The sequence below is a fragment of the Capricornis sumatraensis genome, chromosome 4, assembly GCF_032405125.1.
Source record: "Capricornis sumatraensis isolate serow.1 chromosome 4, serow.2, whole genome shotgun sequence".
In the NCBI taxonomy this organism is placed as follows: Eukaryota; Metazoa; Chordata; class Mammalia; order Artiodactyla; family Bovidae; genus Capricornis; species Capricornis sumatraensis.
This window is the reverse complement of record NC_091072.1, coordinates 10,372,999-10,517,177: the sequence shown is the minus strand read 5'-3', so window position 1 is coordinate 10,517,177 and position 144,179 is coordinate 10,372,999. Positions and strand designations below refer to the sequence as shown.

The 144,179-nt window shown below is 41.6% G+C and overlaps 2 protein-coding genes across 5 annotated transcripts; both read left to right on the top strand.

The window, feature by feature from the left end:
• Window positions 1–15,255: 15,255 nt before the first annotated feature.
• IDO1 (indoleamine 2,3-dioxygenase 1) lies at window positions 15,256–27,939 on the top strand. The gene is made up of 10 exons (XM_068971172.1): window positions 15,256–15,354; window positions 19,855–19,950; window positions 20,065–20,184; window positions 20,650–20,768; window positions 21,489–21,503; window positions 24,051–24,150; window positions 24,676–24,793; window positions 25,957–26,008; window positions 26,461–26,609; window positions 27,575–27,939. Exons 1-10 carry the CDS (start codon window positions 15,256–15,258, stop codon window positions 27,937–27,939), a joined length of 1,233 nt encoding a protein of 410 aa, XP_068827273.1.
• A 12,031-nt stretch (window positions 27,940–39,970) lies between these two features.
• IDO2 (indoleamine 2,3-dioxygenase 2) lies at window positions 39,971–104,635 on the top strand. 4 transcript variants are annotated; one of them, XM_068970911.1, is made up of 10 exons: window positions 39,971–40,179; window positions 63,027–63,122; window positions 70,091–70,210; window positions 74,869–74,987; window positions 76,451–76,465; window positions 78,407–78,506; window positions 79,947–80,064; window positions 94,402–94,453; window positions 101,734–101,882; window positions 103,964–104,635. In XM_068970911.1, exons 1-10 carry the CDS (start codon window positions 40,081–40,083, stop codon window positions 104,317–104,319), a joined length of 1,224 nt encoding a protein of 407 aa, XP_068827012.1. In that variant the 5' UTR covers window positions 39,971–40,080; the 3' UTR covers window positions 104,320–104,635. The 4 variants fall into 4 exon arrangements, with proteins under 4 accessions (XP_068827012.1, XP_068827013.1, XP_068827016.1 ...); XM_068970914.1 differs by lacking the exon at window positions 39,971–40,179 and adding an exon at window positions 55,010–55,133; XM_068970912.1 differs by lacking the exon at window positions 63,027–63,122.
• The last annotated feature ends 39,544 nt before the right edge of the window (window positions 104,636–144,179 follow it).

Genomic DNA, 144,179 nt, shown 5'->3' with positions numbered 1-144,179 from the left:
TGGCGATCTATTTCACATATGGTAATATACATGTTTCAATGCTATTCTCTCAAATCATCCCACTCTCGCCTTCTCCCACAGAGTTCAAAAGTCTGTTCTTTATCTCTGTGTCTCTTTTGCTGTCTCACATATAGGGTCATCATTGCCATCTTTCTAAATTCCATTTTTATGCATTAATACACTCTATTGATGTTTTTCTTTCTGACTTACATCACTCTGTATAATCAGCTTCAGTTTCATCCACCTCATTAGAACTGATTAAAATGCATTCTTTTTAATAGCTGAATAATATTCAATTGTGTATATGTACTACAGCTTTATTATCCATTTGTCTGCTGATGGACTTCTAAGTTGCTTCCATGTCCTGGCTATTGTAAACAGTGCTGCGATGACCACTGGGGTACACGTGTCTCTTTCAATTCTGGTTTCCTTGGTGAGTATGCCCAGCAGTGGGATTGATGGGCTGTATGGCAGTTCTATTTCTAGTTTTTTAAGGAACCTCCACACTGTTCTCCATAGTGGCTGTACTAGTTTGCATTCCCAACAACAGTGTAAGAGGGTTCCCCTTTATCTGCATATTTTCCAGCATTTATCGTTTGTAGACCTTTTTGATGGAAGCCATTCTGACTGGCATGAGATGGTACCTCGTTGTTGTTTTGATTTGTGTTTCTCTGATAATGAGTGATGTTGATCATCTTTTCATGTGTTTGTTAGCCATCTGTATGTCTTCTTTGGAGAAATATCTGTTCAGTTCTTTGGCCCATTTTTTGATTGGGTCGTTCATTTTTCTTGTATTCAGCTGCAGGATCTGCTTGTATATTTTGGAGATTAATTCTTTGCAGTTCCTTCATTTGCTATTATTTTCTCCCATTCTGAAGGCTGTCTTTTCACCTTGCTCATAGTTTCCTTCATTGTGCAAAAGCTTTTAAGTTTAATTAGGTCCCATTTGTTTATTTTTGCTTTTATTTCCATTACTCTGGGAGGTAGGTCAGAGAGGATCCTACTGTGATTAATGTCAGAGCACTTTGCCTATGTTTTCCTCTAGGAGTTTTATAGTTTCTGGTCTTACATTTAGATCTCTAATCCATTTTGAGTTTATTTTTGTATATGGTGCTAGAAATTGCTCTAGTTTCATTGTTTTACAAGTGGTTGAGGAGTTTTCCAAGCACCACTTGTTAAAAGATTGTCTTTTCTCCATTGTATATTCTTGCCTCCTTTGTCAAAAATAAGGTGTCCATAGGTGCATGGATTTATCTCTGGGATTTCTATTTTATTCCATTGATCTATGTTTCTGTCTTTGTCCCAGTACCATATTGTTTTGATGACTGTAGCTTTGTAGTATAGTCTGAAGTCAGGAAGGTTGATTCCTCCAGTTCCATTCTTCTTTCTCAAGATTACTTTGCTATTCGATGTTTTTTTTTGTATTTCCATACAAATTTTGAAATTATTTGTTCTAGTTCTATGAAAAATACCATTGGTAACTTGATAAGGATTGCATTGAATCTATAGATTGCTTTGGGTAGTATATTCATTTTCACTATATTGATTCTTCCGATTCACAAACTTGGTATATTTCTCCATCTATTTGTGTCATCTTTGATTTCTTTCATCACTGTTTTATAGTTTATATATATATATATATATATAGGTCTTTTGTTTCTTTAGGTTGATTTATGTCTAAGTATTTTATTCTTTCCGTTGCAATCGTGAACCGAATTGTTTCCTTAATTTCTCTTTCTGTTTTCTCACTGTTAGTATATAGGAATGCAAGGGATTTCTGTGTGTTAAATTTATATCCTGCAACTTTACTATATTCATTGATTAGCTCTAGTAATTTTATGAAAATGCAAAAAGATAGGACACTGAAGGATGAACTCCCCAGGTGGGTAGGAGCCCACTATGCTACAGGAGATCAGTGGAGAAATAACTCCAGAAAAAATGAAAGGATGGAGGAAAAAAGAAAACAAACAAAAAAACCCACACACCTCGTTGTGATTGTGACTGGTGATAGAAGCAAGGTCTGATGCTGTAAAGAGCAATATTGCATAGGAACCTGGAATGTTAGGTCCATGAATCAAGACAAATTGGAAGTGGTCAAACAGGAGATAGCAAGAGGGAACATCAACATTCTAGGAATCAGTGAACTAAAATGGACAGGAATGGGTGAATTTAACTCAGATGACCATTATATCTACTACTGTGGGCAAGACGCCCTTAGAGGAAATGGAGTAGCCATCATGGTCAACAAAAGATTCCGAAATGCAGTACTTGGATGCACTCTCAAAAATGACAGAATAGTCTCTGTTCGTTTCTAAGGCAAATCATTTGATATCACGGTAATCTGACTCTGTGCCCCGATCAGTAATGCTGAAGAAGCTGAAGTTGAATGGCTTTCTGAAGACCTACAAGACCTTTTAGAACTAACACCCAAAAAAGATGTCCTTTTCATTATAGGGGACGGGAATGCAAAAGTAGGAAGTCAAGAGACACCTCGAGTAACAGGCAAATTTGGCCTTGGAATACAGAATGAAGCAGGGCAATGGCCAAAGAGTTTTGCCAAAGAATGCACTGGTCATAACAAACACCCTCTTCCAACAACAGAAGAGAAGACTCTACACGTGGACATCACCAGATGGCCAACATCAAAATCAGATTGATTATATTATTTACAGACGAAGAAGGAGAAGCTCTGTACAGTCAACAAAAACAAGACCAGGAGCTGACTGTGGCTCAGATCATGAACTCTTTATTGTCAAATTCAGATTGAAATTGAAGAAAGTGTGGGAAACCACTAGACCATTCAGGTATGACCTAAATCAAATCCCTTACAATTATACAGTAGAAGTGACAGATAGATTTAAAGGACTAGATCTGATAGACAGAGTTCATGATGAACTATGGACGGAGGTTTGTGACACTGTATATGAGACATGGATACAGACCATCCACAAGAAAAAGAAATGTAAAAAAGTAAAATGGCTGTCTGAAGAGGCCTTACAAATAGCTGTGAAAAGAAGAGAAGTGAAAAGCAAAGAAGGATAGGAAAGATACCCATTTGAATGCACAGTTCCAAAGAATAGTAAGCAGAGATTAAAAAAAAAAAAAAAGCCTTCCTCAGTGATCAGTACAAAGAAAGAGGAAAACAATAGAATGGGAAAGGCTAGAGATCTCAACAAAATTAGAAATACCAAAGGAACATTTCATGCAAACATGGGCTCAATAAAGGACAGAAATTGTATAGACCTAACAGAAGCAGACGATATTAAGAAGAGGTGGCAAGACTACACAGAAGAACTGTACAAAAAAAATGACCATGACCCAGATAATCATGATGGTGTGATCACTCACCTAGAGCCAGACTTCCTGGAATGTGAAGTCAAGTGGGCCTTAAGAAGCCTCCCTACAAACAAAGTTAGTGAAGGTGATGGAATTCCAGTTGAGCTAGTTCAAATCCTAAAAGATGATGCTGTGAAAGTGCTGGACTCACTATGCCAGCAAATTTGGAAAACTCAGCAGTGGCCACAGGACTGGAAAAGGTCCGTTTTCATTCCAATCCCAAAGAAAGCCAATGCCAAAGAATGTTCAAACTACCGCACAATTGCACTCATCTCACATGCTAGCAAAGTAATGCTCAAAATTCTGCAAGCCAGGCTTCAGCAATACATGAACCATGAACTTTGAAATGTTCAAGCTGGTTTTAGAAAAGGCAGAGGAACCAGAGATCAAATTGCCAACATCTGCTGGATCATCGAAAAAGCAAGAGAGTTCCAGAAAAACATCTACTTCTGCTTTATTGACTTTAAAGGCTTTATTTAAAGCCTTTGACTGTGTGGATCACAAGAAACTGTGGAAAATTCTTCAAGAGATGGGAATACCAGACCACCTGATCTGCCTCTTGAGAAACCTATATGCTGGTCAGGAAGCAACAGTTAGAACTGGACATGGAACAACAGACTGGTTCCAAATAGGAAAAGGAGTACGTCAAGGCTATATATTGTCACCCTGCTTATTTAACTTATATGCAGTGTACACCATGAGAAACATTGGGCTGGATGAAGCACAAGCTGGAATCGAGATTGCCAGGACAAATATCAATAACCTCAGATATGCAGATGACACCACTCTTATGGCAGAAAGTGAAGAAAAAATAAAGAGCCTCTTGATGAAAGTGAAAGAGGAGAGTGAAAAAGTTGCCTTAAAGCTCAACATTAAGAGAACTAAAATCATGGCATTTGGTCCCATCAGTTAAGTTCCGTTCAGTCGCCCAGTCATGACTGACTCTTTGTGACCCAATCCGCAGAATTCAGGCCTGCCTGTCCATCACCAACTCCCAGAGTCCACCCAAACCCGTGTCCATTGAGTCGGTGATGCCATCCAACCACTCATCCTCTGTCATCCCCCTCTCCTTGTGCCCTCAATCTTTCCCAGCATCAGGGTCTTTTCAAAATGAGTCAGCTCTTCACATCATGTGGCCAAAGTATCAGAGTTTCAGCTTCAACATCAGTCCTACCAGTGAACACGCAGGACTGATCTCCTTTAGCATGGACTGCAAGGATCTCCTTGCAGTCCAAGAGACTCTCAAGAGTCTTCTCCAACACCACAGTTCAAAAGCATCAATTTTTCGGCACTCAGCTTGCTCTGTAGTCCAACTCTCACATCCATACATGACCACTGGAAAAACCATAGCCTTGACAAGATGGACCTTTGTTGACAAAGTAATTATCTCTGCTCTTAATATGCTATCTATCTTGGTCATAGCTTTCCTTCCAAGGATTAAGTGTCTTTTAATTTCATGGCTGCAGTCACCATCTGCAGTGATTTTGGAGCCCATAAAAATAAAGTCAGCCCCTGTTTCCACTGTTTTTACATCTATTTGCCATGAAGTAATGGGACCAGATGCCATGATCTTCGTTTTCTGAATGTTGAGTCTTAAGCCAGCTTTTTCACTCTCCTCTTTCACTTTCATCCAAAGGTTGTTTTGTTCTTCTTCAGTTTCTGCTATAAGGGTGGTGTCATCTGGATATCTGAGGTTATTGATATTTGTCCTGGCAATCTCGATTCCAGCTTGTGCTTCATCCAGCCCAATGTTTCTCATGGTGTACACTGCATATAAGTTAAATAAGCAGGGTGACAATATATAGCCTTGACGTACTCCTTTTCCTATTTGGAACCAGTCTGTTGTTCCATGTCCAGTTCTAACTGTTGCTTCCTGACCAGCATATAGGTTTCTCAAGAGGCAGATCAGGTGGTCTGGTATTCCCATCTCTTGAAGAATTTTCCACAGTTTCTTGTGATCCACACAGTCAAAGGCTTTGGCATAGTCAATAAAGCAGAAGTAGATGTTTTTCTAGAACTCTCTTACTTTTTCGATGATCCAGCAGATGTTGGCAATTTGATCTCTGGTTCCTCTGCCTTTTCTAAAACCAGCTTGAACATTTCAAAGTTCATGGTTCATGTATTGCTGAAGCCTGGCTTGCAGAATTTTGAGCATTACTTTGCTAGCATGTGAGATGAGTGCAATTGTGCGGTAGTTTGAACATTCTTTGGCATTGGCTTTCTTTGGGATTGGAATGAAAACGGACCTTTTCCAGTCCTGTGGCCACTGCTGAGTTTTCCAAATTTGCTGGCATAGTGAGTCCAGCACTTTCACAACATCTCTTTTAGGATTTGAACTAGCTCAACTGGAATTCAATCACCACCACTAGCTTTGTTTGTAGTGATGTTTCCTAAGGCTCCTTTGACATCACATTCCAGGATGTCTGGAATCACAGACACATAGTCACACCACCATGATTATCTGGGTCATGAAAATCTATTTTATACAGTTCTTCTGTGTAGTCTTGCTACCTCTTCTTAATGTCTTCTCTTTCTGTTAATTCCATACCATTTCTCTCCTTTATTGAGCCCATCTTTGCATGAAATGTTCCCTTGGTTTCTCTAATTTTCTTGACGACATCTCTAGTCTTTCCCATTCTATTGTTTTCCTCTATTTCTTTGAGGAAGGCTCAACGACTGAACGACTGAACTGAACTGAATTTTCTGGTGGTGTCTTTAGGGTTTTCTATGTAGAGGATCATGTCATCTGCAAACAGTGAGAGTTTTACTTCTTTTTTTCCAATCTGGATTCCTTTTATTTCTTTTTCTTCTCTGATTGCTGTGGCTAAAACTTCCAAAACTATGTTTAATAGTAGTGGTGTGAGTGGCACCCTTGTCTTATTCCTGACTTTAGGGGAAATGCTTTCAATTTTTCACCATTGAGGATTATGTTTGCTGTGGGTTTATCATATATGTCTTTTTTTATTTTGAGGTATATTCCTTCTATACCTGCTTTCTGGAGGTTTTTTTTTAATCATAAATAGATGTTGAATTTTGTCAAAGGCTTTCTCTGCATCTATTGAGATATTCATATTGTTTTTATCTTTCAAGTTGTTAATGTGGTTTATCACTTTGATTTGCCAAATACTGAAGAATCCTTGCATCCCTGGGATAAAGCCCACTTTGTCATGATGTAAGATCTTTTTAATATGTTGTTAGATTATGTTTGCCTGAATTTTGTTGAGGATTTTTGCATCTATGTTCATCAGTGATATTAGCCTATAGTTTTCTTTCTTTGAGGCATCTTTGTCTGGTTCTGGTATTAGGGTAATGATGACCTCATAGGATGAGTTTGCCAGTTTACCTTCCTCTGCAATTTTCTGGAATAGTCTGAGTACAATAGGTGTTAGCTTTTCTCTAAATTTTTGGTAGAATTCAACTGTGAAGCCATCTGGCCCTGGGCTTTTGTTTGCTGAAAGATATTTTATTACAGTTTTTATTTCTGTGCTTGTGATGGGTCTGTTAAGATTTTCTATTTCTTCCTGGTTCAGTTTTAGAAGGTTATACTTTTCTAAGAATTCATCCATTTCTTCCAAGTTATCCATTGTATTGTCATATAGTTGCTGATAGTAGTCTCTTATGATCCTTTGCATTTCTGTGTTGTCTGTTGTGATTTCTCCATTTTCATTTCTAATTTTCTTGATTTGATTCTCCCTTTTTTTCTTGATGAGTCTGGCTAATGGTTTGTCTATTTTATTTATCTTCTCAAAGAACCAGCTTTTAGGTTTGTTTGTTTGTTTGTTTGTTTTGCTATAGTCTCTTTTGTTTCTTTTTCATTTATTTCAGTCTTAATTTTTATGATTTCTTTCCTTCTACTAACCCTGGGGTTCTTTGTTTCTTCTTTTTATAGTTGCTTTAGGTGTAAAGTTAAGCTATTTGTTTGATTTTTCTCTTGTTTCTTGAGGTAAGCTTGTATTGCTATGAACCTTCCTCTTGGCACTGCATTTACTGAATCCCATAGGTTTGGGTTGTCGTGTTTTCATTTTCATTTATTTCTATGCATATTTTGATTTCTTTTTATTTCTTTTGTGATTTGTTGGTTATTCAGAAGTGTGTTGTTTAGCTTCCATATGTTTGTATTTTTGGTAGGTTTTTTTTTTTTTTTTCCTGTAGTTGGCAGCTAATCTTACCACACTGTGATCAGAAATGATGCTTGAAGTGATTTCAATTTTTTGAATTTACCAAGACTAGATTTATGGCCCAGGATGTGATCTATCCTGGAGAATGTTCCGTGTGCACTTGTGAAAAAGCTGAAGTTCATTGTGTTGGGGTCAAATGTCCTATAGATATCAATTATTTGGATGTCTTTTATCCTTTTCTTATTTGGTTGCTGTGACTCAGACTTCCCATATTATGTTGAGTAGAAGTGGCAGTTGTGGGCAACTTTGCCTTGTTCTTGATCTTAAAGGGAATACTTTCAGTTTTATAGCATTGATTATGTTGTCATCAGTGAGTTTTTCACCAGTGCCTTTTTGTTGTTGTTAAGATGATTTCCTGCTATTCAGGAAATTTGTCATGTCATTTTATAATAAAATGCATGTTGAAATTTTTCAAATTATTTTTCTGCATCAGTTGACACAATCATTTGATTTTTATTCTTCATTCTCTTAATGTGGTATATCATGTTGGCTTATTTCATGTATTAAATCATTCTTGTGTTCCTGGGATAAATCCCACTTGGTCATAGTTTATGATATTTTTAATGTGCTGTTAAATTTGATTTGCTTGTATTTTGTTGAGGATTTCTGCACCCATATTCAATCAAGAATTGAATCAACCAATTCAATCTTTCCCTGTTTTGTTTTTATTGCACATTTCTCTGCACATTTCCTTTTACTGTTTAATATGTTGAGATTTCTAGATACAGTTATGTTGGGTTCTCTGACTAAAAATCTATTTTCTGAATTTGAAAATTCTCTGTAGAGTGTGGACTATTTGAGCTATTAGCAAATAATGACATACTAGCATAAAATTCACAGAACTGCCACAATGTGTAACTAGTTTATAGAAATACCCCTCTGGAAACATGTTCCTTGTTAAAACTAAGAGTAAAATAATTAAAAAAAAAAAAAAAAAAGCAATGCTTTTTTATCTCTTCTCTTTAGCAAGTTTGTACATCATAATGGTCTTAAGATCATGGGTTCTTTTTTATTGTACTTTATTTTATTTGCTTTATTTTTTAATTAAAAATTTTAATTGGAGGATAATTAATAGCTTTACAATATTGTGTTGGTTTCTTCCCTACAGCAACACGAATTGGTCATAATTATGCATGTATCCCTTTCCTGTTGAACCTTCCTCCCCACTCCCATCACATCTTCCTACATCATCAGAGATGAATCTATCTGCAAGATCATGGATTCTTGAGTCAGATTGCTTAGACTAAAATACTGTCTTTCCACTTACTAGCTTTGAGATTGGTAAATTACTTAAATTCTACATGTCTTATATTTATCATCAAGAAAATAAGGATAACATATGCACCCTTTAAGATATGTGTAAGAATGGAATGGGTTAACATTTGTAAGTTGTTTAGGAAAATGCAGTCTAAGTGTTTGATAATTAAAATGTTCATAATTATTTGATTTTCATAGCATTCTTTCAGAGACAGATTAGGGAAATGTAGTTATTAGGCAAATATTTACTCTATCTTGCAATTCTTTTTGGTTAACGCTTACAACAACAAAAATGTGACTCAGACTCTCACCAGAATATTAATCTATTTGTAATTACTGTAGCATTGTAGTGATGTTCCCTTTTTAATTCTTGACATTAAGTATTGTGCCTCTCTTTTTTCTCTATTAGTCTTATTAAGGGTTTACAATTTTTTTCAAATATAAGTATATACTTTTCTATTTCACTAATGTCTTCACTCATTTATTTCTTTTTTCATTATTTTTTCCCTTTTACATTCTTTGAGCTTAATGTGGTGTTTGTTTTCCAAAATCATGAGACAGAAGCATAGCCTTTGTTTTAAACAATCTATACCTTTTAGATAATATAAAGTTTCCTTGAAGTATGCCATGAGCTGTGGCCTAGACATTTTGTTATTTTAAACCATTACTCAAGTAAAAATAGTTTCTAGGCTCTGTTTTGTCAGGAATTTTTGACTTGTAATTTATATAAAAATATGTTTCTTCATTTTAAACATATGGGGATTTTCAGTTTTGCTATTTATTTACATCATATTTGTCTTGGTTAAAATACATATTCTGTATGATTCATTCAATCTTATGAAAATTTTGAGATTTATTTATGAGCCTGCATATATAGGGTCAATATTTTTTAAAGTTCCAGCATACTTGAACATAACATGTATCTTGAAATTGTTGAGTTTGATAGTATCTGTATTTTAAGTAAACTAATTTCATCAATTCTGTTTCTAAAACTGCACACATATTCAGTGATTTATGGCTACCTTGTTTCACCTCCACCAACTTTACTTTACATATTTTGAGGTTATGTTATTGAATGTACAGAAATTTTTAATTGGCATACCCTGGTAAATTGAATGCTTTATGTTATAAAATACTCTCCTGAGATCACTGTGATGATTAATTTTATGTTGCATTGCCTATGCTATAGTACCAATTTCCTAAATTAAACATAAACACTAATCTAGGTTGCTGCGGAGGTATTTTGTAGGTGTGACTAACATTTATGTGTGTGTGTGTGTGTGTGTGTGTGTGTGTGCACATGCTCAGTTGTGTCTAACTCTTTGCAACCCCATGGACTATACACCACCAGACTCCTTTGTGCATAGAACTGTCAGGCCAGAAAACTGGAAAGGGTTGCCATTTTCTACTCCAGGGGCTCTACCTGACTCAGAGATTGATCATGGATCTCTTGAATCTCCTATATTGCCAAGTGGATTATTGATCACTATGCCACCTGACAAGCTCCACATCCATTGTTAGCTTTAAATAAAGGAGATTAGGCCTAATAATTTGAATGGGCCTTATCCAATCAGTTGAAAGGTCTTGAGAACAAAAACATAGGAGAAAGTCTGCCTATGGACTGCAGCACTAGATTCTATCAGAGATTTTCCACTATACTCTCTCTACCTCTGGATTTCAGGCTTCCTAGTGCCCACAGTCATATCATATATCAATACCTTAATATGTATTTATCTATAATCTAGTTATATCTATCTAAAATATTTCCTACTTACTGGTTCTGTTTCTCTGGAGAATCCTGACTGATATGATTGTTAATGATACTTTTAGCCTTTAATGCTTAATTGCTCAGTCATGTCTGACTCTTTCTGACCCTATGGACTGTAGCCCTCTAGGCTCCTCTGTCCATGGGGATTCTCCAGGCAAAAATACTGGAGTGGGCTGCCATGCCCTCCTCCAGGGGAACTTCCCAACCCAAGAATCAAACCAGGATATCCCACACTGGCGGATTCTTTGCCATCTGAGCTACGAGGGAAGCCCTTTTGCCTTTAAGTCTTCACTAAATATTTGCATAACTATGCTAGTTATTTTCATTAGTTTTCTATGACTGTGTAGATCAAAATAAGCTGTGGAAAATTATTAAAGAGATGGGAATACCAGACCACCTTACATGTCTCCTGAGAAACCTATATGCAGGTCAAGAAGCAACAATTAGAACCTTACATGGAAAAACTGACTGGTTCAAAACTGGAAAAGGTGTACGTCAAGGCTCTATGTTATTGCCCTACTTATTTAACTTATATGCAGAGTGAAATGTGAAATGCCAGGTTGGATGACTCACAAGCTGGAATTAAGATTGCTGGGAGAAATATCAACAATCTTAAATATGCAAATAATACCACTTTAATGGCAGAAAGTGAAGAGCTAAAGAGCCTCTTGATGAGGGTGCAAGAAGAGAGTGAAAAAGCTGGCCTAACTCAACATTCATAAAACTAAGATCATGGTGCCTGGTCCCATCACTCCATGGCAAACAGATGGGGAAAAAATGGAAACAGTGACAGACTTTGTTTTCTTGGGTTCCAAAATCACTGTGGATGGTCACTGCAGCTGTGAAATTAAAATACAGTTGCTCTTTGGAAGAAAAGCTATGACAAAACTAGACAGCATATTCAAAAACAGAGACATCGTTTTGCCAATAAAGGTCCATATAATCAAAGCTATGGTTTTTCCAGTAGTCATGTACAGATGTAAGAGTTGGGCCATGAAGAAGGGTGAGAGCCAAAGAATTGAAAAAGAGTAAACTTGTGGTGCTGGTGAAGACTCTTGAGTGTCCCCTGGACTGCAAGGAAATCCAACCAGTCAATCCTAAAAGATATCAACCCTGAATATTCATTGGAAGAACTGATGCTGAAGCTTAAGCTCCAATACTTTGGCGACTTTGTAAAAAGCTGACTCATTGGAAAAGACCCTAATGCTGGGAAAGATTGAACACAAAAGGAGAAGAGGGCAGCAGAGGATGACATGGTTAGATAGCATCACTGATTCAATGGACATGAATTTGAGCAAACTCCAGGAGATAGTGAAGGACAGGAAAGCCTCGCATGCTGCAATCCATGCAGATCACAAAGAGTCAGACACGGCATAGTGACTGACCAACAGCAAATGACATATATTTTTATCATTTTATTTTTCAACCTTTCTGCAGCTTTACAGTTTGGATTTTAAACAAATATAAATGTGATTTTTTAAAAGCCTTGCCTGATAATCTTTGTAGTTTTAAATTGCAATGCTTAGTCAATTTACATATATTTATTGATAGATATGATTGCAGATTTACCATGGAAATATTTGTATTCTTTGTGATAGTTGTGTTGGCATCCTTTTTCCCCCTTTTTATGTCTTCTCTTATATTGATTAAGATTTAATCAACATTTTTTATTAACCAGTTTTTTCCATGTATTGGCTTATTGCTTATGATTGTAATAGTATTTATCTACTGTTTACCCTAAAGAGTAGAACAAACCAGTAACTTTTCAAAACTGTTATTTATAAACAGTTGTCATTTATTGTTCCAGAAAATGCAAGAATTTTAATAATATGTATATCTATTCTCATATCCATGCTATCATGATATATTCTATCATGTATCTATATAAATAATAAAAATTTGCTGGTGTTTTTGGCCTCTATATGAATATGATAGGTGAACTTCCCTGGTAGCTCAGTCATTAAAGAATCTGCCTGCAATGTAGGAGACCTAGGTTCGATCTCAGGGTTGGGAAGATCCCTTGGAGAAAGAAATGGCAACCCACTTGAATGTTCTTGCTTAGGAAATCCTTTGGATAGAGAAATCTGGTGGGCTACAGTCCATGGGGTCACAAGACGAGTACACAACTTAACCACTAAACCACCACCATGAATATGATAGGCTAGCATCATATTTTTTTGTTTGTAATTGTTTTCCCTTGGATCTGATCTCAACAGTCTTAGTCTCATGAACCATTCATTTTTATTTTTATTTTCTATTGAAGTATAGTTGGCTTACAATGTTGTGTTAATTTCTGTTGTACAGGAGCATTCTTGTTTAAAAAATACTCTTTTCTGGTATGGTTTATTAAAAGAAATTAACTGTAGTTTCCTGTGCTATACAGTAAAACGTTGTGGCCTAACCATTATCTCTATAAAAGCTTACATGTGCTAACCCTAATCTCCACTCCATCCCTCCCCCAACCACCTCCCCCCTCTACTTTGGCAATCAAGTCTGTTCTCTATGTCTGTGAGTCTGTTTCTGCTTGAAAGATAGGTTCCTTTGTGTCATATTTTAGATTACATATATAAGTGGTATCATATATTTGTTAGTGTGATCATCTCAAGATGCATGTATGCTGCAGCAAATGGGATTATTTTGCTCTTTATTTTGGCTGCTGCTGCTAAGTCACTTCAGTCGTGTCCGACTCTATGCGACCCCGTAGACAGCAGCGCACCAGGCTCCCCCATCTGTGAGATTCTCCAGGCAAGAACCCTGGAGTGGGTTGCCATTTCCTTCTCCAATGCATGAAAGTGAGAAGTGAAAGTGAAGGTCACTCAGTCGTGTCCGACTCAGCGACCTCATGGACTGCAGCCTACCAGGCTCCTCTGTCCATGGGATTTTCCAAGCAAGAGTACTGGAGTGGGGTGCCACTGATTTTGGCTGAGAGGTATTCAATTGTACCATGTCTTCTTTATCCATTCATCCATCAATGAACAGTTAGGTTGTTTCCAACAACCTTGGCTATTGTGAACAGCACTGCCATGAACATAAGGGTACATGTATCTTTTTGAATTAGAGTTTTGTCTGGAAATATGCCCAGAAGTGGGATTGCTGGATTATATGACAACTCTATTTTTAGTTTTCTGAGGAACCTACATACTCTTTTGGATATTAACTGTCCCAATTTACATTCCTACCAGCAGTGTAGGAGGATAAATCTTAGAGAAGAATAGCCATTTGTGTTCTTCTGGCTGTGTAATTTTAGTTTCAATTTCCTTTACCTTTACAATAAAGGAAACCTACTCTCGCAAAACAAACATCTTTATCAAAAGCCATTATGTACTTAGGAATAATAGTGTTTATTAAAAGCCATCACATGATTAGGAAGAATACTGTGAGAACCATTCTAGAATGGGGTCATTGCAATGCAATGTATTGTTAAAATCTATTGTAAGTACTGAAACCTGAATGACAATATTGCATTGTCTGTTAATGTACTAAACACTCACTTCTCTTTTCTCCTTTTGACCATCATAATGAACAGGATGGCTTCTTCTCTTGCTTCAGCTTTGTGTATAAGATCAAACGATCTCATACGTAAGTGACCACAGACCTCCAGACACTCTGAAAACCTCTACCAAATGCAACCTTAATTTGCATTTTGAAAGAACTATTTTCAAGATAGATTTTTATAATTTATTTCAACTTTAAGCGTATTCTAGAGTCTCCAAATGTGGCCTATTGCCTTACTAGTCCCTTAGAGATCATATACAGTAGAGATGCAAGAAAATCTTCCACAGTTGGGGAGGGAGAGTGTGAAAAAAATTGAGACAGTAGCAATGAAACATTAACATACACACTACTAGGGTAAAATAGATAGCTAGAGGGAAGCAGATGTATCACACAGGGAGCTCAAGCCAGTGTTCTGTGATGCTCTAGAGGGATGAGATGGGGGGTGGGTTGCAAAGGAGGCTCAAGATGGAGGGGATATGTGTATACATATAGCTGATTCACGTTGTATGGCAGAAACCAACACAACATTGTAAAGCAACTATCCTCCAATTAAAAATTTTTTAAAAAAGAACAGTATTGAGAACACTTATGGAATCTGGGTAAGAAAAATGCGACTAGAGGGGTTAAGAGATGCTATGCTTCTAAATTCTTCATGTGCTTGCATTTTTTTTTTTTTTCTATTTCAGAGGCACTAACTCTGGGTACCCAAAATTTTTTTCCATGGCTGCTGAAACAAGACACTAATATGTTCAAAGAACCCTGGAGGTTTAAAAGAAAGCCAATGAATACAATAACTAAAAGATGGTTTAGGCCATTAGGCTCGGTTAAATTCATTGTTCTAATTCAAAGTTTCACTAGTTCTCATAAAATAAAAATGTTATTTCTGGCCACCTATTTTCATGTTTTTTTTTTTTTTTTTTTTGTTATTTCAGTCAGGCCCTTTCCAACTCCCCTTAGGCAGTAAGCAAATGATGTTCCCAGAAATGTTTGATATGGAGTATACACTTTCAGTTTCTTCATGTGATGGACAATTGTGCTTTTGTAGTTTTATTTTTCATCAAACTACAAATAAAGAAAGTAGAAAATGAAACTATTCCAAAAGTGGAAGTCATTTCCTACTGCCTATGTGGTGAGTTGTGGTTGTTGGCTATGGCAACCTCTGTAATAAATAGATGCTCTGAAACTACTCTAGCCTGAGGAGGAACAGAGCAGACTGCAAGAATGGCAGCTGACAAGTCATCTCCTATGGAAAAGTCATGGACCATCTTTAAGGAATACCATATAGATGAGGATGTGGGCTTTGCTCTGCCACTTCCACTGGTAAGAGAGGACACTGGAATATGGGCAAAATTATTTTCTTATCTTGACTTACCTGGATAAGTCAACTTCTACTGAATAAATGTGATTCAGTAATTTCTTTGGAGGCAGAGTTTGAATAAAGGGATCTCAGTTAACTTTCTTAAAATTTTCTTCCTAGAAAATTAGCCTTAGAGGCACTTCTTACTCACCTTACACAGGTACAGAGAGTGATGAGAGAAGGTAACTATAGAGGTATTTTAGTTTAAGACAATCACATTTCAGGGGGTATTTTGAAAAAAATTTTTAAAAAGTAATAAATGACCCATGAGTCAAAGGAACCCACCTTCTCAGCAAAGCATGTGTTCCTGCTTTGATGTTTTTGAGGTGGGGCATCAAGCAACTCTGTGTTGTATTAATATTGTTTGGTATTTACTAAGCCTAAGTTTCAGGCTTAGAGAGAGTTAGACCTGCTAGACCTGCATGCTTTTTCCACAGGTTTTGCTACAAAGGGCAAGGCATTAGAATAAATGTGTGTCTTAAGACTACAGTTTCCTAAGTTATCTTCCCAAGAATGCTGTGAAAAGCCTCTTATCTTTAATATTTTAATCATCACACACTTTTATCTCATTTTTAGCAATTTACAAATGTTAACTTACTCCATCTTTACAACCATCCTGAAAGGTATGTATGCTATTAATCTCATTTTCCTGATGAGAAAGTAAGCCATGCAGATTTTAAGTAATTAGCCAAACTTACACAGCTAGTAATAACAGGGATAGGAAGTGAGTCTAATCAGTCTGGTTCCAGAATCCATTGTCTGAAAACCATTATCTATTCTGCTACACTGCCTAACTCAAGAGAAGGAAAGAACACAAGACATTATTTTGGTTTTTGGTTATTGTTTGTTTTCCTACTCTTGGTTTTAATGAAGTTCATGAGATTCCAGGAGAGGATTTCTGGAAGCCAGTAACATGTTGTGACAATGCTGTATACCAGGATGTACCTGTTTACTTGTAACTGGAACAGAATCCAGACTCTAGAGATAACCTTTAAGTGTGACAAATACATATTTTAGTCAGAATCTAACTATATTTAGAAATCACATCTAGTAAATACCTTGGTTGATACAGGCAAATCTAAAGCAAATTCTTTGTCACAATCTAATTTTCACATGATTAAGTTAATTGAAGAAAATGAAGCAGATGTTTTAATTTTATTGCTAAAAGCAACTGGCTTACTTTATATTTTCAAATCAATAATATTCAGACTTACTCTCTCTTCACTAAAGTGCACAAGTGCCAAGACTGGATGTTTTGAAGAAATATTTATCAATGGTATAAAAAAAAAACTTTTTCAGGAACTGAAAATTCTCATATCAAATTTATTTTTTATTTCCCTATAAAGTTAGTTCTCTTATAAAAGAAAATAATCACAATAATTATGTGAATGAGTAAGTGAAATTTGTTCAGTTGTGTCTGACTCTTTTCTACCCCATGGACTGTAGCCCACCAGGCTCCTCTGTCTATGGAATTCTACAGGCAAGAAAACTGGAGTGGGTTGCCATTCCCTTCTCCAGGGAATCTTCCCTACTCAGGGATTGAACCTGGGTCTCCTACATTGCAGGAAGATTCTTTATCATCTGAGCCACCAAGGAAGCCACAAGTAATTATGTAGACCTCTAAAACAGAGTCCAAGGGCTAAACCCCAAAACTAAATAAAAATAAAACACTTCCTGAGCTATTTAAAAAACAATGCTGCTACTTGAGATGCCTATGAAATTAGATTTTGTATCCTGAAACAGGATGAAAACAAAATTAGAGGTTACTTTTATTTCCTCACTGAAGATCTTTCCTGGAAATTAGAGGTTCAAAAATACCCATTTCATCTCTTATAATCTATCACCTTCCAACTGTAAAGCCAAATAATTTGTCTTCTGATTTCACGTAGATGCAAAATGCATTCTCTCATCTAGCAGGAGTTGAATGACCGTCTATGTTACCCTTTATTAGTTTATAATATATCATTCAGGCATCCTTTGAACCAGAAGGATATTATTGATTGAATTTTACATTTGTTGAAAATTCTGTCCAATAAGACACTAATCTGGACACATAATAAAGTACTTCTGTTATTTGGGGAAAGTAGCCCCAATAAGAATTTCAGACGTGCTACACACACCACAGGTGAAACACAGAATAGAGAAAATATGTATGTATTACTAAAACCATCAGAGCACAGTAGTTTTGTGGTTAGGGAGAAAAAATTCAGAGCAAACACAAGAAAGGTGATTATCTAGTGAATATACTGCCTAGATCTTTCATTCCTAAAAATTTGCCCTCACTAATTCTAGCCAATTCTCTGCAGCCCCTGAACAGGTTTGAAGTTTTTATTACATTTGTCTTCATACTTTATAGCTTCCTTATAATATTAACTTGGTTTTGAAGCTTAAAGCCTCACTCACCTTGGTTTCATGTAAACTCAATTTATGCCCTCTCCCCTTAATTCAGTATTGGTGCCCCCAAGAGCACATCTGGAAGCAGCTTAATGAAGAAGGCCTGGGGAGTTTTCAGGACTCTGAATCTCATTTCAGGCTGTGACTTAATTCTTTGGTTTTTATGTTTTCCCTTGAGACGCGATTAGAAACAACACCCAGGGAGGCACTTATTAAAAACGAAAACCAACTGAGTAAAATTTAAAACGTCTTTGGCTTCCTTCAGTGATTCATGAAATGGGCATCATCCCAACCAGCAGGAAGGAAAGTACTCTGAGGAGCTGTACAAAAATGAAAGACTTTTATAGGCAGAAGAGAGCAGAAACAAGGAAGTCATCCCCACAGAGTGGATTGGTTGTATCGAGGTCACATTTCTTTAGAGAAAAGCAGGTCTCTATGAGCAGATCGGTTCACTACTGCTGGCCAGGGGATTCTGAAGTGACTGGTTTAGGATTCCACTCTGGGAGAAGCAGAAACTGTAATTAAGTATTGTCTCCATTTAGTGACATGGGACTTAAGTTACTAGATTCTGGGTTTTGGGGTCTCTTTATTTTTAATTTTTTATTTTGTATTGGAGTATAGCCAATTAACATTGTTATAATAGTTTCAGTCGATCAGTTCAGTCGCTCAGTCGTGTCTGATTCCCATGAATGGCAGCACGCCAGGTTTCCCTGTCCAACACCAACTCCCAGAGCTTGCTCAAACTCATGTCCATCATGTCCGTGATACCATCTAACCATCTCATCCCCTGTGGTCTGCTTCTCCTGCGTTCAATGACCCCAACATCGGGGTCATTCTTCAGCATCAGATGGCCAAAGAATTGGAGTTTCAACTTCAGCGTCAGTCCCTCCAATGAATATTCAGAACTGATTTCCTTTAGTTTCAGGCAGACAGCAAAGGGATTTAGCCATACATACACATTTATCCATTCTCCTCCAAACTCCCCTCCCATCCAGGCTGCCACATAACACTGAGCAGTCTTATTTATAACACTCTTTTATTTGGATTTCATTTTTATGTACTTGACCAAAAATTTTCCTGTTGTACCATATACATATATATACATATACACACACACATATATATACATATATATGCACATATATACAACAAATATATAGCATCTCTTGCATGTCTAGTACTGTGCTAAGAAATACAGAATTAAAAATATGATATAATCCTTGCCTTCAGATAGTGAGATGTAAAAAGAGAAAACATCTTTTAGAAGTTGGAAATCCTTATGTTTGCATTACAATGAACTATGTGCACAAAACTAGCCATAAATCTGCCTGAGCCTTGCTTGTCTTATTTATGACATGGAGATAACTTTGGGGGCCATTATAATAATTAAACAAGAAATAATTAAACAAAAAATTGAAGCAAAACTGCCTCATTACTGACATTTAATAAATCTCATTTTCCTTCTATTCAAAAAAAAATTAACATCTAGCTGAGGAGGTAAAAATATAGCAGACAGCAATAAATTACTTAGGGTTTCCCTGGTAGCTCAGCAATAAGGAAACTGCCTGCCAATGCAGAAGACTTGGGTTCAATCCCTGGGTTGGGAAGATCCCCTGGAGAAGGAAATGGCAACCCACTGCAGTATTCTTGCCTGGGAAATCCCGTGGACAGGGAAACTTGGTGGGCTAAGTCCATGGGGTCTTAAAGAGTTGGACACAACTGACTACACAACAACAACAATAACAAATCACTTAATGTGAAAGGGTATAATTCATAGGATTCCTCATTGAAGGCATACCTAATAGAATGGAATAGTCAGGAAGATGTCAACAAAATGTTTCAAGGGATCTTTGCAAAGGAGACAGATGAGAGGAAGAAGAGAAGCACAGAGAAGGTCCTGAGCTCTTTGTGTGCAGGTGACAATGCCTGGCCTGCTGGCCCTAGACAGGTTAAGTGCGTGTCAGCATTGCACGGCATTGATACAGAGGCAACATGGACCATCAGTGGAGGCACCACTATTGGATAAGACCTTCCATTGGTGAATCAAAGCCCTGTTTCTTCTTTTTAAGGAGGAGCTCCCTCATCCTTATGATGCCTGGATCTCTATTGCTAGAAATCTGCCTGAACTGATCAAGAACAACCAGCTACGTGTGGAAGTTGAGAAGGTTTGGAAAAAATATTACACGTTTTCTATTTCAGCTTTTTAAAAGCATTAACTTGGTTTTGTGGCAATTGCATCACACATTTTGAGTTGAGTCTATTTCTCTATTTATTCTCAGTTAGCAACGCTCAGCACTGATGGCCTCCGAGGCCACAAGGCACAGCGCCTGGCACACTTGGTTCTGGGATACATCACCATGGCGTATGTGTGGGGTCGAGGCGATGGAGACATCCGCAAGGTCTGGAGATTTTCATATGTTCGTTTATGCTAACACAGCAGACTGACATCCAGTTGACATTTAATGTAAATGAACTCTAAGAGTATTGTCACGGCATTTGTGAAGCTTGAGGATCTTGTGCGGAGGAGTTGCCTAACAAATATTTGGGGAATGGATGGATGCTTGAGCGAATGGTTACAAATGATTCCCAGGCCATTAGAAAGTCAAGAATACATCCTTGATTTCCTCTGGCCCTCTAGTTAGGCTTTGTTCTCTCCATGCCCAGATTATGTCCACATCATCACAAATCTCAAATGTAAGGGTTTAATAAGTACTGGGCTTAAGTTACGAAATGAGGAAGAGGCAATGACATTGGTTTGGTTTCACAGGGCCCTTATGTAGAACAGTTAATCTTTTGACACCGAGAAAGCAGAAGCGAAGGTGAGACATTTCAGAGGTTAATACTAAAAGTCGTGTTTTCATTAGGTCTTGCCAAGCAATATCGCTGTTCCTTACTGCCAGCTGTCTGAGAAGCTGGGACTGCCTCCTATTCTGCTCTATGCGGATTGTGTCTTGGCAAACTGGAAGAAAAAAGATCCCAATGGGTATGTAAACAGTGATTATAACAGGAATTAAAGATGTTCACAGTATTTTAATCAAAAGGGAATTGGTCATTTGTTTAATCTTTGGCAGCATGTCTTTCTTCTCTGTTGTTAAGATGTAAAATATACATGCATGTGAGAGAGAGAGGTGTGTTGTCAACATACAATGAAATGTACATATCTTAAGTGTTCAGTTTGATCAGTTTGACTGGCTTCTTTTGAGATTGGACAAATTTCAATTTTAACTATTGAGTCGAATCAACACATCTTTGGCGGTAGAAGTCGCAATGTCTGGGCTTTCAAAAGAGTCTGCTTAGAATCTCGGCCCTTCCTAAGCATTGACTAATGAATCTGCTACAATGAAGGGTCAGAGGCTTTGGGTGTGTATCCGCAGAGGCGTGTTCTAGATGCGGGAGTACCGCAAAATGAAATGATTTGATTTTGAAAATTTCTTATTAGTAACAAGGTTTCCAATTGGTTTTGACAATCCACGTCTGTTCCTTGCATGTTTAATTGTTTCTTTCACTAATAAAGTCCTAAATTAAATGTTTGTGACACCTGGTTGACAAATATTGAAAAAAACACACCTTTACAATTTATGTTTTTTTTTTACCTTTGCTAGATCAGTAGTATTAAATGAAATAACTCAAAACCATTTAATCTTTACATTGGTTTCCTTTCCATCTTCCAATTGATCCACGGCTTCATGGCTGCTCTCCTAAGGCCCATGACTTATGAGTAAGTACTTCATCTTTTTTATTCGAAGAATTACTATTACTCAAAGTAAATAAGGATGTATCACTACCCTCAAAGTGCATTCTTTTAAAAGGCCAATTGATTTTAGGCAAAAAATACAAAAATCTTATTTGTATATGCAGATGATACCTGACTTAAGGATGGTTCAACTTACGATTTTTTGACCTTGCTGCTGCTACTGCTGCTAAGTCGCTTCAGTCATGTCCGACTCTGTGAGACCCCGTAGACGGCAGCCCACCAGGCTCTCCTGTCCCTGGGACCTTAGGATGATGCAAAAGTGATATATGTTCACTAGAAACTCAGTTTGAATTTTGAATTTTGATCTTTCCCTAAGTAGGTGTGCAGTACATACTCTCCTGTGATCCTGGGCAGGGCAGTGCAGCTCCCAGGCAGCCTCACTGTCAAGAGAGTAAACAACTGATACACTTAAAACCATCACGCACCCAGACGACCATTCTGTTTTTCACTTTCAGTATTCAATAAATCACAAGAGATATTCCACACTTTACTATAAAATAGATTTTGTATTAGGTGATTTTGCCCAACTCTAGGCTAACGCAAGTGTTCTAAGCACATTTACCATAGGCTAGGCTAAACTCTGGGGCACCCAGGTGGGCCAGTGGTAAAGAATCCAATCTGCCTGCCAATGCAGGGGACACAGGAGAAGTGGGTTCGAGTCCTGGGTCAAGAAGATCCTCTGAAGGAGGAAATGGCAATCCACTCCAGTATTCTTGTCTGGAAAATCCCATGGACAGAGGAGCCTGGTGGGCTACAGTCCTTGGGATCACAATGACTGTGACCCCAAGGTCACAGTGAGTGAGACAGACACAACTTGAGTCAGACACAACTTAGCAGGACCACAAGGCTAATATTTGATAGGCTAATATCTGATATTTGGTAGGTTAGGTATATTGAATGAATTTTCAACTTATCTTCAACTGAAGATGGATTTATTGATATATAACACCATTGTAAGTTTAAGAAGATCTGTAGATAAATATGGAGAAGGCAATGGCACCCCACTCCAGCACTGTTGCCTGGAAAATCCCATGGATGGAGAAGCCTGGTGGGATGCAGTCCATGGGGTCACTAAGAACATACATACATACAAAATGCACATACATCTGTGTATCCATGACCCCATGACCTCAGTGGCCAGAGGTAATAAAACTATTCTTTTTGACCCAAGTTTTACTATTTTTGGCCTAGGTACTTAACAGAGGCTAAGAGCTAAGGAAGCTAAAGTAAATACAGGAATAAGCTTACCCTTATGAAACTGGGTTAATTTGGAGGAAAGAAGATGCATGAAAATTATGTAAATTGTTATATGATCAAGAGAAGAATTAAGGAATTAAAGGACTATGAGTTCAAGTCAAACAAAAGGCACAAGGAAAGAATCCTATAGCAAGGAATTTAAGCTGGATTTGAAGAGTGACTAGGCATAGGTTAGAAGAAGGAAAACCTGGGACTTCCCTGGTGGTCCAGTGGTTAAGATTCTGACTTCCAGTGCGCGGCATGTTCCCTATCCCTGGTTGGGGAACTAAGATCCCATGTGTCATGTGGCCAGGAAAAGTAAAGGAAGAAGAAGGAAAAGTTGAGCATGTTCACAGTGGAGGAAACAGCAAGAATGAGGGCTTTGAAATGACGAAAATCTTAGTGCATTTTCAGAATTGAAGGAAGGCTCGTGTCACTGATACATCATAAATAAAGAAGGTAACAGTATAGGAAGGGGATGAAGAAATAAACTATAGAAATATTATATAGGACTTTGGGCTCTGATAAGGGGGTAAAACAGTATCTTTAAAGGGGAAGCTACGGAAGGTTTTTAAAGGGAGAATGATTTCACCAGCCCCATTTGAGGCTGAAACTGATGAAATATCTTATTCAATGAGCCCCAGGAAGTTAGGTGTGGAAATGGTTTGAGACCATACATGTAACTGCCATGAAACTCAGAGGTGTACTGATGCTGAGACCATATTTGCATCAACACAAAACTTCAGTGCAAAAGAAAATAAGGTGTAATAAATTATTTGAATTTCCCAATCAATTCCTTTGTAAGGCAGGATATATCACTGAGAAATTGAGTCAGGCTCACAGATGAAAATATGGGTACTATGTTTATTTAATTCAAAAATCTACTTTTGTAAACAATATCTCACAGATATCTCTATAAACCTTGAGTTTATAAATTTGTGAAAAATTGATGAGATAATAGAAAAAGAAATGCTCTTGAAGTTTCTAGTTTCAAGTTCTAGAATGGAATTTCAAGTTCCAGCTTAAAGTACTGTTAATTTTATGACCTTAGACAACAGACCTAACATTAATATTCCTAACTACATAATGGATATAGTAAACCTGCCATACTTATCTCACAAGATTATTTTGAAAATGGAGGGTAAATAAAAGTCTTGGAAATGAATAAGAATCCAACAAATAGATCAATATTGTTACTAAATTTTTCTTTTTCTTTTTAGCTTTTCTTTCTTTTATTTTTACTAAATTCTTGACTTCCTGGATTAATTTTCTTAGGAACATGGACATTCTGTTCTCATTTCCTGGTGGGGACTGCGGCAAAGGCTTCTTTCTGATTTCTCTGTTGGTGGAAATAGCAGCTGCCTCTGCAATCAAAGTATGTCAGTCCAGAAAAATGGGCGTTTTGATTCACTTAAGCAGAACAATTACTTAATGGCAGATCACTATTATGCATAAAGTAACTTGATCCTGACTGAATAGAGGATTTTATGATTGAATTGGAGATAAAGTATCCCCTGGTACAAATAAATACTTTATTTTTTTTTGTCTCTTCTAAAATATAAAATGTAAGAGCCATATAATTAGAATCAAATTTGAAGCCCTAATAAGAGAGAAATATTTTCAACGCAACTTGCCATTGGAATTTTGTCTCACAGTGACAAAAAGCTAGTGATTTTTTGCCTTAGAGATAGAAACACATAAAACTATATAAACTTATCTCTAAGTGATACATTAATAAAGACAAACCCAAGTTTAATTAAACATATAGAAATTAGTCAAACAATCCAAGAAAGAAATGGAAATACTAAATTTATTGTGGGCATTAAGATTTAGAAGAACTTTATTCTATGCCAATATTTATTTATGAAATCTGAAGTGTTTGTCTTCTTTTTTTTTTAAGGTGATCCCCAATATATTTGATGCAGTACAACGTGAAGACACAGATACTTTGCAGAAGGCACTGCTTGACATATCTTCCAGCCTGCGCAAAGCCCGGAAAGCATTTTCTCAAATTCATGGCAAGTATTGTGTGCCTTGCAAATACTAGACCATGCTCAGATGTTTCTGGTTATCTAGATGTAGTCTTGCAGAGAAATGGAAGCAAAATCAACTCTCACATAGTGGGTGTGTTTGCGTTTTCTTTTATCTCACTGAATTATTTTATGTACTTTCCATGTGGTGGGTTTTATTATATTCAGAGAATCTAAATTTTGAGAGAGAAGATAAATGACCCAAGATAATATAAGTACTAAACAGGGAAGCCAGAATTCCACTAAAAATTCTGGAACAACTTGGCAAAGGTGCAGGATATGTAAGTTCTGAAAAACTTAGCTTCTGCTTGATAAGAACTCTCTATGAATTCTGCTTTTACATAAATTAACTAGAAAGCCATCTAAAACAGCCATGGGGTTCGAAAGTTATCATAAAATTAACAGCTAAAAACGATAACAAAAAGAGTACATAAACAAGGATTTGCAAAAGGAAATGTCCCCTACTGGATGTGCCTAACAAATATGTGACTGCGTATCACTGGGCTTTGGTACGAAGATTGGCCTTCAAACCAAAGACATTAGCAGGCTTTGGAGAGGGACACCCAGAGGTGTGATCCCTAGGGCTCCAGGAGGTTCTGTTTTATTTTTATTTTTTGTGTTTAGGTTTGGGGTTTCTTTATGTAAGTAATTTATCAGTTATGCCCCAGTAAAAACATGTTGCTGTTGTTTAGTCTCTAAATCATGTCCAACTCTTTCACAATCCCATGGACTATAGCCCACCAGGCTTCTCTGGAACCAGAGAACCCAACCTGCATCTCCTTCACCGGCAGGCGGATTCTTTGCCGCTGAGCCACAAGGGAAGCCCAGTAAACATATGAAGCATCCTTAAGTAAATGTTGGAAGTTTAGTTGGTCTCCTGAGGATGAGTGGTGAATGGGCCCGGGCTCTTTGTCACAAGATATGTGCTGCTCCCATAGTAGACCCCATTCAGTGTACACAGGTGATAGAGGACAGGTGAGTGAAAGCTTGACCTCAGGGAATTTTTCTGCACAGAATGACATAGTACCTTTCTTGTGTCTTATACTGAAATCCAGGATCAGTTGTTTATAACACCTTCATTTTTTCCAATATATCTGATTCTACTTAATTAGGTGTATCTCATCTTTTTTTGTTGTTGTTTTTTGTTTTAGAATATGTGGACCCAAACCTATTTTTCAATGTTCTTCGAATATACTTGTCTGGGTATGTAGCCTTATGCTTGGTTCTGTTTTCACTTAGACAATTAACAAAAAGAAGACAACAAATTTCCACTGATGGAACCCACTATCAATCCAGTTTAAGAAACAATTTATATCCTAAAATACATGTTGCAAGAAAAAATAGGCTATTCTCTTAGTTACTACTTGGGCAGGCACACACTGGAGTATGGACAAGAAAGCTAGTCATCTTAAAGAGAGTGAAATACCCTTTGGTAGTGAAAGGTAAGATTTGACTTATAGAATCCTTATGCTGAATTTGCTCAGAACCATATTAATTATTATTCTCTTGCTTGAACATGAGTAGAAGGGGGAGTATGGGAGAAGTACAATGAAGCCTAGCTCATTTCACTTTCCACTCATCCTCTGTTGCAAGATTTGACATACAAAAATTTAGCAATTGATAAAATACTGATTATTCTTCCCTTCCTGATTTAGTTGGAAAGGCAACCCCTTGCTGTCAGAGGGTCTGCTGTATGAAGGCGTCTGGGACACCCCAAAGAAGTTTGCTGGAGGCAGTGCAGCCCAAAGCAGCATCTTTCAGTGCTTTGATGTTCTCCTGGGCATTCAGCACACTGTTGGTGGAGGTGAGTGGCAAATGACAAACGACCAGAATCACTTAAGCTAATAGGATAGTATCTAAAAAGTGCCTTCCCATCAGCATCTTATCTGAACTTATCAGATACTTTTAGAAGAATCAGTAGAGACTTTACTGCAATCATCTTATTACACCATGAAGAAGCAGAAACTGAAAGAGGCTCATAAACAGACTCCCTGTTTACCAACTAAAAAGCAGGGAGGCCAGAACTCAGACCAAGTTCAACACCATCTTAATCTTGATATTTGAACATGTCTATGAGGTCTGATTGAGTAGTGAAGCCAATATCACCTGAACATGTAAGGTCAGATTTAGAAAGAGAAAGAAAGTTTGCAAATGAGATAAGACCACAAGCAGAAGCTGGCGAGTGGAGAGGCTTGGCACTGTTCTAGTTCCCTGACCTACCCCACAGGGAGCCCAGGGCCAATACATGCACCAAAGTTTAAAGATGAACCACCTTCATTATATTCCTTCTAGGGGATTAAGGGAGCAGAGGAAGAAGCTCCAGGAAGAACTTCTTTCTGCTTTTCTTTCTTTCCTAAACTTCTGTTGAACAGTCAAAGGGGAAAGCTTTGGGTTGCATGACAGTAAGTTTATTTGTTTGTTAGTTTTTTCCTGAGCTCATTCTCTTATTTTAAAATGATCCCTTTAATTCTCCTGGACTCAGCATCACAGTCTATCAAGTATAGTACATCTACTCTGTCCTTAGAAGGATCAAATCCAGTAGGAACATGAGAAAGGAGGCAAAAAAAAAAAAAAAAAAGAATGAGTTTAGCTCATACGGTTTTTAAAATTAAGTGTATTTTGCAGTAATTACCATTACTAGTAGCAAGATTAGTAGGATGCTGACTTGATGGTTATAAATTCATAGCCACCCACTCTGGCCCCACTTGGCCCTCCCTCCCTGGACTGGAGACTGCTTCAGACTCCTTACTAACTCATCTTTGTCTTCAGTCCCTTCAGACTTTGCTGCTGAATTTCTCCAGGAGATGAGAACATACATGCCACCAGCTCACCAGAGCTTTCTCCTCTCATTAAAGGCAAAGCCCTCGGTCCGTGAGTTTGTTCTTTCAAAAGGCAATGCTACCCTGCAGGAAATTTACAATGAGTGCGTGGAAGCTATGGTTTCCTTGAGAAACTACCATTTGCGAATAGTAGCTAAATACATCATGATTCCTGCAAGCCAGCAATCCAAGGTGGAAAGAAGCTCGGAAGAAGCTTCAGAGTCAAAAAGTAAAGGAACTGGAGGCACCAATATCATGGACTTTCTGAAGACTGTAAGAGGTAAAACTGTGAACTGCCTGTTGAAGGAAGATTAATTGTAATCCAAGAAAGTAAATTTTTGGCATATTTTGTTTATTTTGATGTGTTAATTATCACTGTCCACTTTATCAGAAATAGCATTGACATTCATCATTTGAGGAGAGAAAAATGAAACTTATGTCCATACAAAAGCCTGCACAGGGATGTTTATTGCAGCTTTATCATAATCACCCAAACTTGGAAACATCCAAGATGTCCTTCAATGGCTGACTGGATGAACAAATCGAAGTACATCCTGACAATAGAATATTTTTCAGGGCTGAAAAGAAATGAGTGCTGTGTGACAACCTAGAGGGGTGGGATTGGGTGAGAGGAAGATTCGAGAGGCAGGGACATATGTATACCTATGGCAGATTCATGATTTATTGCAGAAACTTACACAAGATTGTAAAGCAATCATTCTCCAATTAAAAAATAAAATTTAAAAATTTTATAAAAAAGAAATGAGTGTGGTGTATTTCTTCCTGGTTCAGTAAAAAATGTTGAAAATAACTTATTTACAAAATACAAACAGACACATAGACTGTTTGGGATTAACATATACACACTGCTGCTGCTGCCGCTGCTGCTAAGTCATGTCAGTCGTTTGCAACTCTGTGCAACCCCATAGATGGTAGCCCACCAGGTTCCCCTGTCCCTGGGATTCTCCAGGCAAGAACAATGGAGTGGGTTGCCATTTTCTCCAATGCATGAAAGTGAAAAGTGAAAGTGAAGTGGCTCATTTGTGTCCAAATCTTAGCAACCCCATGGACTGCAGCCTACCAGGCTCCTCCGTCCATGGGATTTTCCAGGTAAGAGTACTGGAGTGGGTTGCCATTGCCTTCTCCCATCTTATACACACTACTATATATAAAGTAGAAAATCAACATCAAACTATTGTAGAGCACAGGGAAATCTATTCAATATTCTGTAATAACCTATTTGGGAAAAGAATATGAAAAAGAATAGATATTATGTATAAGTGAATCAATCATTTTGCTATACTCTTGAAACTAACACAACATTGTAAATCAACCATACCCCAATATAAAATTAAAAATATTTTAAAAAGAAAAAAAAATAAATGAGTGATCAAGCGATGAAAAGACATGGAGAAACATAACATGCATATGACTAAGTAAAAGAGGTCACTCTGAAAAGGCTACAGACTGAGATTCCCGCTATATGACATATGATTAAATCCTCTATGATTAAATCCTCCATGTGATCTGAAAGTTCATCCAGATGTTATGTTAGATGCTATATTCTGGAAAAAGGTAAAAACCATGGAGGCACGAAAAGGATCAGGGATTGCCAGGGGTTAGGACAGAGGGAGTGATGAACAGGAGGAACACAGAGGATGTTTAGTTCAATGAAACTACTCTGTATGATTGAGTAACAGTAGATACATGACATGCATTTCGCAAACCCCATAGGACATATAACACCAGGAGTGAACCCTAATGTAAGCTGTGGACTTTGAATAATCATAATCTATCAATGTAGGTTTATCAGCTGGAACAAGTGCACCATTCTAATGTGCAAAACTAAGCATGTCTGGGGAAGAAGGTATATGGGGACTCTGTGATTTCTGCTTAATTTTGCTTTGGGCATAAATAAACTCTAAAAAGTTAAAGTCTATAAAAAGAAAACCATTCTGTGGCCTTCAATGATTCGCTTAACCTCTCTGGTCTGTTTTTGCACACCCAAATTAATGTGAGATAAAAAGATTAAGGTGCTTTCCAATTCTATGATTATATCTTCTATGTGATCTGAAAGTTCATCCAGATGTTATGTTAGTTCAGTTCAGTTGAGTTCAGTCGCTCAGTCGTGTCTGACTCTTTGCGACCCCATGAATCGCAGCATGCCAGGCCTCCCTGTCCATCATCAACTACCAGAGTTCACTCAGACTCACGTCCATTGAGTCCGTGATGCCATCCAGCCATCTCATCCTCAGTCATCCCCTTCTTCTCCTGCCCCCAATCCCTCCCAGAATCAGAGTCTTTTCCAATGAGTCAACTCTTCCCATGAGGTGGCCAAAGTACTGGAGTTTCAGCTTTAGCATCATTCCTTCCAAAGAAATCCCAGGGTTGATCTCCTTCAGAATGGACTGGTTGGATCTCCTTGCAGTCCAAGGGACTCTCAAGAGTCTTCTCCAACACCACAGTTCAAAAGCATCAATTCTTCGGTGCTCAGCCTTCTTCACAGTCTAACTCTGACATCCATACATGACTACTGGAAAAATTCATAGCCTTGACTAAACGGACCTTAGTTGGCAAAGTAATGTCTCTGCTTTTGAATATGCTGTCTAGTTTGGTCATAACTTTTCTTCCAAGGAGTAAGCAGCTGTGCTTTGCTGGAGCAGCCATGAAGAGATACCCCATGCCCAAGGTAAGAGAAACCCAACTAAGATGGTAGGTGTTGCAAGAGGGCATCAGAGGACAGACACACTGAAGCCATACTCACAGAAAACTAGTCAATCTAATCACACAAGGACCACAGCGTTATCCAACTCAATGAAACTAAGCTATGCCCATGGGGCAACCCAAGATGGGCGATTCATGGTGGAGAGGTCTGACAGGAGGTGGCCCACTGGAGAAGGGAATGGGAAACCACTTCAGTATTCTTGCCTTGAGAACCCCATGAACAGTATGAAAAGGAAAAATAATAGGATACTGAAAGAGGTGCTCCTCAGGTCAGTAGGTGCCCAATATGCTACTGGAGGTCAATGGAGAAATAACTCCAGAAAGAATGAAGGGATAGAGCCAAAGCAAAAACAATACCCAGCTGTGGATGTGACTGGTGATAGAAACAAGGTCCGATGCTATAAAGAGCATATTGCATAGGAACCTGGAATGTCAGGTTCATGAATCAAGGCAAATTGGAAGTGGTCAAACAGGAGATGGCAAGGGTGAACATCGACATTCTAGGAATTAGCTAACTAAAAAGGACTGGAATGGGTGAATTTAACTCAGATGACCATTATATCTACTACTGTGGGCAGGAATCCCTCAGAAGAAATGGAGTAGCCATCATGGTCAACAGAAGAGTCCAATATGCAGTACTTGGATGCAATCTCAAAAATGACAGAATGATCTCTGCTCGTTTCTAAGGCAAACCATTCAATAACACAGTAATCCAAGTCTATGCCCCAACCAGTAATGCTGAAGAAGCTGAAGTTGAACAGTTCTATGAAGAACTACAAGACCTTTTAGAACTAACACCCAAAAAAGATGTCCTTTTCATTATAGGGGACTGGAATGCAAAAGTAGGAAGTCAAGAAAGACCTGGAGTAACAGCCAAATTTGGCCTTGGAATACCGAATGAAGCAGGGCAAAGACTAATAGAGTTTTGCCAAGAAAATGCACTGGTCATAGCAAACACCCTATTCCAACAACACAAGAGAAGATTCTACACATGGACATCACCAGATAGTCAACACTGAAATCAGATTGATTATATTCTCTGCAGCAAAAGATGGAGAAGCTCTATACAGTCAACAAAAACAAGACCAGGAGCTGACTGTGGCTCAGATCATGAACTCCTTATTACCAAATTCAGACTGAAATTGAAGAAAGTAGGGAAAACCACTAGACCATTCAGTTATGACCTCAATCAAATCCCTTATGATTATACAGTAGAAGTGAGAAATAGATTTAAGGGCCTAGATCTGATAGATAGAGTGCCTGATGAACTATGAATGAGGTTCGTGACATTGTACAGGAGACAGGGATCAAGACCATCCCCATGGAAAAGAAATGCAAAAAAGCAAAATGGCTGTCTGAGGAAGCCTTACAAATAGCTGTGAAAAGAAGAGAAGTGAAAAGCCAAGGAGAAAAGGAAAGATATAAGCATCTGAATGCAGAGTTCCAAAGAATAGCAAGAAGAGATAAGAAAGCCTTCTTCAGCGATCAATAAAAAGAAATAGAGGAAAACAACAGAATGGGAAAGACTAGAGATCTCTTTAAGAAAATTAGAAATACCAAGGGAACATTTCATGCAAAAGTGGGCTCGATAAAGGACAGAAATGGTATGGACCTAACAGAAGCAGAAGATATTAAGAAGAGGTGGCAAGAATACACGGAAGAACTGTAAAAAAGGATCTTCACGACCCAGATAATCATGATGGTGTGATCACTAATCTAGAGCCAGACATCTTGGAATGTGAAGTCAAGTGGGCCTTAGAAAGCATCACTACAAACAAAGCTAGTGGAGGTGATGGGATTCCAGTAGAGTTATTTCAAATCCTGAAAGATGATGCTGTGAAAGTGGTGAACTCAATATGCCAACAAATTTGGAAAACTCAGCAGTGGCCACAGGACTGGAAAAGGTCAGTTTTCATTCCAATTCCAAAGAAAGGCAATGCCAAAGAATGCTCAAACTATCGCACAATTGCACTCATCTCACACGCTAGTGAAGTAATGTTCAATATTCTCCAAGCCAGGCTTCAGCAATAAGTGAACCGTGAACTTCCTGATGTTCAAGCTGGTTTTAGAAAAGGCAGAGGAACCAGAGATCAAATTGCCAACATCCGCTGGATCATGGAAAAAGCAAGAGAGTTCCAGAAAAACATCTATTTCTGCTTTATTGACTATGCCAAAGCCTTTGACTGTGCGGATCACAAGAAATTGTGGAAAATTCTTCAAGAGATGGCAATACCAGACCACCTGACCTGCCTCTTGAGAAATCTGTATGCAGGCCAGGAAGCAACGGTTAGAACTGGACATGGAACAACAGACTGGTTCCAAATAGGAAAAGGAGTATGTCAAGGCTGTATATTGTCCCCCTGCTTATTTAACTTATATGCAGAGTACATCATGAGAAATGCTGGACTGGAAGAAACACAAGCTGGAGTCAATATTGCCGGGAGAAATATCAATAACCTCAGATGTGCAGATGACACCACCCTTATGGCAGAAAGTGAAGAGGAACTAAAAAGCCTCTTGATGAAAGTGAAAGAGGAGAGTGATAAAGTTGGCTTAAAGCTCAACATTCAGAAAACGAAGATCATGGCATCCAGTCCCATCACTTCATGGGAAATAGATGGAGAAACAGTGGAAACAGTGTCAGACTTTATTTTTTGGGGGTCCAAAATCACTGCAGATGGTGACTGCAGCCATGAAATTAAAAGATGCTTACTCCTTGGAAGAAAAGATGTTATGTTAAGCTATGGAAAAGTGAAAGTGAAGTCGCTCAGTCATGTCTGACTCTTTGCAATCCCGTGGACTGTAGCCTACCAGGTCCTCTGTCCATGGGATTCTCCAGGCAAGAATACTGGAGTGGGTTGCCATTTCCTTCTCCAGGGGATCTTCCCGATCCAGGGATCCCACCCAAGTCTCCCACATTGCTTGCAGATGCTTTAACCTCTCAGCTATGGAAGCTACGGAAGATTTAAACAACACATGTTCAAAAGTATAATAGCATCTCTATTCTAAGGCCGGACCCCGGGGGCCATAATGGGCCACCCCTCCTCTCCCTCCAGCTGGCGGGGGAAGTCCCTTACGGAAGGAGCCTCCCAGATCCCGGGTACCAATGACAGCACATTTCACCAGCTAAAGCCAACCCACTCCAGCCACATAAAAGGACCTATCAGCCCGCGATGCCTCAGCCTGGCGACCTATCCGAACCCCCACCCATCAACCTGACCATCCCTCGCGACAAACATATAAGCCGCTTCTAACACAGTCCTGGCGTGGGCTTCCTCAACCTGCCTCGTTCGGGTCTGGGAACCCCGCCCGTGGGGCGCTTCACTTTTAAAAAGCCTGTTAGACACTCTTTTGGTGTCCTCGTAGTCTTTACCTAACATCTATTTCTTCTAGATCATAAAGACAATGATTTTGATGAAAGAATTATTTTATATATTTATAATTTTTGAAATCTTACAACAGGTTTTCCCTCAATATCTTTGTTTCCTAACAATATCAGTAATTCAGAATAGGAATTATTTTTCTATTTTGTGGTGGTGGTTTTTTAAAGTGTTGGAGGCAGAGTGATTGAGAATGATTGTACTTAAAACAGTCAAGGTGACTCTCATCAGTCACATTACTGATGACTAATTTCAAGATGATCATCAGAGTAACCTGTGCTTTTTCTGCATGTAGCCCACTCTGTCTACAAATGCTCTTACCCGCTGATTGTTGATGTGAGTGTTGTTGGGGGTGGGGGTGGAGTCAGTCTTTGGACAGGAGTCTGTCCTCCTGTCCTCCTGTCCCTACACCCAGTTGCTGGCATCCAAAATAAAGCAAACTTTGCTTTCCCCCCCAAAAAAAAGTTTGTGGTAAGAATACATTTTCCTAGATAAGACAATTCGTGAGATGAGTTTTAAAAGATGATTAGTATACTATATGCAAATAAAAGGCTAGAAAAAAGCAGGAAGAGAAAGAAGAGTGTTTAAGAATAGCAGCATAGCAAGGTCTACTGAGGAAGCCCACACAGCTCAATATGACTGAAGCATAGAAGAAGAAAAATGGAGATGGATTGATTAAGCTAACTTGCAATTGGCTTCCAGGGCCATGCCATAAAAGAATTTCAGTTTATTGTGAAAACAAAAAGAATACTTTTAAGCAGAGAAATGACTTCATTATATATTTATATTTAAATTCTATTTAAGTGAAGCATTGCCGAGTATAAAGGAAAGTGAAAGTCACTCAGCCATGTCCGACTTATCGCAACCCCATGGACTATATAGGCCGTGGAATTCTCCAGGCCAGAATACTGGAGTGGACAGTCTTTCCCTTCCCCAAGATATCTTCCCAACTCAGGGATCAAACCCAGGTTTCCTGAATTGCAGGCAGATTCTTTACCAACTGAGCCACAAGGGAAGCCCATTGTAAAGAAATAAGTATTTAAATGACTCTGGTAGTAGTCGGGGGAAAAATTGTAAGGGTAGGATAAAATAGGGATTGATCATAAAGGCAGGGTGATGAGCTTGTAAAAGTCATCCAAGCCTGCAATGATGGTAAAGTATTATGGGCTTAGATTTGGGGCAAAGATCAGTTTGAGGATTAGAATATATAATATTTCAGTAGTAAATGGCTATTGAAAACAATGGCAGTGAGATTGGAGATAAGGGAAACATAAGAAATATTACCGCAGTAGGAGGTGCAAGACCAGAGTTCTGTTGGATGAGATGGAGAGACAACTTTCAGGTCTCCAGCTGGTGAGCTAGAGCCATCTTCATGGACCTTCAGCCCATGTTGTCAGATAGGGTTTTGTCTGCAGAAGGGTCCATTCTTGGCTTCATGCTCAACTGTTTCTCTTGTGGAATTCTGAATAATTTTGAACAAGGGTCCTTATGTTTTTATTCTTCCCCGGGCCCCACAAATTATACCACCAGTTCTGAAAGATACCATTCACCAAGACATGGAATAGGAGGGAAAGATGAGCCTAGTTCTTATCATCAGAGAATAAGTAATAAGTAAGCCTTGAATTTATCTCTTGGCAGTAGGCTGTCTGCTCAAGACCTTGAACCTTGATGCAGGTTTTCTAGGTGTTTTCCTGGGTCTTCTTGAAAAGTATACGGCACATGTTGGGTGCGTTAAGGTATTTCTTAGGAAGCTTCTACAGCAGTCCAGTAAAGATGTCTAGCAGATGACAGAAGAGATCCAGCTAGAAATGAAATGCTGGGAGTCCTCAGCTGAAGATGATGGTTGAACTCTGAAGAGAGATGACCACCCAAGGAGAGGGTAATCAGAACCTGAGCTAGGGAGATCACCAGTGGTAAACTGTAACTAGAACAACAAGAGAGGAAAACCCAAAAAGGGAAGCCTTGCCTTCATGGTTAAAGGCAACGATTTTGGCTCCAGATGGCTCCAGCCCTGACACGAACACTTACGAAGAAGTATGGCCTTAGGCTCTTACTTAACTTCCCCATGCTGCAGGTTCCTCAGCTGAATGATGGGAATAATAGTGACTCACTTACAGGGCTGTTTGGGAAGGTTAAATCAGATACTCTGTGGAAGATGCTTACCTTAGGACTTGGAACAGACGAAAACGATCAGTGAGTGTTAACTGTCAGTTTTTTCTTTTAATACAGTTTTAAATACAGTCCAGCCAGAAGGGATACGTTTCATCCAGTTCATTTCAGTCGCTCAGTCATGTCCGACTCTTTATGACCCCATGGACGACAGCATGCAAGGCTACCCTGTCCATCACCAACTCTGGAGCCTACTCAAACTCATGTCCATTGAGTCAGTGATGCCATCCAACAATCTCATTCTCTGTCATCCTCCTCTCCTCCTGCTTTCAATCTTTCCCAGCATGAAGGTCTTTTCCGAAGAATCAGTTCCTTGCTTCAGGTGGCCAAAGTGATGGAGTTTCAGCTTTGCCATCAGTCCTTTCAACGAATATTTCCTTTAAGATAGATTGGTTTGATCTCCTTGCAGTCCAAGGGACTCTCAAGAGTCTTCTCTAACACCACAGTTCAAAAGCATTAATTCTTCAGTGCTCAGCTTTCTTTATAATCCAACTGTCACATCAATCAATACATGACTACTGGGAAAACCATAACTTTGACTAGATGGACCTTTGTTAGTAAAGTAATGCCTCTGCTTGTTAATATGCTATCTAGGTTGGTCATAGCTTTTTTCCAAAGGAGCAAGTATTTCATAGGAAAGGTCAAAAGGAGAAGAGAGTTTTAAAAAATTAGTAAAGCAAATTGCCAGATTGAACTGTTAGTCAGAAAGGACTAAGAAGTTCCATTGAATTTATGAACAAAGGAGTAATTAATGAGCTGTACAGAATGACCTGAGTGTACTGCTGTTTGGGCTGATGGAGTTTGATAACTCAGGTTTTGGACTTATCAACTTGAAACTAAAACTAAGTATAACTGAAATTGTACCAGAAAACATGTAAATCCTAAATACTTCCATTGTGAATGCTTTTTTTCTTTTTCAGAATATTTCTTGGTGCATTTCCAAAAGACCCTAATACCCAGTTTAAGAAAAGGGGAAACTTTGTTGTATACTGAAATTATAATAATTCACCCAAAAGCTGATTATAAAACCCAGGACTCTGAAATGGCAAGTCTTACTATTAGCAAAGGAAGATCTTGAACACAGTTTCCTCCTGGTAAATAAGAAACATATCAAACAAATCTTCATGAGATCACTGTGTTCCCTACTTCAGAGTACACCTCTGGTCTGGGACTACAATGGAGTTACAGAACAGCACAAACTTCTACTTGGCATCAAGACACCAAATCCAAAAATGAGATGCCAGGAGAGATAATTCATTTCATAAACATTTATTGAACTCTAGACACTGGGCTTGCTGCTAAAGGCAAATACAAAGTTGGGTTAAATAAGGCTTTGTCAAGGAACTTACAATCTGATAGAAAAGATTAGATAAATACAATGTTTGGATGTCAGTAGCTGTCAAACCAGGTTTGACATGATGCTTGAAACATGATGTAAAAGAGGTTCAAGGTGATAGTAGAATTTTGCACAGCTAGAGGGTATTTAGAGGTCAGCTGAAGGACATCCTTGAAAGCCAGGCTAAGGACATTTGAACTTTGACTTACAATGAGACGTTCTTAATGATTTTGCGGCAGAACCTGAGATGTTCAGTGATACACAGGTTCCACGGGCCTAGACCTTGGAAGTAAGAAAGGTCAAGATTGAACACGCAGACTGGAGTACATGCACATAGGACTGATGGTTAAGATAAGGTGGAAATACATAACACTGAGGTGGGGAAGTGGTTACAGTAATACTGCAAATATCTATACACCTTGACCTGAAGTGGGAAAAGAAGTCAGTGACTAAAAAAGAAAAGATCCAGTCAGGAAGAGAGGGAAGAAAGCTAGAAAAAAATATATCATATTAAAAATGGATTTCTAGAAAGGGGGGAGAACATGAGGAAAATAGTATTTACTGTTACCCATCTGATAAGTGCTTCAGTTAACGTTTCTCATTTATCCACTGAGATAAACATTACTATTTCCTACAGATGTAGAAACAGAAGCTTAAAATTTTAAGCCACTTGTTAAAATAGCCACATAAGCTAATAGGAGCTGAGATAGAAATTCCCACTCAGGGAGGCCTGGCAATTGGGCAGAGTGGAAAATTCTGGGCTGAGAGGCAGCAAGTCCAAATTCTAGACCAATTCTGATGGCAACCCCATCAGAATGACATTTGCTAAGTCACTTCCCTCCCACCAACCTCAGGATTTTCTTATGTTTCCTGAGAGTTTGAATTAGATTATGTATTCTATAATGTTCTTTTCACTTTGAGTATTTTGATGTCAAACTTTAATAATGTGACAATAAATTCTTATGAGAATACAGAGAGAATGGATGAAAAATAGCTAGACCAGCATAAAAAACAAACAAACAAAAACCTGCTCCTTCTTTTTAATCTGAGATTGAATGAAAGGACAAGAAGATGATTCAGCATATACAATTTGATAAATTGCATTTAGGAGGCATAAGAAACTGATCTTCAAAACTGGATGGATATTGGTCTAAGAGGAAGTAGATAGTTTTAAAGGAAAGGAAAGGAAGGAAAGGAAAGTGAAGTCGCTCAGTGGTGTCCAACTCTTTGCAACCCCATAGCCTACCAGGCTCCTCCGTCCATGGGATTTTCCAGGCAAGAGTACTGGAGTGGGTTGCCATTCCCTTCTCCAGGGTTTCTTCTGACCCAGGGATGGAACCTGGGTCTTCCGCATTGTGAGCAGATGCTTTTACCGTCTGAGCCACCAGGGAAGTTGGATAGTTTTTAAAAATGACTTAATTTATTTATTCATCTAATCTTTTTTTTTTTTTTAAGCTGTGCTGGGTCTTCATTGCTGCTTGCAGGCTTTCTCTAATTGCTGCCAGCAGGAGCTACTCTTTGCTGTGGTGCGCAGGCTTCTCATTGCAGACGCTTCTCTTATTGCAGAGCACAAGCTGTAAGGTATGCAGGCTTCAGTAATTGCAGCACTCAGGCTCAGTAGTTGCTATTCATGGGCTTAACCGCTCTAAGGCATGTGGGATCTTCTGGGAATTGTTACATGAATTATCAGAGCACTTCCTACTCTCAGCTTTTGGACTTATCATAGAGAAACAGAGGGAGGAGAAGATGTGTAAGGACAAGTCAGCCTCCAAAGAAGTTTGTTGACAACCTGGCAACCTAAGTTCAGGGTCCAACTGGACCAAAAGGTAGAATCTTTGAAATTTTCACAGTGCAAATCTATCATCTGGAACTTATCACTGGGCTCCATGTTTCAGTGAATTCAAACCATCATGGCACCTTTAACAGACAGCCTTGCAGCCTGATCAAGTAAACAGAGAAATAGCTTGGAGACAAAGATACCTCAGCTTTAGTCCATAATTAGTGGAGAGGCGATGGACAGGGTTATTAACATGTGTGTACTTCGGTTTACTAAGCTGTAAAGTAGATCTGGTAGTACCTGGTTCATAGGTAAAGTCACCCATTTTAGAGGTCAATTTTCAAACTATGTTTAATAAACATAGAGGGTTAAACAGATGATACATTAGGCTTTTCTTGAATTTGTTAATATCTGCTACCTTGTTTATCAAACTTCACGAAACATATATTCTCTGAGTGTCATTGGAGTTTTAAAAAAAAATTAAACAGTATTTCTTAATGTCATTCAAAGTAATTATAATCTTGGAATATGCTGTTCAAACTACACACAGAACTCTTCCGAGGTTCTGATATGCCCACAGAGTCCTTGTCCCCCTCTACTCATGGCAATCACTGACATGTCTGTCTGAAAGTAACTGACTTCTGGTTTTAATAGTTTACGCCCAAGATCTAGTTGTCAAAGTTCATCATGGAACAGGTTCTGTCAGAGTGTTTGGGATCAACAAAAACTCTTGTTTATTTCCCTTTTTCTAAAGAAGAGCAGATTTGTCTCTGGGTTTAAAATCAATCTTCTTGTATACACATATAAGAATTTGTGTGTGTGTGTGATGTGATTTTGACAGCCTATTTGTTTTAACCAGCAGTCTTTAGCTGTTTACTCAGCTTTGTGTCAGAGAAAGTCCATGGTAATGTGAAATTTAACCTCAGAGCAAGGTTCTCCCCTGTTCCTGAGACAACCGGACAGCTAAATGCGAGGAAGAAATGCTATTCTGAAGATCCCTGTGTCTTTGACGTATTTGGAGCAGTTGTCTCTTCAGTAGCAGTCTCGGCACAGATACTTCAAATAACATTATGGAGCCTCAAAGTCAGGATTTGAAGACAGCACCATTCTTGACTTTAGGAAGATTTCACATTTCTGAAGATTATGGCTTTCTTCTCCCAAATCCTCTGGTAAGGCTAGGGTCTTAGAGCAAATCAGTATAGTTTTCTTGAGATGCTTATTTGTGTGTTTGTTTGTTTAATGATGTAGTCATTAAGAGAGATGCAACATAAATGCCAAGTCTGTGATGTGGGATGGATAATACAAATAAGTGCAAGTTGCTCAGTCATGTCCAACTCTGCGACCCCTTGGACTATACAGTCCATGAAATTCTCTAGGCCAGAATACTGAAGTGGGTAGCCTCTCCCTTCTCTAAGGGATCTTCCCAACCCAGGGATCAAACCCAGGTCTCCTGCACTGCAGGTGGATTCTTTACCAGCTGAGTTACCAGGGAAGCCCAACAATAGTGGAATGGGGAGCCTATCCCTTCTCCAGTGGGTCTTCCTGACTCAGGGATTGAACCAGGGTCTCCTGCATTGCAGGCGGATTCTTTACCAACAATACAAATAAGGCACAGGGTGCTTACCAGCAAAGGCAAGTGACAGCTACAGCAGGGAGAGAGCAAGTGACAGGTTTTAATGTCAGGTTGTTTGTTTGTTTGTTTGTTTGTTTTTTAAATGATTTCTATTCATTCCAGTGATTTGTGAGCAAATGTGCAGTTATCAAAAAGAGAGAGAGAATTAGATAAAGATCAGTTATATGATCGCTGGGTCTGGAAGATCCCCTGGAGAAGGGAATGGCTATCCCTCCAGTATCCTTGCCTGGAGAGTCCCATGGACAGAGGAGCCTGGTGTGCTACCCTAGTTCGTGGGGTCATACAGAGTCAGACATGACCGAATGACTAAGCACTAGGGCAAGAAATTCAGTTTATCTTGCCTGGCTGCTGCTGCTGCTGCAAGTTGCTTCAGTAGTGTCCGACTCTGTGCAACCCCATAGACGGCAACCCACCAGGCTCCCCCGTCCCTGGGATTCTCCGGGCAAGAACACTGGAGTGGGTTGCCATTTCCTTCTCCAATGCATGAAAGTGAAAAGTAAAAGTGAAGTCGCTCAGTCATGTCCGACTCTTCATGACCCCACGGACTGCAGCCTACCAGGCTCCTCCATCCATGGGAGTTTCCAGGCAAGGGTACTGGAGTGGGGTGCCATTGCCTTCTCTGATCATGCCTGGCTAGTGGCAGAGGAAAAAGAACACAATGGACCTCAGGTGTGTTTGAGGATAGTAGGAGGGATTAGATATTCACAGATATGGCTGTGAAGAGGAAAACGCCTTTGAGAACAAACTGCAACTATTTCTTAATTGTTCTTAAGGCAGGTCCTTTTCAACACTGTTTAAATCTTTGAATGTGGTTGAGATTAAAAATGTTAAAACTGCTAGAGTGCTTAGAAACTGAAAACCAGAAGTGGCTTGCCCAAAGTCATATTATTGGAAAAAGCAGAAGTACTCAGGACTCTTGATTTCTTTTTTCCTACTATGTTATAAATAAGGGCCAAGACGACTCAGCTAAAAATCTAGAGACCAAATGTTACAATCACTGCAATCACTTATTAGATGCAATTTTTCCTTCTACGGACCTAATTGGTGATTTAATCATGATTAATGATTGACCTAGAATTTAATGAACTTTTATGGAAGTCCTACTTCTGAGTGTGTTAGAGGAATACAGATGAAGATAGGATCTATTTGCTGATCCCCAGTGCTACTCTGTAGAGCTGTTAGTTTTCAAATCAAGTCACAGATCTGCAAGAAACTTGAGCATTAACAATAATGATTCCAGGGTGTTATAACAGATGACAGTTGTGGCCCAGAACACTGGACTGTGTTCTCTGACCTTGCCACTAGGCTGACCAAGAATGTCCATTTGCTAGAGGCCAAAGGGGATTCCAAGAAGCAGGATTTTCTATGCTAAGCCAGGAAAGTCCTGAACAAACCAGAATACTTGAGTCATCCAAAGTTTTACTCACTAACTCTTGTGACCTAGAATGAATCATCAGCATTGCCTGACCCTCAGTTTTCACAGGCACTGGAAGAGATCTAGCCCCACTCCCACTGGACTGCTGCGGAGCATGGAAGCACTTTCATAAATCCAATGGACTGCTAGAAGGCAATTTGCCTGACCCTCAGTCCAGAGCTTATTCAAAATTTCATTCTGTGTATATAACTTGATTCAGGCACATTCAGATCATCTCTAGTTCACAAGAAAGAGCCAATCTACAGGCTAACACACTCTTATTGGGATTAAATATATACACTGAACTGAGAAAAATAATATTAAAATTATTGGGTTGGCCGAAAAGCTTTTTTGGGTTTTTCGATAGCATTTTATGTGTGAACATTGGGTGGAGCCACCATGATTGTGTTCCCTTCTTTGCTGTTTCCTTTCTTATAAATAAGAAAACCAGATGGGAAACAATAACAACATCACGTGCGTGTGACTCTCTGAGACAATACAAGACCCCGTCTTTCCTGTGGTCTGGTTGATGCATACTCCTTAGAAGAAATTTCCATTCTGGAACTCAGATAGAAATTCGCTGGCAAACTGGATCTGTTCTCACAGTCATTTGCCAGAGTTCTAAAGATTGCACGTCTTTGTTTCAGTTTTAATTTTCTCTCCTAAACACCTCCCTTTCTGGGAAGAGGTAGGGGAGAAGTGTTGACACCAGAATCTGTCTCAGGTTAACTCAGCTGAGAATCCCTCACCCATCACCAAATAGCAGTGGTGTCACAACAGGTCACAGATTGAGAAATATCAGCTTGGTTTTTCTAAGGGCTTTGTTTGCTTTTAGGGAAGTGATGGGGTGGCTATTCCATTATGTCAATCAGACCAAAGATGCCCTTCCAGCAAGCTTGGTTGTTTACCATAAATACTTAGAGCATGTAAGTATAATTATGTACCACAGGTAGTAAATATCATTATGTTCCAATGATTTTAATAGCATTTTTAGGTAAAGCTAATAAATACAAGAAATGGTTCTGATTTTTATCAATAACAAAGAAGAAAAGAAAGCACAGTCAAACTAATGAATAAGCAGTCATTCTGGCTCTGCGGAAAGGGGCTGACTTGGTTTAACATACTCTACCCTACTGTTTGTATAAACTCTTAAACATCTGTAGGGTCTAACATTTCAGTGAGGAAAATGTGTCTCTTTTAGTCCCATAGGAAAGTCACAAAAATTGCTTGCCAGTCATGTAATCTGTGTGTGCATATGTTTGGGTGGGTGGGTGGGGAGAAATTTTTCTTAAAAGAATTTGAGCAAATCACCTGGGCAGAAAAGGAGGGACCAAGATAGATGATAGCAGATTAGATTGGGGTGAGACCAAGGGAACTCAAATGTTAAGCTCAGGAATTTGGATTTCATACATCTGATAAATGTCTTATGCAATGGCTGGTGAATGTATTCCTAGCAAGTTAAGTGCAGGCAATGTTCTGACAGTGATTCCTGGATTGTGTACCAAAATTAGCTGGGGAGCCTAAATAAATACTGATGCCAGAACCCTAGCAAGGAGTTAAATCAGAACCTCTAGGCTAACTTGCTCAGTACTTGTAAGTGACAGAATCTGTAAAAGACAGTGGAGGTTCACATGAGCAATGAGGGTTTTTAGAGGTTGTTTTTGGAAAGAAATGTGTGCCTAACTATGAGAAACAGTGAGAAGGGCTTGCGTGCATACTAAGTCACTTCAGTAGTGTCTGACTCTTTGCGACCCCATGGACTGCAGCCCACCAGACTCCTCTCTCCATGGGATTCTCCAGGCAAGAATACTGGAGTGGGTTGCCATGCTCTTCTCCAGGGGATCTTCTGGACCCAGGGACCAAACCTGGGTCTTTTAAGAAAAATAAATATACATATACTCTCCTGTAAAAATTTAAAGCACTTGTGAGAAGCAGTGGACTCCATCTGTTTAGAAAGAAGAGTAAAAAAATAATTAACACAGAAGACTATAGTTTTCGAATGGAAAGTAGAGGTAGGAAGAAATCTAATATTTCCTTGAGAAAAAACTACCATTATTTGCTAGTATCTGAGCTATATGCCTGACCATGTCAAATGAGATTTGAGGCAATGATGGTTATATTTAGTTTAGTTCAGTTGCTCAGTCATGTCTGACTCTTTGCAACCCTATGGACTGCAGCATGCCAGGCTTTCCTGTCCATCACCAACTCCCGAAGCTTGCTCACACACATCTCCATGCTTTATTTTATTTATTACATATTATATTACATACATATACATGGTTTATTACATACTATATAGCCATATAAACGGTTATATTACCAATAGATATAGTATTATATCTACTATATTGCAGAGATACACACAAAGAGATCAGATTTCGGAACACTGAATGTAGATTAATAAAGAAAGGTGAATTTGGGGGTGGGGAGAGTTGGACAGGATGTGGATTTCCACGCCAAAGTTAAGAAACCAAGAGAAAGTTGAGGCAAGCCGATGGGGAAGTAGTTGGACAATGGGGATAAAAATGGGGAAAAAAAGGCCAAAATGGTCCTAGAAACTGGAATCTGAAACAACGAAACTGCTCAGAGTTTTTCACCCTCAGGGTATCGAAGCTGTAGAAAAGCTTAAGACAATACGGGGAGAGCTGAGCTGAGTCATCTAAGAAAGGATGAAAAAATCATGCATCAGGGAAATTACATATCTGCTATTCTCAATCAAAATGAGGCTCTGGAAGTGAATTAATTTCCTAGGGTTGATGTCAAAATTACCAAAAACATGTCGGTGGCTTAAAGCAAGAGAAATGTTCTTTCTTAGACTTCTGGAGGGAAGAAGTCTGAAATTAGGGTGTTGGCAGCACACTCCTGCCCCAGCAAAGTCTCTCAGGGAGAATCCTTCTTGGCCTCCTCCATCTTCTTGTGGCGTCCTTGCTCCCAGGAGAAGGACTCCACTCTCTGCTCCATCTTCACATGGCCTTCTTCTCTGCTCTGCAATCTTCCTCCCTCTCTCCCCGTCTTCTCTTATAAGGACACATGTCATCACATCCAGGCTTACCAGGTGAAGTTAGTGGTAAAGAACCTGCCTGCCAATGCATGAGACATAAGAGACATGGGTTAGGTCCCCTGGGTCGGGAAGATGCCCTGGAGGAGGGCATGGCAGTCTGCCCACTCCAGTATTCTCACCTGGAGAATCTCATGGACAGAGGAGCCTGGTGGGCTACCATCCACATCATCGCAAAAGAGTCAGACAGGACTAAAGCGACTTAGCACACATCATCACATCCATGCTAATTCAAGGTGTTCTTATCTTGCGGTGCCTAACTAAATGATATCAGCAGAGACCCATTTCCAATTAAGGTCACATTCACAGTTTCCAAGCAGACATGTCTTTTGGAGAGAAAAGGGTTGGCACAAGCCATTCGGCTCACTATAGGAAATGAAGCAGAAAGATGAACAGTTACAGAAAGGGAGATCCTGGGTGATGGAAACCAAAGCCTTGCTAAGTTTTTTTTTTATAATTATTGATCAATTGATTTTTTTTTTTTTTGGCTGCGGTGGGCTTCACTGCTGTGAGAGCTTTTCTTTAGCTGTGGCAAGTGGGTGTCTCCTTGTGGCGGCCTCTCTTACTGTGGAACACAGGCTCTAGGGTGCTCAGGCTTCAGTGGTTGCAGTCCTCAGCATCTAGAGCACAGGTGCAACAGTTGTGGTGCACAGGCCTAGCTGCGTCACAGCAGCTGGGATCTTCCCAGACCAAGGACTGAACCCATGTCTCCTGCATTGGCGGGTGGATTCTTTACCACTGAGCCACAAGGGAAGCCCCAAAGGTTTGTTTTGCCCTGAGACCCCCAGAGCTGACCAGACAGGAGGGTAAATGGCAATAAAATGTGAAGGTACAAAACACAAAACGATCAAGGAAGGACGAGGGGACGGTTAAATATTGACTGGTTTTGTCGGCGGATTATTAACTTGTGTTCACCACTCTATGATCTCAATGTTCTGAAAAAACTGAAGAATATTCACATGCTCTGCTGAAAATTGTAGCTTTAAGATGAGAGAAAAGCTGGAATATGAGAAAACATCTTATGAGCCAAGGGTAGACAGCTAAACTAGCCCACATGAGCTCAAAGTTCAGCCTTGTTTTTCAAATGTGAGCACAGTAATCAGGTGGCCACAGCTATATGGGAAAGCAGTCTCCATGTCAGCAAATTTGGAAAACTCAGCAGTGGCCACAGGACTGGAAAAGGTCAGTTTTCATTCCAATCCCTAAGAAAGGCAATGCCAAAGAATGCTCAGACTACGGCACAATTGCACTCATCTCACATGCTAGTAAAGTAATGCTCAAAATTCTCCAAGCCAGGCCTCAGCGATACATGAACCATGAACTGCCAGATGTTCAACCTGGTTTTAGAAAAGGCAGAGGAACCAGAGATCAAATTGCCAACATCCCCTGGATCATTAAAAAAGCAAGAGAGTTCCAGAAAAACATCTATTCCTGCTTCATTGGCTATGCCAAAGCCTTTGATGTGTGGATCACGAGAAACTGTGGAAAATTCTGAAAGAGATGGGAATACCAGACCACCTGACTTGCCTCTTGATAAACCTGAATGCAGGTCAGGTACAACAGTTAGAACTGGACATGGAATAGCAGACTGGTTCCAAATAAGGAACAGAGTACCTTAAGGTTGTATATTGTCACCCTGCTCCTTTAACTTATATGCAGAGTACACCATGAGAAATGTCAGGCTGGATGAACCACAAGCTGAAGTCAAGTTTGCCGGGAGAAATATCAGTAACCTCAGATATGCAGATGACACCACCCTTATGGCGGAAAGTGAAGAAGAACTAAAAAGCCTCTTGATGAAAGTGAAAGAGGAGAGTGAAAAACTTGGCTTAAAACTCAACATTCACAAAACTAAGATCATGGCATCTGGTCCCATCACTTCATGGCAAATAGATGGGGAAACTGTGGAAACAGTGGTTGACTATTTGGGGTGGGGGGCTCCAAAATCACTGCAGATGGTGATTGCAGCCATGAAATTAAAAGATGCTTCCTCCTTGGCAGGAAAGTTATGACCAATCTAGACAGCATGTTAAAAAGCAGAGACATTACTTTGTCAACAAAGCTCTGTCTAGTCAAGGCTACAGTTTTTCCAGTAGTCATGTATGGATGTGAGAGTTGGACTATAAAGAAAGCTGAATGCAGAAGAATTGATGCTTTTGAACTGTGGTGCTGAAAGAGACTTTTGAGAGACCCTTGGACTACAAGGAGATCCAACCAGTCCATCCTAAAGGAAATCAGTCCTGGTTGTTCATTGGAGGGACTGATGTTGAAGCTGAAACTCCAATACTTTGGCCACCTGATGCAAAGAACTGACTCATTTGAAAAGACCCTGATGTTGGGAAAGATTGAAGGCAGGAGGAGAAGGGGACGACAGAGGATGAGATTGTTGGATGGCATCACTGACTCGATGGACATGAGTTTGGGTAAACTCTGGGAGCTGGTGATGGACAGGGAGGCCTGGCATGCTGCAGTGCATGAGGTCGCAAAAAGTTGGACATGACTGAGCAACTGAACTGAACTGAACTGTCCTGTATAAATATTGTGAAAGTGAAAGTGAAGTTGCTCAGTCGTGTCCAACTCTTTACAACCCTGTGGACTGTAGCCTACCCGGCTCTTCTGTCCATTGGATTTTCCAGGCAATATTACTGGAGTGGATTGCCATTTCCTTCTCCAGGGGATCTTCCCAGCCCAGGGATTGAACCCAGGTCTCCCGCATTGTAGACAGACGCTTTACCGTCTGAGCCACCAGGGAAGTCTGTATTGGAATATAATTGCATTGCAATGTTGTGTTTGTTTTTGCAGTAAACAAATGCAAATTATCCATATATGCACATATATATGTATGTGTGTGTATATATATATATGTATGTATATACATATATATCCCATTCCTTTAGAGCTGCCCACACACACCCCAATCTCACCCCTCTAGGTCATCATAGAACACCAGGCTCAGTGCCCTGTGCTATACAGCAGTCTCCACTAGCTATCGATTTTAGTAGCTATCGATTTTACCAGCTATCAATTTTATGCATAGTAGTATATATATGTCAGTCCTACTTTCTCAGTTTGTCCCATCCTCTCTTTCCTCTGCTGTGTCCATAAGTCCATTCTCTGCATTTGTATCTCTATTCCTTCCCTGCAAATAGGTTCATCAGTACCATTTTTCTAGGTTCCATACATACTTATTAATATACTGCATTTGTTTTCCTAACTTACTTTACTCTGTGTAATAGATTCTATATTATTGCATGTCTGTTCAACTGACTCATATTTGTTTCTTTTTATGGCTGAGTAATATCCCTTTGTATATACGTACCACAACTTCTTTATCCATTCATCTGTCAATGGACACCTAGGCTGGTTCCATGTCCTGGCTATTATAAATAGTGCTGCAATGAACAATGGGGTACATATGTCTTTTTGAATTATGATTTTCTCAGGGTATATGTTGAGTAATGGGATTGCTGGATCATACAGTTGTTTTATTCCTAGTTTTTTAAGGAACCTCCATACTGTTCTGCATACTGGCAGTATCAATTTACATTCTCACCAACAGTGTAAGAGGGCTCCCTTTTCTCCACATGCTCTCCAGCATTTATTGTTTGCAGATGTTTTGATGATGGCCATTCTGACCAGTGTGAGGTGATACATCATTGTGGTTGTTGTTTGCATTTCTCATAATGAGCAATGTACATCTTTTCATGTTTTTGTTGGCCAACTGTATGTCTTCTTTGGAGAAATGTCTGTTTAGGTCTTCCACTCATTTTTTAATTGGCTTTTTTGTTTTTCCAATAATGACCTGTATAAATCTAAAAGGATAATCTAGAATCATGTTTCTGAAACTGTGGGTTGTGGAGTGGGGAGATGGAAGAGGAGTAAAGATGTGCTCCTATGGATGCATAAATGCTGAGATGTTTAGTATTGTGTTTCTAATCTCTGACTAGATATAGAAAGAAATGTTTTATATCACAGAGATAATTTGCAATGTAAAAACATTTTCCATTAAAAAGATTTTAGTTTCCTTCTTTTTTCCAACTCAGGTCTTTGAATCTTTGGGAAATTATTCTCTGGGATTCATGAAAATTATTCCTTAAAGGCAATTTTATACATTCCTTTAGCTGAGTAACAGTAGATGATTAACATTACAAATTCTGGTTAACAGCACCGACAATACTATAATAGTCACTTTGATGTGAATTTGAAGTCTAGATAAATCTCTTACTAGTTTTAAAACTAGCAAGTCATATTTGCTCTCTTTTTACCTGCTTTGCTTGTGTGAGGATAACATGTCATGGGCATATGAGGAGGATCAAATTAAGAAAACCCCTCATAATGCTGACACTCTGTAATTTCAGTCTGAAACTAAAGACTAAGCCAGGCCCAGCTCCAGGTCCTGTTGACAACAGGATAAGTTACTACTATATAATATAGATTTTCTAAATCATGACCAATTTGAGAAGGAATATTTTATCATATTTCATACCACAATTATATCAATATTTATGAAATTATGTCCTAATTTGATTTTGAAGCATATAATTACCATAATTATCTCCCAACTGCTTTTAATCACAACTTAAGACCCCATTATTGATAAAAGTAGTCTTTCAATTGTATAATATCAGGTTAATATGTACTACAAATTGACCATCCTCTGCTTGAAATCTTACTTCAAACTCCTTTTATTGAATATTTATTTTATTATTAATCTTTAGAAATTAGGAGACTACTAAAATTCAGTGGCACATCATTAGTGACAAGATTTTTTCTGAAAAAAAAAATTTAAATGTGACTATTTTGTTACCAACTTAATAAATTCATATCAAGTTCATATTTGAAGATTCTTAAAAGTAGGAAATTGATTATTCATAACTCTACAAAAAAATCAATATACCTTAGGTATCTGGGGATAATTTATCTAAGGGTGTATATGTTTGGCTATGTATTTGTCTGTATATATATGTGTGTCTATATGTTTGCAAAGCTGCAAAGTTGTACTTCTATTGCATATCTAAACCTGCATTGTGTGTTTTTAACTCAATGCTATAAAATAAAACTGCCTGAAATTAATCAGTCTTAACAATATAATTTTAATGGTTTCATTAAATCCTATTTGCATGATAAAACATTGCAATTTAATGGCATTAGACATTTAGGTTAATTTTAATTTTCCCTCTATAAATACAGCCAATATATGAAACTTCTGATGGTTTAATTCAAACCAAGTCATTCCCACAAAAATTGCTTATCTTGTTCCTAAAATTAACTTGTAATCACGAGCTAATTTTGAGGACATTTGCTTAGGATGCTTCCCAATTCTTCATTCTAGCCTCTGGGCATTCACTCTCTCTAGTGTGAGATTAATGTACCTCCTGGAGCTAATTCACTATTTCTTCAATTTTTTTTGCTGAAATTTTTTTTATCATTTCAGCCCACTGCATATTTTTGCACTACTTTTAATGTTTCAGAACACTTAGTTTACAGATGTGAATTAATGTGAACTCTCTGCTCCCAGCCTAGAAAACAATTTTGATAGAGGATGAGACCAGAACAAAAGATACAGTTCCCCTAGGTGGATGAATCAATTTGTCACCAATGAAAATTTTTAATTCTTGTCCAATCTTCATCATAGAAATGCCTGAGCTCTTATTCTAAATGGAGACAGGTGGGCAGAGATGGTGAACCCCTCTCTGTAGCAGCTGCTGCCCAAAGCCACAGAACCTCAGTCCCAAATCTGTTTACATCCTTCAGAAAAAAAAAAAAAAAGAAAGAAAGAAAGAAAGAAACAGTTGAAAAAAAAAAAGAAAATTTATCATTGCCAAGTTCTGCCTTGGAGGGCATTTTAACATCCATTTATTGTTACTTTTGGGCATCCTTGGTAGCTCAGATGGTAAAGAATCCACCTACAGTGTGCGAGACCTAGATTTGATACCTGGATTGGGAAGATCCCCTGGAGAAGGAAATGGCAACCCACTCCAGTATTCTTGCCTGGAGAATCCCCATGGACAGAGGAGCCTGGTGGGCTACAGTTCAAGGAGTCACAAAGAGTTGGACATGACTGAGCAACTAAGCACAGCACATTGTTACTTTGGCATGCTCTCAAACAACTTATCAAAATGTTCTTTCTAAACCTTTTCTATACTTTTTCTTGGCTTTTCTGATTTTATGTATCGTAACAACTTTCCAGGGGCCTCCCTGGCAGCTCAGTGATAAAGAATCCACATGCAGCGCATGAGATGTGGGTTCAGTCCCTAGGTGGGGAAGATCCCATGGAAGAGGAAATGATAACTCACTCTAGTCTTCTTGCCCAGGAAATCTCACAGACAAAGGAACTTGGCTAGCTCCAGTTCATGGGGTTGCAAAAGAGTTGGATATGTCTTAGCAACTAAAAGACAACAACAACTTTCCAGTGTCAAAATATACTCACAGTAATGCCAAAATTGGGTTGGTCTTTTATACTAATGAATTCAGTTTGATAATATTTTATTTAAGAATTACCTTTTTGTATTCATACACCGCAGTAGTGTTACGGTTTCAGGGGTTAGTCCTGAGAGTCTGTTATCTTCACAAATTGCATTAAGTGCTTTCTCATCTTCATCTATTCTCTGGAACAGATAATATATCATCATTCTTAAGAAAGGACAGATTTTAGGTGATAAGTTTTTAATTATATTTTTCATTTCCTCTATGCTTATTGGTCTAGAAGCTTATTTCACCTAGAAGATTTCATACTTCTAGGTGAAAAAAGAACAAACAAAAAATGACCTTTTACAGTTTTTCACTTGGGGTTTCAATTTAGATTTTCACAGTATTAGCAAAATTTATTGATATAATTCTTCTATATTTCATTAAGAATGGAATTTTTTTTAGTTCCTATGCTAAGTCACTTCAGTGGTGTCCAACTCTGTGCGACCCGATAGACAGCAGCCCACCAGGCTCCCCCATCCCTGGGATTCTCCAGGCAAGAACACTGGAGTAGATTGCCATTTCCTTCTCCAATGCACGAAAGTGAAAAGTCAAAATGAAGTCGCTCAGTCGTGTCCGACCCTCAGCCTACCAGGCTTCTCCATCCATGGGATTTTCCAGGCAAGAGTACTGGAGTGGGGTGCCATAGTTATTTTATAGTAGTAACTATTATTTAGTCAGTGTTCACTTTGTACTAGACCTGTGTTAACCTTAGCTACATATTTTGTAATTGAGTCTCGCAGTAATCTTCATTATTCTCTAATGACTCCTGTGAACAAATTCATCCCTATCTCTGAAATCTATCTCTTGGCTGCTCACCTGTCTCTTTTCCACCCTAGTGCAATCCACCACCATTTCTTCCTGGACTGTTGCTTTGTAACCTGTCTTTATTTCCCCTCTTGCCCAACTATAATACATACCCTGCATGGCAGTCAGAGTGACCCTTAAATTTAAAAAAAATCAAGCCACATAACTCCTCTCTTTAAAACAAAATCCTATACTTTGATGTATCCTCAGAGGCTGCTTATGCTGCCTACCCATCTCTTCAAAGTCATCTAATATTTTTGTCTCCTCTTTACTTGGCAGCTATGTCACACCAGCCTCTTTCCATTTTTCCAGTCTTTTATTTCCCTAAAAATCTCTTTCAAATTCTACTCAGTCCAATAGATCACATTCTAATTTTTATAATACTAATAGTATCATCCAACTTTTCCTTACTGATATTTGGATGGTTTAATTTCACTTAAACTTTTAATTTTTTTTTTTAGCTTTCTGTACTATTTTCTCAACCAGAAGCTGATTTCATGAACCAGTATAATACAGTTTATGTTTCTATAAAATACATGACATCTATAAAATCTGTTCTTTTTTAGATTATAAATGTATTAAGAAGAACTATCCAAAGCAGAATGAAAGGAGGGCTGAGTTTTAGTCAGTATCACCTGGAGCCCTGTCTAATTATCAATTTCACTTTAGGATTACTTAATTACCTTCCTTAAGAACTATGCTCCTTTTTTGACATGCTGCTTACTATTGAGTAGGACTGAATCTCTGAAACTACATGTTAACTTGCAAATTTTTGCTCAAAAGAGCTGCAAGTGATTTCTGTTGAGTAGAAAATATAACCCTAAAGTTTGTGACGGTTGTGCCACAGAAGACATTAACCCATTACCATGTCTTTTAACTTAGCAATTAATTTTTTAGCATTCGTTTTTTTAAAACTCTAAATACTTTAGTCTATCAAATGCTTTTGAAGGAACTTGGGCATCCTGCTGAGTTTCTCATTAATAAACTAAATTTATTTTGGACATGCATTTCATATTTGAGTGAGTCATATTTCAACTTTTGAAAACTATACTTTGACAGATATAAAAGTCCAGAAAAAGAATAATATCAAATAGGAAACTGAAAAAAAAAATAGAAAAGAAGGCCACAGATTTTATTATTTCTGTCCATCCAATTTCTGGGTCTTCTTGTCACTGGAATAAGGGGAAGAAAAACATGTCAAGTTTCTCTGGACTTCTTATTCCCTTGCACTAAACATCTCACCATTCTCCGTGTGTTTACTCTCAGGAGGTGCTGGAAAGTACACTGAACTTTGAGTCAGAAGTGGTTTGGCCTGACCACCAACGAGATCGTAACCTTGGGAAAGTTACTTAATTTCTCTGGCTTGAACTTCCTCTATTTTGAAAGTGCACTAATGAGATAATCAATCCTAACTCACAACACAAGTGTAGATAGATTAAAGAAATAAGCATCAACAGTTACACTAGAAATATTCTAAAAAGAAGTAATATTGGGACAAAAAGAACTTTCTAAGTATAACCAAAAACCCAATGCATAAATGAAAATGCTGGCTCACTTGACTACTCTGATATGAATGGCAGTTTCATACCTGCACCCAAAATGCAATGACAAAGCATAAGACAAGATATTCAAACTCATCAAAAATTACAGAAATGTAAACAATACAATGATAACATGCAAAATTTCTGGAAAACCACACAAACTTCCGAGGGTCATTACTGCTAGATGAGAGGATGAGAACAAGAGTAATTTTACTTTCCACCTTCTAAATTCTGTGCTTTTTGACTGTCTTGCCATCAACATTGACTACATTATTTTAATCATCGTTTTTGAGAAAGGAATATTTTTGATGCTTATTTTATTATTAAATATTAAAATAACTATAGAATTTTAGTGCAAAGAATCCAATGTATGTAGCTTTAAAAATAACCACAAAAAAGTTTGGTAATGCTCAACCTTGTTAGAATCATAAATAAACTGACACTCCCATTATATATTACATATTATATAAATGCAACTATCAATTCATGTAACTTTTCTGTAAGAAAACCAAGAAGTAGCTCTCAACCATTCCACGTGCAAAAACCTTTCATTCAGTAAGTCCACATTTATAAATTTATCCTGTTAATGAGACCATACCTAAAAATGCACATATAGGAATGACTGTTTCAGATTTGTTAATGATAGCCAAAAATTGTAAGCAATTACCAATATTCATTCATAGCACATTAGGATTGTCAGCAGGTGTTGAAACAGATGTGATAGAGAAGTATTACCTAACACCAAAAGGGATGCTGTGTAGAGAAATACTCATCAGCTGGTCCTGCCCCCAACACTGTAACTTAAAAAAGAATCTGGCAGTCAGAAAGTAATGAAAATAATTCAATATTTTATTCAGCTGCTAGAGTAAAAACCCGCAGGAAGAGTGGGTACTTAACAAAAAACAGTTATTTGTTTATTTAAGTTTTATTTTTGGTTGCTCTGGGTCTTCACTGCTGTGCGTGGGCTTCCTCTAGTTGTGGGGAGTGGGGAACTATCCTTCCTTGCAGGGTGCTGACTTCCTATCATCATGGTGGCTTCTATTGTTGCGGAGTACAGACTCTAGGCACCCAGGCTTCAGCAGTCACAGGGCCCCAGCTCAGATGCTCCTCAGCATGTGGAATATTCCCGGATCAGCAATCAAACCCATGCCCCCTGCATTAACAGGTGGATTCTCAACCACTAGACCACCAAGGAAACCCTGGTGGGTACATTTTTAATGGATTGTAAACTAGCTTTAACATCCTTCCTCCCTTCACTTTTGAGGTCCCCACATCAGTGGTTTTCAAACTTTTGGTTACATTAGCTTCACCTACAGGGCTTGCTAAAACACAGAGGCTGGGTCCCAGCCCTGAGTTTTGGGTTCAATATGTCTGGCGAGGAGTCCCCCAAATTTGCATATCTAACAAGTTTTGACATCATCCCAGTGCTGCCAGACGGGAACTGCATTTGGAGAACCCAGAGGTTCTCAAAGCTCACTGTTTTCTTATATTTGCGGGGTGATACGGGAGTCCAAACACTTGAACTGTTTAAAGAAGGGAGAGGATGAAAAAGAGGAAGAAGGGTAAGAAGCACCTAGGAGTCTAAGGGGAAAGGAGGTATTAAAGAATAGAGGGTGGCTTAGATTGAGGAACAAGGGAGTATTTAAAGATTTCAATGCAAGCCCAGAAACAAAAATCCAGGATGCTGTATACATTATTATGTTATATTATATATTATAATATAATTATATTATATATTATAATATAGTAAAGTAATTATTATACTAATATATAATTTATATATGTAATTATAATTATTTATATATATATATGTATGTATATACGTATATATATAACTGAGTTCAGTGCCTGGTGTGAGAACTACAATCCCACAGGATGTGTCACGTGATTTGTGGGACTGTAGTTCCCACACGAGGTATTAAACTCAGGCCACCAGTGTGAAAGTACCAAGTCCTAACCACATGGAATTCCCCAGGGTGCTTTAATTCTCAGAATATAAACCCTTTTCTAGGTACCAAAGAAAGAAAGCCAGAAGTGATGACTGACTTACAGCTTTTTCTCAAACCCATTTAAAAAAGACCTCCCGAATACTATGAGTCTCTTTCTGTAATTTCCTTTGAAAATATTATATTCCCTTGTCTCTGTTGCTGCATTCAATTGTTGTTGGTAAAACAGGAGAAAAACAAGTTGCCAGTTCAGAGTCAGTTAACCATAAATCTCTCTGCCTCTGTGAGTGTGAGCATTCTCGACTCCACCCCCACTCTGTAAATCCCCAAACCTGGGTCAGTTATCAGCTTTCTTCAATTCTGCATCACTGCTAGGGAAAATGACCATTATCCTTATAAGTGTTTTTCACTCTGGGAGACTAGGGGAGTGTAGTGGACTCTACCTTGAGAAATTGAGGAACAGAGTGAAGAATACATGAGGAGAAAATGGTACAGTTTCTTCTTTGTGAATACCCACATTGCTGGGGCCCTGGGCAAGTCACCCCTGAATATACCTCACGCATATTGATTATTTGTCTTCTGTTCTTTACATTCTTTCTTTCTTTCTTTCTTTTTTTTTTTTTTTTGATGTGGACTACTTTTAAAGTCTTTCTTTAATTTTGTTACCATATTGCTTCTGTTTTATGTTTTGACTCTTTGACTACAAAGCATGTAGGATCTTCATTTCCCAACAAGGGCTTGAAGCCATACCACCTGCATTGGAAGGCAAAATCCCAACCACTGGACCAGCAGGGAAGTCCTTCATAGTGATTATATTGAACTAAAGTTACTAAAGAAACAGTCAGGGTGGGAAGTGGGAGGGAGGATCATATATATACCCATGGCTGATTCATGTCGACATATGGCAGAAACCAACACAATATTGTAAAGCAATTATCCTCCAATTAAAAGCAAATTTTAAAAAATAAAAGAAAAAGACCATTTAAAACCAGAAAGAAACAGTAAGTTCAAATGGAACTTTGACCCTCTTTTCTGTCTCCCTAGAATCAGGAAATAAATCTCTGCTATGAAAGATGCCCTCCTTGCATATGGAGATAGGAAGACACCCTTATCACCATAGGCAGGGAATTTGAGCCTAGAAGCCTAAAAAAATAAAACCCTGTTAGTTCTTTAATTGATGACCCCAGGACAAGACTGTATAGATTCTTCACTAAATTCCTGAAGCCCAAGGTTCATTGTCTTGTCCATTCATCACAGATTTATCATTACTTTGTCTAAAAAGAATAAAAGTTGCCTGCTATGGTCACTTCTCAGGTCCCATTTCTTCGGTCCCATTTCTAATAGTCTGTGTGCACAAGCTATTAATAACATTCCTTTCTTTTTCTCCTGTTAATCTGTTTTGTGTCAATTTACTGTGAGTCCAGACTCAAGAACTTAGGAAAGGTAGAGGGGAAAATTCCCCCCCCCCGGACTATATCTATATTAAAAATTTTTAATTATGAAATTATGATAATCTGGTATAATTTGAGAAAGCTACAAAAGGGTGCCCCAATTTGTCCTGAATTGATAGAAGATAGAAAGCAGAGGATTAAATAAAGTCTATAATTTTCACAGGTTGTGCATTGGATGTTAGATTCACCCAGTTTTATTTTACTTTCTGAGAAATAAGTGACTTATTGGTAACTTATAGACCTACAGCTCTCCAAACTGTTTTCAAACTTTCCTGGGTTTTCTAAGTCATGATACTGCATTATAATATACCTACTATGCATTGTGATATATTTGTATTTTGTGTTTAATTTCCTGTTCCTTCTCCTATAATGAATTTAACATGCACCTCTCTCCTCAAATCATACAACCTGACTCTACACTACCGTTTGCTGAGAAATTAAGTTCATAAGAAATGAATTCCTTCATACTTCAGACTTTCTTGTTCTCTTTATTTAAAAAAAATTATTGATTTTTATTTTTGGCTGTGCTGGGTCTTCGTTGCTGCTCGGGATTTTCCTAGTTACAGCGAGTGGGGCCTACTGTCTCCTTGTGTTGCACAGGCTTCTTATTGCAGTGGCTTCTCTTGCTGTGGCTCTAGGACGTGTGGCTCAGTAGTTGTGGCTCCCCGGCTCTGGAGCACAGACTCATCAGTTGTGGCACATGGACTTAGTTGCTGTGAGGCATATGGGAACTTCCCAGACCAGGGATGGAACTCTGTCTCCTGCATTGGCAGGCAGATTCTTTACCACTAAGCCGCCAGGGCAGCCCTCCTATTCCTTTAACTATGTTCCATCGGGGCTCTTTCTCTTCTCCTCCCCTTCCTCATGATTCTTTTCTTTTTTATTTCCTCTCTCCTTTTTCTTTAGTCTGTGCTTCTTGAGTAGCAGACTGTAAACCACTCAAATCTTTTATTCTTCAGTGGAAACAGCTCTCAAACACAAACTTCCCCCTTGTTAATGCTCTATGTTGTTGTTTCATCGCTAAGTCGTGTCTGACTCTTTGCAACCCCATGGACTGTAGCCTACCTGGCTCCTCTACTCATGGGATATTCCAGGCAAGAATACTGGAGTGGGTCGCCATTTCCTTCTCAAGGGGATCTTCCTGACCCAGGGATTGAACCTGCGTCTCCTGCTTTGGCAGGAGGATTCTTTACCACTGAGCCACCTGGGAAGCCCTAATACCTTATGGTGCTCCCAAAAAAGTAATTCACGTATTCAGTCTCTATGCTTTTACCTCTTCAGTACACTATACTCAAACCCTGTTTCCATGACCCCGATCTGAATTGGTGTATATGTGTTAGTGATGTTTCAGTCTTTATTTTAAATAGGTAACCTTACTTAAAATGATGCATTTGACCATTTGATAGATAAATCGCTGTTGTTGTTCACTCACTCAGTTATGTCCGATTCTTTGAGACTCCATGGACTGCAGCAAGTCAGACTTCCTTGTTCTTAACCATCTCCCAGAGTTTGCTCAAACTCATGTCCATTGAGTCAATGATACCATCCAACCACCTAATCCTCTGTTGCCTCCCTTACCCCTGCCTTCAGTCATTCCCAGTATCAGGGTCTTTTCCAGTGAGTCAGCTGTTCACATCAGGTGGCCGAAGTATTGGAGCTTCAGCTTCAGCATGAGGCCTTCCAATGACTATTTCAGGTTGATTTCTTTTAAGATTGACTAGTTTGATCTCCTTGCAGTCCAAGGGACTCTCAAGAGTCTTCTCTAGCAACCAGTTCAAAAGCATCAATTCTTTGGCTCTCAGCGTTTTTGTTGTTGTTGTTGGTTATCTTTTTTTTTTTTTTTCTATTTTAAAATTTTATTTTTACTTCATTTTGCTTTACAATACTATATTGGTTTTGCCATACATTGACATGAATCCGCCACGGGTGTACATGAGTTCCCAATCCTGAACCCCTCTCCCATCTCCCAGCCCATATCATCTCTCTGGATCTTCCTCGTGCACCAGCCCCAAGCATCCTGTATCCTATATCGAACATAGACTGGCGATTCATTTCAGCAGATGAATGGCTCTCAGCCTTTTTTATGGTCCAACTCTCACATCCAGAGAACCCTGACTACTGGAAAAGCCATAGCTTTGACTATACAAAACTTTGTTGGCAAATTGATGCCTCTGCCTTTAATATGCTGTCTAGGTTGGTCATAGCTTTTCTTCCAAGAAGCAAGTGTCTTTTAATTTCATGGCTGCAGTCACCATCTGCAGTGGTTTTGGATGTCAAGAAAATAAAGTCTGTCACTGTTTCCATCGTTTCCCCATCTATTTGTCATGAAGTGATGGAACCGGATGCCATGATCTTAGTTTTTGAATGTTGAGTTTTAAGCCAGCTTTTTCACTCTCTTTCACTTTCGTCAAGAGGCTCTTTAGTTCCTTTTTGCTTTCTGCCATTAGGGTGGTATCTACATATTTGATGTTATTGATATTTCTCCCAGCAATCTTGATTCCAGTTAGTGTTCCATCCAGCCTGGCATTTCACATGATGTGAAATGCATAGAAGTTAAATAAGTAGGGTGACAATATTTAGCCTTGACATACTCCTTTCCCAATTTGGAACTGGTCTATTGCTTCATGTCCAGTTCTAATTGCTGCTTCTTGACCTGCATGCAAATTTCTCAGGAAGCTGGTAAGGTGGTCTGGTATTCCCATCTCTTTAAGAATTTTCCAGAGTTTGTTGTCTTCCACAGAGTCAAAGGCTTTAGCATAGTCAATGAAGTAGAAGTAGGTGCTTTTTTAAAAATTCCCTTGCTTCTTCCATGAGCCAACAGATGTTGACAATTTGACCTCTGGTTCCTCTGCCTTTTCTGAATCTAGCTTGTACATCTGAAAGTTCTCACTTGGTGTACTGTTGAAGCCTAGCTTGAAGGATTTTGAGCATTACCTTGCTAGCACATGAAATGAGCACAATTGTAAGGTAGTTTGAATATTCTTTAGGATTGGAATGAAAATTTACCTTTTCCAGTCTATGGGTACTGCTAAGATTTCCAAACTTGCTGGCATGTTGAGTGCAACACTTTAACAGCATCATCTTTTAGGATTTCAAATAGCACAACTGGAATCCCACCATCTCCACTAGCTTTATTCATAGTGATGCTTTCTAAGGCCTTCCCACTTGACTTCACACTCCAGGATGCCTGGCTCTAGGTGAGTGATCATGCCATTGTGGCTATCTGGGTCATAAAGATCTTTTTTGAATAGTTCTTCTGTATATTCTTGCCACCTCTGCTTAATATTCTCTGTTTCTGTTACATCCATACTGTTTCTGTCCTTTATTGTGCCCACCTTTGCATGAAACGTGCCTTTGGTATTTCTAATTTTCTTGATGAGATCTCTAATCTTTCCCATTCTATTGTTTTCCTCTATTTCTTTACATTGTTCACTTAAGAAGTCTTAAAAGATGTCTGGCTCTCCAAGAAACCCTCTAATGGCTTGACTTCCATAGGGTGGTTCTTTTCTGGCTCATTGAGCCTCTGTGCATATCTTCATAATCTGAATTGCTGGATTTATTTTCTCTGCCTGCCTTGTAAGATCCCCCAGTGCATTGATCTAAGCCTTCCCTTTTCACTATGCAACTTCTCCTGAATTATCTTTGTATACTCTTGCCATTTTCACCACAAAGTGGTATTTGCACTACTATGATACTCCCAATTGCATATTTCTAACATTAATTTTCTCCTGAACTCCCAATTGTATATCCAGCTGCCCAGTATATAGCCATATCTTGACATTCCATGGATATTTTAGGTGACATTCCATGGATTTTTTAGACAGATCTAAAAATAAATTCAGTTCTAATGAGGTGGATGAAACTGGAGCCTATTATACAGAGTGAAGTAAGCTAGAAAGAAAAACACCAATACAGTATACTAACGCATATATATGGCATTTAAAAAGATGGTTACAATAACCCTGTATGCGAGACAGCAAAAGAGACACAGATGTATAGAACAGTCTTTTGGACTCTGTGGGAGAGGGAGAGGGTGGGATAATTTGGGAGAATGGCATTGAAACATGTACAATACCATACATGAAATGAATCGCCAGTCCAGGTTCGATGCATGATACTGGATGCTTGGGGCTGGTGCACTGGGATGACCCAGAGGAATGGTACAGGGAGGGAGGAGGGAGGAGGGTTCAGGATGGGGAACACGTGTATACCTGTGGTGGATTCATGCTGATGTATGGCAAAACCAATACAATATTGTAAAGTAATTAACCTCCAATTAAAATAAATAAATTTATATTTTAAAGTATATAAAATAAATAAACAAATAAATATAAATAAATTCAGTATTATATGCCCTGTCTGTGACTCCACCTGTATTTCTGTTTCAATTCATGGTGTTCTCACCAATTCATCTAATCACCTGATCCATGGAAATCATCCTCACTGCCTCTACCTTTTTTTTCCCCCAATTTCTTTTAAATCGGAGGATAATTGCTTCACAATATTGTGTTGGTTTCAGCTGTACAACAATGTGAATCATCCATAAGCGTACATATAGCCCCTCTCTCTTGACCCTCCCTCTCACCTCCCCCCATGCCACCCCCTAGGTCATCACAGAGTGCCGGGCTGGGCTCCCTGTGTTATATAGACGCTTCCCACTAGCTTTCTATTTTATGCAGAGTAATGTGTAAATATCAATGCTACTCCCTCACTTCGTCCCACCCTCTCCTTCCCCTGCTGTGTCTACAAGTCCATTTTCTGTGTCTCTATTCTTGTCCTGCAAATGGCTTCATTAGCACCACCTTTTTAGATTTCTTATATGTGAGTTAATACATGATAGCTCTTTTTCTCCTTCTGACTTACTTCATTCTGTATAACAGGTTCTAGGTTCATCCACCTCACTAATGGATGAGTGACTTCCATTTGTTATGAGTCATTTGTCATTACTTTGTCATTTCTTTTAAACTTTAGATTTGAGTAATACTGAATGATCTGTAATCCCAAGAACAGATGATTTATCCATCATCTGCTCTGTTTCAAAACATGCCTTCTCATCCTCAAATTGCCAACTAGAATAGCCACTTTCAGACCCTAATACTGGCCCCATCTGTCATGTTTCTCTGACCATTTCCCTTTAATCCTCTAGAATAACCAACAGAATTAACCACTTCCTCCTCTTCTAGTTCTTAAGTGTACTGTGCCATGTTAAGTCACTTGAGTAGTGTCTAGCTCTTTGTGACCACACGGACTGTAACCCTCCAGGCTCCTCTGTCCATGGGAATTCTCCAGACAAGAATACTGGAGTGGGTTGCCATGCTTTTCTCCAAGGGATCTTCCTGACCCAGGGATCAAACCCACGTCTCTTGCGGCTCCTGCATTGTAGGCAGATTCTTTACCACTGAGCCCCTGGGGGAGCCCTTTCTTAAGCTTACACACAGCCATAATCAAACATATTATACTGCATTGGTTATGTCTGATGACACTTTATTTATCCCACAGTAGTCACATGCTCCTAACCGCAAGCACTGCATTTTAGTCACCTGTGTATCAGTGCCTCACATCGGATTCAGTGAATTCTCAGTATTTGTTGAATAGAATTGATCTGAATTCTGCCTTAAGACTGAAATCTGAAAGTGGCAATGAGGCTGCTTCACAGAGAGGTCTGAAATACTGAGACATTTGAATTTTCTGAATGCAGAGAGAACTCCCTGGTCACTATAGTCCTTGGATGGAAATTGCCAGCAGACTTCCCCAGCTGATTGAGAGCCACCAGCTTCGAGCGCAAGTAAACGAGGTACAACATTTTGTGTTCTTCTCCTTGACCCTTTCTCACCACCCTATTTTCATCCTCTCACCACTTTTCTTTCTCAGCATTGTAGACATGGATCAGCTGACCACTCACTATGGTGACTTCATCCACAGAACTAAAACAATCTCCCTCCTGGTGATGAGTGGAATAACACTTGCTTCTGGTATGATGTGTGTTTCCCTAAAATTTCCAGAGCCTACACAGAACAATTCATGGACTATATTATATTAAGCACTCAACAAATATTTGTTTTTTAAATAAAGAAGGCAATCTGGTTGAGAATTGTCAGGAAATTGATGGATAAGATGTAGCTGGGTCAGGATAGGCATGGAATTCTCAGTGTCCTCACGCCAAGGCCCATTGTCAGGGTTCCCCTCCCTCTGGGTGAAGTCACACTGATATATTGTTGGAGTCCTATAAAAGAGTTGAGCCAAGAGACTTTCTCAGTTATACAGCCAGTGTTAGCAGATTCTTCAGAAATCATTGATAAGCCTTAATCAGAAAGGAATAACAACGAAACTAGGGGACTTACAGAGAAATATAGGACTATTTATCTATGATAATAAGTACTAAAAGGTAATTTAACACCTATTTGAACAGCTAACATTTTTTAAAATCTGGCAATAGCAAACACTGGTGATGATATATGCAAAGAGACTCTCATTCACATTGCTGATGAGAATGCAAAATATCACAGCTACCCTGGAAGAAGGCCTGCAAAATATCATAGCTACCCTGGCAGGTTCTTTTTAAAACAAAAAAAAAACTTATAATTTTGTGTTAAGGTATAGCTCTGATGGCTCAGAAAGATCTCTGCCTGCAATGCGGAAGACCCAGGTTTTATCCCTGGGTTAGGAAGAGCCCCTGGAGAAGGGAATAGCTACCCCACTCCCAGTATTCTTGCCTAGAGAATTATATGGACAGAGGAGCCTGGCAGGCTACAGTCCAAGGAGTCTCAAAGAGTCGGACACAACTGAGCGACTAACACTTTCACTTTCACTCATAGCCACTTAACAATGTTATGATAGTTTCCGGTGAACAGGGAAGAGGCTTAACCATACACATACATGTGTCCATTCTCAAACTCCCCTTCCATCCAGGTGGCAGATTCAAATAAAGAATTACCATATGAGCCAGCAATCACATTACTACATATTTACCCAAGTAAACTGAAATTTTGTGTTCATGCCAAAGCTGATGTGTAAGTGATTACCTAAACCAGAAACCACCAAGATGTCCCTCAACAGGGGAATTTCAAACTGAGTACAAAGGCCTGAACATTTGTGTGGTTCCCAAATTCATACACTGAAATCCTAATCCCCAATGTGATGGTGTTAGGAGGCAGAGCTTTTGGAGGTGATTAGTCAGAGATCTCCTGAGAAACAGACTCTTTTTTTTTTCCTATCTATCCAGAAAGAGACTTATTAGGAGGGATTGACTCACATGATTACCTAAGCTGAAAAGTCCCACAATCTGCCACCTGCAAGTTGGAGGAGGCCCAGGAAAGCTGAGAACCCATGAGCCAGTGGTGCAAGTTCCAGGCTGAGTCTGAAGATCTAAGAACTAGGAGTGCTAATGCTAGGGGTCAGGGAAGTGGCTGTTCCAGCTTAAACAGAGCAAAGTCATCCTTTCTCCACTATTTTGTTCTATTCAGGCCCTAAACGGAGCAGTGATTCCACCGGAGCTGGTGAGGTGAGGTTCCTTACTCAGTCTCCACATTTCTTCCAGAACCTCTCAGAGACACACCCCAAAATGTTTACCAGCCATCTGGGCTTCTCTTAACCTAGTCAAACTGATGCATTAAATCGACCAACACCCAAGGTAATCAGATCATGAGAGAAGAAGGGGATAGTCATAAATGGGATGGGTGCCCTTATCAGAGTGACCCCAGGGCTCTATGACACTCTGTTGCTGTCATGGGAAGATTCAGCAAGAAGATAGCAAGACGGTTCTCAACAGAACCCAATCATGCTGGCACCCTGATCTTGGACTGCCAGCTTCCAAAATCAAAATAGTTAAATTTCCATTGTTCATAAGCCATCTAGCCTGTGGTACTTTGTTACAGCAGTCTGGAAGACACTGAGTTGTCTTCATATGACGGAATGCTATTCAGTGGCAAAAAGGAATAAGCTATTGGTTTATTCAACAATATGGATAAACTTTATGTACATTTTGCTAAATGAAACATGTCAGAACCGAAAAGTTACATATCCCGATTCCATTCATGTGACATTGCAGAGAAGGTGAACACTATAAGGACAGAACAGAGGTCAATGGTGATGAGGGGCTGAGGAGAAATGATTACAAAAGGGGGATTTTAGGATAACATAACTGTCATCTATGGTATTCTGGTGGTGGATACGTGCTTTTATGCATTTGTGAAACCCACAGAATTGTACATCACATAGTGAAGTGTCTGCAAATTTTAAAATATTAACCAGAATGTTGGAAGATGCTGGAACGGAATGCAGACAATAACACCTAGGTGAATCTAGCTGTCTTACAGATGCATAACATCATTTTAGGGAAGAGGGTAGGGAAGAGGAGGTGACCTAAGTTACTCAGGAAAGTGATGCTGTGACTGATGCTGGGTTAAAAAAGAACCATTTGTAATCACTGTGCTCAAGCTGGTGAATTTGTTTTGCAAAGCAGTACAGTTGAACAATTCTGAAACCACTGTGTGTGTGTGTGTGTGTGTGTGTGTGTGTGTGTGTGTACACACACACTAGGCTGAGCAAATAAATTAATGAATTGTGGATGATATTTTACTGTCAGAGATGCAAGTTATACATTAGCAAGGGAGGAAAATAAGATCAACCTGTGACACCAGGTTAGAGTGGAGACATCTGATATGTTTAGCATTTTAGCATCATTTATGTGGGTTCTTTGGAGAAGGAAATGGCAACCCACTCCTGTATTGTTGCCTTGAGAATCCCATGGACAGAGGAACCTGGTAGACTACAGTCCATGGGGTCGCAAGAGTCGGACACAACTCTGACTAAACCACAATCACCATGTGGGTTCTTTACCCCTAGCGCCACCTGGGACGCCCTTATATACACACACATGCACACTGATACACAGATGGACAAATAAAGTTATGTGGATAAACAGTGTATCTAATAGGTGTATGGGCTTGCCAGGTAGCTCAGTGGTAAAGAATCTTCCTGTCAAGCAGGAGATGCGAGTTCTATCCCTAGGTAAGGAAATACCCTGCAGAAGGAAATGGCAGCCCAGTTCAGTATTCTTGCCTGGGAAATCCCATTGACAAAGGAGCTTGGTGGCCTATAGCCCACGGGATTGCCAAAGAGTTGGACACGGCTTAGGGACTAAACAGCAGCAGCAGCATAACAAGTGTACACACACACAACTTGCTGCTTATTCATCCAGTCGTGTCAGACTCTTTGCAACCACGTACACTGTAGCCCTTGAGGCTCCTCTTTCCACTGGATTCTCTAGGCAAGAATATTGGAGTGGATTCCTATGCCCCCGTCCAGGGGATCTTCCCGACCCAGGGATGGAACCCAGGTCTCCTGCATTGCAGGCAGATTCTTTACCCCTGAGCCACCAGGGCACACCTCCACCCCCATACACATGCATTATTTCCTAACTTTGCCCACTGTGAGAATCTAGAAACAGTGGGATCACAGTAGCAAAGAGCAAACCCAGTGTCCATTTATTTGAACTCTTTTCCAATCAATGGAAGTAGAGCTCCTTGGAGAAAGAGTTGATTATAAATCCTGAGCTAGGAAAAATAGAAGGTGACCCCAGAACATCTTGGGACTTTATTCCTTTACCTTGAGGCTGCAGGGTAGGTAGCCAATAGCCACTCATGGCCACTGAGCCCTTGAAATATGACTGGGACAAATTAACATGTCAGATATCCATTGGATTTTGAAGACTTACTATAAAAGGAGAGTGTAAAATATCTCAATATTTTTAATATTGATCTTGTGTTAACATTTTGCACATATTAACCTTGATAAAATGTTATTAAAAATTCCAATTTAGTGTTTTTTTTCTTTCCTATTTTTATAAAATGTGGCTGATAGAAAATGTAAAATGACACATATGGGTTTCAGATTTCCATCTGGCAGAGCACAGGGCGGTGGCCCGCAGAACTGAACTGGAACCCTGGCTCAGCCCCTCCTGGCTCTGTTCAGTTCAGTTCAGTTCAGTTGCTCAGTCATGTCCAACTCTTTGTGACCCCATGAATCGCAGCACACCAGGCCTCCCTGTCCATCACCAACTCCCAAAGTTCACTCAGACTCATGTCCATAGAGTCAGTGATGCCATCCAGCCATCTCATCCTCTGTCGTCCCCTTCTCCTCCTGCCCTCAATCCCTCCCAGCATCAGAGTCTTTTCCAGTGAGTCAACTCTTCGCCTGAGGTGGCCAAAGTACTGGAGTTTCAGCTTTAGCATCATTCCTTCCAAAGAAATCCCAGGGCTGATCTCCTTCAGAATGGACTGATTGGATCTCCTTGCAGTCCAAAGGCTCTCAAGAGTCTTCTCCAACACCACAGTTCAAAAGCATCAATTATTCAGTGCTCAGCCTTCTTCACAGTCCAACTCTCACATCCATACATGACCAAATGAGAAACCATAGCCTTGACTAGATGGATCTTTGTTGGCAAAGTAATGTCTCCGCTTTTGAATATGCTATCTAGATTGGTCATAACTTTTCTTCCAAGGAGTAAGCGTATTTTAATTTCATGGCTGCAGTCACCATCTGCAGTGATTTTGGAGCCCCAAAAAATAAAGTCTGACACTGTTTCCACTGTTTCCCCATCTATTTCCCATGAAGTGATGGGACCAGATGCCATGATCTTCATTTTCTGAATTGTGAGCTTTAGGCCAACTTTTTCACTCTCCTCTTTCACTTTCATCAAGAGGCTTTTTAGCTCCTCTTCACTTTCTGCCATAAGGGTGGGGTCATCTGCATATCTGAGGTTACTGATATTTCTCCCGGCAATCTTGATTCCAGCTTGTGTTTCTTCCAGCCCAGCGTTTCTCATAATGTACTCTGCATAGAAGTTAAGTAAACAGGGTGACAATATACAGCCTTGACGTACTCCTTTTCCTATTTGGAACCAGTCTGTTGTTCCATGTCCAGTTCTAACTGTTGCTTCCTGACCTGCATACAGATTTCTCAAGAGGCAGGTCAGGTGGTCTGGTATTGCCATCTCTTGAAGAATTTTCCACAGTTTCTTGTGATCCACACAGTCAAAGGCTTTGGCATAGTCAATAAAGCAGAAATAGATGTTTTTCTGGAACTCTCTTGCTTTTTCCATGATCCAGCGGATGTTGGCAATTTGATCTCTGGTTCCTCTGCCTTTTCTAAAGCCAGCTTGAACATCAGGAAGTTCACGGTTCACATATTGTTGAAGCCTGGCTTGGAGAATTTTGAGCATTGCTTTACTAGCATGTGAGATGAGTGCAATTGTGTGGTAGTTTGAGCATTCTTTGGCATTGCCTTTCTTTGGGATTGGAAGGAAAATTGACCTTTTCCATTCCTGTGGCCACTGTTGAGTTTTCCAAATTTGCTGGCATATTGTAACCTTGGGCAAGTATCTTACCCTCGCTGATCCTCAGTTCTGGCCTGTGGGTCTTGGGAGTAGATGGGATACCAACCTGAGTGAGAAGCTTTTAGCATCAAGGCTTGGACACTTTAATAACTGCCTTAGAGTAAGTACTGAATAAATAACTGTGGTTGTAATTTTCAGGCTGGTTCTTGTTAAAATGCAATATCTCAGTGGTCCCCCCAACGCTGCCTTTCCCCTCTTCCCTCCCTTCCCCGCCCACACCCCCCTAATGCACAGAACTTTCAAGATTGTATCTCAGCCGATTTTTAGGGCAAAATGTGGAATCTGGTACAAATCGGAAGACAGGGAAAGGCTGCCCCTAGCGGACCGTGGAGGAAGGGGTCCCATCGCAGAGGCAGAAGCTTCTGCGAGGCGGTGGGCGATAGGACCCCTGGTCCCATCCCACTCCCCTCTCAAAGAGATACATGCCACGTCCACGACCACCCTTCTGGCGCTTGGGACCCCAGAGAGGGGCACCTGGAAGGATCTAGATCAGACTGTGTCTAGAACTGGGGGCAGGATAGGGAGACAGAGGAAACCCAGCGGGGATGTGCAGGGAAATTAGAGCTCAGAGGCTGTTGGTGTCAACCGAAAAAGGCAGGATGGCCCGAACTAAACTGAGAAACTGGTACTATTTGCATAGGCGTGGCTGTCAGTAATAAAATATTTGTGTACAGTGTATTGCTTTCAACGGCAACGTGGCCTTCACACTTCCTTATGACTGGGTATGTCTGGCAGGACAGAGAGACACAGCCCAAAGAGGTAGGAAGCGGTGAAGGGAAAAGACCCACCCAGGGTCACTGGAAGGGTTCGGACAAAGACTATACAGCCTTTGGGGTCCCCTCGACCACTTTCTGGTAGGGAATTTGTTGGGTGGATTCCTAACTCCGTTGGGCTATGTTTACCTTTTCACCTAGGAATTACACCGAGAGTTACACCCACAGCAGCTGGGCTGCTACTGGGGTTCAACGGTACCCATTAAGCAGGTGTATGATAAGGCAGGATTGTAAAAGTTGCCTTGGGAGACTCCCCATTTGATACATGATATCAGTCTTGGGACTATGTTATTCTGTTTATAGAACACTCCAATCAAGCTGCCACTTCAGTAATGGTGACCAGTGTCCAGGCACTACCATGGGCACAATTTGAAGGCTTGCATGGGATGTACATATTGGTATTTCATGAACAATATCATGTGAAAGACCTCTTTTACTGCAATATCCTAAGATCAGGGCAGAAATGAGTGTGTGAGGATCACCTTAAGTAAAAGATAACCTACCAGTTATACCCAAAGGACCCTTCAAGCCACAAAACTCCCACGGCCATTGCACCCCCACAACTGGTAACCTCTTGACATTTCTCCTGAACAGATGCCGCTCTTGAACTGCCAGTTCCTCACAGGTTACCGAGAGTGGCGCCTGGCACACCTAGTCCTGAGCTTTATCACCATGGGGTATGTCTGGCAGGACGGAGAGACGCAGCCCAAAGAGGTAGGGACAAAGGGACTCCTGTCTTGTCATCTGGGAGGTTCCCTGTACCTGGAGAACACTGTCTACACTGTTTTCCTGAAAAATGGGTCCTTTCATGTTCTTCCCTTTGGGTCTGAGATGTAGGAAGTGTAAAGGCTTCCCAGGCGGGTCAATGGTAAATAATCTGCCTGCAATACAGGAGAGATGAGTTCAATCCCTGGGTCGGGAGGATCTCCTGGAGAAGGAAATGGCAACCCACTCCAGTATTTTTGCCTGAGAAAGCCCATGAACAGAGGAGGCTGGGGGCCTACAGTCTGTGAGGGTCTCAAAGAGTCAGACATGACTTAGCTATTACCCAAGAGCAGCAGTAAAATGAAGTGCAAAAGGCCCATTTAAATGAAAGACCATTTCTCCCCACCTGGCCAGGAAGTTAATTTTCTTCAGAACTGGGAGCCTTTTCATTTATTTTTTAATTTTTTTTCTTCTTTCTGACACTCACCTTCTTCTAGGAATTTTAAACTGTTGCATTTGAAAGCAAGCCATAAGATATTATGAAACACTGAATGGCTTCCATTTTACAGCATTTTGTGCTCTTACACACATCAGTAACTGCCGGGGTCCAGCCCCGGTGAATCCAGGGAATTTGAAGCAGGGACGGGGTCGGCAAAGAAAAACTTATTTACTCAGAAATATAAAGAGAGATTAGGAAAGAATAGTGTAGTAGGAAAATTAGTGGAGACGACGCTAAATAACTTGGTTTACATGGAGAACCAATAAAACTCCAAGACAAGGGGTTTGCACCGTCTACGTAGGCCACCGGCGCCCACTTGAATAGTGGAGGGTGCCCCGCCTTGGGCTCCCTCTCGCGTGGGTCTTAGAAGCCAGGGCAAATAAGTAGACACGGTGAGCCTCCATGCTCCAGATGGGAATTCAGCCAGAAAATGGAGAAAAGAATGACATGGGGGAGACAAGCATCGGTGCCAGACCCACAACTTTATTTTCAAAAGCAGCTCATATACCCCAAGTTGTACATAAAGAAATAATGGAATATGCAGTGTTATGCAGGGGCAGCAGTCCTGGCCCTTATTGAGACCAGGCTTTCCTTTTGCATACCTTCCCATATACAAAAGTTCTTAGGTGGTTTTACATCCTTTTCTGGCCAGGGGGCCTGTTAACATTTTTATGGCTCTTTTCCTAGATAAATGTCTATCAACCAGAGAACTCATTTTCCCCTGAAGTGTTTTTTCATTAATCTGCATCACCCTCAAAATATAAATAAAGTTACATTCCTATAGAACAAAGGTGCAGTGGGTTATAACAAAAAAAGTACTTAACTCAAAGATCTAATGTTGCTAATGCCAGGGTTACTACCTGTTTTTTCTACATACCAACTATATCAACAAATAAAAGATATGAAAACTTGGCAGCAAGTATTGGCTCAATAAATGAAACCCTTAATCAGTCCTATTCTAAATGATTTTGACTCCTCAGAAGCCCCTACATTCCTAGGATGTTTTAAGCTTCCTGTGCTTCTTGCATTCGGGAGGCCGCAAACAATCACATGTGCAGCTGTAAGAGTCTGGCAGGCTAGAAAGTCATCAGAGGGGATTTTGGATTGAAACACTCTTATTATGCCCAGGAGACTTATTATCTAAAAGCTCTAAATTAACTTTTTCCAGAAAAAGGTGGTGGAGGGACAGCCCCCTGTTAATGTCAGAAGAGTAGGTGGAAAGCATAACACAGTAAAGCAGGCAGACTCTGGTTTGGGGGCAGATGCACGAGCAGATCCAGCAAGGCTCCCTTAAGGCCTGACTCGCCTTTGCCTGTCGGGCCCCTTAACCTCATGACCTTTGCCATGGGTGGGACTCCTCATGCTGGCTCCCAGCAAGTAACCACAGTGTTCACAATCTCATACACTAAGTATAGCAATGCTGTACCCATTTTACAGGCAGCCAAGGACTACAAGTTAAATTTCTGGCCCAAGGGTAGGTAGCAAGTTTGTGGAAAATCCAGGGTCACAACCCAGACCTTCTGATTTCCCTAATGCAGCCTTCATTCCCCAGAGACACACATTACCATTTATAACACTATGCTTACTTTTTTGATGTTGCTTGTTATCTACCAAATGCTGGTCTGTCTCTTAAAATTTCATGCAATTCTCTTCTGACTCCTTGCATAACTTTTTATGGTATCTATCTGAACCTCAGAACATGAAGTCTTTGAGTTTCACTTCCCTCAGTATAAATTACTATTGCTTTCACTTTTTAATAAATGTACCTCTTACAGAAATCAGGATGTTACCCTTGTTCTGCTTCTCCAAGCTTGAGTGAGCCACCTGTTCTTACTTTGTTTGCCTAGGTTTATTCTACCATTTGTCTCTCAAGTAAATAGAGGAGACTCCCAGTGATGAAAGCAAAGCAAAGCAGAGAACTGTTGCAGACTGTTTTAATGTCAGGACGTCTAACTTTAAAGAGTCATGTGTTTGATGTTGGAAAGTTTGAAGTCTAGGCACACATGACAGTACATCCCAATGGATTTTTCCTCCTCTTTCTGTTCTCCAGACCACCATCCTCAACTGGGGAAGGGATCAAGTAGGTGAAAAGGGAGGAAGACACCAGCTTCCGGTGTATCTACGACCTTCCAGATCACCACTGAGCTCCCTACACCCATTCCCACACACAACCTCAAACCATCTCTACTTTCCCTGTATTTCCTCCTTTAACTTTCCTACTATGGAGACACCTCATTTCTGCACTCTCTGTCCCTCCCTTCTCCTGCCCTCCATCTTTCCCAGCATCAGGGTCTTTTCCAGTGAGTCAGCTCTTCACATCAGGCGGCCAAAGGACTGGAACTTCAGCTTTAGCATCAGTCCTTCCAATGAATATTCAGGACTGATCTCCTTTAGGATGGACTGGTTGGATCTCCTTGCAGTCCAAGGGACTCTCAAGAGTCTTCTCCAGCACCACAGTTTGAAAGCATCTTCAGTGCTCAGCCTTCTTTATGGTCCAACATTCACACCCATATATGACTACTGAAAAGTCATAACTTCGACTATATGTACCTTTGTCTCAGATTTTTAATACGCTGTCTAGCCTTGTCATAGCTTTCCTTCCAAGGAGCAAATGTCTTTTTAATTTTGTGGCTGCAGCCACTGCAGTGATTTGGGAGCCCAAGAAAATAAAATCTGTCACTGCTTCCACTTTTCCCGCATCTATTTGCCATGAAGTGATGGGACTGGATGTCATGATCCTAGTTTTATGAATGCTAAGTTTTAAGCCAGCTCTCTTTCATTCTCATCAAGAGGCTCTTTAGCTCCTCTCCACTTTCTGTGAATAGATATTTTTACATTAAGGGGGAAGGAAGTTGGAAGTGGGAGAGAGGAGGCATAAGAATGTTCTTTTGGATCTATTTAGCCTTGTTGATGTTAGAGCCCCCCACTCCCATCCCCATGGGTCCTGGCAACTTTTCTGGATATTTGGACAAATAGAGTTCTTTAGAGTGGCCCTCAGATTTCTCAGGAATTGAATGGGGACTGTTCTGAGGTGACTTACTTGAAGTGGCTGTTGGGTGTGATGAAATGTTCTAGTCTTCCCATCCATCTTCCTGAGAAAAGGACACATGCACATATATATACATGCACATATATATACATGCACATATATATATATATACAAACACATACACATATTTGTTCCTAAAACTAAGATTATACACAAAACACTTGTATGCAGATATCTACATTATCTATCTGGATATATATATATATATATATATATATATATATATATATAAATATATACAGACAGAGAGAGGGATACTTTCCCACTGCTCATCAACTCAGTCCCCACTTATGCCTCAACATTTGTTCGTGCTCTTCATTGTACAATTTTCAGAGATTATTTTATACTATATATGTACATACATGTTCCAATTTTATACCTTTCACATATATTTCAGGCCATACTCATAAATAATAATCCACTAGGTTGTTAAAGAATAAATATGAGAGTGGGATGTGTGTTATATTTATATTAATTATATGGATATATGTCAATTAATTATATATATTAATTGCATGGATTAATTATATGGATCACTCATATAATTCCATTTTTATTCTCAGGTTGTTTCTTTGCCACATGATTTTTAGGAATTAAAAACAGATTGACATAGCTGCTCAGTCATGTCCAACTCTTTGAGACCACATGAACTGGGGCTTTGTCAGGCTCCTCCGTCCAGGGGATGCTCTGGGCAAGGATACTGGAGTGAGTTGCCTTGCCCTCCTCCAGGGGATCTTCCTGACCCAGGGATCGAAGTCACATCTCTTATGCCTCCTGCATTGGCAGGCAGGCTCTTTACTGTTAGTACCACCTGGGAAGCTCATACACTATTGTTACCATGTATAAAACAGATAGCAAATGAGAACCTACTATATAGCACAGGGAACTCGACTCAGTGCTCTGTGGTGACCTAAATCAGGAGGAAATCCAAAAAAGAGGGGCTATACGTACACATGTAGCTGATTCACTTTCCTGTACTAACTACACAGGAGCTAATTATACAGAAACTAACACAGCATTGTGAAACAACTATATGCCAATAAAAAGAAAAGAGACAGATTGCTTCCTCCATTGCATTCTTTCTATAATGTGCTAACTGTCTGCATTTATATCCGCAAGATTCTGCCAAGAAACCTTGCCCTGCCCTTTGTCGAGGTCTCCAGGAACCTGGGGCTTCCTCCTATCCTTGTTCACTCGGACTTGGTGCTGGCCAACTGGGCTACTAGGAATCCAGGAGGGTAAGACCCGGAGAGGGTGCTTGGGATATGAACAAATGAGAACCGGGTAAGGGAGAGGTCTGTGATTTCTCTTGCTGCAGGAAAAGGCCAAACTTTGTCAGCTCTTTTGGATGAGCTCATATTTATTACCTGGGGCCTTCCCTTGTGACTCAGATATTAAAGAATCTGCCTGCAATGTGGGAGACCCAGGTTCGATCTCTGGGTCCAGAAGATCCCCTGGAGAAGGAAATGGCCACCCACTCCAGTATTCTAGCCTAGGAAATTCGATAAACAGAGGAGCCTGGCAGGCTACAATCCATGTGGTCACAAGGAGTCAGACATGACTGAGCGACTAACACACTTGTGGTGCCAAAGAAGGGGTGAACTTAAACACAAGTGCAAAATCCACAGTTTGCAGAAGTTTCCTCTCCACCCACTCTGAACACGCTGGGACAAGTTGTTACAGAGATATAAAAGGAACAAGATAAATTGCCTGGATGGCCACAAGCTCAGTGTTTTGAGTCTGATACGTATATTGAGATTTGGCTCACTCTTTGTTACACTAAGACCTGTAGGGAAGAAGACTTTGCCCTTCTTCACATCTAGGCTCCTTGGCTAAGTCTAATCATCAAACTGACATAAGACAGATGAACAGAGGGGGCTTCCCAGATGGTGCTGGCGGTAAAGAATCTGCCTGCCCATGCAGGAGACGTAAGAGATGCAAATTCAGTCCCCTGGGTAGGGAAGATCCCCTGGAGGAGGGCATGGCAACCCACTCCAGTATTCTTGCCTGGAGAATCCCATGGGCAGAGGAGCCTGGTTGGCTATGGCCCATAGGGTTAGAAAAGAGAGACACACCTGCAGCGACTTAGCACTCATGTATGCACAGATGAACAGAGGAAAAACAAATTTAATTTTGCACCTGTTGGAACTCCATAAAAATATGCAGCTGAAGATGTGACTGAAGCAGGCAGCTTTTATACCTTCTAGACAAGGAAGCAGTACATTTTTAAAAACTTAACAAGACACTGGGGTTTAGGCTTGGGGTAGCTAATTAGGGGAGAGGCAGCAAAGTTTGTTTCTACAAGCTCCACAGCCCTGAATCCCTGTCTCTGGTGATGACTATCTCTCTACCTCCTGGTACAGGGAGGATGCCCTTCACCTGGAAGATTTATTTCCTACTTTCAGGGGCACAAAGAGATCAGAGTGTCCTTTTGGTATCTGCTGTTTCTCAAGTACCTTTCATTCAAAATAATCCACCAAAGCGGTGTATTTGGGATGGTGTATTCTGCTGCCCTCAGGTCCATAGTCTAGTCACAGCCCCTGACATCCAAAGTATGTACTGTGGGTGTGTGTCTGCAGGTTCATTTGCTCACAAATGCACATAACTTATGTACACATGACCCTGGAAGACGTATCAAGTTTGCAAACTGATTTGTTCCTTTCTTTTCTTTTTCTTTTATCAATCACTGAATTTGGACTAGACCCCTGGAAATCAGGTAAGCTATCAGAAATCCTTCACTCACTTTAGTTCAGTTCAGTCACTCAGTTGTATCTGACTCTTTGAGACCCCATAGTCACTTTAGGATTTTCACTAACTGTAAAAACTTACAACAAAATAAACACACAAAAAAGAAAGCATGCCATGTTGCATGAATAATATATAAATTATAGAAATGCACACACACACGCAAAGACTAGAAGAACATATGCCTCAAATCAACAGCCCAAAAGTTAACAATAGCTGTCTCTGCTATGTGTAAATTAAGGAATTAATTTTCTTTGCAGTACAAACATTTTCCAGTTTGTACATTAAAAAAAAAACAAAAAAACAAAAACAAAACGTAAAAGGCACTGCAAGAATAGCAAACAAACCAACCACTCCTCACCACCCCCCAAAACACCAAAGCTTCACCAGTTCTCTAATTCTCTGCAATTTTTTCAAGTCTAATGATCTAGGGGTAAAGAACCCACCTCCAGTGTAGTAATGCAAGAGAAGTAAGAGACATAGGTTTGATCCCTGGGCCAGGAAGATACCCTGGAGGAGCGCATGGCAACCCACTCCATTACTCTTGCCTGGAGAATCCCACAGACAGAGGAGACTGGCAGGCTACAGTCCATGGGGTTGCACAGAGTCAGACACAACTGAACCGACTTAGCACACATGCATGCGAAATCTGAAAAAGATCTCTGGTCTCACCATAACTTCTATGAAAGGACAAAGGGCAGGTTGTGGCTGCTACAACCTGTAGCTGCTACAGCTACAGAATCCCTTTGAAATATTACAGAGACTGGAGCCTGAGGGACAAGTCTGGTTGAGACATTTTTAGACTCCTCTTTCACTAGAGAGCACAGCTAACCTCCAAGCTGACATGCCTCTCTAATCAACAAACCTCAGCTCAATAAGGGGTTCAGCATAAAAGCTTTAACTCGGAAGATGGAGAGATGAAGGATGAAGACCCCATTTTGCACAGAAATGTGACTCTGCTGAAGCTATGGGAGTCCCTGACTTAGTTTTCTTTTGTGTTTTTCATTTCTTCTTGTTTTTAAAATGTTAGAGGCAAAGGTGATTTATGGAATGAAGTTTGCGTGCTTCATAGACTGGATCCAGCTCTGGGGTGTTTGAATCCATGTGATAACAGGTCATTTAAGAATGATCCTCTATTAGTCTTCAGCCTTCACTACTATAATACAGAATTTGGTGGGGGATGGAGTGGGGGAAACTGATTAGAGAGAGTCCCAGCCTGAGTTACGAAACGGCTCTCAAGCAGGTCCAGTGACTAAGCAACCGGATGAACTTGGGGAAGTGAGTTTGCTTCTTTGGGCCATATTTTTCTGTCTAGAAAAGGGGAGTGGATTTAGCCATGGCCTGGGCCTTCCAGGTGGCTCAGATGGTAAAGAATCTGCCTGCAGTGTGGCAGACTCAGGTTCAGTCCTTGGGTTGGGAAGGTCCCCTGGAGAAGGACACGGCAACCCAATCCAGTATTCTTGCCTGGGAAATCCCGCAGACAGTGGAGCCTGGCAGGCCACAGTTCATGGAGTCCCAAAGATTCAGACATGACAGAGCAACTATCATTTTATGCTCCCTGGAGTTCTATGACTCTGTGTTCCTAACAGGAAGGGTGTGTGAAGAATCAGCCCTACTCATCCACTCATGCTTTAGTGGTTTCCTGAGGTGGAAGTTGTGGTCTGGGACCATCAAGGCTGTGCCAGACTTTGGCAGTTCAGCTCAGGTGAACTTGGGTTGGAGCAGATGGTGTCCCTTTCCTTCCTGAATGTCGCTGAAGAGATGTTTGTCTTCAGTCATCTTGCAGAGATGAGAAGGTTGACTGCTGGTTCCACCTTGGACTAGCAGTTACCTGACTCGAGGCCACTGCTGGGCCCTGCATACTCACTGGGCCCAAACCTCTCTAACCACGTGGTCATCTCTCCCTTCCAAGGAACTTGGACACCATTGTCTCATTCCCTGGAGGAGAAAGCCTGCGTGGTTTTATACTGGTGACAGTTTTGGTGGAGAAAGCAGCCGTGCCTGGGATTAAGGTATCTTTCCACCCAAAGCACTTTTTTTTTTTTCCTAAATGAGAAATCTGTCTGAGCTTTCCTTCCCACCCAGACTCTTTCCCTGCAGTAACTGAATCAATATAGACTCCTGTTTTGGTTAGTTAAGCAAAGAGATAGAAGTTCTAGCTCTCTTTCCTCAACTACCATAAAGCTTAGAATTGACCATTTGCCCATCAATAAACAAGCACTGTTCTAGGAAATGGGAGATTTGGGGGAATAAGAAAGACATTGCTCTGGCCTCCAACTGAGGCTCAGGATCCAGTGGGGGGAAGGTGGGCTGATTATAGGGTGTAACAAGAAAAAGAGTGCTGAGTTTCATGGAAAGACATCTAAAATCTAATTCAGAGTCGACAGGTTGGGCAAAACTCCCCACGGGAAATGTCAGGTCTGAAAGTTAATCCCTGAGTAATGTAGACAGAGAGACAGAGATGGAGAGACAGAGGCTGATCTCTGGCAGGAAGAGACGCCATACAAAGGCTCTGAGTTCAAATGAAGCATCCTTGAGAACCAACAAAGACCCACTGCATAGCACAGGGAACTAAATACATGTGTATGTGTGGTTGAATTCATTCACTGTCCACCTGAAACTATCACAACATTGTTAATTAGCTATACCTTCAATATAAAAGGAAACGTTAAAAAAAAACTTAAAAAAAAAACTAGCTAAACTAAAAATGTATCATCCTTGAGGTCACCTAGCCCATGGGGGTTCTAAACTTGAATCCCTTTAAGGTTCAGGCAGGTCCCAGGAAGGTCAGGTGTCCACAGAGCATCCATGTCTTGCCTAGAGATGTTGGAGTTAGATTTCTGTCCTTCACCACCTTCCCTGGTAAGCATATTTTGGGTGCCTTCCATGTCTAGAGTGGGGTGACCAGATTGGGCTACCATTATTACCGCTCCCTCCTTCACTGTGAAATTGTGGGGTCACTTTACTCCTCATCCATGTGTTTATTCTGTGTGTTTATTATGGAAACAAAATAAAATACTGGTAAGGGGTTCAGACAAAGTAGAGGCTGCTAATGAAAGGGGCTCTGGAGATGAGGGGTCCACAGATTCTGATTTTCTGTAAGACAGAGTTGAGGAGTGAAGGTGTCCCAATTCAAGGCATAGAAGTAAGAAGGATGCTCATGTGTGATAACTCCAGAAGAAGGAAGGAGAGAAATGAGGGAGGGAGGCCCCTGAGAGGGACAAGAAGGAGCAACCAGGGGAAAGATCCAGAAAGACCTAACCAGGTCCATCCAGCTGGTGACCAGAGAGACTGTCCTGTCAGGAGAATCTCACGGCCAATCCAGTGAGGAGCACACCCAGGGAAGCCCTGGCCCATGGTCCAGCAGGCAGAGGGCTGCTCTTCCTGGACTCCCCACCTCAGTGGACTGTAAGTGAATGTTCATGCGCTGAGGGACTGAATCTTGTCTCCAGGCCCTGGTTCAGGCTGTGAATGCCATCTTGCAGCCCAGCCCAGATTCCTTGCTTCAAGCCCTGCAGCGACTGAGGGTCTCCATCCAGGACATCACCGGAGCTCTGGGACAAATGCACGGTACATGCTTCTGATGCCTGAGGGCTCTCCTGGTGGGGAAAAGGGCCTGAAGGCTGGGCAGCATCCAGGGATGGTGCTGCTGTGTTAGCCTGGTTTTAAGGTAACTGCCGTTCAGACGATTGGAAAATGACCTCTCAGTTGGCAGGGATATTTTCAAGCTTTTGCCCTCCTTTTCATTTGCTTGCAATTAGGGTGAAATCCTATTTTCGGCAGTCACATTTCTGTGTGTTGAGGTCTCACGTGAAGCTTGGGAAGAGGGGAGGGGCACACATATGACTTATGCCTGCTTTATCCAGCAATGACCCTGGTCCCAGAGAACATGACTGATCTTGGCTTCTTCAGTTCTCCTTTTCTTTGGCCAGCGAAGGGATAGTTTATCCTAGGAGTGGCCACTTGAAGGTCATACCCTTCACCAACTGGTTAAATATTATTCTGGTGATCATATCACTTGGCAATTTCTGTGCAGCTATTCAACTTCCTCTCTCAGGAGAAACTCCAAAATTGAAATGGAAAAGGATGTGATGTTTCTTAATAAAGGAAAAGCAGCTGAGCACCTGTTACTTCTGCAAAACAAAATAGATTCTAGTAAAAGAGAGTGTTTATAGGAAATGGAGCAGGAGGGAGGGAGCTGGAAACTGGATGGAGCTCAGTTTTATCCATTCTTTAAAAGGATAGATTGTGCTCACAGACTCTGCGAAATTCATCTGATTACATACTCTTTCCATTCAAAGGTCTCTTTTTACATGTCAGAGTTACATCTCCCCATTTCCCTGATTTTTAATTTAATTTTTTTAAGTAGAAAAAAGAAACTTTATTTATTTGTTATTATTTTTTTACTTTACAATATTGTATTGGTTTTGCCATTTTAATTTTAAAGCCCTCCCAATCACATCAGTAGGTCTCTTGCCAAACCAGCTCTCCCAGCTCAGTGAGATGGATTTTAGTTTTGCCAAGGTGCCCTGAGTGTGTTACCCAGGATGTGAGGACCACTAGAGAAACGTTGCAGGTGTCCAGATCATTCGAATGAGCAGAAGTGAGTGGTTCGGAAGGTCATAGGAGGCTCTCCACCCTGTCATGGGTATGTCCTGGCAAGGTAGCCTTAGCCCTGTCTGACTCTCTAACATTTCCCTAGTTCTCATTCTCAAAGTCACTTCTACAGCCTGGGCCAAACTTTAGCTTTCTTCCTCCTACTCTACAGGAGGTCTGATGGCCTGAGAAGGTGATGGGATGATTTCTTTTGTGTCACCCCAAGGCAAATTTGCCCACACAGACATCCTTTACAGGTGTCTATTATAAAAAGTGACTACTAGGCACTGCAGTGAGAGACATGATGGTCTCCACCTGCAACTTTCAAAAGCAACCCCGACAGCACCTTCCACTCTCTACACTCCTTAACCATGTGGCCTGGATTCTCCTCTCATCAAAGGGTGAAGCCTGTGTGATGTATGTGGGCTTGTGACATGCCTGTGACCAGTATAACTCAGCAGAAGTGACACAGCATGACTTCCCAGGCAGGGTGAGAAAACGTGATCCAGCTGCCAAGGTGTGCACTGAGTCATGACAAGAAAAGTCCACTGGGGTCACCAGGGCATCAAAGAGGATGTCAGACCATGCAGAGAGGCCAAGGGTAGGTGCCCCCTTTGGCACTTGGCACAGGGGTGAATAAGCCCCTGGGAGAGTCTTAAGTTCCCACTGCCCAGGCACCTTCAGTTCCATCTCCTCAGCTGAGGACCCAAGCACTGGGAAGCAGATAGACATCTCTGCTGAGTCTGGCCCTGATTCCTGCCCTGTGAGGCCGTGCTCACAATACAATGGTTATACTATGCCACTGAGTCTGAGTGGTTTGTTACTTTACCAGAAGCCAGTGTGAGGAATCCCGCCCGTGACAAGATCATGAGGAAGGAAGCTGACATATGCAAGGCGTGCTCAGACTTCAGGGGCCCCTCTGGAAATTCCTAAGCATGTACCCCAACAAAAATCTGCCGGTTTTTGTGCTCTGCTTTTCCACTCTTCTGACATTCTCTGGAAAAAGTCAATTCAGGGCTTTAGTCTTCTGCATTTGAAAGAGTGTTTCAATCCAAAAACCCCTCTGATGGCTTTCTAGCCTGCCTGCAGGGCTCGTACAGCTGCGCGTGTGATTGATTGAGGCCTCCTGACCACAGGAGGCACACGAAGCCTAAAACATCCTAGGAATGTAAGGGCTTCCAAGGAGTCAAAGTCACTACAATAGGACTGATTAAAAGTTTCATTTGTTGAGCCAATACTTGCTGCCAAATTTTCATATCCTTTATTTTTAGATATAGTTGGTATATAGAAAAACAAGTAGTAGACCTGGTATTAGCAACATTAGATCTTTGAGTTAAGTATCTTCTTTGTTATAACCCACTGCACTTTTGTTCTATAGAAATATAACTTTAACGCTTTAAGGAGATGCAGATTAAAGAAAAACACTTCAGGGGAAATGAAATTAACATTCATTAAGGAAGAGAGTCAAAAAGTGTTTACAAGCCTCTTGGCCAGAAGATAATGTAAATCACCTGAGACCTTTTGTATACAAAAAGATATACAGAAAGTGTCTGGGCTTCAAACGCTACATAATTTTGTGTTACGCATTGATCTCCATGTTTTATCAAAAGTACAAAAGGCCTTCTGAACAATAAAGGATTGGACCAGTTTCTTGGACTAGTCTCTCGGCCTGGTTTCTTGGGAATCTGGCTCCCTCCGTGTCTCTGTCTCTCTTCTTTTCCCTCCCTCTGCTCTTTACTTTAATTTCAGGCTGAATTTCCATCTGGGGCTCGGAGGCTCGCCAGGTCTACTTACTTGCCCTGGCTGTTAAGACCCGCGTGAAAGGGAGCCTAAGGCGAGGCACCCTTAGATATTCAAGCGAGCGCCGGTGGCCCAACGTAGATGGTGCAAATTCCTTGTCTGGAATTTTATTGGTCTTCCGCGTAACCCAAGCTATTCAGCCCTCTTCCTCCACTTAATTCTCCTACTACACTATTTCTTCCTAATCTAATCTTATATTTCTTATATCGATCAGTAAATAAGTTTTTCTCACGCCAACACCGTCCACCCTTCGAATTCCCTGGATCCACCGGGGCTGGACCCCAGCAGTTACTTAACCATGGTAACCAGAAAAGTGACATTATAAAAATGATAGATAATAGAAAGTTCAAGGTGTAAGGAATCACATGAAATGTTTTAGCCATTGGTTGAATTTCTTTGGTAGCTGAATTTTGTCTGCCTGATAAATAGAGCTCAGCTTCACTGCTTTCCTCCCCCAGATGGAGCTTTCCAAGATTCCTTCTCTCTGAGTTCAGCTTTAGCATGAATTGTTTCTTCCTTTTCCCCACAAAGTCCTCCTTTCCAGGAATTTTCTGGTCTGGAGTCATGCCTGAAGGAGTGTCCAAGGCAAGGGAGGAGGCAGGGCCAAGGTGGAGCCTCTTGCTCTCGGGCTGCAGTTGTCAAATGAGAACCACCCTGCAGTGACCTTTGTCCAGCTCACACAGGATTTCCACTTCACAGTTTTACTCAGTTCTCACTGCTGACTGGAAATCAAACCCAGACAATCCTTTTTCCATAGCCTGACTCCCTCCAAAACAGAAGTCCATTACCACGTCACACATGTGGGCCTTCACACTGCACACCCGCAGGACCTGGGTTCAGCACTCTTGTTTTGGTGGTAAACAAGCAAATCAACCATGTCAGAGTTTGGGGCTCCATTCAAAGGCTCAACTGTGCTCTGATTTCCAGGCATCCAAAATATGAGTAAGCCTGGATTTCAAGCCTGTGTGATTATTAATGGCCCTTGTTCTCTGAGTTTATTTTCTCGGAAAAGCTGAGGGATAATTATTCTCTCTGAAAAGCCATGGAAACTATTGCCTTGCATTTTCTTCTGATGCAACGCCATTTCTGGCTTACTCTTTGTCAGCTACAAATTGGCACTTACCAAGACCATTGCCAAAGAGTGAACGACAAAGGCATTTGCCATCCGCCTCTACAGAGATTGAACCCCATGCTGCACAGCTGCTGACCTTCAACAACCCCAAAGGGAGTTCAGGGTGAAGTGAGGCACTCTGTGCTCCAGGGAATCTGGTGGGACAGGTCTTTAGATAGTTAGATGTTTTTAGGAACAGATTTTATGATCTCAATCCTTGTATCTCCTCATATCTAGAGAAGCACTAAATCCCTTCATGATGACATCAGATCCTCATGACTAACAAAAGCCTTTTGTAAAATGGGTGCTTCATGGCATTGAACTCCCCCTTCACCGAAACCTTATATATTGACTTTCCCCCACGGCCGCTTTGGAGCATTCCTCAGGTATCTGAGGTACTGCCCCCCTGGCTTCAGCCCTCATTTTGACCTAAATAAAACTGAACTCACAATTCTCTAGTTGTACATTTTTTTTTTTTTTTTAGTCGACATCTTAGTAGCTGTAGGGATTGTTCTTTTATTAGTAATGAGGGGTCAAAATGTTTGCTTCTGACAGTTTGGTAAGTGTGAATGCCCTTCACATTACTGATTACTTCTGATTACTTCACTTAGTTTTGTCTAAGACATTTTCCTTCTTAACTTCTGAACTTATTTTTAAAATTTTTATACTTTAAAAATTTACTTAATTTTTAAATTAGAGGATAATTGCTTTAGAGTGTGTTATGTTGGTTTCTGCTGTACAACACCACCAATCATTCATAATTATTTATATATAGATATGAGCTTCCCCGGTGGCTCAGCCATAAAGAATCCACCTGCAATGCAGGAGATGTGGGTTCAAACCCTGGGTCAGAAAGATTCCCTGGAGGAGGAAATGGTAGACCACTCCAGTATTCTTGCCTGGAAAATCCCACAGGTACAGTCCATGGGGTTGCAAAAGAGTCAGGCACGACTTAGCGACGAAACAACAATGGTGTGTGTGCATGCTAAGTTGCTTCAGTCATATATGACTCTGTGCAACCCTATGGACTGTAGCCCACCAGGTTCCACTGTCCATGGGATTCTCCAGGCAAAATACTGGAGTGGGTCGCCATGCCCTCCTCCAGGGGATCTTCCCAACCCAGGGATTGAACCAGTGTCTCTCATGTCTCCTGCATTAGCAGGTGGGATCTTTACCACTTGGGCTTCCCTGATAGATCAGTTGGTAAAGAATTCATCTGCAATGCAGGAGACCTGGGTTCGATATCTGGCTTGGGAAGATCCCCTGGAAAAGGGAATGGCTACCCACTCTTGTATTCTGGCCTAGAGAATTCCATGGACTGTATAGTGCATTGGGTCATAAAAAGTGTGACACTGAGCGACTTTCACTATCACTGACATCACATGTTCTTTCACTTATTTACCACTAGTGCCACCTGGGAGGAGATGGCAATGGCACCCCACTCCAGTAGTCTTGCCTGGAGAATCCCATGGACAGAGGAGCCTGGTGGGCTGCAGTCCATGGGGTCACTAAGAGTCGGACACGACTGAGCGACTTCACTTTCACTTTTCACTTTCATGCATTGGAGAAGGAAATGGCAACCCACTCCAGTGTTCTTGCCTGGAGAATCCCAGGGATGGGGGAGCCTGGTGGTCTGCTGTCTATGGGGTCACACAGAGTCGGACACGACTGAAGCGACTTAGCAGCAGCGCCACCTGGGAAGCCCCAACAACAGCCACGTATATAGAGCCTCTCTCTCTTGAGCGTCCCTCTCCCCACCCATTCCTAGTCCTCTAGGTCATCAACTTGGGGACTTACTTTGTCTAAATCCAGTTGGAAGAGAATGAACACTGTCAATATTCTCTTCAAATAGCATACAATCATATGACCAAGGGACCAAGTTCACATTTCTAAAGTTGTTTTCGCTCATGGACTAGTGACACACAGTAATCTGAATAAACCCAAATTATCCGAGCCATCATCTATTCCCTTAAATCTAATTTCATCCTGTGAGTGCAGCACATCTGAAGGCAAGCACACACACATATACACAGGGTATTGAACAGTTTTACAAATCTTCACAGAAGATTTTTTAGGGCTGTAAGCAGAAACATGCATTGCACATCATACATCGAAGACACCTAAAAATCTACAGTGATCATTACTGTTTTATATGGTGAAGGCTCACTTGCTTTTATATATATATATATATTTTTTTCTTTAATTAAAAAAAATTTTTTTTGGTTGCCCTGTATGTGGAATCTCGGTTTCCCAACCAGGGACTGAACCCAAGGCCTCTGCACTGGAAGTGCAGAGCCTTAAACACTGGACTGTATATATATAACCCTTGCTCTTCACTCCTATGTATACATTTATTTTCTTGCCTGTAGGATTTCCTCTAGTGAGAGTCTCTGTTGCTGGGAAACTCATCTTAAAAAATGCCTTATTTTTCCTTTTATTTATTTATATTTTATTATTTTATGTTTATTTATATCTTTCATTTTTGCTAGTGACTATATTCTTAGGTGTTGAGTAGATCAGTACTAGTTTCCATTGTTGCTTCTGAGAAGTCTGTCTCCTGTCTTCTTCCCTGTCTTGTTGTTTAGCCACTCAGTCACATCCAGCTGTTTTTGCGACCCCATAGACTGCAGCCCACCAGGCTCCTCTGTCCATGGAATTCTCCAGGCAAGAGTACTGGAGCGGGTTGCCATTTCCTCCTCAGGGGATCTTTCTGACCCTGGGATTGAACCCACATCTCTTGCATTGGCAGGCGAGTTCTTTACCACCAGTGCCACCTGGGATGCCCCTTACTGACCTGTGTGGGACCATCATGAGCATTAATAATGTCATGTGAAAATGCTGCAGTGATTCTGGTTCTGTAGTTTTAGTACTGACCCAAAGCAAGGATTTGCTGAATTTTGTTTTGTTTAAAGGCCGCTTCTCAGTATAAAACCTAAATCCTTTGCCTCTGAAACATTGAAATAGCAAGTTCCCTTTGGTTTTCCAAGCAAAACAAAAATATGATAAATTTTTCACAAAATGAGCGTGAACTAATCAAGAACAGACATTGTATTTCTCTTCAGATTCACTTAAATGCAAAAGAACAAGATACTCAACCCAAATGGTTTGTGTTTTTCAGAACGACAGCAAGGGAAGCTTTGAAAGACATCACCCCCATTTACTAAACACACCTGAGTTTGGCCATCGGGCAGAAGCTGCAGTCCAGGGGTCATTTCTCTGCTCTTCTAGGAAGACATAGGGAAGGTCATGGGGGAGGCTTAACTCAGCTGTGTCCTTGGATCTTCTGTGCTCCCTGTAGGATAATGTCACTGGCTTTCAGGAACTGCCCTTCTTCGTGTAAGCGTACACACATATGATCCAGAAGTAAGACTATCTACATGGCTTTCATCCCTCACCAGTCCCATGTGAATAGATGGTCTCTATCTGGTGTAGAGAGAAATACCGTCCATCAGCCTTGGTAGGGATTCTAAGGCTTTTCCACATTAGCGATTAATGCACCTGCTCCAGTCTTCTTGCTCCCTCTTGTGGCAGAATTCCTTTAGCATTGTGCCTGCTTCTTTCGATCTCCCAAAGCCAGGCTTGGAGCTGATATTCTTCTTTAGGTTCCCTTTGTGTGTGTATGCCCCTTCGGTTGCTCAGTTGTGTCTTACACTCTGCAGTCCCATGGACTGTAGCCTGCCAGGCTCCTCTGTCCATGGTATTCTCCAGCCAAGGATGCTGGAGTGGGTTGCCATTTCCTCCTCCAGGGGATGGAACCCTCATCTCCTGCATTGACAGGTGGATTTTTTACCACTAACACCACCTGGGAAGCCCCTTAGCTAAATGGTGGAGTGCGTTTGCTTTCTCCCAAAGCCACAGAGTCCCACTCCACCTGCTCACTACCTGGACCCACTCTTGCCACCCTCAGGAGTGTTGCCAAGAAGGTCTCTCTTGGTGCTGAGCTGAGCTACTCTTGGAAAGGGATGATGTGGGTAAAGTGAAATATTCTCCTTATCCTCTTCAAGCATCCAATCTTAGCATTTTTGCTCCTCTGGTGCTCTAGAACCTCCAAGGACTCCTGGGCTTGTGCAAAATCTGTCTTGTCCATAGTACTGTGTGTGCTCAGTGGCTTCAGTCATGTCTGACTTTTTTGACCCCGTAGACTGTAGCCCACCAGTCTCCTCTGTCCATGGGATTCTCCAGGCAGGAATACTGGAGTGGGTTGCAATTTTCTTCTCCAGGGAATCTTCCTTACCCAGGGATCAAACCTGGGTCTCCTGCATTGCAGTGGGATCCTTTACCCACTGAGCCACCTGGGAAGCCCATCTTATCCATGAGTGACTGTCTAAATCAACATTCTTTTTGGGGAAGAGAGAAGAAAACTCTTATTCGGCCATAAGAATGGCATCACTCTTGCATTTCCCTGATTTGTAATGAGTTAACTCGCTGTGTATCTGGGGTGGAGGGGTGGAGGGCTGGAGGGCTGGAGGGCCGTGCTCTTGTGTGTTCACCGCGCATGTCCCTGTTTTGTGAAATGCATGGCTTTCCTTAATTTCGGAAATGTCTTTTTATCTTTTACTCATTGCCTTTAGTCAGCTTTTTGGTACACTCTGGAGGGTGATTTTTGTTAGCTACATGTTGCAAATGTTTTGGATTGTCTTTTTCTGCCTTTTGAAAGCAGAAGTTCTTAATTTAAACATAGCCAGAGTATTTGCCCTTTCTTTTACAACAGTCTATTTTTAGGAAGTCTTATGTAAGATATAATTTCATAATCAGAGGTCATAAATATATTTTTCTATGTTTTATTCTGAAATTGTTTATCTTTCACCCTCAGCCCTTAATACACGTTTAATGATTATCTCTATAGCGTATGACCTAGGATATACATTCAATTTCCCTTCTGTGAATCATCATGAATCTTCAATATTAGCATCGTCTTACACCAGATTTTCTTAAACGATTGGATCTCTTTCCGGGCTCCCTATTCTGTTTCATTGTTTCTTTGTGTCTCCCTATACTAAAACCATCTGTCGTAAGAGAACTGTAGCTTCACAGTATTTCTCATTTTCAGGTAAAGAACTGCCCCCCCCCCCCACACACACACACCTTTGCTCTTCTTCTCCAGGGATGCTTGTCTTATCTTTGACCCTTTGCCTTTCATATAAACATAGAATCAGCTTGTCAGATCCCAATTTAAAAAAAAAAAATCTGTTAAGGACTTTGCTCAAATTGCAGTAAATCTATATTCTATAATTTGGAGAAAAATTACATGATTTTGATGTTCTCTCTGGTCCTTCTGATCAGGGCAAGTGGAGAGATGGAGACTGAACACATGATGTCAGCAGTCCCAACCATTTTGGCATCAGGAACTGGTTCATGGAAGACAATTTTTACACAGGCCAGGGAGATGCTAGCAATGAGGAGTGGCCATAAATACAGGTGAAGCTTCACTGGGTCATCTGCCACTTACCTCCTACTATGGAGCCCAGTTCCTAACAGGCCACTGACCTGCACCTGTGGCCCAGGGGTTGGGGACCCCCACATTAATGTGCTCCCCATTCATATCTTTATATTGTTGGGTATTCCTCTATTGTCCAGAGCCTAAAATTTACTCAGAGAACTCTTCTTTAGATACATTTATTCTTCTAGATGTTGATACAGAGTTTTCTTTCCCATCAAAAAAGACATTTCTTAAACTTTTTTGATTTCTTTCAAGATATAAGAGATTTAGATATCTTCTACCTTATTCATAATTACTCTGTGTTTTTGTTTCTAATGAATATTATCTTTGAATTTGGTATAATATAGTCCATTATATCTACTACCGTGGGCAGGAATCCTTTAGAAGAAATGGAGTAGCCATCATGGTCAACAAGAGTCTGAAATGCAGTACTTGGATGCAATCTCAAAAATGACAGAATGATCTCTATTCATTTTCAAGGCAAACCATTCAATATCATGGTAATCCAAGTCTATGCCTTGACCAGTAACACTGAAGAAGCTGAAGTTGAATGTTTCTATGAAGACCTACAAGACCTTCTAGAACTAACACCCCAAAAAAGATGTCCTTTTCATTATAGGGTACTGGAATGCAAAAGTAGGAAGTCAGTAAACACCTGGAGTAACAGGCAAATTTGGCCTTGGAGTAGAGAATGAAGCAGGACAAAGGCTAATAGAGTTCTGCCAAGAGAACACACAGGTCATAGCAAACACCCTCTTCCAACAACACAAGAGAAGACTCTACACGTGGACATCACCAGATGGTCAATACTGACATCAGATTGATTATATTCTTTGCAGCCAAAGATGGAGAAGCTCCATAAAGTCAGCAAAAACAAGACCAGGAGCTAACTGTGGCTCAGATCATGAACTCCTTATTGCCAAATTCAGACTTAAATTGAAGAAAGTGGGGAAATCCACTAGACCATTCAGGTGTGACCTAGTTCAAATCCCTTATGACTATACAGTGGAAGTGACAAATAGATATAAGGGACTAGATCTGATAGACAGACTGCCTGATGAACTATGGACAGAGGTTCATGACATTGTACAGGAGACAGGAATCAAGACCATCCCCAAGAAAAAGAAATGCAAAAGAGCAAAGTGGCTGTCTGAGGAGGCCTTATAAATAGCTGTGAAAAGAAGAGAAGTGAAAAGCAAAAGGAGAAAAGGAAAGATATATCCATTTGAATGCAGAATTCCAAAAATAGCAAGGAGAGATAAGAAAGCCTTCCTCAATGATCAATGCAAAGAAATAGAGGAAAAGGACAGAATGGGAAAGACTAGAGATCTCTTCAAGAAAGTTAGAGATACCAAGGGAACATCTCATGGAAAGATAGGCTCAATAAAGGACAGAAATGGTATGGACATAACAGAAGCAGAAGATATTAAGAAGCGGTGGCAAGAATACACAAAAGAATGGTACAAAAAAAAGCTTCATGACCCAGATAACCATGACGGTGTGATCACTCACACTTACCTAGAGCCAGACATCCTGGAATGTGAAGTCAAGTGGGCCTCAGTAAGCATCACTACAAACAAAGCTAGTGCAGGTGATGGAATTCCAGTGGAGCTGTTTCAAATCCTGAAAGATGATGCTGTGAAAGTGCTGCACTCAATATGCCAGCAAATTTGGAAAACTCAGCAGTGGCCACAAGACCGGAAAAGGTCAGTTTTCATTCCAATCCCAAAGAAAGGCAATGCCAAAGAATGCTCAAACTACCACACAATTGCACTCATCTCACACTCTAGTAAAGTAATGCTCAAAATTCTCCAAGCCAGACTTCAACAGTACGTGAACCATGAATGTCCAGATGTTCAAGCTGGATTTAGAAAAGGCAGAGGAACCAGAGATCAAATTGCCAACATCCACTGGATCATGGAAAAGGCAAGAGAGTTTCAGGAAAACATCTATTTCTGCTTTATTGACTATGCCAAAGCCTTTGACAGTGTGGATCACAATAAACTGTGGAAAATTCTGAAAGAGATGGGAATACCAGACCACCTAACCTGCCTCTTGAGAATCCTGTATGCAGGCCAGGAAGCAACAGTTAGAACTGGACATAGAACAACAGACTGGTTCCAAATAGGAAAAGGAGTACGTCAAGGCTGTATATTGTCACTCTGCTTATTTAACTTATATGCAGAGTACATCATGAGAAATGCTGAGCTGGAAGAAACACAAGCTGGAATCAAGATTGCCGGAAGAAATATCAATCACCTCAGATATGCAGATGATACCACCCTTATGGCAAAAAGTGAAGAAGAATTAAAGAGCCTCTTGATGAAAGTGAAAGAGGAGAGTGAAAAGGTTGGCTTAAAACTGAACATTCAGAAAACTAAGATCATGGCATCTGGTCCCATTACTTCATGGCAAATAGATGGGGAAACAGTGGTTGACTTTATTTTTGGGGACTCCAAAAAATATAGATGGTGATTGCAGATGGTGATTGCAGCCATGAAATTAAAAGACACTTAATCCTTGGAAGGAAAGTTATGACCAACCTAGACAGCATATTAAAAAGCAGAGACATTATTTTGTCAACAAAGGTCCGTCTAGTCAAGGCTATGGTTCTTCCAGTGGTCATGTATGGATGTGAGAGTTGAACTGTGAAGAAAGCTGAGTGCTGAAGAATTGATGCTTTTGAACTGTGGTGTTGGAGAAGACTCTTGAGAGTCCCTTGGACTGCAAGGAGATCCAACCCGTCCATACTAAAGGAGATCAGCCTGAGTGTTCATTGGGACGACTGATTGTGAAGCTGAAACTCCAATACTTTGGCCACCTGATGTGAAGAGCTGACTCATTTTCAAAGACCCTGATGCTGGGAAAGATTGAGGGCAGGAGGAGAAGGGGACAACAGAGGATGAGATGGTTTCTTGGCATCACCGACTCAATGGACATGGGCTTGGGTGGACTCCAGGAGTTGGTGATGGACAGAGAGGCCTGGAGTGCTGTGGTTCATGGGGTCACAAAGAGTCAGACATGACTGAGCAACTGAACTGAACTGAACTGATCATATCTTTGGATCCCTCTTTGTTCCTGGTTTAGGATGAAATTGATATTTGATATGAAGCTTGAATCTAGCACTTTGATAACCACTCATTAATTCTAATAATGATCTGTTGACTCTCTGGGTTTTCTACATAAAAATCATATTATTTGAGAATAACATTGTTTTGTTTTTTTTCATTTACCATCCTTATAACTTTTCTTTCTTTTAATTTTTATTCTTATTCTTCAGGCGAGGTGGTGCCTAACATAGTGTTGAATGGAAGTGCTGATACTTGGTTTTGTCTTACATTTTAAAAGACATTTTTAATATTTCACTATTAAGTGTAATATGTCCTGAAGTCTTTCTGTGGATTCCTTTTATCAGTTTAAGGAGGAATTTCCTGCCTATTCCAAATTAGCTAATTTTTTTGTTTGTTTTAATCATGAATGGATTATTTCTATCTTGAAAATTTTTGTATTAAAATTACCTCACTTTTGGGAATTACCTAATGGTCCAGTGGCTATGACTCTGGCTTCAATCCCTGGTCTGAGAACTAAGATTTTATAAGCTGCGGGGCATACTCAGAAAAAGAAAAACAAATTATCTCATGTTGTTGAAAACTCATTTGACTTTCCCTCTGTAAATATGATGAGACGGGTAACACATTAAACTACCTCCAGTCATTATTGTTTCAGCAAGAAGTTGTACATAGTACTTAGCGTATCTGTGGGAACACAGCACCAAACGGAGAAGACCCAGAAACAGGGCCCAGCGAAAAGTCCAGCGCATGGCACCTTGGTGCAGATGAGCAGGGGGGGCTGTGGCAGCCCTCAGAGGCCCTGGGAAGCCCTGAGGCTGAGGCAAGACTTGAGTTACCTGGGCCCTGGGGGCTTCAGAGAAAACAGAGATAGAGGACCAGAGACCAGGTGTGACCGTGGAAAAGGTAAATTGATGATATACAGATGTCACTGATATACAGATGACCCAAACTGATGTCATTCTTTGGGTCTCATCAAAAAAAAAGTTTGTGTGTGTGTGTGTTTTTTTTTTTTTTCTTTGCTCAGAAACAAAGAAACATAAACAGGAATCTGGATAACAGAAACAGAGAAAGAAACATGTCAGATCCCAGAGGGTCACAAGCATGAGGAAGAGAGAATCACGGTCAAAAGAGGATGGATAAAAGGGACTTTTCTGGTGGTCTAGTGGTTAAGACTTTACCTTCCAGGGCAGCGGATGTGGGTGCCCTGGTTGGGGAGCTAAGATCTCACGTCTCTCTTGGCCAAAAAAAGAAAAACACCAAAGCATAAACCAGAAGCAACACTGTAACCAATCCTCACAGACTTTACAAATGGTCCGCATAAAAGTACAGTGGATAAAAAAGAAACCCGAAGGAGCTCAGTACAAATGTGAGGACGTGCCTCCTTGCGTACCAGTTAATAAACTAGTGAAAGCAGTGAGCCCACTCCCTGACTTAGGTTCAGAGCAAACTTCACAGGCTAGTGAATATAGGTCGGCGAGCCTGTGCCCGGCCAGGTGCGGCAGAGCCTGGGCGGAGTGCCCTCCACACTCTGCCCGGACACTGAGGGGTCAGAGAGCAGATCCTCTCTGCTTTTCTCCTTTCCGCTTCCCAGGTTCTCTCAAATATTATGTCTCTTTAAAAAGGTGACACTAAGTGTTTTAAAGATGGGCTTGGCCTCCCTTTTTGGTTGTTGTTCAGAACAGGGAAGAAGCACAGGTGGAAAAGGCCAGTCGTGCAGCTGCTCCTGGAAGCAGCAGCGAGGGGGCGACAGGAGGGGACATTGCTCCCGCTGCCAGATTTCTCTGCACATCAGATAGGGGAGGCACCCGGGAGGGCTTCGGAGCCCGAGCACATGGAACCTATTGCTTTTGTTGCCTGTAGTAAAATTCACATTTTGATTTCTCCTCTAGATTGCGTAAATCCAGACGTATTTTATTCAGTCATCCGGATCTTCCTCTCTGGGTAAGTACAGTTCAGGTCTTCCCTGGCTTGAAACGTCTGTAGCCTTTCCCAGACTTACAGGCAGAAACTTCCCAGAGAAAGAAAGACACCAAGTAACTCTCCATAACAAAGGAATCACCCGGGGATTCACTCTTGGATAAAAGCAATGGGGAATGGGGTGCCATCTGCGTGACAAACGACACTGAAGGGTGACTATTTAGAGTAATTGTCCTGAGGCCATCCCTTTAGATTCGATTTGTATTCACCTTTCTAAGAAAACCACCTGGAGGAAGGAGGGAGAAAAAGCTCAGTGTGCCACCCCAAAGCTCAACTATTTATATCCCTTTTTCCTTCCCCTCCCTCTGAAAAGCTTCCTTTTAACATTCCTGGAATAGCTACCCCATGACAGTTTTTCATATTCCTGGTATTCTTCATGATTAGATACATTTCTTATTTATAATATATTAGTCATAATTTGACATATTTTAATGAGATGGCTTCCTATTCACATCAACTGAGAGAAATGAATATTTTAAGGATGAAGAGTAAAAGGTGGGAACAGTGGATAAAAGAGGTAAACGTGGAATAGTCATCACCTAGAGACCATCTTGGAGAAGGCAGTGGCACCCCACTCCAGTACTTTTGCCTGGAAAATCCCATGGATGGAGGAGCCTGGTAGGCTGCAGTCCATGGGGTTGCTAAGAGTCAGACATGACTGAGTGACATCACTTTCACGCACTGAAGAAGGAAATGGCAACCCATTCCAGTGTTCTTGCTTGGAAAATCCCACAGACAGGGGAGCCTGGTGGGCTGCCGTCTATGCGGTCACACAGAGTCGGACACGACTGAAGTGACTTAGCAGCAACAGCAAAGACCATCTTGATAACTAGAAGGTGCCTGAAGCACTGTTGCTAGAATGTTGAGCTGTGTCTGGATGTAGCAAGAGTCACACCTAATACCAACATCAATAGATGTGCTGATTCATCAGTAGCTTTAGTGCATGGAGTCACCATGTATATTAAGTATTTTCTCTAGACTGCATGAGTGTGTGGGTGTGAGACAGTTTCAGGGAAGGCTAGCCTGGGTGTGGACCCCTCACTGTAGGGACAGAGAGTGGAAGCAAGTTTTCCAGAGAATAACTTGAGAGTAACGGGTACCTGGATTATGGGGAAAAGAGAAGGACAGGGGAAGAGCAAAGGAATGGAATTGAGAGTGTATCTCAGAATTTATACTTTCCCTGTGTACCCTTCACTCCTGAAACCCCCACAAAGAGATTATCCATCCTGTGAAAGTGTTAGCCGCTCAGTTGTGTCCCACTCTTTGCAACTCCATGAACTATAGCAAGGCTCCTCTGTCCATGGGATTCTCCAGGCCAGAATACTGGAGTGGATTGCCATTTTCTTCTCCAGGGGATCATCCTAACCCAGGGATCAAACCCAGGTCTCCCATATTGCAGGCAGATTCTTTACCGTCTGAGCCACTGCAAACCCTTAAACTACATCCTAAAGAGGTTACGGGGCAGTCATCCCTGGGTGGGCTCAAACCACCAATCTTTTGGTTAACAGCTGAAGACTCTTCTTGCTCTCCATCTTTAGCATGTACCATCACCAGGGAGGTTTCCTGGGTGGTGCTCGTGGTTAAAAAGTCACCTGCCAACGTAGAAAGAGACTCAGGTTTGATCTCTGGATCGGGAAGATCCCCTGGAGGAGGAAATGGCAACCCACTCCAGTATTCTTGCCTGGAAAAGCCTATTAGCAGAGTTGCCGGGTGGGTTAATTCTATGAAGTTGCAAAGAGTTGGACATGACGGAGCCACTGAGCACACACACGCAAAGGTTAAGACAAAGATCTGATTGTGGAATAGATTCTAGCAACAAATATTAAATAAAACATGCAGAGAAGCTTCGGTAGGATTAGAAGGGAGAAGAAAAGGCCATTAAAAAAAAAAAGCCTGGGATTTATGAAGACCTAATTCTGGAAAATCTTTGTGCTTCACTTTTCCCTTTGAGTCTGTGTTGGTCTCCACCATTCCGTAACAAATAGCACAGTTTAGCAAGCCTCACTCATGATCTCACCTTCCTATGGGTCACAAGACCGGGTAGGCTCAGCTTGCTTCTCTGCTTGGGACCTCAAAAGGCTGAAGTCAGAGGGTCTGCTGGGCTTGAGCCCTGATCCTGAGAATCTGGGGAAGATTCACTTCCAAACTCATTCAGGTGTTCAGCAGAATCAGCTCATTGTGGTTTGGGAACTGAGGTCCCTTTCTTTACTGGCAGAGTCTGCTCTCAGCTTCTAGAAGCCTCCAGAGTCGCTTGTCACACACGTGTGTTTTTGTGTCTGCTCAGTCACTCAGTTTTGTCCCACTCTTTGCAACCCCATGGGCTGTAGCCCACTGGGCTCTTCTGAATTTCCAGGCAAGAATAGTGGAGTGGAGTGGATTGCACTTCCTTCTTCAGGGGATCTTCCTGACCCAGGGATTGAACCCTCAGCTCCTACATCTCCTGTATGGACAGGAAGATTCTATACCACTGCACCTCCTGGGAAGTGGCAAAAGGCCCCTGCTATTCAGCAACGGCACTCCTGACTCTTCTCATAGTTCAGACCTCTCAGAGGTCTCCTGCCACCAGCCAGAGAAAACTCCCTGCTTTTAAGGTCTTGTGTGATTAATCTCCTCTAGGTAATCCAGGATAACGGCCTATATTAAGGTCACTAGTTAGTGGCCTTAATTACACCTTCAGGGTTCCTTTTGCTTGCCATATATCATATCCACAGGCATGCTGTCTTATAATATTAACAGTTCTTGGAGTTAGAATGGGAATCTTGGGGCAACGTTTTTAGAATTCCTTCTCCAGTAAGTCTCCTACATATGAACGAGTCCGTTCTGAGAGTCCAATCCTAAGTCCAACAAAGTTTGCCTAGGTACCCAATAAACACCATCCAATATATGGAATCATACTGAATAGGTTTATAATGCTTTTCACACAGATAATACATAACAAACACACACACACAATTTTTTTAAAAAATTGATCTTACAGTACAGTGCCTTGAAAAGTACAGCAGTGCAGCACCACAGATGGCATCCAGGGGCTGGCACCCAGTGAACAGTTAAAAAGAGTTACTGGCTGGGGGAAGAGAGGAAGAAGGGGATGGTAGAGCTGAAGGGTCATCAGCAAATAGGAAATGGAGGGCAAGCTGCAGCATCTTTGAAAGTTAGTAACTGCAGGGTTCCTAAGTAGGGGACTTCCTGTGTCATGATTAAATGGAGACCAGAGGGTAACTTCATTTTCATTAAAATAAGTTTCTGGGTCAGTGATGCCCTTTATCTCTGATCTACATAAATGCCCGCTTTCTGTTTCTGAGCCTCAAAATTATTCCCCAGACAGTTAAATAAACCAATGGCCAGTAGCCATTCCTAAAAATGCTGGTGGCCAAGAACGTCTGGATTGTTGAACGTTCCTAGTAGACTTGTCTTGAAAAATCTAAATCTGTCCCTGTGTTCTTGGTTTGTCCTACGCTTGATTTATTATTTCTGTTGACTTTTTAAAAAATTGACTTAGAAGTTTTGAGAGAGTCCATCTGTAAATGAAACAGTTCCCTTTATTTCCCATTCATGTTAAATTTCTCAGGGAAGGTATCAGTCCCTTTGGAAAAAAATGTCATCGCATTTCTTTCTTTCTTTTTTCCTGTTTAACCATCCCCCTCTCTGAGGTTTACTAGAAATATGCTACAAAAAAGGCTAAAAATAAACTTGCCTATAGAGACTTGAAAGGAAAATAATTCCTTTTCTTCACCAAGAACAATTTAGGCCTTAAGAAGGCATGGGAGCAATTCTTGGGCTATTGAGAGGAACCCAGTTTTTCTTCCTCAGATTAATCTCATCATAGATGGAGAATATGGGTTTTGAAAATAGATGCCTTCTTTTTATTTATTTTAACTTTCACACTGTTTTTCTTTTATCTATTCTGTTAAACTGGCCAGGTCCTTTCAAGAAGTACACTTGGATTTACATATTCTGGGGCTTCTCTGATGGTTCATACAATAAAGAATCTGCCTGCAATGCAGGAGACCCAGGTTCGATCCCTGTGTCAGGAAGATCCCCTGGAGAAGGAAATGGCAACTCACTCTAATATTCTTGCCTAGAGAAATCCATGGACAGAAGAGTCTTGTGGGCTGGGCTGTATAGTCCATGGGATCACAAAGAGTCAAACACAGCTGAGCGACTAACATTTTACCTATTCTAGATATTTAATGTTTAATTATATAATGCTATTTTTTCATCCCTTCATTGATCAAATACTTAGTGAGGACTATGTCAATGCCAGGCATGGTTCTATTAATAGGTGCTGGGAATGAAGCAGTAGAACAAACAACCAGTTCATTCCTGTGGAGCTTACATGTTAATCATAGCACATGTTTATCAATATATGAATAATTAATGAATAAATATATGAATTATAATTTACTAGAATTATAAGTAAATAAATGTATTTTATTTTATTAATATGAATTAATGAATAAATAAATATAAGGAAGGCAAGTATCATACCCAATGTGTTACAACAATAAAAGCTATAGACAGATTTAAAGTAGAATAGGAGCATTACGGAATGTTATGAGTGGTGGGTGAAGTTTTTATTTATTGTGGTCTGTGAATGCCATGTTCCTAAAGGATGTTTAAGAAGACACGCAAAGGAAGTGAGGAGTAAGCTACTCAGGTACCTGCTCCGTGCAAAAGGAGCAAGGTCACAGGGACCCAGGTGTGGGAGGACTTCTGAAGGAAGAGCTGCCCTGAGCCCAGAAGTGCTCTCAAGGAGGAAAGGTGGGGAGAATGAGGAATACAAGTGATGGGGAGACCAGACTGTATAGAGGTGCCTTGGTTTCCTTTCTGACTGTGATGAACAGCATGGGCGAGTTCTGAGAAAAGTGACATGAGCTGTCTGAAGTTTCAGGCCGTCACTCATCTTCTGAGCGGGGGAATAGAAGGGACCCAGGAAAGCACTTAGGAAGCTCCGACCGCAAGATAGCGTGGTGGCCTGGGCTTGGATGGGGGCAGTAGAGACACTGAGAAACGGTCAGTTCTGAATCGATATGGATTGAAGGGAAGGTTGACAGGATCTGCTCTTGGATTGCACATAGAACGGAAGAGAAAGAAGTCCGTCAGACAGGACTCTAGGTGTATGGCTGGACCCATGGAAAGAATGGAGCTGCCATTGGCTTTTCTCCGAGGGCAGAGACATGGGAGGAGCTGACCTGGCAAAAGGAAGGGGGGATGGAGAGGTCAGTTTGGGGTGAAGCCCTTCCTACGGAGATGTCTCGTAGGCAGCTGACCACTTGTATCTGGAATATAAGGAAGGGGCTCGGGGGCACATTTGTCCATAGTCCCATTATGGTGGCTTTAAAATCCGTGAGGTGAAATGAGATGATGTGGGAATGAGACTAGTGAGAGATGCAAGGACTAAGTCCTGAGAGTGTCCAGCACTTAGAAGCGGTCATGAAGGGAAGGGGCTAGGAAGCAGCCCAGAGTGACCGAAGGAGACCATCAACAGGATCACAGAGAACAATCCGAACCAATACTGCCAATGTTTGGTCCACTTATCACACAATAGCCGCCCGGTCTTCAACATTTCTGCCCCATAAAATGTTGTTTAGAAGTTTTATTGGACCAGTGTCCCAAACTCTGATGAGTCATCACACCTTTCTGGAATGCACTTGATGCTTTCAGCCGCTCTAGGTACTAGGTACAAGTTAGGAGGGACTTCACAGGCGGCTTAGTGGTAAAGAACCCACGTGCCAAGGCAGGAGACGCAGGAGATGTGGGTTTCACCCCTGGGTCAGCAAAATCCCATGGAGGAGGAAGCGGCAACCCACTCCAGTATTCTTGCCTGGAAAATCCCATGGACTGAGGAGCTGAGTAGGCTACAGTCCGTGGGGTCACAGAGTCTGACACTGACTGACTGAGCTCGTATGCACAGGTAAGGAGAACTGAGGCTAAGAAGGGGCTTGTATAAAGTTACCAAAAAATGAAAGGAGGGAGCTGAGGTTACAATTCAGTGTGAATAGTATGATAAAATGGCTAATATTTATTGAACATAATATTTTTCAGACACTGAGCAGGTATTATTTTAATCAGTTCTCCCAACAACCAGTAAGATTGATACTAATATTATTCCGATGAAGAAACTGAGGCTTGGGAAGTGAGTTAACTCAGCCAAGGCTCAGAGTTACTAAGTATCAAAGCTGAGACTCAATTCCACATCTGCCTAAGACAGAGTCCTCTCTCCTAAGAGCCACAGCAGGTTTTGAGCTTAGACTCAGACCCTCCCTGAGCTCCTCCCATTCACTCTGGGCTCTTCTGTCTGTCTGTCATCTCCTTGTGTGGTGATATTTCTCCAAATGCAAAGGCCACTATGATATTCATCCAGCAAAACTGCAGAAGAGCTGATGCAAAACAGCCCCCAAAGAAAATAAGAGTGTTTCCTATTCAGGGAGGTATTTGAAAAAGGTCACGGATGCCCGCTGAGCCGTCTGTCTGAGGCTTCTGTATGTGTGTGATGTGCGTGTTACCCTTCTCTTGAGCAAGATGATCTTTAGAATTACAGGAAGGACGGCAGACACCAATGTAAGTCTGCCATCTGCTATTTAAAGCACTAACAACAGGGTTCCCGGCAATAAGAGAAGAATATTTTGTTCTCATCAAAAGAAATTAACATGTGGGTGGGTGGGGTCTTGGGAAGTGAAACTAGAGAATTACCAATTCAGGGGTCAAGTTCTAGTTGCTGCACTAAGAATGGTGGTCCTGGAGACAGCGCCTTGAAACTGTTTCTCTATTCAGTGGGTTTTAAAATGCCTGTCTGGATCTATTCCAGAAAGAGTAAATGAGAAAATGTAGGTGAATGTGATATGTAAACTATATTCTCGTCTGGAGAATTCCATGGAAAAAGGAGCCCAGCAGGGTACAGGCCATGGGGTCACAGAGTTGGACATGACTGAGTGACTAACACACACACACAGTGTATTCTTGGGGTTGCTGATTCTGTCTCATTGTGGAGTTACCCACATACACGCCGAGAGTGTTCAAGACCCTCTAAAATATCAGACAGTGAAATGAGTAAAATGGTTTGGGGACTCAGAAAGAGGGAGACTCAGACAAAAAGATAAGGACATGGAATCAGGGTGACAGAAGAGGAGAGAAAAGAGAAGATAGGAAAGGGTGTTCTCTTTCTTGCTTGATCTGTATCCCGATCAGAAAAGATACTCTTAAATCCTAGTATGCACTTCCATGTGACTTTTGTTCTTATCTAGATGGAAGGATAACCCAGCACTGCCTGTGGGCTTGGTATACGAAGGTGTCTCCAAAGAGCCCCTGAGTTACTCTGGTGGAAGCGCTGCTCAGAGCACAATGCTCCATGCCTTTGATGAGTTCTTGGGTGTCCGTCACAGCAAGGAGAGTGGTAAATCAGCCATTTTTCTTTTTTCTTGTTTTTTTTTTTTTTCCCTATCAGAGAGGAAGAGCAGAGCTGTTTTTACCAATTGGTAAGTCCAACTATAGGTCAGAAAGTCTGTACTCCTCCTGATTAACCAGGAGTCTATGTGCCTGCCATCTGTGATTGTATCCAGCCAATTCATATCAGAGCTCAGCTGAATGTTGGGTTTTACTTCTGAACTTTAAAACGCTGCTGAATTTCCAGCAGTCCCCTGTAACTTTATTTGGATCCTTAGGCAGTAGATTGCTTTTTCTAGAGTGGGGGAGTGGTCTGGAGACTGAGGCCCAGGCACAGTGTTGCCAAGTCAGGGTGTAGCTGCTGATAGATGTGGGTTCCTCCACTGAAGCCTGTCCCCATGAAAATAGTGCAGCCTCAGCCCACGTCCCTCTAGACCCAAACAGGGTTCTGCCATCTTGGAGGCTTGAAAGGGTGCCTTTCCTTACCTGCCATCATCAACCAAACGCTCAATAGCTGCAAAAAGACATTTCCTAGTGCAAAGTTTCTAAGCTGGAATAAGAAAATAGAAAAATTTTAAAAAATGACTAGAATTTGGTCATAGAATCTAGAAAGAAAGAAAGTGAAGTCGCTCAGTTGTGTCCGACTCTTTGCAACCCCATAGACTGTAGCCTACCAGGTTCCACCATCCATGGGATTTTCCAGGCAAGAATACTGGAGTGGGGTGCCATTTCCTCCTCCAGGAGATCTTCCTGACCCAGAGATTGAACCCAGATCTCCCACGTGGTAGGCATTGTAGGCAGACGCTTTACCGTCTGAGCCACCAGGGAAGAATCTAGTCTTACCCACAAAAGGCAATTCTCTAGAGCTATGATCAATTTTCATGGGCTTTACTTTTTTTTTGGGGGGGGGTGTAGTATAATTGCTTTAGAATGTTGTGTTAGTTTCTGCTGTACAATGAAGTGAGTCCACCATCCACACACATATATCCACTTCCTCTTGGACTTCCCTCCCATTCGCTGCCCCATCCCACCTCCAGGTCCTCACAGGGCACCGAGCTGAGCTCCCTATGCTCTACAGCAGGTTCCCACTAGCTAGCTGTTTTGTACACAGTAATCTACATACATCGGTCCTTCTCTCCCAGTTTGTCCACCTATCTATGTCTCTACTCCTGCCCTGAAAACAGGCTCATCTGTACCATTTTTCTAGATTCCATATATGTGTGTTAATATATGATATTGTTTTTCTCATTCTGACCTATTTCACTCTGTGTGACAGACTCAGAGCCCATCCACATCTCTGCAAATGATCTAGTATTCTTTTTCATGACTGAGTGACACTCCATGGGCTTCTGATTTGATGATGTTAATGATGTACCATGATTAGTATTAATCCCATAACGAATTTCCTATAAATGATCTCTCTTCTTTCTATATTTCCCATACTTACCTATTGACCCAATTTTTAAACAATTTGACGTCGAGGCTATTACTAAAACAATTATTCATTCTTTATCTTCTTGCCCTCAGAAACTTTTATCACTTTCCTCTTCCTTAGCACTCCCTCTAAAATGAAGCACTTGACAAAATTCAGCAGAATATTTAGCTCCTCCATTTAAGGGTCCATGCCTTACCTTTGTGGATACACCTCGTGTGACTAGTGAGGTATTTTGCCCACATTTCAGAGATGATAACTATTTATACATTGGCTGGTAGAGCTGGTCCCAGACTAGCTATCTGAAATGGGGCTTGCTTCTTTTCCCTTCCTCATTTCCAATCACCATTTGGAGGCTTTGGGAATTCCCTGGTGATTAAGACCCTGTGCTTCCAATACAGCGGGTGGAGCTTCAGTCCCTGGTCAGGGAACTAAGTTCCCACATGCTGAGTGAGGGAACCAAAATATTTTTTTTTTTAAATTAAAAAAGAGAAAACGCTTTGGAGGATGTGATGTCTGTAAGCAAAAGAACCACAAGTTGACTGGATACTGTTAGGATGAGTAATGAGGATCAGGGCGGCATAATGTCTTGACAGGCAGACAGGTTTGCTCATCTTTCCTTGGGGAGTTACAGCCTTGTCCTGCCATCTTTCTTTCAGCTGATTTTCTGCACAGGATGAGGGATTACATGCCTCCTTCCCACAGGGCCTTCGTAGAAGAAATTCGCGGGGCTCCTTCCCTGAGGACCCACGTCCTGTCCTCTGGGAATGGCCAGCTTCTGACGGCCTATAACCAGTGTGTGGAGAGCCTGGCAGCCCTGCGCACCTACCACCTGGCCCTGGTGACCAAGTACCTCATCACGGCCGCATCCAAAGCAAAGGCCCGGAGGACCAGCCACCTCCCGAGGCCCCCTCAGGCCCTCGAGGAGAGGGGCACCGGCGGATCGGCCGTCGTGAGCTTCCTGAAGAGCGTCAGGGACAAGACGCTGGAGGCCCTGCTCCACCCAAGCGGCTAAGGGACCGCCCTCTCTCTGGCAACGCAAACCCAGCAATTGCAGGAGGTCTCTCCTTGTCCTCCTCTCGCTGGACACGAGCAGACCTAGAGAATTGGGACTATTCTGTCTGGAATAATCTAAAAGGGACCTCAGCGCCATTCATGTCCTTGCTCCCCAGAACACCACCTTCTCTTTTACTGAGAACTATTCACAGAAGAGAGTTTTCATGGCCTGAAACTTGTTATTCCCTCTCTAATTACTGTTTTATAGCGAATAGCTCTGGATTACCGCTTTAGAACCACCCCCACCCGTCACCCCCACTGGGAGCAAGTATACCCATATTCTATTTGTCAAACAATAGAAACCCAATCTATGTTTCACTAATCAAATAAAATTGCTTATGCATGGATCACTTTGCTGATTTCTCAAAAAAACAAAAACAAAACTTTCCTGCATCCATTTATTTACTCATCAACTTATTAAGTTCCTACTGAGTCCTGGCTTAGGGGTTGTGTTGTGATGTGCTTAGTTGCTCAGTCATGTCCAACTCTTTGCAAGGCTAAGGACTGTAGCCCCCCAGGCGCCTCTGTCCATAGGGATTTTCCAGGCAAGAATACTGGAGTGGGTTGCCATGCCCTACTTCAGGGGATCTTCCCAATCCAGGGATCAAACCCAGGTCCCTCACATTATGAGCAGATTCTTTACCATTTGAGCCACCAGGGAACCCATTAACACTGCAGTAGGTAGCCATCCCCTTCTCCAGGGGATCTTCCCAACCCAGGAATCAAACCGGAGTCTCCTGAATTGCAGGCAGATTCTTTACCAGGGAAGTCTGGCTTAGGGGTTATAGCAGGGCTCTTCCAGTTCCCAGGCTACCACTCTCTCCCAGCACGTACAGCATTTGGGGGCAGAAACTTGGAAATGCTCCAGAGGATATGAGGAGGGAAGAGCAAGTGGAGGACAAGACTCTGAAATCACCAGCGTGGAAATGGGTAGTTAATGTTACGGGAACAGATGAGGCGTAGCCACACGGTTCAGAAGTTTGTACTTTCTACTTCGGTTTCCTTTATTTTTAAAAGAATGATTCTTTCTTCTTATGCTGAAAGTTTGTATTTGTAAAATGAATGAATTGATCCTTCTGGACTCTCCTCAATGCCCAAGACCCTTAATAAGAAACGAGTACAATCCTTGGGGTGCCAGGAATTCCCTACATCCTCCGAGGACTTGGTCTTGCCAAAAAAAAAAAACAACAACAAACAAAAAAAAGGAAGGTGTGGATGATGAAGCCAAGAGCACGTGGTCTGAGTGGACCAGGAAAAACTCTGATGGTGTGCTCTCTGTCTACAGTTTAGGTCAGAGTCTCAGCTCAAAAGCAGAGGCTCTCATCACTCATAAAGCCTTTTCTCTCCATATGCCGTCCTTGTGTTTGACAAGTCGATTGTCTTGGATATATTTATTTCTTTTTGATCTGCTCTCCTAACTACTCTAGCTTGGTATCCATAAACACAGACCACTTGTACACCGGGTCCAAGGAGGTGGATCAAGTAGAAACACCCTAGCTGGTGATTCAAAACGTCGCCCATTGTTGCTGTCATTCTTGTTCAAAAAGAAAGTAACATTTTAAATATGCCTGACTTCTGTCTTTGAATTCTGACTTCTCCATTTTAAAAATTTAGTTTGCTTAGTTGATGTAGAGTTGATTTACAATCTTGTGTTAGTCTCAGGTGTACAGCAATGTGATTCTGTTATACATGTATCTATGGATGAATATAGATACATTGACCAAATTTAGAATATCCTTCTCAGGATATTTAATTTAGAATTTAGAATATCATTCTCAGCTTCCTGTTTTTTTTAATGCACTTTCTTTCCTTAAAAAAATTATTTGTTTATTTTAATTGGAGGATAATTGCTTTCTAATATTGTGATGGCTTTTGCCATACATCAGCATGAGTCAACCATAGGTTTACATGTGGCCCCCCATCCCGAAGCCCCCTCTACCCCCCTCCCCACCCCATCCTTCTAGGTTGTCACAGAGCACAGGCTTTGGGTTCCCTGCACCATACATCAAACTCCCACTGGCTATTTTACATATGGTAATTATATGTTTCAGTGCTTTTCTCTCAAATCATCCCATCCTCTCCTTCTCCCACTGAGTCCAAAATTCTGTTCTTTAAGTCTGTCTCCGTTGCTGCCTGCATATAGGATCATTGGTACCATCTTTCTAGATTTCATATTTATGCATTAATATACGATATTTGTCTTTCTGTTTCTCACTTACTTCATTCTGTATAATAGGCTCTAGTTTCATCCACCTCATTAGAACTGACTCAAATACTTTTCTTTTTATAGCTGAGTCATAGTCCACTGTGTATAAGCACCACAACTTCCTTATCCATTCATCTGCTGAGGGACATCTAAGTTGCTTCCGTATCCTAGCTGTTGTAAATAGTCTCAATTCCTGTTTCTTACACCGTTGAGATGATATTTCAAAATCAGGATTGGTCTCAGGGTGGTTATAAGTCACACATGTTACAGTTCTTGTCACGGAGGAAACATTAATGAAAGTTTGTTTGGTTGTGGGGTGAGGCTCAGAGCATCGTACAGACACCAGTACAGGAGAGAACACTGTCTTCCTCCAGCTTCTTGGATTCACAGAGTCTGCTTGGCAATAAAAATGACCATTTATCATTTATTGTTTGAGGATCCTAGGAAGCAGAAAGTGACCAAAATGTGGACTTAAAGAAGAAAAAACCTGGGTCCGTATCCCAGGTTTGTCACATTTCATGACAGGCAAATAAATTTTTTAATCTTCCAGAGCCATAGTTCACTCACTTGAGGGGAGCTAAACTAGAGAGTGAGTGAAAAACTATTGGTTATGATATTTTATTATGTGACCTTGAATTAGGGGGAGCCATGCCTAGGTCTCAGGAAGCCGCGGCTTCCTAGAAGGAAAGTTGGACCTGTCTCTATCCTGCACTTGGCAAATAAAACAGGTAACATGGCCTCAGAACAGGCAGGGAAAGTGAGACAGAACCTGAAATTTTCTTGAAATGAGTAGGCCTGAGTGGGGAGTAATGAAGGGCTTTGAGAACTTAAAACAGAATACCAGTTCAGCCTAGGTTTTAAATCTAGGCTTATATCAATGAAAAAAAAATGTTTTTTCCACTGAGAGTGACCAGATTCACAAAGACTCGTCTTCCCTGGAATCCTTTCCACAGATCCAAGCCCACACAAAGAGACCACAGGGCTTGATTCTGAGCAGGTTTTCAATAAATGTTGAATAACTAGAAAACCAGGTAGATTGAAGGAAGCTGGAAGGGAAGTGAGCAAAGTGTGGCCTCTCAAAGCTTTCAGAATGTTTTGTTTGTTTTCATTATACAAGGACGAAATCAGTGCAAACCAAAGAGTTCCTTTGACAAGGAACCAACTCCTAATTCATGTTCAAGGTTTGATTTCTAGGGCTAAGTGAGTTCCATTTTCAGCTTTATGGCAGAATAGGGAAAACAAAGCTTCCATAACAAAAAAGAACACATTTCCCCCCAAGAATTCTAGAGATAAACAGTGTCCACATTACTGGGGGAAAATGACTTACTGTATGGTTGAAATGATGTGATGATGATGGTATGAGAATGTTAGCACAAGCTTGAAGAAAAAGTAAGAGTATAGGCCTGACATGTAGGCTCAGAAACTCTCTGTATCCGTATGTATCCATACTTATGTCTACTTACATCTACATCCATACCTATCCCAAGAGGAAGACCCAGGGAGAGCCAATGCTCTGGTTCAAGTCTGAAAGCTGTCTGCTGGAGAATTCTTTCCTGCTCAGAGGAGGATGAGCCTTTCTATTCAGGCCTTCACCTGATTAGATGAGGCCCACCCGCCTAAGGTGGGGCTTCCCAGGTGGCACCAGTGGCAAAGAACCGGCCCGCCAATGCAGGAGGTGTAAAAGACACAGGTTCAGTCCCTGAGGCAGGAAGACCCCCTGGACGAGGGCACGGCAACTCACTCCGGTATTCTTGCCTGGAGAATCCATGGACAGAGGAGCCTAGTGCGTTACAGTGCATGGGGTCACAAAGAGGCAACTTAGCACACACCCACCCTCACCTAGGGTGGGGCAATGGGTTTTACTCAAAGTCCACAGACTTAAATGTTAATTTCATCCCCAACACCCTCACAGAAACATCCATAAAACAGTGTTTGACCAAATATCTGGGCATCTGGCCAAAGGGATCAATTAAATTAGTCATCCCAAACTTCCTTGAGAAGTTATGGAGTCTAACACACACTCTCCCTGTGCTCTGTACTAGCAGAAGAATCTTCCTTCGTAATGATGGAGAGGAGGTAAAAAAAAAAAGGGGGGGCACAAAGTTGAGCCATCCTCTAAGAGAGGTAGGGAAGGGGTGCAGTAGTGAAGGAACAGATGCCGCCAGGAAAATCAAGGAGCCTCACCCAGGAAAAGCTGACCTCGTTCACATCTGAAAGTTCATTATGCTGGGGATCCACGTGCAAACGAACCACTGTCTCTCTCAATAGCAATAAAATCCCACTGCTCTGAGGCTGAGGATGTAGGACAAGTCTTCCTTCCTATATTGGTTTCTTTACCAAGGAAGGTCTTCCTTCTTCCTACCTGAGAAGGAGGAACAAGGTGTTAAGTTCCGAAACCCTGTAGACTCACCTTCCCCTTGGGGGCCCCCCACCACCCAACAGTTGCTGACAAGGAAGCACAGAGTCCTTTCTATTCTCTGCTCTTGTCCAGATAGGATGAGTTTAGTAATTTTTCCAAGAATTTAAAGATTCGGGCTTTCAGACTACAGGAACTTTTGTCTCCCAGAAAAAAAGAAAAAAGAAAAAAAGTTGGTTATTTATTTTTGTCATGACAATTTTATTTTTTAGTTTTGAAAAATGAGTGTCTTTATTTAGACAAGGGCTTAGGGCTTCCCTGCTGGCCCAGACAGTTAAGAAACCGCCTGCAATGCAGGAGACCTGGGTTTGGTCCCTGGGTTGGGAAGATCCCCTAGAGAAGGGGAAGGCTACCCACTCTGGTATTCTTGCCTAGAGAATCCCCATGGACAGAGGAGCCTGGCGGGCTATGCGGTCAACGGGGTCATGAAGAGTTGGCCAGGACTGAGCGACTAAGCACAATTGGGGCATGAGGGATTAGTCACTGTTTTACTTAAAAAGATGCATTTATCCCAGGCAAGACTTAGTTTTCTTCACTTTCTACAGAAGAAAGAGCTGCAATAGGGCAGGGAGGACTTGAAACTTGGATGATTTTAAAAGAAGACACACAAAAATTGCAAAGGAAAACCCTGGAGATGGCAGAGCTCACATGTCTTGCTCTCTCTGCAGGCCGGCAAGCCTCACACCGTCCTGATTCCCAAGCTGCCTTCAGGTCAAACCTGGACACAAAGCCCTCTCAGTTTATAGGACGTCAGCCACAAAGGAACTCAGAGACGGAGTTCCCCTTTTCTCACTATTAGTCTGCGATTCACTTTCTGTAGTTTCCACACCGGGGTTAAAGTCAAAATAAAACTAAACCACCACAACAAAGGCATGCGTAAAACCTGTGAGATCTTATCCAGTTTAAGATTTGGGACAGAAAACTTTCTGTACCTACAAACCAATTATTCCTTCCGTGACACTGGATTGCACCCACCAAACTGTGTGTTTCATTTCCTTGTGCACAGATGTTCTATTTGCTTTGCTAATGGAAGAAATGTTTTTCTCTTTCTTTGTTCACTTAACAGTAAACTTAATAAAGAAGTCGGATATCATTGCTTTCTGAAATGCCATTGCTAGTTAATTTTTGCAGTTTAGCATCTGTTTGCAAGCAACATTAAAAAACTGAGTTCTTGAATACGAGCATTGTCAAAAATAAATGGTTTTTTTTTTTTTGCAAAGTCATTTCCTTTGTATACTCACAAATCTGTTGGTTCACATGGTTCTATAGCTGTATATAAATTCCAAACCAAACTCGATTATGTATTTTCCTTTCATTGTCTATAACTAGGTCTTATTCTTCTTCTTCTTCCTGAAGGTATCAGTTGGAGATTGGGCTGCATCTTTTGGGGAAGCATTTTCAGTATAACATGAGACTTCACTTTGACCCTTCACAGGCCCCCTCCCACCTCACAAGGAAAGGAGAACTGGAACAAGCATGGTTGGCCTTCGGAGTAACCAAATATCTAGATAACCAAATGGACAACCCATTTGGGTCACCCTAGTTGCACCCCAAGAACCCGCTACCATCTACTCTACAGCCACCTTCTAGATCATGCTCTGGGTACTTGGGGCCCAGAATTCTTGCATAAATGGCCCCAAGATGGCCTCTGAAACCTGCACAGCCCTCTCTCCATGAACTAGAGAGAGGAGGATACATTTTTTCCGCCTGATTTTCTGTTAGCTCCTGTTTCCTATAGGGCCAAATTCAAACTAACTTCCAGCCATTGGCAGTCATTCAGAGAGCTAGATTCCATTCCCTGCCATGATTTATAGTGTTTGATTTATGGTGTTTCATCAGATGAAATAACAACAGTGATAAAACTAATAATGAAAATAAATAATAATTATCCACATAGTGTTATTAATATATCACTGAAATATTAAAACATAAATCTCTACTTGAAATTATATTTTTATATTTGGCTTTACTTTTCCGCTACACAAATGCTATTATTTAAATAAAACAATTGACTAGTTAACCCTGGCATCAGTACTGGTTAAGAACAGGACTAAGTAAACCAACAGCGTGTACTTGTCTTCAATTTAATTATCTGAACATTTCAAAAGGGGTTGGACATGATCGCAATAGTCACAAGGCGAAAAATCAAACTCACACTGTCTCCATACAAAGAAAGCACCATAGTCAACCCGCAGGTAAAGTTGGAGAGATTGTGAACTTGGGAGTGAAAGGCAGTCTTTAGGGTGAACATCAGCGGGGGACCACCAACCACAGCTGCCAACATCGGTGGTCAGTAGCCATGACTATGGGAGAGAGGTAATCTACATTAGATCTATTTTTTTTTAAAGGGTGGCCACACCCTGAGGTACATGTAATCTTAGTACTGCAGTCAGGGATCCAACCCACGCCCTTTGCATTGGAAGGCAGAGTCTTAACAAGTAGACCACTCGGGAAATCCTGTATCATATCCGTTTGACATTGAAAACACTATTACTTTTGGCTCCTGTTTGGGGGTCTGTCATGAGGATTTTGCACTTTTCCAGTAATCTATGAACATAAGATTGAAAAGTGATATCTTTTATGTCCTAATGAAGGGTTTCCCAAGACATGGAACTTGTCCTTTGCTGAAAGCAAGACAGAATGCAGCAACCCAGTCGGGCCACCCTAACTAACCCCGCAAGAGCTCACACCACCTCACCACCACCACCTTCTAGATCTCGCTCTGGGTACTCGGAGCCCAGAATCCTTCATAAATGGTCCCAAGATGGCTTCTGAAAGCTGCACAGCCCTGTCTCCTGGAGTTGCTCCTGCTGGAGCCAGTGCTATTCATTGCCTGGGCCCACAGCAAGTGTGTGGGGAGCAGGGGCTCCTTGCTGCAGAGCCAGGCAGGACGTGGCTGGTGCTCTGCCAGGAGACTGGGGTGCTGTGGGCAGGAGGGCGTGGTCCCCGGAGGTGTGCAACAGAGCGGACCTGGGAATTGGGAGCTATGCCTGAATCCCACAGTCTCCAGGCCTCCAGCTTTCATAGAGGATTCTCAGGGGTCTGGGAAGTTTAACCAGAACTTGGGCTTCCAGGTTATTACAAAAGTTTTCTCTTTTTAGGTGTGATGATGCAACATCTTTATATTTAATAATTTGCTCTGTTGATTTATTGCTTTTAAATATGCATAGACATGGCAAGTGGATGTTCATTTACAAGGAAAGGCCCTGGCAGAATCAGGGGTAGGGATTGCTTCAGACCTGAAGTTATCGGGTTGTTTTGTTTTTTTGTTTTTTTTTGCTGTTTTTGTTTTGTTTTGTTTTCTTTATTTCTTCACATGTAATTTTTTTTCATTATCCTAATCAAGAATATCATGAGGCTATAACTTAGAGTTCATGATTGAGTGACTGAGCATCAGTGAATCTCCTAAAATTATTTTCAGAATTTGCATAAGAAGACATATATTTTCTCTGGAGAGTAGGGGTCATAATTTGACAGATTCATGAGTTTTCATGATATACACAACATTAAATAGCACATCATAAAAAGAAAAGTACTGCAGAACATTTCTTTCCCATGTTTTACCTTTGCTTGCAAGTCTGCTCTTTCACCACTAGAGGGCAACAGTGACCTGCAAGATAGCATCGGCCTCAGCAAGATGTAGCTTCCCAATCATCTCCCAGGTCAAGTGTTTTTTCTGTTTTCCAGAATTACCTCTCTAGTGTTGTGATTCCTGCTCATTTTTTTTTTAATTTAATTAAATTTTATTTGGCTGCATCACTTGGCTTGCAGGATCTTAGTTCCTTTACCAGGGATTGAACATGGGGGCCTCAGCAGTGAAAGTGGAGAGCCCTAACCGCTGGCCTGCTGGGAAATTACTGATTGCTTCCTTGGGAGAAATGTCGAACTTTTCTGCATAAATGACAGAGTATTAATAAAAGTATTCTGGTGAACAAAGGAAATATAATTATCTCTTTCTTTGTGGTAGGACTGAGGAACGTTGGGAGATTATCACCCAGGAAAGAGTTATCACCCAAGAAGAGGTTATTACTGTTCCTCCAAACAGAATCACAGTAATCCATCCTGATATATCTGTCTGTGTCTAAAAGCAAATCCCATTTTATTTGTAAATGTTAATAAGGATATTTTGGGTGGTAGAGCTGTGGATAACTTGTATTCCTGTGTTTTAGAGCTTTCCTTATTAAAAAGAAAAATACTGGTCCCTGTTGTTTTAAAAGTTGGAGGGGAATTCTTCCTCCTGCCTCAGTGACCAGTGTTATCTGGGAATCTTTACTATCGGGGAAGCTTAAATGCTGGCAAATTGTGAAAGGAAGATCCGTAACAGAACTTAAGATTGAAAAGAAAGAGTGCATAAATACTGCAGACAGGAAAGGCCAAGCACTGCCTTGGGCTTAGAAGGACGTGAGTTGGGGCTTCACCTAGAAGGAAAGACAGATGTCATCACTGATAAACAGTTCTGTCCTTATTGCCTCCTGCACCTCCATTCAGAGCCACTGCATCCTCACCCTTAAGTGACTCCTGCGGAATTCCTGCCATAGGAAGACGTTAGTGGTGGAGTCCATACTTGCAAACAGATGGTCCACATAAAGATGTCTTGCCAGGGCAGCCACTGAAGTCGTATTCACAGCTGGAAGGGGAGCATTCTGGTGAACGGAGGCATGAGAAAGAACAGGCAATGTGACAGCTCACCCATCTGCTCAACATCACCACTTTCAACCTTCTTCTAAAATACAAAACAAGCCTAAAAAGAAAACAAACATAAAGCGTCCTTATTTATCATCTCCCTAGCCCATTAATTTCCGATACAGAAATCAAAACAGAGAATAAAAAAACCCTGATATGAAACGAATGAAAACAATAAATGTAGACTCTACATTGCAAAAATGTCCTGTAGCCGTGCGTTACACAAATTAGGGGTTAGCACTCTCAACACGGAGCATGAAGCCCACAGATATCTACTCATAGCATCTTCCTTTCTATGTCACTGGTCTGCGTACAAATTCCAGTTCTCCTAGTCAATACACTTGTGACATTTCTGTGGGTCATTTTCAGAGTGATAACGATACTTACCTTACAGGGTATGATGACTACATGAGCTAATATTTATATACATATATATACATATACATCATTTAGACCAGTAACTACAAAGATCAAACACGATGAAACTATTTACTGCTGTGATTTTTGCTATCAGTAATTTCCAGAGACCGGTAGACACACAATTGAACAGTGTAGAAGGAAACTCCTTTTTTAAAAAATAATTTTATTGGAGTATAGTTGCTTTACAATGTTGTGTTAGGGTCTGCTGTACAGCAAAGTGAATGTGTGTGTGTGTGTGTGTGTGTGTGTGCGTGTATGTGTGTATACACATATATATGCCCTCTCTTTGGGATTTCCTCCCCATTTAGGTCACCACAGAGCACCGAGTAGAGTCCCCTGTGCTACAGAGTAGATTCTCATTAGTTATCTATTTTACACATAGCAGTGTATAAAATTTCAATCATGCATTCCTAAACCTAAGGCATAGAGTCAAGAAGAGTTCAGCTCATTTCTGTCCTCTCAGGCTTCACCTAGAAGGGAATTTATGCTCTAAGAACCCCAGAGAAAGGCCAGTTTTCCAAATACAGAAAACTGAGAAATTTCTATGATATTGCATGGTCATCTTTTTAGAGAAATATTTTTCTGACATTGCTTGATTACTGTCTTCTTCACTATAAAAGACCGTCTCCAATTCTAGATTCTAAACACTACAAAATGACCAGTTTTAAAATATGTAACTAAAATCATGCCATTGTTGTTGTGAATCCTTACATCAGTCTTTGAGGGAAATGGAGATACTATAGATTTCAGAACAAAAACTGAAACTAAAGACTCACTAAAGACTCTTAAGTGTGTTGGGAAGCGGGATAACTCTCTGGAAGAAAGCACATATTATCCTGCTGCTTCACAGGACTGGTTAAGCTGTAAAGTAGGGAAAGTTTAGCTTCCACATTTCTAATCTCCCTTTCTGTGCTGTCCACCCCCATCTTGGTGCCATCTCTTCTATCAGGAGAATGTTGCATTTTACATAATAAAAAAAGAAAATGCCAAGGAAAGATGCTTGTTTCTCTCTCATGTTTTAAAATATCTGGGAATAGGAAGGTGGTTCCCATCAGTCATTAATGACTCAAGTTGTTCTCTCTCTGCCCTGACATCTCAGAAAGTTTCTTCTACCTCATGACTTAACATGGCTGCTGGAGCGCCTGCCTTTATACCTGCCTTCCAGGTGATGGGAAGATAAGGGGAAATACAGACAATTCTGTTTTTATTTTAGAAGACTTCCAAAAAATTTTTCTGCATATCTTTTACTTTCTACTGAATATGTCTTAATCACATAGCCTTCTTAGCTACAATGGAGGCAGAATAGCCATGAAAGTGAAAGTGAAGTCGCTCAGTCATGTCTGACTCCTTGCGACCCCGTGGACTGTAGCCTACCAGGCCTCTCCGTCCACAGGATTTTCCTGGCAAAGGTACTGGAGTGGATTGCCATTTCCTTCTCCAGGGGATCTTCCCAACCCAGGAACTGAACTCCGGTCTCCCACATTGCAGGCAGATGCTTTACCCTCTGAGCCACCAGGGAAGACCCTAGCAAAAAATAGAGTTCTGTTCAAAACAAAAAAAAACAAAAAAGAAGGCCATGCATGCATTTTGAGGTAGGCAACAAAACACATTTTTATTGTGCCTTCCTTAAATAGTCTAATTTTCTCCCTGCCTTTCATGGTTCTCAGAACTTTTCCTCCAGAAGGAATCCAAAACTCAGTCCATTGTATAAGAGACTGATAAAGGATGAAAGTATTAACCTGCCTAAGGAATGTGAGGTATAATAGGATTAAATCCTTCAGTATAGTTATTAAGCATGATTAGTGAAATTTCAAGCAGAGGAGAGGCAAATGTGGGGAGTAGAGGCTGATGGGAGCAGAGTATAAGATCACATCACACGGGCAACTTACTCCTCACCTTGTGCAGGGCAGCCTGCTCTAAACGCGATGTTATCTTCAGCTTGCAGCCACAGTGATACCGAAATAGTCCTGCCTTGATCAAAATAGCTGCTCTCAGACTGGAAGAAATACGACCTGTTCTCATAGTCAGTAGTAAATTCTTAAATGGGTTGCATTCTTTAAGCTTCCAGCAACCTATATCTCAAACTTTAGGCTTATATCGGAATTATCTGGATTTTGATAAAACACAGGTTGGAGGACTCCCAGAATTTCTGACTTGCAGATTTCAGGGTCGACCTGAACATCTGCTTTTCTAACAAGTTCCCAGGTGATGGCATTACAAGCTAAAGTTTGAGATCCGCTGGCTCATGGCACTTTCTTCTTTCTCTTGTTAGCAAGGATACCTTGAGACATAATCTATAATTCACCTCGCATTCAATGAAAAAGAGCTTTGCTTTCTGGAGGGGAAAACTTAAGCTCTTTATTATCATCTGAATATGAAGCAAAAAAAAAATCTAAGGCTGTTTTGAAGGCCTGCCTCCCCATCCCTCTCCAAAAACTTGCATAAAATTGTTTGCCTTTATTACAAAGGGAAATACTTTTTGATCATTCTCTTGGATCAGTAAGTTTCAACTGAAATAGAATACAAATTCAGGTTTCAGGAGGAAAAACAGCAACATTACTACTGTTAAATGAAGGACATACTAAAAAATTCAGGATGGTTTGGGCCAAAAGACACAGGAAAGGAGACAGATGGCAACATTCCAAAGAGGCTGCTGACTAACCAGGATTTTATCTGAGGGGAGACTGTTTCTGGGACCTGAAACTGGTTTGGTGTGTTTCTTTTTGTTTTTCTTTTTAATTTTTATTGAAATATAGTTGATTTACTACACTGTGTGGTTTTTGCATATTTCTAAGTGATGCTAACATCACTTAGAAATGCTAACATCACTTAGAAATCACATCAAAAAGAGTCAGACACAACTGAGGGACTTTGACTTTCACGTCTAATTGAATCACTTTGCTGTACACTTGAAAAAAGGTGAAAGTCACGTTCGACTCTTTGTGGCCCCATGGACTAGAGTGTCCATGGAAATCTCCAGGCCAAGATACCAGCGTGGGTAGCCAGTTCCCTTCTCTAGGGGATCTTTCCAACCCAGGGATCGAACCCAGGTCTCCTGCATTGCAGGTGGATTTTTTATCAACTGAGCCTCCAGGAAGTACACTTGAAACAAATACACCATTGCAAATTAACTATACTCCAACATGAAATAAAATTTTTTTAAAAGTTCATGAGAGAAGAGAGCACTGGAAAAATGTTTGATACCAATCTGGATTCTTCTGCAAACAAATATAAACAGAATGGTGGGATGGTTGTGTTCCTTTCCTCTGCCTGCCCATTGTAGACAGTTCACACCTTCTCAGTGAAACTCAGAATCTTCATTCTTGAAGAGAGTGAGCTGGGCTGGAGGGTCTGCGAGTTTTCTTTCTTTTCTAACATTCAGTGATCTGCTGATGAGTGTGGAGTTGATGAGTTGGTGCTGAGTACATGTGGAATTAACTCTCTTTCTGCGATCAATCAGCATGTATTTGAAGCTGTTGCCATTTGGGCTAGCCCCTGCCTGTTTGCAATAAACACAAGCAATATTTATCACAAATAGCATGTGAAATAATAGACCAATTAATCCTATTTGAACAGCAAAAGGTGCCTGGGAAACCCTTTTTTTTTTTTTCTTACCCAAAATTGCCCATCTCCATGACCACCAGCTCCATGGAGTAAGCCCTCCCTGGACCATGGCTGCCTGCTCTTTCCAAACAACATCAGAGCACGTCGGCATGGTTATTGCTATTTTAAATCACGTTATCTGAACTCCTCATAATTTAGGATAGTTAACCAAGTCATTCCACTCCACATAGTGGGAGAGCCTGGCACTCCCTGGATACCTCCCCTCTTGTCTCTTCCTGATAAGGTCCTACAAACCCTCAGAGACTTAATCAGCTACCAGCTCCTGTTTCTCCACCTCCTTGCGCCACCAGCCTATGTGTTGCTTAACACCTTGGGTTTGCCTCCATGCTGGATTTGCTTGTAATTTTCTGTTCTACAGCTGCTTCTGAGGCAGGAGGTAGATTCCTGCCCCCTCCCCACCCACCCCCCATGGTAAAGTGACTGGAGGTTCATTCCTTGTGACTGAAACTCCAAAAAGAGAATAGCAGGACAATTGCGGGAGGAGGCTGGGCCCTGCCCAAACCTCGTATTTGACATTCTCGAAGTCAGGAGACCTCCCCGACCACACATGCACAGAAAGGTTCCACAGAGGTCAAAGGCGAGTGATGTTAACTAATGCCAGGCTACCCATAGGCCTTTGTGGTAGAATCCATCTTGTCTAAGAGGCATGCACACACACACACACGGAGGGTCCTGAGAGAAGCTAAATGTAGATTATGAACCAGGCAAATCAAAATGATTTGCCAAAGGAAACCTGGAAGACGTACCCCATGTAAGTGATTTAAACTACCATGGGGGCATGACTCAGGGACTCTCTCTGAGTCTGCCATGTGCCTATCCACAGGTACTGTATCCTTTCTCCTCTTAGTAGTTTCTCACTCAGTCGTGTCTGACTCTGCGACCCCATGGACTGTAGCCTACCAGGCTCCTCCCTCCATGGGATTCTCCAGGCAAGACTACTGGAGTGGGTTGCCATTTCCTTCTCCAACTTAATAAATGCTTTCCTTGCTTCACTACCTTCCGTCTTTGTGGAAATTCTTTTCTGCAAAGCCCAAGGGCTGGGGCTCGTCACTGACCACTGGTCTAGTGGCCAAGATTTGGTGTTCTCACCAAATTGACTGGGTTTTCCATCTCTGGCTGAGACCCCAAGCCCTGCTTCAAGCCAAGGCCACCTGAGACCATATCCTCCATCCACTATGAGCTCCATGAATTCACCTCTGTGTCCCTCATGCCCATATTCTTGGAATGAATGAAGAAGCTCAGAGAGGGTATAGAGAGAGCTCACTCGAGGCAGCCAGCAATGCAAACACAGTCTGAACATCTGGTATAAGGGGGAAAATGACCTTCCCAGAAACAGGAAATCATTGTAGAATCTGTATCTTGGGGCAAATTACTTTGTGAGTCTTTCTCTCAATACATGTTCAAATCCATCAAATCTTACTTGAATTTGTACCAACACTGTTAGGACTTAGGTCAGAAGTGTTCAGGGTGTACAACAATAATGATAACGTGGGTGTGATTCCTGAGATACCCTCACAAACATTCTTTCACTGAGATCTGACCACAGACAGGTAAGGTGGGTGCTACTGTTTTCCCAGTTTGGGCTGGTAAAGAAAAGTCCACTCAAAGGAGTTAATCAAGCTTCCTTGGTGGCTCACAGTAAAGAACCCGCCTGTAATGCAGGAGACCCAGGCAGTCCCTGGGTTGGGAAGATCCACTGGAGAAGGAAATGTCGGTCTACTCCAGTATTCTAACCTGGAGAATCGCATGGACGGAGGAGCCTGGCAGGCTACAATTGATGGGGTCGCAAAGAGTTGGACATGACTGAGCAACTAACATTATCACTTATCAAGCTCTGATTGAACCGGAAGCTCAACCCAGGTTTTTTGGCTCCAAATGCAATGTTCTCTATACGGTTCTTTCATGAAGTGGTTCTTTCATGAAAGAGAAGTGATTTCAAAAACTGGATGTATGTTGTCTGGGCGTTGGGGGAGGTTGAAGGAAGAGCAAGCTGTAAACCAGTCTGGCTCCTTCCCTCCCAAGTGGTCACCAGACTCAGTGCTTTAGCCTCAGCTTTCTGTAGCTTTCTCCTGTCCCAGTGCCTGTCCCTGAGAGCCTGCTGCTTTGGCTGCAGAAGCACAAAGACACAGGTCTCAACATGATGGCCTTAATGGATGACTCTGCACCACGCACTTTGGAGAGTGAGTCCCCTGCAGTGAGTCACCTGTCAATCGCCAGTGAGTCAGGCCACTCAACTCCATCTCTAATTCATGTTCCATACACAGCGCCAGTCACTTCAGAAGTCTTTCATTAAAAAGCCAGCAACAACGGCAAGGGCAAAGCCAAGAGCAATGGCAACACCAATCGCCAGAAGTCCCCTCACAGAAAAGAGAACAGGAAATGGACGCAGAGGTTCCTTCTTGTTCTCACTGAAGATCACCATTCGTATAGCATCTTCTCCATCATGCCCATCCTCACGGTCACCTCCAGGACTTCTCGATGGTGAGAGAGGGAGTAATATAAAACGCATTTGCAATCTGTCCTCCTAGCTCTGGGATGTACCCAGGGGCAGGGATCCTCATCAAACACCCTTTATTGAAGCAAGGATAGAGGAATTCCACAAATGTGGCTTTGAAATATCTTCCCCAGCTTTCAGCAGAGCTGCCCTGGGTAGAGAAAGCAGAAGATGATTTGGTTTGGAGATTCTTTACAATGCCAAAAACTCAGCCTCTGTGCACCGGTGCCAAATTGAATCTTGGAGACAGAGTTTTGGGTGAAGCAGAAAAGAACAGCTTTAATGCTTTGCCAGGCAAAAGGGGAGTGCCTCTCAAAACCATGTGCCTCCAACCCCAGGAGGATGTGGTGAGATTTATACCAATGGAGGCTCAGATGGTAAAGAGTCTGCCTGCAATGCAGGAGACTTGAGTTCAATTACTGAGTCAGGAAGATCCCCTGCAAATGGAAATGGCAACCCACTCCAGCATCCTTGCCTGGAAAATCCCATGGACAGAGGAGCCTGGAGGGCTACAGTCCTGGGGTCACAAAAGAGTAGGACCTGACTAAGCGACCTCACTGATACATATAATAATAGCAATGGTTTGAGGACAGGTTGCTGATAAGGATCTGGGTGTGCACAAGGCTGACAGCCCTTTTATCTGGCCTCGGTGGTCTCCTGAAGCATCCCTTGAAGTTAACAAACTATGACCTTCTCTTCCATTCGTTTTCAGTAATGTCCAACTCTTTGCCATCCCACGGACTGTGGCTGCCAGGCGCCTCCATCCAGGGGATTCCTCAGGCAAGAATACTTGAGTGGGTTGCCATGCCCTCCTCCAGGGGATCTTCCTGACCTAGGGGTCCAGGTCTCCTTCTTGGCAGACAGATTCTTTCCCATCTGAGCCACCAGGGACAACCTTTAAGTTCAATTCAGTTGCTCAGTTGTGTTCCACTCTTTGCGACCCCATGGACCGCAGCATGCCAGGCCTCCCTGTCCAACACTAACTCCCAGAGCTTGCTCAAACTCATGTCCATTTTGAGTCAGTGATTCCATCCAACCATCTCATCCTCGTCATCCCCTTCTCCGCCTACCTTCAATCTTTCCCAGCATCAGGGTCTTTTCCAATGAGTCAGTTCTTCGAATCAGCTTGCCAAAGTATTGGAGCTTCAGCTTCAGTATCAGTCCTTTCAATGAATATTCAGGACTGATTTCCTTTAGGATCGACTGGTTTGATAGTTCTGTTAAAAAAAAAAAAAAAAAAAAAAACCTCAAAGATACCATTCTGTGTGTCCCTTGGGTGGAGCGAAGACCCTGCCCCAAGGCTGCACTGCTGTTTCTTGGCTGCCCTTCCTTTGTCTCTGCATCCCCTTCCTTCCCTGCTTAACAACAGCTTGAAAGGCTTCCGTGCCCAGAAGCCCCACAGGGTCCTGCTTGGTTTCATTTAGTGCTCATTTCTCAAACCCTAATGTATTAGTTAGTATTTTGAAATACTTTTCAAAAGTGTTTTTGAAAAGCTATATACCTTGATTTTTTGTGCAAAGAGGAAAGAACATCTCAATTTCCTGTCCTGAGCACAGAAGGATAGATCCTAGACGGAATTCTCAGCAACACAGTCAAAGAGCTGCCTGATGTGGGTGCTGCTTACAGCTAAGGGGCTGCATCAGAGTCAGCATATAATCTTTCATAGGGAGTCAGTGAAATCATTTAGTGACTTCAGAATGGGATAAAACCAATAGACACTAGATTTTATGCTTCCAAACCAAGGACATAGTTCAGATTCTTGTCTTCAGAGTATTCACTTCTAAACCAGCTTATGATAATTTTTAGAGCAAATTTTATATGTCAAGCACAAGATTATATACATTCTATACTCTATACATATACAACGATCTCAAGGCACGTCTTCAAAGCACTGTGATCCTACCAGAAAGTCAGATGAAGAGTGTGGAGCAACTGCAAGTGTTATGGGGCACCTTTCAAAACATAAGAACTAACTCTGTCCTTTTCCTAGTATCCAAAGACCGCGAGTTTCGGGCATAAAATTATATTTTAGCCTATGGTGCTGCTACCAGATGAAAAGCTTCAAAACATCCACCAATCTATGAATACTTAAGTATTTTAATATGACTTGCTCTATGAGCTATATCCCTGGCCTGTTGCTACGCTATTTCTCCTCGTGTTTTAAGTATAGCTAAAAGCTGAAGAAAGCTGAGGTCCAAAGAACTGATGCTTTTGAACTGTGGTGTTGGAGAAGACTCTTGAGAGTCCCTTGGACTATAAGGAGATCCAACCAGTCCATTCTGAAGGAGATCAGCCCTGGGTGTTCTTTGGAAGGAATGATGCTAAAGCTGAAGCTCCAGTGCTTTGGCCACCTCATGCGAAGAGTTGACTCATTGGAAAAGACTGATGCTGGGAGGGATTGGGGGCAGGAGGAGAAGGAGACAACAGAGGATGAGATGATTGGATGGCATCACTGACTCGATGGATGTGAGTCTGAGTGAACTCCGGGAGTTGGTGATGGACAGGGAGGCCTGGTGTGCTGCGATTCATGGGGTCGCAAAGAGTCAGACACAACTGAGTGACTGAACTGAACTGAACTGAGAAGCTACGGGGGCTTCCCTCATAGCTCAGTTGGTAAATCTTCCACCTGCAATGCAGAAGACTCAGGTTTGATTCCTGGGTCGGGAAGATACCCCAGAGAAGGAAACGGCCATCTACTCCAACATTCTTGTCTGGAGAATCCCATGGTCAGAGGAGCCTGGCAGGCTACAGTCCATGGGCTTGCAAGAATCAGACACAACTTAGCAACTAAACCACCAACACCACCAGCTTTTCCAGGGCCCAGATTTTCCATTTTTTTCACTCAAGTGCTGAGGAGGATTCCAGACTGGCTTAGCACATCCATTTTTCATTTCTTCCTGAGTTGCTGCTGCTGCTGCTAAGTCACTTCAGTCGTGTCCGACTCTGTGCGACCCCATAGACGGTAGCCCACCAGGCTCCCCCGTCCCTGGGATTCTCCAGGCAAGAACACTGGAGTGGGTTGCCATTTCCTTCTCCAATGCATGAAAGTGAAAAATGAAAATGAGGTTGCTCAGTCGTGTCTGACTCTTCATGACCCCATGGACTGCAGCCTACCAGGCTCCTCCGCCCATGGGATTTCCCAGGCAGGAGTACTGGAGTGGGGTGCCATTGCCTTCCTGAATTACATGACTTTTACTCCACTTAAGCACTTCCTAGGGACAACTGTTAAGTGCAGAGACAGCCTGGTGGAGATACAGGGAAATTCAGAAGCTCCCATGTTTCCTCCTTTGACCTTCTCTGTCACTATGCCAACGTGGCATCTGTATGTTAAAATTGGTCCATGTGAGTTCTCCTTCCAGGCACATCTTTTCTGACAAAACTCTGAAGTGAATGCTTCTTGTCTGCACCACTGTCCGGCATCTATGTTTACTTTTATGCCATCCATCAAGCATGCAAATGCTTTTATGCCCAAGTCCTAATTCCTCACATGCCTAGCTCATTTTACCTGTAAGAGTACCTTCCAGCCCTCTGAGTCCTTTAGGGTCAAGGTGAGAATGGCTTTTTTTCCATTATATTGCAGTGGGTCCAGTTCCAATTCTTCTGCTCACAAGGTGAGTAGGTGACATCATCATATTTAAACAGAGTTCTTTGTTACCCTAGCCATAGGGATAAACAAGGGACCACCAGGTCAATGGACTCTTATTTCAGATATCTGGGTGCTGAGAGAAATCCATGGGAAAGTCTGTTTAGGGCTGATGGTGTAAAGAGTCTAATCTGAGGACAAAACCAACAGAAATAGGGAGAGGAGTAGAGAGTGGGAGAGATGGGGCATGAAAGAGTGGGGAGGGCAAGAGAACCAGCTCAGAAAACACCTTGCAAGACAGAGCCCCTGAGGTGAGCTCAGCCATTGGGCTTTTTTGTTACCTATGCCAAAAAATTACATTAAATTTTTTTAAGAAAGAAAAAGAGCCTAGACACAATGAACTGTTGTCTATGACCATTTGTCCTCATCGTGTTACCTGTTCTGGAATGTGAACCTGGCTAGATGTGACCTCAGAGCTATCAACAGAATTTCACACTCACAGATTTCCAGATAAGATTTCATGCCCTCCCTGGTGGAAGGTGGAGAGGAACTAAAGGGCCTGTTGATGAAGGTGAAAGAGGAGAGTGAAAAAGCTGGCTTAAAACTCAACATTAGAAAACTAAGATCATGGCATCCAGTCCCATCACTTCATGGCAAATAGATGAGGAAACAGTGGAAACAAGTGAGAGACTCTATATTGGAGGGGCTCCAAAATCACTGCAGATGGTGACTGCAGCCATGAAATTAAAAGACATTTGCTCCTTGGAAGAAAAGCTATGACCAACCTAGACAGCATATTAAAAATTAGAGACATTGTTTTGTCAACAAAGGTCCATCTAGTCAAAGCTATGGTTTTTCCAGTAGTCAGGTGTGGATGTGAGAGTTGGACCATAAAGAAAGCTGAGCACCAAGGAAGTGATGGTTTTGAACTGTGGTGTTGTAGAAGGCTCTTGAGAGTCCCTTGGACTGCCAGGAGATCCAACCAGTCAATCCTAAAGGAAATCAGTCCTGAATATTCATTGGAAGGGCTGATGCTGTTACTTTGATTCTATTACTTTGGCCACCTGATGCAAAGAACTGACTCATTAGAAAAGACCCTGATACTGGGAAAGACTGAAGGCAGGAGGAGAAGGGAACAACAGAGGATGAGATGGTTGAGTGGCATCACTGACTCCATGGACATGAGTTTGAACAAGCTCCTGGAGTTGGTGATGGACAGGAAAGCCCGGCGTGCTGCAGTCCATGGGGTTGCAAAGAGCCACACACGACTGAGCGACTGAACTGAACTGAACTTGTGGTAAGCAGGATCTCCTGCTGACTGTGCCCCTGGCTTTGATTTTGCTTCGTAAGTAAGTTTTACAGTCTCACTCATCCCCGTGACCTCAGCCCATTTAAGCCCACCAGGGTATCCTCATTCTGTTTCATCCTAATTTTCTTAGCTTTTCTTACTTGTCCTGAAAGCATACAGATCATATCTATGTATAGATTGATGGGATTGAACCCCCATTCAGAGTATCAGGTAACCCTTGAAAAGAAAATATCCTAATGGAAGGAGCATGTCCATATTAGTACTTTAGCCAGACATCTGCATTCTGAAACCCAAGATGTGTTACACTGGAAAGGAGTGCAGACGAGATATCAAGCAGTGAGACAGGTCAGTGAATTTGGAAGCTTTCCCAGGCTCCTTCGGGCAAAGCCACACTCAGGATGTTGGTCGTTTCCTGCTCGGTTCACATTCCCTTCTAAGGAAATCTGCTCCACCTGCAGTCCCCACTACTAATGGGCCATGTTTTATACTGTGTTACTCTGTCCTCTTGGGATCCAGAGTCAAACAGGTGACCGCAGAAAAGCCGGCGAGAAACACCTGCATTTTCAACAGTTGACTCAGGCTGAAGGAGGAACAATGGACTATTTCAAAGAAAGTCCATGAAAAAGCACTTTGAGTCAAAACATGCAGTTTGTAGATCCTGATTTTGAATAATTATGGAAAGCCCTTTTCCCAAACTACTCTATTCTAAAGAAATTAAATTCCCAACTAAACTCCTGGTGCTTACCTGGCTTGGTGACTTTCTGCCCTGGGCAGCCATGTATTAATATGTTCAGCAAGTGCTATAAAATTAGTGGGGGAAAGAAGCATAGTGTCTCCTTACCAAATGTAAAGATGACTCTGATTTTCAGAGCAGATGAAGAAGGGTGGCACTTGATGGGATTTGGTGGTGAGGGAGTGTGTGTAAAATGTATCATTGTATTCAGCAGAAAGAACATACATCACATTTGACACAACCTGGCTTAGAAGACATTAAAGAAAGAGGATTTCTGATCCCTGTGTCCAGTGCTTATCTTCTTAGAAACCTTTTTCTTACCTCTCTTCCAAGGGTAAGATGAATTATTTGCATAAATTTGCATATCAGGATAATTTGGGTGAAACCAAGGCATGCTATATTAAGCAGAAGAGGGATTTATTGAAACGATATTGTGAACTTATGAAACTAAGGAAGGGTAGATAACCAGCATCGTCAAAACTTTATTTGTATACTTCAGTTCAGTTCAGTCGCTCAGTCGTGTCCGACTCTTTGCGACCCCATGAATCGCAGCACGCCAGGCCTCCCTGTCCATCACCAACTCCCGGAGTTCACTCAGACTCAGATTCATCGAGTCAGTGATGCCATCCAGCCATCTCATCCTCTGTCATCCCCTTCTCCTCCTACCCCCAATCCCTTCCAGCATCAGTCTTTACCAATGAGTCAACTCTTCTCATGAGGTTGCCCAAGTTATGGAGTTTCAGCTTTAGCATCATTTCTTCCAAAGAAATCCCAAGGCTGATCTCCTTTAGAATGGACTAGTTGGATCTCCTTGCAGTCCAAGGGTCTCTCAGGAGTCTTCTCCAACACCACAGTTCAAAAGCATCAATTCTTCAGCGCTCAGCTTTCTTCACAATCCAACTCACACATCCATACATGACCACTGGAAAAACCATAGCCTTGACTAGATGGACCTTTGTTGGCAAAGTAATGTCTCTGCTTTTGAATATGCTTATCTAGGTTGGTCATAACTTTTCTTCCAAGGAGTAAGCATCTTTTAATTTCATGGCTGCAGTCACCATCTGCAGTGATTTTGGAGCCCCAAAAAATAAAGTCTGACACTGTTTCCACTGTTTCCCCATCAATTTCCCATGAAATGATGGGACCAGATGCCATGATCTTAGTTTTCTGAATGTTGAGCTTTAAGCCAACTTTTTCACTCTCCTCTTTCACTTTCATCAAGAGGCTTTTTAGTTCCTCTTCACTTTCTGCTATGAGGGTGATGTCATCTGCATATCTGAGGTGATTGATATTTCTCCCGGCAATCTTGATTCCAGCTTGTGCTTCTTCCAGCCCAGAGTTTCTCATGATGTACTCTGCATATAAGTTAAATAAGCAGGGTGACAATATACAGGCTTATCATGCTCCTTTTCCTATTTAGAACCAGTCTGTTGTTCCATGTCCAGTTCTAACTGTTGCTTCCTGACCTGCCTATATGTTTCTCAAGAGGCAGGTCAGGTGGTCTGGTGAAATTCCCATCTCTTTCAGAATTTTACACAGTTTATTGTGATCCACACAGTCAAAGGCTTTGGCATAGTCAATAAAGCAGAAGTAGATGTTTTCCTGGAACTCTCTTTAGTACCAAGCATATCTGTCTACCTGATTGTTGAGGTTCTCTTTTGAGCAGCTAGTGATATTTTATATGAAATAGAAGGCTGAGCTTATTTAGAGTATCAAATCATCTACCTGAAAAAATAAAGCCTTACTTCCTAGCCAGCATTGTATCTAAGCGTGCCATGTAACTAAATTCTGGCCAAAAAGATGTAAATGGAAGTACCATATGGAATGTTCAGGAAGATTTCTGACTTAGCTGAGAGATGCTCCGCTTTTTGCTTCTGTCTTCCTGTCTTCTTCCTTTCGGACATGATAGGTGGACTTCCAGCAGATGTCTTGGACCAGGAAGTAACCAGGATGGCCGTGGAGTAGTTCTGTCAGCCCTGCATACACAGCTACTTCTTTTACATGTGAACAGAAAACAAAGCAACCAAAAAATGACTTTGCATCTTGTTTTGTTACTGTTCTGTTGGATTTTCTGTTGTAGTAAGCTGAAACTTATCCTAAATATGTATATATGAGGATCCATTCATCAGGATCCATCCACATACTTCTCTAAACATCCTTGTCATCAATTCCTTCATCAGGATTCTTCTAAGATCCTCATCCTCTAAGCCGACTATCTGCCGCTGTCCCAGGATGAAGAGACGGTCTTGTCTCTGCCCATCTCTCCTATGCAAAGGTGGTAAAATGCACTCTTTAGAATTCAGCTCATGAAAGAAGTTTCTTTCTTCATTATGCTTCAGGACTATGCCTGAGTGAGGTTAGAGTGATGTGGGAATTACAAGTATAATCTCATAGCAAGAGAACCTGATGCAAGAGACAGAGATTAACAGATTCCAATCATATCTCCACCACCTGCCTCAGATCGTCAGCATTCAAGTGACAACCTAGAGAAGTGAGATGGGGTGGGGAGGTGGGGGAAAGGAGGCTCAGGAGAGAGGGGACACATGAATACTTATGGTGGATTCATGCTGTTGTGTGGAAAAAAACAACACAATATTGTAAAGCAATTATCCTCCAATTGAAAAAAAAAAGAAGATTCAAGTTCCTGAAAAAAAATGTACTCTGAGTGTCAAGTTAGATGGTAGGTCTGCATTTTGTCAACATGAGTTGACTGAAGGTAAAATTTGATCCCTGAAGTTTCTCTAGTAAAAGGTAAAAACATGGGGTTCACTCTCCCAACTCCAGACACAAGAGAAGAGGTAATCCCTCCCAAATAATGCCAAATCAAGATGCTGAGAAGGAAGGGGAAACAGATGCTATGCAGACAAAGTAACGGTAGACCTCTATTAGCCTTTGGCAGTTTCCACCTTATTAGATGCAGTAGAGTGTTAGCAGCATGTTGTGCAGCTAGCTGCAAGCTCAGACAGAGTGGGTGTTGGTCAGAGTTCTACCACCTAGTTGCTGATTGTCTATATAGCAAATCACACGACCTTTAGGAGCTCCGATTTTCTCATCTGTATAAAGGGGCTAGTGAATCTAACTTATTAGGTACACAGCCTAAATTTTACATGAGACAACTTATATCACAACATAGCATTTTAAGGTAGCTGCTATTAGTCCAAGTCTCAGTTTTTTAAATGACGGTCCTAATTCCAGCCGCCTGTAACGTATTCCTTCATGCATGCTAGTAAAATAATTAAGAGCAAAGGACGTGAATCAAACAGACTTCTATTTACCATCTATAAGATACTGATCAAATTATTTACCTCTCGAAATTCCCATTTTGGGGACATAAACTGAAAATGACAAATGCTTCAAAAACTTAATTCAAGGAATAAATAAGATTATGCATATAAAGCATTTAGTACAGAGTCTAACACTTAGAAGGCTTCCCAGGTAGTGCAGTGGTAAAGAATCTTCCTGCCAATGCAGGAGACATGGGTTCGATCCCTGGGTCAGGAAGATCCCCTGGAAAAGGAAATGGCAACCCATTCCAATATTCTTGCCTGGGAAATCCCATGGACAGAGAAGCCTGGCAGGCTATATATAGACTACTGGATGACCAAGAGTCTGACATGATGGAGCATGCATGCACGTATGCACAGTAACAGATAGAAAATGCTCAAAGATGGCAACTATTCCCACTATTATCATATTATTATTATTATTATTACATAAGAGATGTTGACTCAAGCTATACAACTTTCTGGAAATAGTCAGTGCTATACGAGAGTAGGAAAATTTGTCTCAGTTCTACGGTATGATTCTAAAGTGAAAAAATAAGCTTTATTTGATGTAGCACTTTGAAACAGCTTTAAGTGGATAAAGATAACAATGACTGATTGTCCCTATTACTCTGTTATGGTCTTATAAAATGTATTGCGTGCCCACAGTGTACTATAGATAACAGAGCTGGTACTTGCCCATGGGGACTATTTGCCTACACTTAAGATCACAGACAAACTCTTACTCAATTATGGAATTTGTCTGGAACCTAATTATAACCCTGATCTTCTCCCCCACTACCTAATTCTTCCTAGATGCCTCAAAAAACTAATATAAAACAGAATATGGGAAAAGGGCATATGCCAAAAGCGAAAGCACAATTAAAATGATGTCTGACCAGCCTCAGGAGGCAAACTGCCACAAAAATCACTTCTACGAGACTACACTCACTCAGGGATTATGGCATAAAATCTACCAACAGCAAGGTGGGAGGCAGATCCTCTGGCTTCCGTAGAGATTTATTCTTTTCTAGGCACATTATTGATCCATTAATTCACATTTATTGAGCATCCATTATGCACAAAGCTAATTATTCAGGAAAGATATGCATCGCATTAGCCTCAATCCTTCAAACTGAAAGAATTAGGCGTACATTCATTATTCCATTCCTGTGTGCATCCACAGATTCAATGCGAATTTAATGAGCATCTCCTAAGTGCCAGACCCTCTACTAGGAAATGGATATGAAGATAAATAAGAGAAAGTTACTCAGATGCCCAAAGTTTGATCCAATGTAACCTACTGCCTGTGAAACATATTTGCTTCTTGGCACCTGTGAGTTCTTCCTGTTGAGGTGGTGGGAGAGGATTCTGGGGGTCGGGCTAAGGTCGCAGAGAATAAGGAAAAGAGTTAAGTCATGCCCAGGGACACTAAGCGTGGGGCCACCCTTCTCCAGGGGGACAGCTGAGAGGACTGGAATCAGAAGCACCCGTATCAGGGCAGAGGGTGTCACCAACATGCATCAGTGAAACTGGCCTTTGGAATATAGAGAAATGCCCCTTGAAAAAACAAATATTTCAGCAACTCTGGGAGAACGGGTTTCAGAAACCGGTTGTGCAAGAGTTGACCTGGGGCGGTTGGTGTGCCGTTCCTGGGCGTTTTGCTGTGTGGGACAGTTTTTTCTCCTGTACAGTCTCCACTCTTGTTCACAGACTGTCTGCAATTAAATGTGCACGTCTGCAAGTTAACGCTGTCTTGTGCTGCTGGCTCTGTCTGCCCCAGCTCATGAACTGGTGATGGCCGAGGTTATTTGCCATGTCTATCCTCCCTTCATGGCTTCTAGGCAGTAATTCCAGCCAGTTCTGATAAACAAAGGACACAGGGAACTGGCACAGAGGTTGGAAATTGCTTGCTTTGTGCCAGTTACCAGGCTGCCACAGGTCAGTGCCCTGAACAGCTTATAAGAACCCAGCATTGGGAAGGACAGTTTTCTCCAAGCTTGGCATTTGATGGACAAAGCGGGGAGGGCCCAGGGTAGCATGGGTGACTTCTTGGAGATGAAAGGGACCCTGAAGGATCACTGGGTGAAGAGGCAGGTGGGGAACAGAGCAGGAGAGTGGCCTCCTTTCCCTGGCTTTTCCTACTTGTTATGGGTTTGTCAATATCTTCTCCAAAAGAAGTTCCCGAGACAAAGACTCAGGTGGGAGTACTTTACCTGTGATGTTGTCTCTCCATGCATAAATGAGAGAGTGATGACAGCGGGTCAGGGAGGGAGGAAATCCATTCCAAGGTGTGCTCTTGAGCAGCCCAACTTTGCAGGAAGCTGGGACTCCACCCAGTGCTGAAGGCCCTGCGAGGAACCATGAGGAGAGAACCTACCTCATACCTGTGCCACCGGAGAGTGTGGTGTGACTCATCCAGCAATCTCCATCCCCACTAATCAGGGAATGCTTCCCAGGCCATCGAAACCCCCTCCCCACACTGCTGGGTTGCACTGGCGTGCAGGGGAGCAGGTACATTTCGTGCTGAGAAAACCCGGAGCGAAGGGGAAGAGGCATGGAGGGGCTTTTCTTTTTTAAATTAATTTTTATTGCAGAATAATTGCTCTACAATGTGTTAGTTTCTGCAGTACATCAAAGTGAACCAGCAGGAAGTATATATATTTATGCCAAGCCAGGCTAAGTCCCCTCAGTCATGTCCAACTCTTTGTGACCCCAAGGACTGTAGCCCACCAGGCTCCTCTGTCCATGGGATTCTCCAGGCAAGAATGTTGAAGTGGGTTGCTGTGCCCTCCTCCAGGGAACCTTCCCAACCCAGGGGTTGAACCCACATCTCTCATGTCTCCTGCATTGGCAGGAGGGTTCTTTTCCACTAGAGCCACTTGGGAAGCCTATACATACATTTATATCCCCTTCTTTTTGGATTTCCTTCCCGCTTAAGTCCCTGCAGAGAATTGAATAGAGTTTCTTGTTCCATACAGTAGGTTCTCATTAGTTATTTGTTTTACACATAGCAGTATATACATGTCAATCCCAATCTCCCAGTTCACCCCACCCTCCTGGAGGGGCTTGAGGTGGAAAGTTCCCCACATTCTGGAAGCTGTCTATTGGCACCACAGACAGACTCAGGGGTGGACCATGCAGACAAGGGGTAGGGCATCAGCCGTGTCAGGAGCAGTCAACAGACACAGTGTTTGCATTTGGAGATAAATCAATGAAGACACACCTAGAGAGAAGGAACCTCCTTTATATGAAAGAGGAAGCCAAGATGTGAGGCCTTGCGACATCAACAAAGGCTCCAATAAGAGGTCACCCCATCACTTTCTTTGTGGCCCTCCCAGGATGCCTGAATTTTTAAAGATCTCAATCTGCATATCTGTGAAATGAGATCTGTAAGATCAGTTCCATCTTGCTGGCAGAAGTTTTAAGAGAACAAAATGAGAAAGTGCTTGTGCAGATATTTGCATAGAACCAAATGTTGACTCATGGTAAAGAATCTGACTGCAGTGCGGGAGGATCCCTGGGTTGGGAAGATCCCCTGGAGGAAGGCATGGCAGTCTATCCAGTATTCTTGCCTGGAAAACCCTATGGAAAGAGAAGCCTGGTGGACTGCAGTCCATGGGGTCGCAAAGGGCCAGACACAACTGAGAAACTAACATGAAAAGAGTATTATACCCTAAACTTCTTTATTCCACCAGTATTATGCAATGCCTGCGTACTAGAGGTCAAGACATATACTAAGCATTAAAGATGGCAAAGTGAATAAGACCAATAATGCTCCCATTCACAGAGCTAGTAGTCGATTGAGGGATATAGGGGAAAAAAAAAAGGAAGTTTAATGAAGTGTAGTGATAGGGGGAGTGTAGCCACCATAAAGGAATAAATACAAGGTGCTATAGGAATGCAAATAGGAGCATAAAGGAGTCTTAAGAAATCAGTCCTGAATGTTCATTGGAAGGACTGATGTTGAAGCTGAAACTCCAATACTTTGGCCACCTGATGCAAAGAGCTAACTCATTTGAAAAGACCCTGATGCCCGAAAGATTGAGGGCAGGAGGAGAAGAGGATGACAGACGATGAGATGGTTGGATGGCATCACCTACTCAATGGACATGAGTTTGAGTAAACTCCAGGAATTGGTGATGGACATGGAGGCCTGGTGTGCTGCAGTCCATGGGGTTGCAAAAAGTCTGACATGACTGAGAGACTGAACTGAACTGAACTGACTAAAGGGAGCTCAAGAAAAGCTTCCTGGAGGATGTGATATCTAGGCAGAGTCCTGGAGGAAGATAAAGGGTTAGCCTGGTGATGGGGCTTCCCAGGGGGTCTAGTGGTTAAGACTGTGTTCCCAGTGTAGGGGACCTGGGTTTCATCCTTGGTCAGGAACTGGATCCCACATGCTGCAATGAAGATTAGAGACCCTGCCTGCCGCAACTCAGACCCCGTGCAGGCAACTAAATAAATAACTTTTTTTTTTTAAGTTAACCTGGTGAATGGGGAGAGGAGTTTTTCAATAAGGGCTGATAGAGAGCCATGGGGAGAAAGGGGGTGTGAAGGAAACACAGGCCCAGCAGAGGTCTAAATGAGTGAGGAGCGACAGAGGATGTGAACACAGTCCAGGAGGGCCGGAGTGAAAAGTCAGGGAGTGAAGGGCGGCAAAGGCAGGAATTAGAGGTCCCTGGGGTTCCAACGACAGATCTGGGAGCTGTGTTAGGGGCTGTGGCTTCATCTGGAGGGAATAGGCACTCAAGGTTATGTTTTAGAGAGAGGAGGTGTGATCACGTTTGGCAGTACAGAAAGCTCAGCCTGGCTGCTGGCAAAGGAAAAGCTGATCATGGATGTGACTGTCCTGGTCCTAGGGCTTTGCACCCAAGCCCCTACTGGAACTGGAGAAGCACAGACTACAACCATCTTCTGCCAAGGGTCTCCTCCAACATCGGGCCCCCATCCCCTCCACAGTCCTCTCACCAACCCAGATCTTTGCCTTTGCTGTATGAGCTCATTTTTCTTAAAAATTATGGTACAATACACACATCATGTTTATCATCTTAACCATTTTTAAGTGTATACTGTTGTATAACGATCACCACCATCAATCCATAGATCTCTTTTCATCTTGCAAAACTGAAACTCTCTGCAGAAAGTCTCCTACATACAACTGAGTTCTGTACTGAGAGTACATTGGTACAGAAGTCCAACTTGATGGTAAGCCCAACAGTTTAGCCTAGGTACCCAACTAATATAATCAGCTATATAGTACTATACTGTGATAAGTTTATAATACTTTTCACACAAATAATACATGAACACAAAGAATAAAATAGTTTTAATCTTACTGTACAGTTCCTTCACCAGTACAGTAGTACAGGACTACAGCTGGCATAGAGAGCTGGCATCAAATGAATAGGTGAGAAGAGTTATGGACTTGAGGAGGGGAAAGGAGATGGGAGATGGTAGAGCTGATGGATTGTCAGCAATAGGAGGGCAAGCTGCAATCTCACTCATGCCTGATGTTGACGGAACGCATGTTCGCACCTTCAAAAGTTCGCGACTTGAAGGTTTGTATGCTGGTGACTTACTGTACCTATTAGACAATAGCTCCCCATTTCCTTCCCCCACCCCAGGTCCTTTCTGTCTTTGTGACTTTAATTACTCATACGGGTGAAATCATCCAGTGTTTGCTCTTTCACGACTGACTTACTGCTCTTAGCATGACAAGGTTGCTCACGCTGTAGCGTTTGTCAAACTTCCCTTCCTTAGAAAGGCTGAGTAATATCCCATTGTGTGCACAGACCACATTTTGGTTATCCCTTTATCTATTCGTCAGTTCAGGGACAGCTTTTGCTCTCAGCTTTGGTGGCTGAGAAAGGTGCCACTGTAAACATGGGTGAGTCCCTGCTCTCAATTCTGAAACTTTGATATCTTACCATTCATCATTTTTGACCAGTTTCTACATGGAAATGCATATCTTTTCTCCTTTACTGGAGCATATGGAAGATCTTGCAGTAGACAGAGTTCTCTTCCTGTTGGGAGTATTCATCAAAACCCCCGTCAGTCCTGTTTTCCCAGCCGGCATGTAGAACAAGGAGAGTGTAGACGACATGTGGCTCCACTTCTAGTCCTTCCACTTCTTAAACAGTGGAAACAGTGTCAGACTTTATTTTTTTGGGCTCCAAAATCACTGCGGATGGTGATTGCAGCCATGAAATTAAAAGACGCTTACTCCTTGGAAGAAAAGTTATGACCAACCTAGATAGCATATTCAAAGCAGAGACATTACTTTGCCGACTAAAGTCCATCTAGTCAAGGCTATGGTTTTTCCTGCGGTCATGTATGGATGTGAGAGTTGGACTGTGAAGGCTGAGCACCGAAGAATTGATGCTTTTGAACTGTGGTGTTGGAGAAGACTCTTGAGAGTCCCTTGGACTGCAAGGAGATCCAACCAGTCCATTCTGAAGATCAATCCTGGGTGTTCTTTGGAAGGAATGATGCTAAAACTGAAGCTCCAGTACTTTGGCCACCTCATGCGAAGAGTTGACTCATTGGAAAAGACTCTGATGCTGGGAGGGATTGGGGGCAGGAGGAGAAGGGGACGACCAAGGATGAGATGGCTGGATGGCATCACTGACTCGATGGACATGAGTCTGAGTGAACTCCAGGAGTTGGTGATGGACAGGGAGGCCTGGTGTGCTGCGATTCATGGGGTCGCAAAGAGTCGGACACGACTGAGCGACTGAACTGAACTGAAGCAAGTCATCTTGCTCTTTAAGTCTCAGCGTCTTAGTCACTCAGTCCTCTCCGACTGTTTATGACCACATGGACTGAAGCCTGCCTGGCTTCTCGGTCTGTGGAATTCTCCAGGCAAGAATATTGGAGTGGGTAGCCATTCCATTCTCCAGGGGATCTTCCAGACCCAGGGATCAAACCCAGGTCTCCTGCATTGCAGGCAGATTCTTTACCATCTGAGCCACCAGAGAAGGCCAGAGCCACCAGGGAAGTCTTAGCTTATTGTTCTTTAAAATAAGGAGGCTGTAACCACAGGACTGGAAAAGGTCAGTTTTCACTCCAATCCCAAAGAAAGGCAATGCCAAAGAATGCTCAAACTGCCACACAATTACTCTCATCTCACACGCTAGTAAAGCAATGCTCAAAATTCTCCAAGCCAGGCTTCAGCAGTACATGAACTGTGAACTTCCAAATTTTCAAGCTGGTTTTAGAAAAGGCAGAGGAACCAAACACCAAATTGCCAACATCCACTGGATCATGGAAAAAAGCAAGAGAGTTCCAGATAAACATCTATTTCTGCTTTAGTGACTATGCCAAAGCCTTCGACTGTGTGGATCACAATGAACAGTCGAAAATTCTGAAAGAGATGGGAATACCAGACCATCTGACCTGCCTTTTGAGAAACCTATATACAGGTCAGGAAGCAACAGTTAGAACTGGACATGGAGCAACAGACTGGTTCCAAACAGGAAAAGGAGTACGTCAAGGCTGTATATTGTCACCCTGCTTGTTTAACTTATATGCAGAGTACATCATGAGAAACGCTGGGCTGGAAGAAACACAAGCTGGAATCAAGATTGCCAGGAGAAATATCAATAACCTCAGATATGCAGATGACACCACCCTTATGGCAGAAAGTGAGGAAGAACTAAAGGGCCTCTTGATGAAAGTGAAAGAGGAGAGTGAAAAGTTGGCTTAAAGCTCAACATTCAGAAAACTAAGACCATGGCATCCGGTCCCATCACTTCATGGCAAATAGATGGGGAAACTGGTTGACTGTTTTATTGGGCTCAAAAATCACTGCAGATGGTGACTGCAGCCATGAAATTAAAAGAGGTTTACGCCTTGGAAGTAAAGTTATGACCAAACTAGACAGCATATTCAAAAGCAGAGACATTACTTTGCCAACAAAGGTCTGTCTAGTCAAGGCTATGGTTTTTCCAGTAGTCATGTATGGATGTAAGAGTTGGACTGTAAAGAAAGCTGATCGCTGAAGAATTGATGCTTTTGAACTGTGGTGTTGGAGAAGACTCTTGAGAGTCCCTTGGACTGCAAGGAGATCCAACCAGTCCATCCTAAAGGAAATCAGTCCTGAATATTCCTGGAAGGATTGATGTTGAAGCTGAAACTCCAATACTTTGGCCACCTGATGCGAAGAGCTGACTCATTTGAAAAGACCCTGAGCAGGGAAAGCTTGAGGGCCAGAGGAGAAGGGTACAACAGAGGATGAGATGGTTGGATGGCATCACCGACTCAATGGACATGAGTTTGGGTGAACTCCGGGAGCTGGTGATGGACAGGGAGGCCTGGTGTGCTGCAGTCCATGGGGTCGCAAAGAGTCAGACATGACTGAGCGACTGAACTGAACTGAAATGAGGAACTAAGTGTGATGGGCTTCCATCTTGGGGCTTCCCAGGTGGCGCTAGTGATAGAGGATCCTCCTTCCAATACAGGAGACATAAGAGATGGGTTCCATCCCTGGGTCAGGGAGATTCCCTGGAGGAGGGCATGGCAACCCACTCCATTATTCTTGTGTGGAGAATCCCACAGACAGAGGAGCCTGGTGGCCTGCAGGCCATACCATGGCACCACTCAGAGTCGGACATGACTGAGCGGCCTGAGCGGCTTAGCACACAGCACAGGTACACAGCAGTAATTATACAATGTGCTCACAACCAACGTAGTTTCGGAACTCAACACCTAAACAGTGATATTAAAACAAAATAGTGGCTATTCATCTTATAGGCGTTTAGTGAGACATTTTGAATTCACAAGTATAGGAGTCAGCAAGGGAACAAGTGAGGTGGCTGGGACATCAGGACTGAGCCAACTGGGGGCATCCTGACCCCCCTGACCTGGGGCAGAGAAAGCATGGCTGGGAAAGGGTCTCCACCCACCTTGCTGCAGGCACACTCCAGATCTGGGTGACTCAGGACTCATGTGGCACCTTGCCACACAGGCTCCCAAAGTCATCTCATTAGTTTGGGACACATATTTGGGCTAGAGGGGAAGAGACACGGAAGGTGACCCTTCCCGTAGTCCTGCCTTAGTCTAGTAAAGCCTGGGGAGGGTTTTTCAGAGATCCTGCCTCATTTCTGTACAGGCTTTTTAGCCAAGACATATTCCCCTCTCCCATAACCCACAAAACTGTCTTCTAACTCTCCCCACAAGCTCAATCTTATATTCCTATCAAAACTTTCCCCTGCAATTTGGCAAATGGCTTGAATCTTTCATGGAATGAGGCACCATCAAAACATTAGCATTTAACCATAGTACTTGGTTGTCAGAATATAAAATACATGATTTTATTTGAAGATGGGCATCCTGCAAACTCGATGTTGTAACAGTTTAAAAATACTTTCAGGCTCTAGAAAACATTAGTGTACTTTCTGTCAATGTTTGATGGAACCAGAAATCACCATCACACAACCAAAATGTGTGGGTAATGAACTTTCTCGAAAGGTTAACAAATCTTAGTCTCCAAGGTAAGAAACAAATCAAGGGGCGCTTTGTTCAACTCTTGGGAAATAACTTTGCAAGGCGGAAACATGTGGCCACTTTGTCACTCCAACGTCAACATTATAAAAAAAAAAAAATCAAAAAAAGACATCAAAACCACAGCCCTCAGATCCAGAAGTCAATGTACCAGAAACTGTAACAGGTCGTTAGAATGTTTAGTCCAAGGCATATTTTCTTCAAAGTTTTGAGAGCAAGCAGTCTCCAAAACAAACATCAAAGGTTTCTGCAAATGAAGGCACTTGTCTGCAGCCACTTACTTCCTTTTAGAAAGTGCAAATAGCAGGTGACTCAGCCTGGTGATTCTTCCACCAGAGTGTCTTTCACTTCAGGAAGGGCCAGCTAACTGTGATATTCGTTCAGGGAAGCATGGGGCTTTCCGTTCCCAGACCTCAGTACAGACACTTAGAAAGGGAAAATGAATGTCAGATATTTTCCTGAAGTCTCAAAAAGGAAAATGCCTCGTTCCCTCAAAATTCCCTCTTCTGAGCACAGAATCGTAATATGTTGCTGCAATATACAACATGCAATGAAGCATGTCAACAGTTCCAGGCTCTGAAAAAGAGCCAGGTGAGGAAGAACAAAGAGTGGTGAGACCTAGAAACAATTCTCTCCTCTCACGATTCCAGATGAGGCTTCTTTTAGTAACAGATGTGACAAGTCATATGTTAGAGAGTTTATGATATCCCCTAGGTTGTAGCCTGTGGATGAAAGATTAATCAGCTGATCTAAGAAAGAAATGAGAAATTTTGCTGGAGCCAAATTTGAGGATTATAACCCAGGGAGAGCATTTCAGAAGGCTCTGAGAACTGTTCTGCCCATTATGTAAGTGTTTTGAAACAGAGGGCTGTACATCGAATGATGTATTATTGACGGTTCACATAATATAGACCTAAGCATCATGGTGGTGGGTCATGTGACCCCCTCCTTACCAGCTCAAGAAGGAATGTTATCTTTAAGGAGTTGTCTTATTGATAACGGGAGAATGTTGAGCTTTATGACTGACCAAATATTTCTGCCAAAGGGTGAGGTTTGGTGATGCCTAATATGGATACATGATGTGCAGTAGGGTGAGAGAGGAGGCCAAAGGGCAGAGATCTTTTTTTATGTTTAACTTCTACTTGTTTTGCCATAAGATATGAATTTTATCTTACAGGCCTTTTTTAGATGCTTGTCATACGTGTATATATTGTGTGAATGTGAAGGCAACTAGGGCAGGACCTGGATTAGAATACTGGATAGCGTCCTAAAGTCAAGGGTCATGAACCTTTGAGTCAGATCTCTCTCTGTTCAAATCCCACCATGCAATCAGCTGCTCTGAGGCTCAGCTGTCTCATCTGGAATTATTTTCCTCATTTTTCAGATAGTAACACTGAAAACAAAAACATCCAGCACACTATTTAACTCACAGTTAGCTGAAGTAAGGGGATGAAACAAAAGAAGTACATGAAATTATACACAAAATGGCTGATACATGGGCCCTACTCAATACATGAAGATGTTCTCAGTATTACTAGTAGCTGCACAGCCTCCCTGGGCTTGCTGATCTATAGTATAATTTGTTGTGATCTTTTAAGCTTTTTTGGTTTTCAACAGTTCTTTATTGAATTGATTTGGCTGTTTCAGGCCTTGTAGCAGCATGCGGGATCTTCCGCTGCAGCACATCGAGTCTCTAGTTGTGGCCCTCGAGCTCATTAGTTGGGGCTTAGTTGCCATGAGCTAAGTTGCCCCGTGGCATGTGGGATCTTAGTTCCCTGACCAAGAATCCAATCTGCATCCCCTGCTTTGCAAGGCAGAGTCTTAACCACTGGACCACCAGGGACATTCCATCTCTTCAGTTTTATAATGTGATTCACTCTTGGTCAGCAGTAGAGTACCAGAATCCAGAAGTTATCCCCCAGGCTCCTCTGAGAGCTCTCTCTAGGACAATAAGTATCAGAATAACACAAAATTAAGAATGATTTCTGTTGTGCACATCCCAGACTATGATTAAAGTTCAAAGTGACAGGTTCAAAAGTAGCGGTGAGAAAGCAGGGTTTCTAGAAATGAAAAGCTAGATAATCAGCAGTTTAATGGTTCAACTCAATGTTTGAAGTCAGCTATCTTATGTATTAAATTATTTTGCCATTCATCTGGCCATATGTACTTAGTAAGTTCCTAATACATGTTGGGCTCTCCGTAAATAATGATGCATGAAGTGGACATTTCCCCTAATAAATGGGACTGACATTTTAAAAAGAAAGGAGACACAGAGTTGCTCATTGTGTGGTACACAATGAAGATACAGGTTTTGTAGTTCATTCTTCAGATCGGAGATGGCATCTCTGAGGAAGGTGTGGTGAAGCGGATATTGGAGAACTAAGTGGGCGTTAGTGGGCAAAGAAAAGAGGGAAAAGCATTCCAGACCCAGAAACCCACATCCTGAGGACCTTGAGAAAGGAAAAGGCATGAGAAGCTGAAAGAAGACTGGAGTGCCATGAGAATAGCAGCCTTACTGCAAATCTGGGGAGAGGAGGAGAGGCTGGGGGGTCAGCAAAGGCAAAGCATGCGAGTGGCGCTCTGGCGGCCGGGAGGGAACGGAACGCAGAGGTGAGTCAATCTTGGTGCTGGGACAATGGAGCCTCACTGGCCAAGGGGTTTCTGACTTCGGGCATGTTTGAAAAAGCAGTGTGTCTTTCAGACTCCTGAACAAAGTCTAGAACAGGGGAGGACTGACTGGCTGCTCACTGACTGAAAGGAAAATGAAAACATATCCATCCTTAAAGGAGCAAAGAGCCGGACTACTTTTAAATAACTGGGAAAAAATACTCTTTGGGAAATGGAAGCCCCAATCTATGCTCTAGAAAAAATGAGAGAAAAAGCTGACATGAATTTTTGTCCCATAAAGATGTACTAAGATTCTGATTTAAGTAGATAGCTAGAGTGAAAGTGAAGTCCCTCGGTCTTGTCCAACTCTTTGCAACCCCATGGATTATAGCCCACCAGGCTTCTCAGTCGATGGGATTCTCCAGGCAAGAATACAGGAGTGGGTTGCCATTTCCTTCTCCAGGGGATCTTCCCTTCCCAGGAATCTAACCCAGGTCTCTCCCATTGTGGGCAGACGCTTTACTGTCTGAGCTACCTTTGGCCCCAAAAGGTAGTTAAAGCAGATAACTAAACGAGCTGTTAATTTGGAAGGATTTTTCTCCCAGCATGAATATGCAAACGGACACACATTTCAGCTAAATAAATAGAAACACACAAAAATTACAAACCACTCAAGAAAATAATCTATCCTGAGGGAGAATCTGCTTAAAAAGTAATACTAGGAATGAATTTTTAAGAGTTACAAAAAACAGAAAAACCATAAAGTATGCTTAAAATTGTTAAAGATTTAAAGATATAATAAAATTATAATAAAGGGCAACATTTTAAAAATAAGGTTTTCTGAAAGAAAAACAAAACTGATTTTAGGAAACAAAAATATAATCAGCAAAATTAGATGTCCAAAATTTTGGTTAAACATCATGTTGAACACAATTAAATAAAGAATCTTGAACACAAATGATTAAAGAATCAGTGAGCTGAAAAAATAGTCTGCAGCAATTACTACAGGAAATAATAACTCAGTGGGATATAGAAAAAGTAAAGATTGAATGTCATGGCCGGTTCAGTTCAGTTCAGTTCAGTCGCTCAGTCATGTTCAACTCTTTGCAACCCCATGAATCGCAGTACGCCAGGCCTCCCTCTCCATCACCAACTCCCGGAGTTCACTCAGAGTCGTGTCCATAGAGTCAGTGATGCCATCCAGCCATCTCATCCTCGGTCGTCCCCTTCTCCTCCTGCCCCCAATCCCTCCAGCATCAGAGTCTTTTCCAATGAGTCAACTCTTCGCATGAGGTGGCCAAAGTATTGGGGTCTCAGCTTCAGCATCATTCCTTCCAAAGAAATCCCAGGGTTGATCTCCTTCAGAATGGGCTGGTTGGATCTCCTTGCAGTCCAAGGGACTTTTAAGAGTCTTCTCCAACACCACAGTTCAAAAGCATCAATTCTTCAGCACTCAGCCTTCTTCACAGTCCAACTCTCACATCCATACATGACTACTGGAAAAACCATAGCCTTGACTAGACGGACCTTAGTCGGCAAAGTAATGTCCCTGCTTTTGAATATGCTATCTAGGTTGGTCATAACTTTTCTTCCAAGGAGTAAGCGTCTTTTAATTTCATGACTGCAATCACCATCTGCAGTGATTTTGGAGCCCCCCAAAATAAAGTTTGACACTGTTTCCACTGTTTCCCCATCTCTTTCCCATGGAGTGATGGGACCGGATGCCATGATCTTCGGTTTCTGAATGTTGAGCTTTAAGCCAACGTTTTCACTCTCCTCTTTCACTTTCATCAAGAGGCTTTTTAGCTCCTCTTCACTTTCTGCCATAAGGGTGGTGTCGTCTGCATATCTGAGGGTATTGATATTTCTCCCGGCAATCTTGATTCCAGCTTGTGTTTCTTCCAGCCCAGCGTTTCTCATGATGTACTCTGCATATAAGTTAAATAAGCAGGGTGACAATATACAGCCTTGATGTACTCCTTTTCCTATTTGGAGCCAGTCTGTTGTTCCATGTCCAGTTCTAACTGTTGCTTCCTGGCCTGCATACAGATTTCTCAAGAGGCAGGTCAGGTGGTCTGGTATTCCCATCTCTTTCAGAATTTTCCGCAGTTGATTGTGATTCACACAGTCAAAGGCTTTGGCATAGTCAATAAAGCAGAAATAGATGTTTATCTGGAACTCTCTTGCTTTTTCCATGATCCAGTGGATGTTGGAAATTTGATCTCTGGTTCCCCTGCCTTTTCTAAAACCAGCTTGAAATTCTGGAAGTTCACAATTCATGTATTGCTGAAGCCTGGCTTGGAGAATTTTGAGCATTACTTTACTAGAGTGTGAGATGAGTGCAATTGTGCGGTAGTTTGAGCATTCTTTGGCATTGCCTTTCTTTGGGATTATAATGAAAATGGACCTTTTCCAGTCCTGTGGCCACTGCTGAGTTTTCCAAATTTGCTGGCATATTGAGTGCACCACTTTCACAGCATCATCTTTCAGGATTTGAAATAGCTCAACTGGAATTCCATCACCTCCACTAGCTTTGTTCATAGTGATGCTTTCTAAGGCCCACTTAACTTCACATTCCAGGATGTCTGGCTCTAGATGAGTGATCACACCATCATGATTATCCAGGTCATGAAGATCCTTTTTGTACAGTTCTGTGATTCTTGCCATCTCTTCTTAATATCTTCTGCTTTTGTTAGGTCCATACCATTTCTGTCCTTTATCGAGCCCATCTTTGCATGAAATGTTCCCTTGGTATCTCTAATTTTCTTGAAGAGATCTCTAGTCTTTCCCATTCTGTTCTTTTCCTCTATTTCTTCACATTGATCACTGAAGAAAGCTTTCTTATCTCTCCTTGCTATTCTTTGGAACTCTGCATTCAGATGCTTCTATCTTTCCTTTTCTCTTTGGCTTTTTGCTTCTCTTCTTTTCACAGCTATTTGTAAGGCTTCCCCAGACAGCCATTTTGCTTTTTTGCATTTCT

Coding starts and splice junctions, on each gene's coding strand:
- IDO1 (XM_068971172.1), top strand. CDS start 15,256: ATGGCAGCTGACAAGTCATCTCCTATGGAAAAGTCATGGACCATCTTT. Junction 19,951..20,064: donor TACGTGTGGAAGTTGAGAAG/GTTTGGAAAAAA, acceptor ATTTATTCTCAG/TTAGCAACGCTCAGCACTGA. Junction 24,151..24,675: donor CAGCTGCCTCTGCAATCAAA/GTATGTCAGTCC, acceptor TTTTTTTTTAAG/GTGATCCCCAATATATTTGA.
- IDO2 (XM_068970911.1), top strand. CDS start 40,081: ATGGAGCCTCAAAGTCAGGATTTGAAGACAGCACCATTCTTGACTTTA. Junction 63,123..70,090: donor TTCGAGCGCAAGTAAACGAG/GTACAACATTTT, acceptor TCTCCTGAACAG/ATGCCGCTCTTGAACTGCCA. Junction 80,065..94,401: donor AGCTCTGGGACAAATGCACG/GTACATGCTTCT, acceptor TTTCTCCTCTAG/ATTGCGTAAATCCAGACGTA.